Source organism: Cydia splendana, chromosome 23 (genome assembly GCF_910591565.1).
Source record: "Cydia splendana chromosome 23, ilCydSple1.2, whole genome shotgun sequence".
Lineage (NCBI taxonomy): Eukaryota > Metazoa > Arthropoda > Insecta > Lepidoptera > Tortricidae > Cydia > Cydia splendana.
Window position 1 is genome coordinate 11047357 of NC_085982.1, and position 144179 is coordinate 11191535.

General features: G+C 36.3%; 2 protein-coding genes across 3 annotated transcripts; one reads left to right on the forward strand and one right to left on the reverse strand.

The window, feature by feature from the left end:
• Nucleotides 1-27603: 27603 nt before the first annotated feature.
• Nucleotides 27604-105578, reverse strand: LOC134801809 (irregular chiasm C-roughest protein). 2 transcript variants are annotated; one of them, XM_063774428.1, is made up of 22 exons: nt 105124-105578; nt 99626-99776; nt 95077-95157; nt 78909-79060; nt 76393-76484; nt 73029-73137; nt 64212-64290; nt 61627-61715; nt 56538-56640; nt 53662-53795; nt 49921-50044; nt 49103-49248; nt 48413-48566; nt 46972-47097; nt 46184-46296; nt 40141-40308; nt 36935-37038; nt 35078-35226; nt 30214-30393; nt 29485-29591; nt 28417-28522; nt 27604-27646 (listed from the first exon to the last, which is right to left on the reverse strand). In XM_063774428.1, the coding sequence occupies exons 1-22, from the start codon at nt 105277-105279 to the stop codon at nt 27609-27611; spliced, it is 2661 nt and encodes an 886-aa protein (XP_063630498.1). In that variant the 5' UTR covers nt 105280-105578; the 3' UTR covers nt 27604-27608. The 2 variants fall into 2 exon arrangements, with proteins under 2 accessions (XP_063630498.1, XP_063630497.1); XM_063774427.1 differs by having other exon boundaries at nt 27604-27658.
• On the forward strand, nt 42889-45267 carry LOC134801724 (piggyBac transposable element-derived protein 2-like). Its single transcript, XM_063774320.1, has 2 exons — nt 42889-42924; nt 43294-45267. The coding sequence occupies exons 1-2, from the start codon at nt 42889-42891 to the stop codon at nt 45232-45234; spliced, it is 1977 nt and encodes a 658-aa protein (XP_063630390.1). The 3' UTR covers nt 45235-45267.
• Nucleotides 105579-144179: the final 38601 nt, after the last annotated feature.

Sequence of the window (144179 nt, forward strand, 5' to 3'; positions counted from 1 at the left end):
ACGTGCACTGCGTATGCTATCAAAATCGTTGCAGACTTATCTTGGTCTAACTCTACCTAATTTACGTAACGATAAAATGAAAGCAATGAATTTAAATTTGAGTAAGTTGAAGCTAACACAATTACTCTCAAATTTAAGTAATGCCTTAGGAAAGAAGACGTCCTTAAACGTTTTAAAGAAAAAGTCAGGGCCATTTTTTTAACTGCCTAAGCAATGAATAATGAAGACCTAAAATGCAAAACAAAAGATATCTTAACGAAATCTTTAATTACAACTATGAAGTAAGTCAAAGGACAAAAATTCTTTATCTCAATTCAGGAACTGAAATAAGATCTTGAAAGAAAAAAGTAATTTAAATTCGTTACTCCCCGGTGCCATCTGCTAAATCGCGCTGTGACTTTAAGAAACTCATTATTACCTCAACGTTTACTTCTGTTCTAAACCTTAAGCTATTCGTCTTAAAATTGTTTTTTCAACACAACTACTTAGAAAGATACGAGGTGTTGTAAAATACATTTAAAACTTCATTAAGACGTGCTAACAGTAGGAGAGTCGAGCGTCCACTGACGTGCCGAATTCGAAATTTAAATAAGCGACTCTTTTTCTTAAATTTGGCATTTTGTTGGCGTTTTCTTGGCAGCCAGATGCGGAATGCATTTGCATTCTGTTGTCTGTGGCTAGTTTTTTTAAACGTGCCTGATGGTAATGCGGCGAGGTGGAAGGTAGCTATTCTGCACAGAATTTAAGAGGTCATTTAGGCTCGTAATCTTAAACAATTTACCTACAAATTTAGAGGATAATGGATCAGCATTTTATTTTAGACTAATACGTTTGTATTTAGCTTCCTGTTTTAGTTTTCTAATAAAGAATAACTTTATTAAGTTTAATAGCAATTGTGTCGAAGAAGATCTCAGAAAGATGGGGAAGTTTAGCAACTGGAAGAAGGTCGCCAGGCACCGTGACATCTGGAGGAAGATCGTGGAGGAGGCCAAGACCCACAAAGGGATGTAGCGCCAACGGAAAAAAAAATAGCAATTGAGTAAAGGTCCAAAAGTTGAACCCTGTGGTACACCTATTCCAACTTATGTTCTAAACATAAAATATTGAACAAATATATTGTATTAGGTATTATTTTGATTTGTGCTTTTTAAGTAGTCACACTATTATGAATATTATACATATATGAATTATAACTAAAGCTTAAAATGGCGTTCGAATCCGGCCTACGCCACTTGAAAGCTTGGTCAGGCGTGGCTCACTCCGCGATTTCGTCGCTTTGCTACAGGTAGCTAAAAGTACATCTGTTCGGCCCCAATTTTGAGGAAAGCCATAAGCCGCGGGTGGCGCTGTCGCCACCTAGCGGCCATATCTGTGCTGATCGTAACAGACACGTTTTGTTAGAGAGTGAGTCTTCTGTACCTAGTACTATTATTTATTCTGTGGCTTGGTCACTTTTTCTTTAGTACAAACAGCAACACTCCTAACTGTCCATCGGTGGACCTTACGCCTTTTGTAATTAGGTTTACCGATGGACAATTAACAGTGTGGGCGATGGTACCTACATATATAAGTAACATCTATTTCAGTTTATTTTAAGATTTGTTATAGTTTAGTTTTACTTTTAATGTTTAGTTTTTTTTTTCATTTTGTTCTTGTTTATGAAATTATTGATCTTTAGTTATCGTAAAAGTTGCATTTTTTGCTATATATGTATTTCTAGATAATCCATTATTTAAAAGAAAATTCTTTACCATAATCTTAGTTTTTATTATTATTACACACTTTTATTTAGCTTGACCCTATATCCAAACTATCTTTGTAAACATACATATATTGTGTGCTTCAAATCTTGTAACTTAAATTTGAACCACTTCCCGGTGTCTGATTCAGTTGAAATTTGGAGTACATTCGTAATTCCGATGACAATGCAATAATATGCTAACATGGAGCTGATCTGATGATGAAGTCGAAAGATATCAATCGGAACTCTTCGATGGAAAAACACAAACACGTCGAGTTTAAGTTCAATAGAAAGGTTTCGAGAAGTTGTTGATAGACATGTAAATGAGAAGAAGTACAATCAGCAATAAAAGTGTGTCACAACAAAAATTTACAGTAACTTTTACTTGTTACTTTACTACATATTTTAACTTTTTAATCATCCTCAGCTGCGAGAGCAAATTTCCTGATTTTTACAAAGTCAATTGACTTGTGAATTTAGGAATTTCTTTCCGAGTTTAACTCGTTAAGGCTGAACGCGTTTGTCTTTGTGAAGAGAAATATTTGATTTATCGTGCTCTTTATGTTAATACGGAGGCCGATTGTGATATTATACTTTGATATGGTTTTCATTTTGTTTTGATACGAATTTGTGAGAACCATTGCAGCGTTAGCGGCTCAAGTTAATTATTATATTTTATAATAAAGTCTAGTTAATTATAATATATACGTAATTTTCACAAAAAACTGGACTAAAAAATTACCACACGTTCAAAATTTTAGTTTTTTTTTTCACTTCCGAAATGAATATAAAATGGTAGCATTCGATTTATTACATTTAATAAAAAAAATTATTACAGCAATTATCGGTAATATAGATAAACGCAATATTTAACAGTGACAATCGCAATTATCTTGTTTTTCATACTTCAAAACGGTGTCAATTTAATCGAGATCTCAAGTACCGTTCGGTAAGGGACGTTTTGCGCGTAGGTACTTAACTGTAAGATTATCAGAATTTGACTATCATTTCCTCACTTTTGCGTTCCTTTAATACAATGCACAATGGTCGAATTTAAACTGTTGTGAGACATACTAACATTGAATAATTTTACGGTTTAGACTCACTTGTTTTTAGTCACTCGTGCGACATGTTTCGGAGAGCCTAGGTCTCCTTTCTCAAGCACTAACAGTGCGAGCAGCGTTCACGACGGCCGTGTATCGCGTACTGCGGCTCGCCGCGTCGCACGCTACGACACAATACAATCTCATTTCGCATGTTTTCGCTGATGCGCTTGAGATGTCTGAGACTCGATGTCGTATCAAAATGTGATGAAATCCATATCAAACTTTTAAAATACAATCGGCCTTACGTGCTAGGCGTGGGAGTTGGGAAGAAACTTTCCTTTTTCGGTTCGAAATTGCTAATTTTGATGGCTTTAGAGTTTGTGACAAAGGTGTCAATTTATTCTCAGACGTTATGAATGGCGTAGAATAAATTGTGTAACTTTGCATATTACCTACTTAGGTACCCACTTGTAGTTTGGTTTAAGGGTATTATTGGAAGAAATACCTTTTACCTAGTTTCTTGCAACACAACCAGATTTAGGCAAATAAATACCGTGTATTGTAAATACTTAAATAGTCACGTTTGTTATTTGAGTGAAAAATATTTCATATACATATCTAAGTAGGTAGATAGAATTTAGAATTTGATAAATCTCAAATATCTTTTTTTTTTCATTTTTTACTAGTAACCTAAGTAACGTTTCTCTAGTAGTAAGTATTTGTTTGGTTCTTTTAGTTCAATTCGACTGGCTTTAACTTTTTTTGTCTGCTGTAATCGCACATAAGTCTTAATTACTAAAGGCTACAAAATACATCAATATTAAGAAGGTAAGTTTTTTTTATAGCTTACTTTGTGTCCCACTGCTGGGCAAATGCCTCCCCTTTCTTCTGCCACTCATCACGGTTTGGTGCATACTAAATAAAATTAATAAAAAATATGAAATATATATATTAAATTTTATTTTATTTACTTACCTACATTGACGTATATGACGTATTTAAGGACTAAGGATTGGCCTTGCGGGTACTAAAAATGGTACAAGTTCAGCGGTGTCACTCATGAATTCCAGCCAATCGTGCAGTCTAACGCAACTAGTTGCGACCAATCGCGTGCGTGATGCGAACACATCAACCAATCGCGCGCGTGATGCGAACTCATCAATCAATCCCGTTGTAGCGGTGTCACATCGCTGTACTGGCCCCATTCAAGCCTCATTCTTATTGCCCGTAAGACCAGTCCTTAGATATCGACGTCAGTACTTACCTAACTAGATATTGGCCTAAGTAACTAGATTAATTTTCAACATAATCTCCCGTTTGTAACATGAATAAGGATATAATATTTCACAATAAATGCTAAATAAATTAAACAATCGTACACAATACCCAAATTTTGTATTTCTCTCACAGCACCTTTTTCCCGAAAGTAATTAACAAAATTATTAATTAAAAACTTCAAACCTTCACAAATTATACAATTAGCATGATTCCACACCATAATGAAAATTAAAGAAGTTTGTGTCTAAGCTTTTACTGGTAACTTAAACTTGGGGAACAAATTAATGTTAAAATTGTTTAAACACTTCAGTCTTCTGACACGCGTAATCTCATTACTTTGCTACAAGGCTTACATAGAACTTTTTTAGCTACCAGCGTACTTAGAGCTCGGTTGTGTTTTGGAGCACTTCCTTACTTAGGCAATTTAGTTTTATTTTAATTACAAGTTAAGATTTTTACTGAGACTCACTTTCCCGTTCAATGTTTATATACCTACGGAATCTTCAGCCGGGTCCAACCGGTTGTAAGGGCCGATACATACGGACTGCAACCCGACTGCAATTTGTATGGGAACTGCACGCAGACTGCACGCCAATTGCAACGTCGGCATGCAGTTAACGAACAAGACGGTCGTGCCGAATCCATCACCTGTCGGTTCTTAGCGCGCGTCTACACCTTGACGCTATATTAGACGTTATCTTACATTATACACGTTATATCCGTCTTTCGATGTAGAACGTTTCCGCTGAGCTCGAATAAATATTATGTAAATCCCTTAAATAACCAACAATTTCACCAAACCCATTTCCAAATGAAACCCGATTACCAACTTATCGACTCCACACGTAAAATGTTGAGGTATTCATAACAAGCTAACTTTAAAAGTTCGGCTTAGAATCACTTACCCCGGAACTTAGGCTTCTTGCACGAAAGGCTTATCCTCCTAAGGCCCAAGGTCCTATCTATAGTACCTCTTTAGTTCAATGAAATTTAAATCCTATTCAATTGGAACAGAGTCGCTTTTGCTTTGTTTCGTTCAATTTTCCAACAACGCAAAATCAACTCTATTTCCTACAGTATAAGTTCTAATTTCAATTGCAAGGATTTTTCATAGCATTTACACCAAATGTAAACGACTTAAGCCGTTTATTACAGAGTTGGAATCGGCCGCGATTTCGATTCGGTTCAAGTTGCGGCCTTGTTATTAGTTTGCAAGTTTTATTGCATTGTAAGGTATTTACATTTTGATAATGAAATGTTCTTGTTTGTTCTCAATCCCTAATGTAAATTTCATTCGATATTGTGACGAGCTTTCGCGTTTGCGTTATGTCTATTTATGTATGGGATTTTGAACAGCGCGCCAAGGAGGCGTTTTGGAAACTTAAAATCCTATACAAAAGACACTTAATGCAAAGGCGTACGTCACGTCACGCTATGGAATGAAATTAGTTGAAAATAGTCAAAGTCGTTGAGAGTCATATTTCGTTGTAATGTTTAAGTTAAGACTGACATAGTAAAAGGGTTATAGGCCCCGTGCTCATGAACTATAGGGGGCAGCATAGGAGTCGTCAGATTTTTGGCGCGAGGCGTAAATGTGTCGTTTTTGCTTCCGATGTAGCCCACAAGATGGCAGAACCTATGAACAAGAAACGTACCAACGAGAACGGTAGATAGCAGCACTTGCTTTGGCAATGTACATGTGCACATATGTTTCCGATTCAGGCCACAAGATGGCCGACCCTCCAACGCGCACGGTTCCTATTCTTTGAGAATATGCGGTGGTTGCGTCATTGTCACAACTCTTTTCATACATTTTGTATGGGTCGCGGCAATAAGACCGCAGATATACGTTTTGTGTACGAACATAAATGGTTTTATTTCGTTTATTTCGTGTAAATATTATGCATTTTGCATATGCATAAGGCATTTTATGACCTAACTAGACGGTTAACAAAGTTCCAGAAACTTCGTAAGTTTCTGCATTTTCTCTATTTTTATAAAACGATAATGGACGACCACTTCCATACAAATAAACGTCCTCATTTTCCTCCCTGGATATTAACATTATATAATTTATTATGACGCAATTTGATGTATATGAATGATGCCCCTTCGTTAGATTCTATCTATTTTTATTATATTACTAGCTTTTGCCCGCGACTTCGTCTGCGTGGAATTAGTGACAGCAGCTAAAATAGGTATAGCCTGGATAATATACTAATAGCAATCATTGAATTCGCGCATTGCTTACTTCAATTATTAGGCAATTCATTAACTCTTTCAATTCCACCCCACTTTGCACTCTCTTCAAGGATGATTTCCGACATAAAAACTATCCTATGTCCTTCCCAGGGACTCAAACTATATCTATACCAAATTTCAACTAAATCGGTTCAGCGGCTTAAGCGTGAAGTGGTAACATACAGACAGACCGACAGACATATTTTTGCCTTTATAATATTAGTGTGCAAGTATGGATTACGAGTATAAGAGCTTATAAAAATTACTACAAAATTAGTTTTTTGCTATTAACTCTTCATTCATCATCATCATTTCAGCCTATATACGTCCCACTGCTGGGCACAGGCCTCCTCTCATGCGCGAGAGGGCTTGGGCTATAGTCCCCACGCTAGCCCAATGCGGATTGGGGACTTCACATACACCTTTGAATTTCTTCGCAGATGTATGCAGGTTTCCTCACGATGTTTTCCTTCACCGAAAAGCTAGTGGTAAATATTAAATGATATTTCGTACATAAGTTCCGAAAAACTCATTGGTACGAGCCAGGATTTGAACCCGCGACCTCCGGATTGAAAGTCGGACGTCATATCCACTCGGCCACCACCGCATCTTCATCGCATATTAACTCTTATAATAATTAAAATTTTAAAAAACGCCTCTTCGTTTGTTCGCCTCATAGTTGACATAAAATAAATTATGTGAAAATATCTTCAGTAAATTTAATATCCAAGTAAGTAAAATTGGAACTACGTTTGTATGGAGTAGCTTTTAGTAAGATTTTAGGGTTCCGTACCCAAAGGGTAAAACGGGACCCTATTACTAAGACTCCGCTGTCCGTCCGTCCGTCCGTCTGTCACCAGGCTGTATATCACGAACCGTGATAGCTAGACAGTTTAAATTTTCACAGATGATGTATTTCTGTTGCCGCTATAACAACAAATACTAAAAACAGAATAAAATAAAGATTTAAGTGGGGCTCCCATACAAGAAACGTGATTTTTGACCGAAGTTAAGCAACGTCGGGCGGGGTCAGTACTTGGATGGGTGGCCGTTTTTTTTTGCCGTTTTTTGCATTATGGTACGGAACCCTTCGTGCGCGAGTCCGACTCACACTTGCCCGGTTTTTTTAATGTTATCCCTCATTATCTAGCACATCAACCATTTTAAAGGTGACTTTGTCTGGCTAATAAACTAAGTGAACCCAAAATAAATTACTTTCTTATTACAAAACGAGCAATAAGCTAAAATAGAAGCTCAAGCGCAGTGAGTGATGCTCAGTCGTTTATATGTAATTCGGTAATGGAGCGGGCTGCGATAAATTCACGCACGTCTTTCTAGATCTGCGTATATTTTAACGAAAAATAAAATTGCCTAAGAAATGGCCTCGATAAAGTTAAGGGTCTAGAATCCAAAGTATTTTTAAAGGCTGGCGCAAAAGAGTTTTTTGTAGATATATTCAAGCTTAAAACAATGTGGGTATTAGGTAAGTTTTTTTCTAAGTTTTACAAAAGTACATTCAGCATCACTCACTCAGGTCACTGGTTAGACTAATGCGTCAAAAGTATCTTCTTGCATGTAATTTTTAAAAATACATTATTATGGCTCCTCTTCTCTAGGATGGATGAAATGGCGACAGGTCACGGGAACCATTTGCGACGCCCGAATGCCTCTTCGGTTGAAGGGTAAAATTTATAAATCAGTCATAAGACCTGTCGTCATGTATGGATCAGAGTGTTGGGCCCTAAAGGTGACGGATGAAAAGAGATTGCATGTAGCGGAGATGCGAATGTTAAGATGGATGTGTGGCGTGACGAGAATGGATAGGATAAGGAATGAGTATATAAGAGGAAGCCTGAAAGTTGCACCCATAACAGAAAAAGTAAGGGCAAATCGCCTAGCATGGTACGGGCATGTGATGCGGAGGGATGAAAGTCATGTGACGAGAAAGGTATTACGAATGAATGTGGAGGGAAGTACGAGGAAAGGAAAACCGAGGAAAAGGTGGATGGACTGTGTGAGAGATGATATGAAACGAACGCAAGTGAATGATGAAATGACGGGCGACAGAGAGGTGTGGAAGAGAAAGACATGCTGCGCCGACCCCAAGTGAATGGGACAAGGGCAAGAGAATTATGATTATGGCTCCTCTTCACGTTGGGCCAACGCCAACGCCAACGAGGGACGCAGCCATGCGGTAGAATGAGATAGCAATATCACTTTCTCCCTCTAACGTATAAATGCGTCCCTCGTTGGCGTTGGCGTTGGCCCAACGTGAAGAGGAGCCATTACACATATTGACAAAGTACCTAAGATGAAGGAAATAAGGCTTTTTTTAATTTATTAAGTCTATCTTTGTTATTGTGTAGAGTCAGACCAAGAAAAATCTGCAGCGGATTTGATAGCCCACGCAGGGCAAGTGTTATTTTAAACGTCAAACTTCTTTGAAATGATGACGTATAAATAACACTTGCACTGCGTGGGCTATCAAATCCGCTGCAGACTTTTCTTGGTCCGACTAAGTATATGTATATCTTTATATATATTACTTACTAGATTCATTCTTCTTTTTACACACGAAACTCTAAAAAACTAAGAGATTGCTATGTTTTATTGATACTTGAAAACATGAGTGATAAAAAATACTTATTATAGAGCAGTTGAGACAACAAATCATCAAAATTGCACGACTTACAAACCTGTATATTACCAGTGTAAGCAATTTTCTATTCTATTCCCAGCACATAAGGTTAAAAATAAATATTTCAATTTCAAAACAAGAGAAACTATTACAAGACAGTAAAAGTTATGTGTCTCGGAATAGTTATTTAGTTTTGAAATTATGGTATTATCCAAGTTACGAGTTTTTAAAAGGGTTTATACAAGTTTAATGTAGTTTTTATTAGGTTTATACACGTTACTTACTTATTTCGTCAAGTTATTTTATGTTTTTTCTATAATTTATGTTTTTTTTAAGAGTGGGCGAAAGGATAAATGCATTTGCTAATCAGTGGGACATGTTATACCTAGGCTAGAAAAAAACCGTTTTTATCAAGTTGGTTTCATTTATCTTCGCTATGTATTTTATTTCTGGTTTTCTGAAATACGCTGACAGTTGCGGATCTATCTTTGTTATAGATATCGTTCAAATCGTATACTTAAAGTACTTTTACGATTTCCAAAATTACATACCTAACCTATTAATATTGATGAAGATACATACATACATATCAATAATCACGCCTATTTCCCGGAGGGGTAGGCACGGACTACGGATTTCCACTTGCTACGATCCTGACATATAATACTGATGTACATATACCTACTAAACGTAATCCTAAAGTGTAGAGTAGTTTTTTCGAACGATAAAAAACCCTAAAGTATTTTTAACAGAGTATAAAGAGGAAAAACTACGACTTTCCCCTCAAACTCACCCAAATAGTAACTTTTGACAAAGCGAACATTAACTATACTCATTTATTGAATCACCCACATTTCCCTTAGTAATTGAAGGAAACATTCTTTTTTTATGAAATGATAAGGGGGAAAAATATAGTGAAAACGGCGCCATTCCGTCAAACGAGGACGCCGTAAAACGGGCCATTTGGCAATCAGGAGCGTGTGTGACCTTTGGGAAAGTTTGGCTAAAGTGAGAAAAAGGGGTATTTTATCTGTAGTTTCAAGTGAAATAATATAATAATTGTTTATTCATTAACACTCATTCATTAAAAAGGATTATTTGGCAATTTTGTGATGCAAATTGTTAGTAGGTACAATACGTACTGCAGCGGACGGGATATTAGGAATCAAATTAAATATGGGATAGTAAGGTAAACGTACTAGGAGCGTACTAGTGCTCGACATGCTAATGCCCAATAGATGACACCTTGCTGTCACATCTATTGACAATGACTTAAGTTTCAAGATGACATGTAATGGGACCGCGACGAGCAACAGTACGGTTCTCTTAGATGACTTATGCAATACACAAATTATGATCAATAATTATCCTAAAGTGAAATTGTTGTTATGAACCTATCTATTGGCCGGTGTAATACATAGTCGCAATTTTCGTCTAATTTTTAGGGTTCCGTACCCAAAGGGTAAAACGGGGCCCTATTACTAAGACTTCGCTGTCCGTCCGTCCGTCCGTCCGTCCGTCCGTCCGTCCGTCCGTCTGTCACCAGGCTGTATCTCACGAACCGTGATAGCTAGACAGTTGAAATTTTCACAGATGATGTATTTCTGTTGCCGCTATAACAACAAATACTAAAAACAGAATAAAATAAAGATTTAAATGGGGCTCCCATACAACAAACGTGATTTTTGACCAAAGTTAAGCAACGTCGGGAGTGGTCAGTACTTGGATGGGTGACCGTTTTTTTTTTTGCTTTTTTTTTGTTTTTTTTTATATGGTACGGAACCCTTCGTGCGCGAGTCCGACTCGCACTTGCCCGATTTTTTCTTTACTTGCAACGAAATCACCAATATTGTATTTTTTGTATCTGTCTTTTTTTGTAATTCCTGATTCATTCTAAACCACATCTAAAGGGGCCAAGTGATTAACAGTCCGCCGGACGGTGTCGGCCTGTCAGTTGTTCGAAACTGTCAAAATTTTGTTCTAACTGACAGGCCGATACCGTCCGGCGGACTGTTAATCAATGGCCGTTGTAACACATAGTTCGCAAGTCGCAATTTTCGTCTAATTTTTTCTTTACTTGCAACGTAATCACCAATATATTGTATTTTTTGTGTCTGTCTTTTTTTAAATTCCTGATTCATTATAAACCACATCTAACAGTTAATATTTCCCTCATATTCGATCTTAAAACTACCCGTTACACCACTCAATATCCGTCGTAAGACGAAGCAAGATTGCAAGGAAATTGGAAATCTCTGACTGTACAGAAACATTTCCTGAACGATACGTGAGTAGGTAACTACGACTGTGGGGCTACCGCGAAAACCGAAATACGCAAATTGTGGGAATCTTTCTCTTTTACTCCAATGAAGGTGTAATTATAGTGACAAATTAAGATGCCCGCAATTTGCGAACTTCGATTTTCGCGGTTATAGCCCTGTACTCGTACACGGAGTCGTACCACTAGTGTACATTTCATTCGATAGCGTGACTGGCGTACGCGTTTGCGTTAAGTGTCATTTGGTATGGGATTTTGAGTTTCCAAAACGTTCCACGCGCTGTTCAAAATCCTATACAAAAATAGACAACGCAAACGCGGACGCTCGTCCTGCTATCGAATAAAATTTACACTAGGGATTCTGGTAGTACAGATTTTCTTTATTTATTTGTTATTGTTAATTTATAAAGTACTCGTATATCTTTTTTTTAATAGCTTATGTTGTGTCCCATTGCTGGGCAAAGGATTTCCCTTTCTTCCGCCACTCATCACGGCTTGGTGCAAGCTCCCGCCAGTCGCTGCTTTTGGTCTGCCTTACGAGCTTTACATTTACGTTAGCCTTATTGTGATATAAATAGTGACAGATTTTATGAGCATTTGAAATTATCTAGGAACAGTTACTTATGAGGTAGGACGTTGAATTCATCAATCAGAAGATTCCAGGTTCGAATCCTGGCAGGGTCGCCATGTGAGGTGGGACGTTGAATGAAACTATTTGCTTGGAGTATCGCTCTATAATGTCTTGAATAACATAATGTAAGAGCTTATATAGGGCTAAATTAAAGGAGAGTGTACGCGTAGCACACCCACTACAAACTAAAATGATTGAAAGCAGTAACCAAAATGATTTCGTCACCAAAATGATAAGACCTATTCGGTAAAGAGCTTGCTTACGAAGTAAGGAAGTCCCTGTTTCAAATTCTGGTAAGGGCATTTATTTGTTGTGTTCATTACGAATATTTTTGGTATCTATGTGTGTAAATATGTATTTATCTATATAAATACAAGCATTGCTTTCATCTATCGTTATATACTAACTTAAGAAAAAGACATTATGTCTATATGGACCTACTTAATATGTAGAACAATGAGACTGCGGAAGATATTTTTGAACGCGAACTGTATTCGAGAGACTGTTATTGAGCGTTTCTTTTATTTTTTGCCATTTTTATATATTGTGATCTTTTTTGCCACTTTTGTGTAATTTCTACTCAGAATCACGAGATCTTTCGATCCTAACGGGATAAAAAAATGTCCCAGAGTTTTTTTCCTATTGTGTTACCATTTCCCCATAGACTTACTTTGTATGGCGGTAACAAAAAGGAAAGTTTGAAAAATGTATGGAAATTAGGGGGGGGGGGGGGGGGGGGGGGTCAAAAATCGTCAAAAATCGATGAGGTAATTTATGGACAGCCCCAAAGGGCTCGCGATCCTGAGTAGAAATAACACAAAAGTGGCAAAAAAGGTCACAATATATAAAAATGGCAAAAAACAAAAGAAACGCTCTTTTATTGTATTTGTTAGACACTTTTAGCGCGTTGTTTTATTTGCTACCTACTATTGGTGCTGATTGTACCTAAGACGAAGCAAGATTGCCTGGAAACAGGATATGTTTGTTTGTACACAACCACTTCCCGGATCTATAGGTACAGGGTGTGTTACTAACCGTAATACGTAAACATTGGCATTTTAGGGAAGACCAAGGAAAAATTATATGAGCCAAGTAAAGGAGCATGTAGGGGCCGTGTCGTACCAGGATACTAAAGGGCTGGCTTTGGACCGACCAAGGTGGAGACAACTTCATCACGCTGCACCGACAAGAGACCAGCTCTTAAATTGAAAAAGAAAGCATTTTAGTGAGCGCTGGTGGCTTAGCGGTAAGAGCGTGCGACTTTCAATCTGGAGGTCGCGGGTTGAAATTCTAACCCCGGCTCGTAACAATGAGTTTTTCGGAACTTATGTACGAAAATCATTTGACATTTTACTAGTCGCTTTTCGGTGAAGGAAAACATCGTGAGGAAACCGGACTAATCCCGATAAAGTCTAGTTTACCCTCAGGATTGGAAGGTCAGATGGCAGTCGCTTTCGTAACAACTAGTGCCTACGCCAATTGTTTGGATTAGTTGCCAAGCGGACCCCATCAGGCTCCCCAGCATACTGTAAACAGCTATACCTAAATATACTTTTTTTTGTAACCCACCAAATGTATATTCCTAACCAAATAATGTTTCAATTTTATTAGTTTTCTTCTGAAAAACTTGAAAGCTTCTTACTCCGTAATATTGGAGTATGTTTAATGAATTATGTTTTACCTTTTAAATACCTTCGCGGTACCTACCGGTAAAATAATTCCAATGCAGAAGTAAAAAAACCGGTAACGTAACAATAGTTATAGCAATAACCGATAACCGAGGCGCGTGCAGCCCTAGTCTAATCCCTTCGTAGGGCCATGAAAATAGGCAGCGATTTGATTCTTACCCCTGTGTGAAAGACGCTGCTACCTATATAGAAATCCTTAGGTAAATTATTGAACTGAAAGTTTTTTCTTTAGGTATTAGAGCCATTACAAAATTATGGATTGTCATAAAATAAGTAGCTCTTTTGAAAATCTAAATTTAATTTTCTTATATTAAAATAAATCTTAAAAGGCCCGCGGCAGTATTCCCTCGCTAGGTATATGGCAATACTGATGTAGCTGTCAGTTCTTCGGTTTGCATCAACAAGCCGTTTACAGTTAGACCAAGAAAAGTCTGCAGCGATTTTGATAGCCTACGCAGTGCTAGTGTTATTTTAAACGTTAAACTTCTGTGAAATTATGACGTATAAATAACACTTGCCCTGCGTGGGCTATCAAAATCGCTGCAGACTTTTCTTGGTGTAACTCTACTAAGTTATTTATATAGTGTATCTGTCGCAGGCAAATTGTAAAAATCCGCCGTTTACAAATGGCGTCGTCAATTTACAAACGGCTTCATGTTTACGTATCGTACGGCATAGGCTATACATTTCCATCTTCAGCACTTACAGCCGTATTCGAACAATGAGATACGTCAAATACTAAACTGCAAAACCATGGTACATATAATAATATACTCCGCCTGGTACTCTCTTCCCGTCTTTTCTAGGTCACCTAACTGACACAAGCCTACGTCATCATGCGAGAGCGCTATATGATAATATGCGATAGCGCTATATATAGCGGCCATGTTATTGTGACGTAGGCCTGTGTCACTCTGGGAAGAGAAGACCATGTTTTATTAGACTATGCGCAAAACGTAATTCAAGACCAAAAAAAGTAAGAAAATGTTGCCACTGCAATAATTTGTTTGTAAAATAGTAAATTCCTTTTGATAAATAATCACACTAAGATCATTTATTTATTAGTAATTTTAGTCCGATTTAAAAAAGTACTTTTATTTACTTATTTTTACATAAATACAAGACGCGCTAGTAAAAAGTGGCAACATTTTTTTACTTTTTTTGTGTCTTGAATTACGTTTTGCAGTATAGATATTGAAACGATATGGATTGGATATGTCAGTGACAAACAAGTGGCAAAATTGAGGTTTTTTCAAACAAAAACGTCACTTTTGACACTTATTTGACACTGACATGTCCAATCCATATCGTTTCAATATCTAGTATTTGACGTATCTTATTGTTCGAATACGGCTGTTAGAAGGTTGGCAATCGTACTTCGATAATAAAGTCCGGATGTGTTTAATTTATTATTGAAAATTGTTTTCCATCGTATTATCTCGGAAACGTTCGTATTTGTCATGCTACTTCAGTCAACCTCAGTAAGTACCCTTTTTTACCGAAACTGACTGAAATAGCAAGACACGTTCGTACGTTTCCGTGAAAATACGTTGGAAAATAATTATGCACTATGTAGACCTGTATACTTAGTAAGAAACAGGGAAAACACATTCAAACCTCCAGACCTATATTCCCCAATGTAATTGGTTTTAGACTGTTTTAAATAAATGAGGAGATCCGTAGACGAACTAAAGTCACCTACATAGCCCACCGGATTAGCAAGCTGAAGTGGCAATGGGCAAGCCACATTGCACGCAGAGAAGATGGCCGATGGGGTCGAAAAGTGCTCGAGTGGAGACCACGGACTAGCAAGCGCAGCGTAGGACGGACCCACAAGATGGACAGACGATCTTGTTAAGGTCGCCGGAAGACGCTGGATGCGGGTCGCTTCCAACCGGCACGTATGGAGGTCCAAGGGGGAGGCCTATGTTCAGCAGTGGACGTCTTATGGCTGAGATGATGAAATAAATAAGTATACATTACCATTATAACTATTAACTCGTACCTACTCATTTGAAAGAAGACTGTCATAATTACCAATCACCTTAAATGGTTCTTAATGACTTTCTACATAAATTTTTGATGTATTTCCATGATTTTATTACTACACGATTAGGATTACAATTGGTCCGATTTAATGACACTTTAAACACATGCCTTTAATGTCAAACAAATTGAAACCACATCAAACTAATTGTTTTTTAATTAAGCTGCAAACTAGGAAACGACTTTACCTATCTATTTTAATAACATAAATATAAACTAAAAGATATATCAAGAACCACACTTTAGTGTATTTTATAATGCTATTAAATCTCCATTAATTTCAATGAAACAACTCAAAATTACCATTGAGGTCCTTAGTCCACCAGCTGGCATACTTTTTTCACAGATTACTCACTCTCGACGGGGCAAAAAATGGCGCTCGCAGGAATAGTTAAACGAAACTTACTTTGCACCGACTTTAATACGGGAGTTACTATAAAAATTGCAAATTCCTATAAAAAAAGTCTCGTTTATTGTTAAAAGTGCAGAATTAGCTGAAACGGACTTTAGCATCAGAGCGCAAGTGCTAATTTCGATTTTGCATTTACTTTTACGATTGGCTTGTGTAAATGCCAAATATCAACAAACATTTGTTGTAAGGACCCATGGGTTGTTTTACAGAATGACTTAGGATGCAACTGAGTGGAGCAACTTACTACTTACATATTTTTAGTGTACCGCGCAAAACTTTGTTCGCGGTACACTTATGGGATCACTTCGGTCTTGCAAATCAGTTAAATTGGTTTTTCTCAGAGACCGTCTGACGTAGATATTTTTAATAGTGCTAATGATGACGCACGGCCTTAAAATAAACCTTGATAATTAAAACAAATATTCTTCAAACTTTAAATGCACTATGATTGTTGGAATTTGCGCGTGTTTGCAGCAACCAAATAAACGTGTAAACGCTTCACAATACGGAGTCTCTCGTGGGTACTCCTTCCATTTTATGTATGCTTTATTCCACCCCGAGTTATTTGTGGACGTGCATCTCGTAGCAAAACAAAAGTACGGCAATAACTGACATCTCCGTATCTCCGTGCGTGCGTCCCTGTTCTGAGCCCTTTGCGGGGCCAGGAAAAGGGTAATTATCCATCTCATGTATTTGATTCCGCTTTTACTCTAACAACTTGTGACATGTTATAACATGTCAAACTTATGTAAATAAGCGCCAGGGATTTTTCTAGTTTTTCTCATGTCGGCTCGTAAGTGGTGTAGTGGTGATGGTGGTGGTGCTCGACGCGGTCCCAGTACATGTCATCTTGAAACTTAAGTCATTGTCAATAGAGGTGACAGCAAGGTGTCAACTATTGGGCATTAGCATGTCGAGCACTAGTACGTTTATCTTACCCCTATAGTGTAAATTTAATTCGATAGCGTGACATGACAGATATTGAGTATTCCAAATTTCTTGCAACTAATGCTGATTAATGTCAATTTTCCTGATAAAATTTAATAACATTATTATTTACATTGCTGCAGAATTTTATTTCATCGTAACGGTTTAAAAATCCCTTCTCTTAGCTTACTCAACAGCGATGTAGGTAATAAAATCGCTATATCCTCACACAACGATAAACATTTATGCGCATGTCCGTATCACAGATGAATCACAATTGCCTTATATCCGCGGGAAAATAAAATGTCTTTATGTTATCATCACGGTATTTCTCTCTTGTTAGCTTCACCAGTGATGCTGCAGGTAACAGAATCGAATTTCCATGTGACGTGACCGCGACCACCACATGAGTCGGGGACAGATGGCAAAAATTCATATGTATGCACCATTGCGCCTATTCCCATCTGTCTCCGGCGGGGACAAATCGCTCGCCCAATATTACAGGGTTCTATGTTTCACTTTTATCGAACTGAGAACATTATCATAGTGACATTAAGTCGAATTTCAACTATCTTGAAAATGTAACATAGAACTTTGTAATATTGAGCCAGCGAAATTGTAAATACACCTAAAATCGCTATACCCGTGGCCCCACACAACGATAAACATTTACGCGCATGTCCGTATAACAGATGAATCACAATTGCCTTATATCCGAGGAACGTAAAATTTCTTTATGCGTAGAAGAAATAACTCGGCTAAGGTGAGGGTAATATAAGTAATATTCCTTTATGAAAGCATCGGTTTTAGATATTAAATACTTGGTGTGTAACGTAGATATAATTATTATATTAACGTAAATATATAAACTGGACGTAGGAAAAAAGGTCGTTAGTATTTTCGTGCATTAGCAGTTTTGTACTTTAGACGTTTAAAAAATAGGTTGATTAACCGTACGACATGCATCTTTAGGAATATCGTACATTAGACATTTTGATTTTCAATGTTATGTCTTTAGGAATTTCGTACATAGGATATTTGATTTTAGAAATTATGCTACATATCTCTCTCTCTTCCTTCCTTGCCGTATCCGGCAATGGCGACTCCATCAACAATTCTTATCCGGATTATGAAATGCCCTAATGTGTCTCGCAAAACCAAACTTTGTCCTGAAGATGCGGACACACGATGCGCAATGGAGTTGTCCAGCCGAGTTGCGGGTGTGCGTGTAGGAGGGCTTAGGTCGCGCCTTGCGGATATGATGCTTAGCATCTAGGTCTTCCAGATGCTGCTGCTCAAATTGATCTACTTTCTTATGAACACTAGAACGCCATTCCGAACTTTGTAATGCAATGCCCTCCCAGCAGTCAGTCGGTATCCCGCAAGGGACGAGGTGGCGTTTGAGAACGTCTTTATGTCGCAGGTATTGGCCCCCCTGCTTCCGCTTACTACATATACTAGGGTTACTGCCTAGTGTAAATTTCATTCGATAGCATGACGTGACGTACGCGTTTGCGTTAAACTTGTCATTATGTATGGGATTTTGAGTTTCTAAAAGGTCCCGCTTGGCGCGCTGTTTAAAATCCCATAAAAAATAGACATAACACAGCGAAAGCTCGTCATGCTATCGAATGAAAGGACCATGGGCAACTTTGTATGGAGCCTGGACCCAACGCCAACAGAAATGAGAGTAAGGTCATTAGATAGGTATTTCATTTTGTTCTATGGGCACCAAGCGGAATTCCATTTCAGAACTGAGATATTGGTATTTTAGCCAAAATGTCGTTACCCTTATTACCTAGGCAGTAGAGTCCAAGTAAGTAAATTAATTGCTGCAGGGTTGATGTTCGCGCACCGCCGGGCGAGCACACCGAATGATTTGCCGCGCTCGCCCGGCGGTGGACTCTATTGCCTAGGTAATAAGGGTGACGATATTTTGACTAAAATACCAATATCTCAGTTCTGCAATGGAATTCCGCTTGGTGCCCATACTGAATGAAGTACATAGAAATACCTATCTAATGACCTAACTCTCAACTCTGTTGGTTTTGGGGCCATTTTGACGCATAGTCGTTTACACTAGGGGTTCAGACGAGGGTAATATTCCTTTGCAAAAGTAATATTCCTTTGCAAAAGTAATATTCCTTTGCAAAAGTAATATTTCTTTGCAAAAGTAATATTACCCTCACCTTGCCATGCAAAAGTAGTGTATCACATCATCATCATCAGTCGTTCCCTCAATGCTGAGGATCGTGACATCATGTCCTAATGTTGCTGACCAGTCTCTTCCATAAGCTTCGGAAATATCTACTATTCCCTGACAACTTAACATATTTGTGTCTTTATTTATGTAGAATTTAAACTGTTTCAGATACTTTTCCAGAATATCCACAATAATTTCCATAATATATTTTTTATGTCGGTGGCAAACAAGCATACGACCCCACCGTACAGTCACCGTAGCTCATGGACGCCTGCAACTCCAGAGGTATTACATGCGTTGCCGAACCTAACACTCCTCACCCTCGTTGAGCTCCGGGTAGGGTTTGCAATCCGGATCCGAAATGTATGAAATTATCCGGATCTGGATCCGGATCCGCGGATCTTCCCATACATTTCGGATCCGTCGTGCAAACCCTAGCTCCGGGACTAGTTTCTCAAAAGCTTGTAACTTGTAATACAAGCGGATGTCACTTTTTGACAGCTTTTGTTAGAAAGGGACTTCCACTTGTATTACAAGTTACAAGCTTTTGAGAAATGGGCCCCAGGCAGTTTCGATTTGATTTATAATGTTTCACAGTTTTTTATATTTTTATTTTTCAGCAAAATTTATATTTTTTGTATTTTTTTCTTATTATAGAACGCATATTGACACAGGGCGTTTTTTGATCAACTAGCCATATTGTGCGAGGTGATTAAGTAGGTCATACTGAACAACTTTTTCTATGGGACCAACTCCGAAATCTCAATAATTTTTTTGGCTGCTTCATACAATGGTCGAGTGGATGTCGACGTTTTATGGGAAGGCCAATTTTTTTTGGGATTCGGGATTGGTCCCATGGAAAAAGTTGTTCAGTATGACCTACTTAATCACCTCGCGCAATATGGCTAGTTGTCCAAAAAACGCCCTGTACCTCTTATAGGGTGGAGAATGAAAAAAACTTCAATATACATAGGTAGGCCAAAGTTTCGTTTTATTTAGAAAAGTAATTTGTACATTTCACTAGTTTACAAGTTCCGCACAACGCCATCTACCCACTCGAAACGTCACTATGCTAGTTCACAAATTTGAAAGCCTTACATTTTCAAATAATTACAATTCTTAACAATTTCACTCGTTATAGCATATTTACACAAAACACTTTAATCTATGTATCACAGAAAAAATAATTACATTTCTAGCGTATAGACAGAGACAGTATTAATAAAGACTACTAATTTCTATGGAAATCATTAACGTAAGGACTCTTAGAACGAAAAATTTCGTACATTGACCTGCCATTTCCTATCTCTATCGCTCGTATATTGTTGTCCCGCCCACGACGCCGGTCGATGCCACAGTGCGAGCGAGACGGCAATGTAATTAATATTTATACACGTGCGATAGAGATAGTAACATTATCCTGTATATTATAGCACCATCTATGGAAAACAACAAGAAAAGTCAGTAAAACGGTGCTATGACGTATTAAGAAAACACTAAAGTCTTAAAAATGGAACTGAAACTTTGCTAAATCGACATCATTAACAAGCAAATTCATTGAAGGAACACGACTTTATATAGATTAATAGTCTTTATTATTCACTCATCCCTGGCACAGCCGCGCCTCACATATACAAATTATCCGAACGCATCTAATTTTGTAAGTGCCGTATCAAGTGTCGACAATCCATCTTGTCTTTGACGTCACTAGGTACATCGATATATCATCGGTAGATAGGGCTGACAAAACCGGGACTTTTTTTATAAAAAAAAACCCGGGACTTTAGAACAAAATCCCGCGATCCCGGGATATTATTATTTTTAAGTTACGAAACTACTGAAGATTTGCATATGTGAAACAGGCCTATTAACATGTTAATTAGGTTATAATAGGAGAATATTTTTAAATTCATAATTCTGCTTACATATAAAATTTACGTAGCTTTCATGATATGTAAGCAGTTTTTAAAAATGTAGTTTATCTACAGTCTAGCTAGTGGGTAAGGTACTCGATATTTTCATATTATTTTTTTTCTATGAACACTATTTTCTCAACTTGCTATTTCATACAAATTTTAGTGTTAACACTAATTTCATCTTTAGTAATCTTTACTAATCGTGCTATGGTATATTAGGTACTTATATATTTAAGGTTGACTGACGCTAGAACGGTCCGGGTCCGGGCCGAGGCGTCCGACACTTGTTTTTCTATAAAAAGCATCACGTGATCACCGATCACCCACCATAGACAACGAAGTCGACAGACCACCACTATATCGTTGCTTATCATGAATAGTGACACAAAACAAAATGAATTGCCATTCGATTTTAAATCTTACCAGTAACAGATAGAATATTAAATGCAATAGCATTTCATTTTGAGTTGTGCCACTGTTCATGATAAGCGTCGATATAGGGAACGGAGTGCGTCGAAATATCGGGAGCTCGAAAACAATACAAAAGGTAATCACGGTTCATATCCCGGTCGATATACGTCTAACGAAGTGTCGGACGCCGCGACCCGGGCCCGGACCGTTTTAGTGTCCGCCTTCATTATAACAGAAAAATATCGAGTCATATGTTTAATACTAAAAGACGGATGATGTGAGTAACAGTAGATTTGCTAATATATCTCTAGGCCATGATAATATATGTTATGGTGTAGGGACACCAAAATAATGTTTATACGAGGAAATATGAATATACGGAAAGTAAAATCGCTGTAGGCTTTTTCATCGTCATCATCATCATATCAGCCAAAGGAAGTCCACTGCTGGACACCTCCCCCAAAGAGTGCCACAATGACCGGTCTTGCAGGCTTTTTACCAATTTGTAACCCCCTATTTTTGGACATGGTAAGGTGGTAGTACTAGTGCTCGACATGCTAATGCCCAATAGATTACACCCTGCTGTCACCTCTATTGACAATTGACTTAAGTTTCAAGATGACATGTACTGGGACCGCGTCGAGCACCAGTACCACCACCTTATTTATTTATACCTTTTTCCACTGTACTTTTCAACAAATTATAATATGGGGCATTATCTATGAAAAGGGACCTTATTGTCGATGGCGCTTACGCCGCATAGCGTCGCGCGTCATTGAATTTATATCAGAGCATCGTTATTAATGGCGTAAGCGCCATCGACAATAAGGTCCCTTTTCATAGATAACGTCACATATTATGTTTTATTTATGTATCATCCATTGATACTTTAATAAAACACTGATTTAAACTTTTACGATTTTTACACATTATTAAATAGTACAACGGGACTTAAAGTCGGAGGTAAATCTTAAAACTTAAATTCGCGATTAAAGCCCGTTGTACTATTTAATGATGATACTTTTAAATCTAATTTTCTGATAAGTTCAATCTGTGATGTCAATTGTAAAAATATTTGATCAATAAACGATTTGTATTTGTATTTTGTATTTAAATATTAAATATATGTAAAATTATACCAAGATAAGTCTGCAACGATTTTTATAGCTCGCGCTGTGCAACATAACACTTGCATACGTCATAATTTCATAGAAGTTTGACGTTTAATATAACACTTGCACTGCGAGTGCCTAATATAATCGTTCTGGTCTGTCTACCGTCCCGTATAATAATTTTCACCAGACCAGCTCGGAAAGGCTTAAGTACTTTGCACTTCAAAAACGGATAGCAAAGTTGCACTTTGCTATCAGTAATTCACATGTTAGGCAAAGTAATCAAATGCAAATTTTGAGTTGTTTTCTTATGTTTGCTGGTAGAATTCACTTTTAAATAATGATTTTTGGATGATAAATATTTAATAACATTCATTTGAATTTGATTTGGTTTGATTTTGTTTGATATTTTACATTTAATATTTGCTTCGGGTTGGTCTGGTGAAAAATTGTGTGTTTCACTAGGGGGCAAATTTTGTTTAACCCTCGTGCTTTGAAACCCTCGCAACGCTCAAGATTCCATCTTTCGCTTGCTCGGGTATCAATATTAGCACGAGCGGTTAAACAACAACTTTGCCCCCTTGTAAAACAAATAACTATTAATATGACTCACGACAGTTTGAATTCAAGTGAACAAAACTATAAGACCATTTATGTGTTTTCAATTATAGGAACAGACATCAATTATTTACGATTTAGACAACGGAATGAACGACTACCGAAGTATTTCACAAGTAATCGATACAACCAAGGTCGCAATTATATCAAATGAGACTTGACTTTGAAAAGTTTGTCATTAGGAGTGAATAATGTTTTTCAATTTAGAGGGTGTTCGCCGAAAAGTTTGGTATAATTTTAATTGACAGTTTGACATTTGATCGCGTACAGTTTTGATGTCTCGTTTTTGCATATGAAACTTTTACAGTACATAATGATTCTACTTTCCCGCACTAGTGTGGGAAAGAGCACTTTCCGCGCGTATGTCAAAAGTTTAAAGGGTCATAATAGGGCCATCGCCGCTCGTCTCGATTTAAAGCACTCCCTTCGGTCGTGTTTTAATTTATCGCCACTCGTTTCGAATTTCCTCTTTTCCGCACTTGTATCGTAATTAACTATTTCATCACACTAGCTCGTAAGGTATAACACGTAGGTAGAATGTTTGAATAGGTATTACACGCAAGCGATGCGATCCGTAAAGCCTAACTTTTGTAATGTATTTTTTCCATAGTCTAATAAAACATGGTCTTCTATTCCCAGAGTGACACAGGCCTACGTCACAATAACATGGCCGCTATATATAGCGCTATCGCATATTATCATATAGCGCTGTCGCATGATGACATAGGCTTGTGTCAGTTAGGTGACCTAGAAAAGACGGGAATGGAGTACCAGGCGGAGCCACATACACTGCATTTACAAAATTATACCATGTATTTTTTCATTACACTTGCTAGGCGATACGGTCCGTTAACAATTAATTTGCATTAATTATAATTAATGTAATTGCTGTTATTCAAAAGGCAAGAAATTGTGTAATTTATAGCTCAAATACAGCGATTTTACTATCGTATTTACCTTGACAAGATTATATTTGGCCTTCGATATGTTGCGAATATTCAGTGGTACTAATTAATTTTACTGGAAAAAAGACTTTTAAATAACAGAAGGTCAAAGACTTCGAATGTCACCAATGTAGGTATACAAAAAGAAAAGATTTGGCAATTATTTACAATTTTACAAAAAAAATGCCAAGAACGATTGTCAAACATACAGCAAAAATAACTGAATACAATAAAGCATGTGACATCATTAAATGTGACGTTCCATGGTAAAAGGTACCTTATGGCGACTGGCGCTTAAGTCGCATAGCGCCGCAATAATATTGGAGCGGCGTTAATAATAGCGTAAGCGCCAACCGCCATAAGGTACCTTCACCCGTGGGACGTCACAAATAACGAAGGATTACGTGGCATTCCAATAAAAATGTTTAGAAATTAGTAATGCGCCTACAGACGTAGTGCATAATGATGTTCCATCGTATTTTTACGGAAACGTACGAACGTGTCTTGCTATTTCAGTCAGTCTCGGTACAAAAAGTCCTGAGGTTGATTGAAGTAGCATGACAAATACGAACGTTTCGAATTATGCACTACGTCTATTCTGTACGTCACGTTTAGTCAAAATTCAGTAGACTTAGACCAAGAAAAGTTTGCAGCGATTTTGATAGCCCACGCAGTGCAAGTGTTATTTTAAACGTCAATCTTCTATGAAATTATGACGTATAAACGACAATGACAGTTGCACTGCGTGGGCTATCAAAATCGCTGCAAACTTTTCTTGGTCTAAGTCTACTGAATTTTGACTAAACGTGACGTACAGAATAGATGTAGTACATAATTCGAAACGTTCGTATTTGTCATGCTACTTCAACCAACCTCAGGACTTTTTGTACCGAGACTGACTGAAATAGCAAGACACGTTCGTACGTTTCCGTAAAAATACGATGGAACATCATTATGCACTACATCTGTAGGCGCATTGTTGCCATTATGTAAGCTTGTAGCAACAATATCTCAAGGCCAAATAGAATGTTGCCAGTAATTGAACTTTTCGATAAATGAATATAGGCAATGTGAAGGTTAGTCTAATCAGTCTTAGATTAAAATTTGAAATAAAATGGGGCGTTATCTATGAAAAGGGACCTTATTGTCGATGGCGCTTACGCCGCACAGCGTCGCGCGGCATTGTATTAAATTTATATCGCATCGTTAATAATGGCGTAAGCGCCATCGACAATAAGGTCCCTTTTCATAAATAACGTCACAAATCCATTTGTAAAGATTGAGCGTATTATAAGCGGTAAATATACTATATGTCGATGAAATATTTTACTATAAAATAATATTCGAAATAACTTATTAAACTTTGAAGAAAAACATTTTTAATTGACATTGCACTAAAACAAAATGGAAGAACCGTGCTATTATTTCTGATCAATTTGCCCTAATAATTTTAATATAAAGATATGTGTATGAGATATGGAAATGGCACATTTTCGTAGAAAAATTAAAGCTTAAGTTTACAACTAGGTGGAAATTCAAAAGCTGGTAAGTATAAAATGTAAGTTTTAGCAGTTATGATACATAGGCCACACTTACTTACAAATGTAAAAACATGGTGTAAAAACCAGCCACATACACTGCATTTACAAAATTATCTCGGCTTAAGTATACTTAAACAGAAAGTTTTACAATTTTACAATTTTAACTTTATGGCATGCAATATTTTTACTTTGCATATTATAATAATATGTGACGTCCCACGGGTAAAGGTACCTTGTTGGCGCTTACGCTATTATTAACGCCGCTCCAATATTATTGCGGCGCTATGCGACGTAAGAGCCAGCCGCCATAAGGTACCTTTTGCCGTGGAACGTCACATATTTTGGAGCATCTATGGCCACGCCAAATCAAGCTAATGAATTTAGGTACCGTAAAGTACTTTGCAGTTTAACATAACTTTGCCCACCGCGTCACAGTTCAGTAAAAGTGAAATAACTTAAAAGTAGTTACAGATACAGTTTCTGAAGAAAGCGAATAAAGTGTATCTGTGACTAGCAGCTGTATTCGAACAATGAGATACAACAAATACTAGATATTGAAACGATATGTCAGTATCAAACAAGTGTCAAAAGTGACGTTTTTGTTTGAAGAAACACTTGTTTGACACTGACATATCCGATCTATATCATTTCAATATCTAGTATTTGACGTATCTCATTGTTCGAATACGGCTGAAGGTTCTTTTAATTTTGCTTTTACTGAACTGTGACGCGGAGGGCAATGTTAAAAGGCAAAGTTTTTGTACTTTTACTGTATTTAGTTTTTGATAAGGAAGAATGACTATTAAAAACATTGTTGTCCTAGTAAAGATAAGTAGAAGTGATGTCCTTGTAAAATTGTAAAACCACTGAATAAGATGTCTCAAGACTGAAATTATGTAATAGGTAATATTTACAAAGATAATAAAAAAGTTGTTGATTCTGTCGTCTAAGAAAAACGAAATGAAATAGTGTATTTTTTTAGAAAACAGAATAACGCGTGGATACTTATATTTATAACAGTTACAATATTATAAACATATTAGAAATAATCAAGAAAAACTAATTTTGCATGATACATGAACCTATACATAATTAGTTAAGTACATATATCTATATCTATTCTGAAATATAATTACAAATAGCAACAAGATTCTCAGTCGGATATTTGAAATTGACTTTTTACAAAACTTTTCAATTCTTAATAATAACACACGCACTTTTTGAAAGTAACTTTTAGTGTTCTTGTAAAACACACGCACTTTTTGAAAGTCACTTGTAGTGTTCTTGAAAATTGACGAAGTAAAATAACAGTTTTCGTAACATTTTTTAAACCGATTTTTGACACTAGTTTTTAACAAAAACAACATCATTGTCATTAAAATAATTGTAAAATCTAGTGATAAATATCTGACCACAATTATAGTTATGGGTCAAACAGATCACTGTGTTATGTCTTTCCTGTAGACATACACAAGAGTTAAGGGCTATAAAGGTTAATTTTCTTATTTAACCCTTATCCACGTGAAAAGGTCCTCCTTTTATTTAGAGAACTATGATAAAATAATTGCTTAGATGCCCACAAGCTGTTAACTATTGCCCACAGGAGAGAAAAATGTGCTGTTCGCGATAACACACTAGTTTTCTCTCCTGTGGGCAATAGTTAACAGCTTGTGGGCATGTAAGTAATGATTTTATCATAGTTCTTTAAATAAAGAGAGGACCTTTTCACGTGGATAAGGGTTAAATAAGAAAATCAACCTTTATAGCCCTTAACTCTTGTGTATGTCTACAGGAAAGGCATAACACACTGATCTGTTTGACCCTTATATGTATGGTGTGAGATGATCAGATATTAATGACCAGAATATTAATTTATTATTCATAGTTTTCACTGTCACTGCTTTCAGTTATTTTGGTAAATGTCTTTAAAACTTTTATTACACGTGTGTCGCTAGCGGAGATTGGAGGCCATTACCTGAAAAAGATACTAATGTTATACTAATATTAATGTTCTGTGAGATTTGTACATCTTAAAATAACAAACAAACATACACTTTGAGCATTATTTAAAATTAGAGATCATGAAAAGATACGAAACTGAAATGGGTCCTCAGATGAAAAACTAAAAAAACTCTCCGTAAAAATATAAAATAACGCGATATAAGCGAACAAAATATAAAATTAAGTAGGTAACCAAAATATCTACTGTAATCTTTTAATTGAAAACTTGATTATTTGGTTATTTCCATATTTTGATTTTGTATTTAAAAAGTCAAAGCAACTACTTATATTTAAACGTCTTTTGCGTCAAAATTATTGTAGTGACACAGGGGTCAGCATAGTAGGAATAAAAGTACCAAATTGGGGAAACTGACTTCATTTTATAAGCAGGAATACCGAATAAGTACTGATAAGAGAGACCTGGAGAATCTGACTTTATTTTTAAAAGCTAGAAAAGACCCCACACTAGCATCTTTTGAGCGTCAGCGTCTAGACTAGTCAGCGCTATGGGAAATTGTTTCGCTGCGCAATTGCAGGAGCTTAACGGCCTGGCCACGATTTTGCGCGACCGGCGGCGGCGGCGGCAACCATAGGTCAACGAAAGGTCCGATCGCTGTCTCGCTTCAACATGTTGCCGCTGCCGCCGCCGCCAGTCGCGCAATGTCGTGGCCGAGCTAATATAGTTGACTAGAAGTCGACGCTTAGACGCTAGTGTGGGGTTTTGCTAAATAATTTTCAACTTACCTTTCTTGGTAACAGTAACAGCATTGCTAATAGTTCTATTCGATGGGGCTAGTATGTAGTGAGCGCTAGGGGACTGGGGTGTCGCCGATGACGTTGCAACCCCGATCTAAGGAGAAAATAGAACAGAAATTAGAATAAGATCAAAATCCATCTAATATTTTAATTTCTAGGGTTCCGTACCTCAAAAGGAAATAAAAACCGGCCAAGTGCGAGTCGGACTCGCGCACAAAGGGTTCCGTACCATTACTCAAAAAACGACAAAATTCACGTTTGTTGTATGGGAGCCCCACTTAAATATTTATTTTATTTTGTTTTTAGTATTTGTTGTTATAGCGACAACAGGAATACATCATCTGTGAAAATTTCAACTGTCTAGCTGTCACGGTTCTCGAGTTACAGCCTGGTGACATACAGACGGACAGCGAAGTCTTAGTAATATGGTCCCGTTTTTACCCTTTGGGTACGGAACCCTTATAGGATCACTTTGTTGTCCGTCCGTCCGTCCATCTGTAGGTCAAGACCCTTTATCTCGGGAACGCGTAAAGATACTGAGTTGAAATTAAAACCATATACTTAAGTCTACGGTCCCTTGAAGCTGTAAAAAAATCAAACTTCTAAGTTAACATAAAAAAAAGATACGGCCGTGTATGCCGCAAAAACGTAGATTTTGACACTCTCAAGAGAATCAAAATGTATAGGGTACTTCCCGTTGACCTAGGACTATGAAATTTGGCAAGTAATATCGTTTTACACTACAAATACAGGGAAAAATGTCAAAAGTATAAATTTGTAAAACAAAAAAAAAGTTAAATTTGTACGGAACCAACCACGCGCACTTATCTGGTTTTTAATTGGAAATTTGTATGTAACGACTAATAATACGTGAGTTAAACCATATAATTTCCCTTGTGTACCTACTCTCTATTATGTTGCTTCTAATCTCTTTGATCTGTTGACTTGACCTTGACCCCTATATACAATGATTCCAATAAACTTTCCAATCGTAGCAAGTCGTTTCAATCACCTCCCACATCACAATACAATGTTAGTCTAAAACCATAAACTCACCGCCGGTTGCGTGCTATCCGTAGACATTGTAGAAGTTGTTATAGGGCTAGCTGCGCACTGCGGTGACGCTAAACTCGTCGGTGATGTGATCGAATGTGACGATGTACCTACAACAAATGGATTTTATAAGAATACAACGTATAATAAATTACAAACCTAAAACGAAAAATGTGAATAATTTAAACTTTTGATTGTTGGGAACGAATCAAATTATCAAGCACACAAACACTACTAAAAAACACTCCACAACACAACTATCAAGTAAGAACACTACTATATAAATATCAAACCGAAATAAATCTCCTACACGAAGAGTTAGTGACCAAGGCCTCCAGTGCCTAGGCCAGCTTTGTTTTCTTCACTGGAGGCTTTGGTCACTTTTTCGTCGTAGATGACATTTATTTCGGTTTGTTATTTATACAAGTAGTGTTTTTACTTGAGTATTGTTGTGAAGTGTTTGTATGTTTGATAATTTTATTTGATCCTAACAATAAAAAGTTTAAATTATTTTGATTTTTGGTGTAGTTAAAACATTTACCATATTAAAAATCAAAAGAAAATTTGAAAAGAATATCTTGTCATATACTCAATGAATTCAAAACACATTCCATACTGACTTTTCTTAAACTAGATTGAACAGTTTCAATAGATCCTATATAGAAACTGCTTTTAGAACATAATTTGGATACTACGAATTCACACGAATGCCCATGGGTCTTACAAACTCACCTGACGGCATCACAACGGAACTTCGCACAGACGAGTAGGGCGGCGGCGCGGGAGTTGATGCAGGCTTCGCCGTGTTCACAGTGAAGCCTAAAGCCCCTGATCGTAGGTGGGGGTTGCCGTATGTGGCAGCGTAGCGGACGTCAACTCCTTGTATGATACCACCGTTTGGTACCCGACTCACTAGAACAGGATAAGTTTTTGTTAATCGTCATTGGTTTCTCTGCAGGAAAACGACTAAAATAGAAGACGTCTCCCAGAGAATCCGAACACTTAAATGGAAATGGACTGGGCACATGATGCGCTTACAAAAGGACAAAAGATGTCACAGAATGGTACACAAGAGGAAAGAAAAGACCGCAATGTAAACCGTACAAAAGATGGGAAGATGACTTTCCTGAAGACTGGAGAAGATTCTCAAAAAACCGCGAAGAGTGGCGCCGCCTGGAGGAGGCCTATGTCAAAGACATCCTGACAAAGAAAAATAAACAGAAAATAAAAGAGTAAAACTATAAATAAATAAAATATAGATAGATAGTGTATAATTCTAAAAGATAATTTAAAAATGTATATGTCAGGAATAGAAGCTATTTCAATTGAATTCAATTCAATTATCATTGGTCATTTCGTGCATACAGACGATTTATGGCGTAACACCGGAGACACCGTTTTTGTGGTGGCTAAATTGACCAATGCGATGACAGGGTCTACCGCAGGCGTGATAAGAGAAGTTCGGTAGTGCAACGTCGTGTCATCATTGTCGTGAACTAGGTCTCATTGCAAATCATAGTACAGATGTAGTGCATAATTATTTTCCATCGTATTTTCACGGAAACGTACGAACGTGTCTTGCTATTTCAGTCAGTCTCGGTAAAAAAAGTACTGAGATTGACTGAAGTGGCATGACAAATACGAACGTTTCCGAGAAAATATGATGGAAAACAATTATGCATTAGGTACATCTGTAGCTAGTATATAAGGAGCGGAAAGATAATAAATGTCACTTGGACACTAAGAAACGAGGCAGTAGTTTTAAATGCCTTATGCTCGTATTTTTTTACATGGTTAGAGTACCCGCCAATGTAGCTGTCGGAGTGATTTGAAGTTACTATTAACATTTTCAAGATTTCATCCCACAAAAACTCACAATTTTAAACTTAATTTGAAAATGAATTGAAATGTTAGTTCCACGAAAAGTAAATACAATTTTTCAGCAATTAAGAACACAAAACAGTTTCTATAAACTATTTACAGTTAAATTGATTTCATCAGGGATTGGACCGAGTTCTTTGTAAACTAATAGTCTGCAAAAATGAAATGAAAACTTGTTTTGAATATAATTTAGTTATGAGATTATATTTTAGGGCATTTCGGTTAAAAGGTCGATTGGGCTTTATTACACGACTGCCCAAAAAAAAAAGAGTGTATTGTTTTGTAGTTATAACTATTTAATTATTTTTGATTAATAATTAACTAAGTAATGTAGAACATATCACGAAAATTTGTCGTAAATGTCACAAAATAAAAAAGTTGTCATTTTTTAGGGTTCCGTAACTCAAAAGGAAAAAACGGAACCCTTATAGGATCACTCGTGCGTCTGTCTGTCCGTCTGTCCGTCAGTCACAGCCTATTTGCTCCAAAACTACTGGACCAATTAAGTTGAAATTTGGTAAACATATGCAAGTCTGTGACCCAAAGACGGACATGTAATAAAAACAAATTAATTTTAAGCATAGGGGGCTCTTTTAGAGGGAATATGAGAAAATTAAAAAACAAAGTTTTGCAAACCATATCGTGTTACATATTAAATAAAAGCGCTTATTTTCAGGATCTCAAATTTTTTTTTTTATAATTTTATATGAAAAGTTTCGAAGTTATTTAAGAAAATAGGCAAAAAATTACCACCCCCCCCACCCCTTAACTCCGATACTACTGGGTCTAAAATTTTGAAAAAAATACACATAATAGTTCTTTACCTTTAGATGACAGGAAAACCTATTAGAAATCTAGAGTCAAGCGTGAGTCGGACTTAAGAAAAAAAACGTGGTTGGGCTGTTTTAGGGGGATCTATATCTGAATCCCTAAAATCTTTTCTCCTATCTTTGCATTCCCTAATATTGTTTGTCATAATGATCAGATGTCCTAACGCGCGTATTCCCTAATTTTGGTTTCCCTATTATCGAATGGGCGATTTTTTTTTGTCCTAATATCTTTTTCCCTAATGACACTTTCCATATTGAGTATTTATCCTAATGTTATGTAGCATAATTCTTTTTTTGCCTAATTATTGTTAGGCCTAAAAATTATATATCCTAAACATCATGTTACCTAATTTCACTTAGCCTATCGTTGCTTGACCTAACACTCGTATGCCCTAATTTTTATTTCCCTATTGCGTTTCGTTTTTACCATGGTCGCAGTTCTAACCTAACCTAACCCACTTTTGTGGCAGCAGTTCGTTTTTGCGAGGATCACAGTTCTAACCTAACCTAACCCACTTTTGTGGCAACATTTCGTTTTTACAATGGTCGCAGTTCTAACATAACCTAACCCACTTTTGTGGCAGCAGTTCGTTTTTGCGAGGGTCACGGTTCTAACCTAACCTAACCCACTTTTGTGGCAACAGTTCGTTACCATTCATTATGGAAAGTAATTGTTATGATAATTGATCAATAGGAAAAGTAACTGTTATGACGATTGATCATTAGGGTAATAGCCATTAGGTCAAAACAGTTAGAACATGTTATTTTATGCCAAACATTGTTAGGGATTTCGAAGAATATGGTAAAAAACATTAGGGATCTTGATAGTTATGGTACAAATGCTTAGGGCAAATGAGTCTTAGGCTAACCATTACATTATGGAAAATAATCGTTATGACAATTGATCGTTAGGGCATGTGCCCATTAGGACAAACCAGTTAGGGCAAGTGACTTTAGGACAAACGTTGTTAGGGATTCAGAATGACACCCGTTTTAGGGACACAGCCGTAATGGTTAACGTGAAACTCGGTGTGGACAGCTTTTGCGAAGGCCGAAGGCCGAGCTACGCGTAGGACCGAAGGCCCGAAGCATCCCCCAGTAGCTTTTTGAAACGCACGGCCGAACGCCGAGTTGCGGGAGGTTAGTGTTCAAACACAGAACAATTATAGTACCTACAAGTGTCTGAATTCGAAGGTCGAAGGCCCGGAGCCTCCGACATGTGCATGCTTCCTGCAAAGGAGATCGTCGATTTTGTTCTCTTTTGTTAAGCGATTGGGCCCGATACCTATAGATTACTGGAAAAACGTATAAGAAGTCTGCAATTAAGCGTGAGCCGGACTTAAGAATAAGAATTGCGGATCTATCAGGGCCACAACCGCAATTGATTTACGTGAAACGTGGTGTGACAACTAGTGCGAAGGTCGAAGGCTGAGCTCTGCGTTGGGCCGAAGGCCTGAAGCATCCAAGAGCGGTGCGCCTCCACGCAAGGTCGAAGGATGAGCTTTAGGAGGTTAGTGCTCAAACAGAATATATAATTGGTTTAAGTACGAGTAGCTAAATGAGAAGGCTGAACTGCCGTATATCAGAGGGTCTACCTCGACCACCGAAGTTCGCAAATTACGGGGATTTCTCTTTTACTCCAATGAAACCGTAATTAGAGTTACAGAGTGAGATGCCAGCAATTTGCGAACTTCGAACAAAATTAAAGATAGCCAGCCGTGTGTGGAAAAATTGAATGAACAGTTGAATGTACTTATGAACTTCGCTTTGCTCGCTCGTTCGAAAATGTGTGCAGTACGGAACCCTTGGGACGCGAGTTCGACTCGCACTTTACCGGTTTTTTTTTAATAGGTACTAATAACCTAGCAATAATATTTAATTAGGTAAAGAAGAACCACTCTATACTATAGACCGACCGTTTAATGAGTCCTCGCCTGGGCGGTACGGGGGCGACGGGGTAGGACGACTAAGGGCGGCGGGGAAGGTGCGGGCGCCGTACGCCTGCCGCCCGCACCACCGTCCCCGCCGCCCTTAGTCGTCCTACCCCGTCGCCCCCGTACCGCGCAGGCGAGGACTCATTAAAGCGGTCGGTCTATAATTATAATTCCGTTATATTCTACGGCTATGTTGACCTCTAATGACCCCTGTTAATTATTTTACAATATATCACCTTTAGTATCAGAATAAAAACGTGATGAAGGCTTTCCAAAAACTCGATACTAAAATATTTATAACACCTCATTTTAATGACAATGTATTAATTTGCTATCTAAATATTTACATATTTTAACACGTTATGAGCCTCAAATATTATAATGACACCATATCAAGACCAGTCCAATGTGAAATGCACTTAAAAACAAACCTACAGAAGTGAAAAAAATCGATTTTTCGATATTGTACACTAGAGTAAGGTGGGGTAAAGTTTGCTCGGGGCAAGACAAACAGTATGAGGATTCCATACAAGTGATAGTCTTATCCCGGTGATAGTCTTACCCCACCTTACCTTATTTGTTCTAATTTGTTCAACGTATTCAAATTCGTAGATTATGTACCTACGCCATATAATGACGCTTATTTTCTTTTCTGCTACAGTTGGTATTTTGATAAACCCTATAAGATTATTGACGGAGGCTCGAGTCCTTGTGAGTTTCTAAAAAGAAACAGGACTCGACTCAGGACTCAATATACTGAAGTTTTTATCTTCGAGCCGCCCAGAGACCTATAAAAAGGTCTCCTTGTTCCATTCCAATTTGAACTTTGTGTTGACAAAATAAAATTTCCTTTTGCTTGGCAAGTTTTGACGTATGGGCGGCTAGAGGTTATAGCACATGGCTTTATTGTAAAACATGTTATTTTATAATCTAAACTTAAAGTAAACGTACCTTCAGTGGTCGGCAACCCAAGGTTGTTCAACGCGTTGCTGCTATCCTGCCTTTTGCGTTGCAGGGAGTTGTTCTGCGACCCATTCCCAGGGTTAAATTGCACTGTTGAAGACGTATCCACGCTCCTTGGAAGACTTCCATTGACAGATCTACAACAATAAGACAAATATGATGATTGAGAGTCATATGAACCCAAAAAACCGCTCCCATACAATAAGTTTTTTCGAGTAGAAATTACACAAAAATACTTCCGATATGTGATCCCATAATTCGTGAGGTGTAAGCATTGGTGAGGTGGTCAAATTCGCCTAGCCTCTCAAAAATTGCATATATTGCTCACCGAAACGTACGTAGAAGTTTAGCCATCTGGTTAAGCGTTGCACTCATTGACTTGGCTGCTTGTTCTTCAGCCATTTTATTAGATGCCGGCGTTTAATGAACGGCCTAGGCGTCCAACTAGCTGGCTAATTTAACCAATGGGCTGCGACATGTATATGTTGGAAACTAACAAAAATATAACAACATAAACGTACTCTACACCAAACATAAACAAACATCCTTTCGGTAACAGCCCTTAGGCTGATTTAGTTACATTGCGGACTGTTGGTTACGTCCAATTCAACTGACCGATCAAAACCCGCAATGTAATAAAACTTGTATGCGAGTTCTCGCGTCGTCTAAATGAGCCCTTATTTATTCATTTTTAATTCTAACGACTCACAAATTGGACAACAGAGGCACTAAAATAAATTTGCTCGCAATTGACAGGCCCAATTAATCAAAACTGTACGCATGACGGCAAGTAATGGTGTCACATTACTCAAATGAGAGTAATAAACTGAACGTAGATCATAATTTACCACTAGATGGTTCATTTGATGCTACTAACACGACATGACATTACAATGCTGTTATGAATTCATATTTCGTCATATCACTTGATATTTACCACTCGCTTTGCGGTGAAAGAAAACATCGTGAGGAAACCGGACTAATCTCAATAAGGCTTAGTTTCCCCTCTGGGTTGGAAGGTCAGATGGCAGTCGCTTTCGTAAAAAGTAGTGCCTAGTTATCAAGCGGATCCCAGGCTCCCATGAGCCGTGGCAAAATGTCGGGATAGCGCGAGGAAGAAGAAGAATTAATTCATATTTCATATAACTCAAATGGCCAAATACTGGTCACAACTTTACCACTAGATGGTACCATCAGCCGCAAAAGTACATGCGAATTCATTGATAATTTCTCCATGCAATTTTGCAGCTCACTGTACCAACATCACAACTTTGTCTCTAGATGGAACATGTGGTAACTAAGGAACATACCTGGACCATTTTATTATAATTTGTACACTAAGTATACTTTTATTTTCAAATTGGGGAATTTATATAATATATGCCATTTCTATTCAAAATCACGAGCTCTATCGATCCTGATAGGAGAAAAAAAAGTGTCACAATTTTTTTATTTCTTCCGTTACCGTCATACATATTCAAAGAATCATGGTAACGGAATGGAAATAATAATTCTGAGAAACTATTTTTCTACTATTAGCGTCTAAAGAGTGCGTGATTCTCCCCAATCTGTCCATAGCAAAAATTTCGATTATAAACAATAATATGTTATAATATATGTTTTTTGTGTTAAGTACCTACCTACGTTAAAACAAGCGATTTGCTATCTGATTCTGATAGAGGTACCTAATATTTAGACAAATATAAAATTGGTAATGTGATTTCTGTATAAAAAGTGAGACGAGATATATTTTTGGTGACGCTAGAGACGTGAAAAGTGTCGCTCAAAAATTGGATTCGCCCACCTGCGATATTTGGTAGGGGATAATCTATGACTGAGCCTTACCTGTTAGGAGTTAATTTGTCCGCGCTGAGCGTGGGCGATTGTACTCGCAAAGACCCGGGGGTGTAATCGTGCCCGTAATGCACGTAGGTCTGGTAGCCGTTTACCTGCGGACAAAAAAAAATGTTAAATGTCAAAAAAACAGTTTTCGTACAAACTTTAATTGCTGACTGCACTTTTCTTTCAACATTCATCGAGACAATTCTAACAAACTCAAACAAAATTAGATGGCCCTGTTTAATCACATCATTTCTATGGTCCCCTTATGTGTCCATTATCAGGTCAGCCCGATGATTTGCATTGTCACTCAATTTAGGTACTTTGAACGTATGTGAAGTTTCAGCTCAATCTAATAATGGGGATGGGTCTAATTTAGCTTACAAGAGCGATTCTTTTATTTTTTGCTATTTTTATATATTGTGACATTTTTTGCCACTTTTGTGTTATTTCTACTTAGAATCACGAGCTCTTTCGATCCTAATGGGATAAAAAAATGTCCCAGAGTTTTTTTCCTATTGTGTTATCCCCATACACTTTGTATGGCGGTAACAAAAAGGAAAGTTTGAAAAATGAATGGTTATTTTAGGACACTTTTTTTCTCATATAAGGATGAAAAGGGCTCGCGATCCTGACTAGAAATAACACAAAAGTGGAAAAAAAGGTCACAATATATAAAATGACAAAAAATAAAAGAAACGCTCACGAAGATAAAAAATTTGCACTTTTGAATTTGAATGTTGTGATACACTTTTTCATTAATTGAGACTCTTGTATTATCTTCAGGAGTGACCTTTTTCTGAAAGTCCCATATAACGTTATTTCATCAAACGATTTTTATTAACATTAATCATTCACGTAAATTTGATCCAATAACATCTATTTAAAATCAAAAACATGTTTTTGAACAAAATCTAATGTAAAAAAAAAACAGGGAAATGTATTCTTGTAATTTTAAAGAAGCACATTGAAAGTTCGAAACGGCAATCAAATAATTAAATCCTCGAATTGCAATTGATCCCAAAATTTCTATTGAAAAGCATTTATATCGAGTTTTCCTTGTAAAAGAGAATTGTAATTTTAGAGACCGGAAAATTCTCTTTTACACTGAAAGGTGAAATAAATTGAGATCTTTTAGGAATTGATTCCTTTGTTTTATTTTTTCATAAGAGGGTACTTTTCCTGCTCTGGATTTGTTTTTTTTTTTTTAATCGGAGCCATTTTTACTTTATGTTTGTGCATGCTACAGTTAAATTAGCATTTTTTATCTGCATACTTTTTATTGTGTAAATAAAAAATAACAACTTCTGTATTATAAGTTTAGATTCGATTAAATTCGAATTAAATTCGATTATAAGTTTAGACTTTGTAATCGATAGTTTTCCTATATCAACTCTACTTAGAACACTTTAAACTCTCGCGTTTTGTACACATATTTAATTACACAAACGGGTCTACCGCGATATAATTTCATTATTTTTACCTTTAATTCCGACGTTTCAGCTGAGTTGCACCAGCTGTGGTCACGGAAAGACTGACGTCCCAACAAATGTCAACGGAGATATTAATAAAACACCACTAAACTACCCGAAATTAGTTTATAAAAATGTTCGGGGTAGACAAAGAAATTGCAGCTACCCGTTAAAGTTTAATGTTTATTGTCCACGGCACGACACGCAACACTCACAGTATCCGTACACTAGTCCGAAGATATATCCGCTGGTTTCAACATTTGAAACACTGGTCCCCAAGTAGACGATAATTTGTACCCGTCCTCACGATTGAAATTATATCGCGGTAGACCCGTTTGTGTAATTAAATATGAATAACTCTACTTAGGTACTCTACTGAAAATTTTGCATTTATTTTTTATGTTCATCTTATATTGTTTCATGAGATTAGTCAGAAGACTAATGCGAACATACATTTTCATATAATTTTGTTATCATTGTCATATACACGTACAAACAAGTGTGTGCACTCACATGCACGCATGGATTATAAAAAAGGCAACATTTTGACTTTATAGTCTGAGTTTGAATTGGATTGTTTGTCTATTATATTATTGATTTTATTCATGTTACTATGTACACTGTACGAGTCAACCGTGCTAAGGCCTCAAACTTTGGGGAAATACACCACTGTGTTTTTTTCTAATGGTATTATTATTTCCTTTGCCATATTCTTTTCTTTTTATTTGCTAAAGAAAAGTAATACGACTTAAAATATTTGGGCAAATACCATTAAGGGATAATAATTATTTTATTTACATACAAGATATATACAGTGGTACTACTAATAACATTTAGATTAATCTAATGTGTGTATGCCCTCGCCAGACAGAGAATGAAGGACTTTAGATCAGGATATCTAGAACCGAAGAAATTCAAAGCACTACCCTTGAGCTCCATCATCCGACACACGGTCGATGGTCGAAAAAGCTCTTGAGTAGGAACAAGATAGCTCTTGAAGGGGCGATTACACAAAATATCCTGATGGGTCGAAGTGGATATGTCACTGTAAAAGCCCGAAGTTCGGCAAAACCTAGGATTTACCGGTAAAACCTAGGTTTTACCGATGCCGATCGGTAAAAGGCCGAAATGTTAAATCTTACTAGTTTACTTCGGGCTTTTACCAACACCGATATGGTAAATCCTAGGTCTTACCACGGCGACCGGTAAAGTTTGAATCATGCACTGATTCTCAACCCCTCCCGCTCAAACCCCCGTACACCGCACCGCATGCGCCGTTAAGTGGGTTAGGTTAGGTTTGAACTGCGATCCTCACAGAACCGAACAAAAGTGGGTTAGGTTAGGTTAGAACTGCGAGCCTTACAGAAACGAAGTGCTACTAGAAAAGTGGGTGGTTTTACCTCCTTTTCTACATAGTGCACCATATACCATAATCTTTCATCGGGCCCCATAGAAGTCGGTTTTTTTTTTTAATTATCATCTAATAATCTCAAGAATCAGTGCATGATTCAAACTTTACCGGTCGCCGTGGTAAGACCTAGGATTTACCATATCGGTGCTGGTAAAAGCCCGAAGTAAACTAGTAAGATTTAACATTTCGGGCTTTTACCGATCGGCATCGGTAAATCCTAGGTTTTACCGGTAAATCCTAGGTTTTGCCGTACTTCGGGCTTTTACAGTAACAGATACATCCGCAAGGGCCCTCCGCAACATGAAATTATATTTATCTAAAAATCTCACCTTGTAACAATCCGCATACGCCGGGTCCGTATAGTCATTACTATATCTATAAGGCTGGTAATTATTCTGACTTATAGAGTTGAGAGGCACAGTGCCGGCCAGTGGTATGCCACTGCCAAGCTTGGCGTTGGAGCATAGCGTGCTGTCTGAACCTGTGTTGGGGTAGTCCTGTGAAAGAAAAGGAGGGTTAGATCCTTTCATTTATGCTTTAATTCATGAATTTGTAATTTGTTCTTTACTTACTGCCCGATTCGAACTTTAAGATACGTCAAATAATAGATCTAGAAACGATATGGATTAGATGTGTCTGTGTCATAAGTGACGTTTTTGTTTGAAACGTCACATTTGACAGTGACATTTCTAATGCATATCGTTTCTAGATCTATTAATTGACGTATCTTAAAGTTCGAATCGGGCCTCTATAAGCACAATACATCGTATAATACATTATGGATTAAAACCGTAACATTTTTTACAAATTGCTCCTCGTAGCTTGCGAATAGTCTAGTAGCAATTAAAATTTCCCAGTAAACCTTTACTCTGCTTAAAATACTTATTTGAATTTAACCAAAGTGTTGTCATTTAAAACATTCAACAAAACTAACGAATATTTTGTGTACAAAAAACTCCAATCACTTTTTTGTTTCCAAGCGTTCGGTAAATTCCGTTAAATCAATTATTTTTAAAAGCCACTATTGTTTCCTGTCAAAAGCAATTTAATTATTCAAATATCGTGTTTTTACGTGATTTTGTTCGTTTACGAAAAAGTTCCATGTCAGCTAACAATAAGTATATTTTAGATAAGCATCTACTAGACTGAAATGTAATAAACTCTCTTAATTGTTAACAATGAACGAATTAGGAGCTCAAAAAGGTAACATTGTCTTAATAAGAGTTAAAAAGTACTTTAGGGCAATAAAAGTGTATTTTGTTCGTTATTGCCCTATTAAAGCTAATGGTTTAAGCGTTGTTACATTATTTTGTTAAATATGGTATTCACTTTATTTAAGCTAACGAAAATATAATTTTACATTGCTGGACAGTGGTTAATGTATCGTGGGTTCTCGCCAAAATCCAATAAAATATTATCGCTAATTTAATGGACATAATTTCGTTTTATTTAGTCAGCATTAAATAAATGAAAAATGCCAAAGTGGCCAAATATATCGTGACACGCCTCTGTTTTTAACATACACATAAGGATGTAAATATTTATTTGTACAACAAGAGATCAAAGTTTGATATTTCTTCGGGTGCTTATTTTGAGTCCCGTGCAAGCGAAAGATTCTATAATATCTAATTTAGAATCTTGAGCGTAGTAAGAAACTCAAAAGCGCCCGAGATGTAAATAACTTTGATCTCGTGTAGTACACAAAATTTTTCACCCGAGCAGTGAGAACATACCTATTAGACAACTTGAAAAATGTAATCCTTCTTCATCACTTAATACCTATGCACTCATGTTTTCTTAAGATATACAAACAATTAAGTTTACCGCAATCGAACACAAAAACAAAACTTAATTTAATAAATTTCAGTAAAATAATATAGAAATAACGACATCAATCGACAACTTTTTTTTGTAAAAAAAAGATACGGTCCGAATTGCGGATACGTATTATTTGTCAACTATGGTAGAAATTCTTAAAAGTAAAATAATTAATTTTGGGTGATAATCTGTGTATTTTTTGAGTTCATTATTTTAATTGTATAATAAAATACCTAAAATATAGTATTTTAACAGTTTTTATCAAATCTCAAACTTTATTTTTATTAATTAATTACTAAGAATTCATACTCGTACGTGGTTTGGAACGATTCGGTCTGAAGTTTTCGGGGGTCTATTATAAACCGTCAATATACCGTTGAATGTCGTTTTAACTTATTTTGTCTGTTTCTTTTTAACTTATTTTGTCTGTCTAACAGTGTGAAAGGGACAGAGATAATAGAACCCAAGTATTTCGAACTTGTATTAGACCCCGCATGTTGAAATGACATTTGACTATAAAGGTCACTTGAATGTCATTTTGTCTCACTCACTAAATGCAATTTGGCTCACTGTTTTTAAGAAGCAAAGTACCCTTGTTCGAGCTGCTGAGGTGAAAAATATATTTGGGTACTTTGGTCATCATTTTCTATTTCATGCTGACTTTGACTTGAGTTTTGTTAAATATTTTTGTATTTTGTCTAGTTGATTAATTATCATGCAACTATACAATCTCATAAAAAACCTTTCATAGTTTTCGACGACTTTTTATTATTTTTATAATCTTCCAAGTGTCTAGTACCTCTTTTAAATAATAACTCTTCTCATAGTTCATAAACTCGCTAAGATCCAAATAAACTTATCAAACTACCCTCTAGCTTACAATTGCATTCAAACTTTTGAATCGCAACTCCGCTTGGCCAATTAGCCAATCAGAATGCTTCAAAATAGTTTCACTGCAAATGTTGAACTTTGCTAAATAGACTTATGCTAATTGCAACGTGGGCTCTTATTTGGTATTTCTGTTGCATTTATGCATCGGGAAAAGCATAACAATACGAATAATAGGTAGCTAAAGTGGTATTAACCCTTAATTTGATTTTGTCCGGTGGAACGGACAACTGATGATAAAAATTATACCACTTCATAGGTAGATTTTTATTTCGATTCGTATATGGCAAGTATTAGCCTAACTAATTTAATATTTGGTAGAAAATATAACTAGACCACTGGCAACACTAATTTGACAGTAGCTCCACAAGATGGCTCCGCGTCGGACGTCAACTGTTTTCAACAAGGTATTTATGCGCTTTTCTTCTATTTTTTTCTCGTAACCTGTGTTTCTAGTGCTCAAATCATACACTGTATTATATGATTGTTGTATGTGGGTATAATTTAGTTGCATTTTGTTACTTTAACTACTTTTAATCACTGTCTAAACATCTTGTCCGCCGCACCGGACTATGCCAAGTTCACAATATACTAACTAAAATTTCATTTGTCCGCCATGGCGGACTATGCCAAGTTCACAATATACTAACTAAAGTTTCATTTGTCCGCCATGGCGGACTATGCCAATGTTGTAAGGGATAGTTTTTTAACATTTTTTTTGTTTGTGGCGTGTGTGTTTGCTTGTTGCTTACAATTTTTTGTTTGCTTACTAACAGCGTGTGGTGTCGGGCCGTGCAGCTAAAATTTTGGCATTAATACCTAAAGAACACGCCGAGTCTGAGACAAGTGAACGTTCAGCTGATGAAAACGAATTGCATGAAAGTAGTACCGCAAGTTCAAATGCTTCATCACCAGCACCTTCTTTGGCATCTTCTTTAGAACGTCTCAATATATCAACTAGTTCCGAATATGAGCAAGCAATACCAAACCACCACCCAGAATTGCACTCAATACAAGAAATGGATGTTCCTCTAACACCCATTATGCAAGAAGTCATAGACGAAGAAAACTATGCAAATGTTCCATCTATCTCATCAATTCCATCCTTGCCAACACCAAACACTTCACGAAAAACCCGTTCTAGGCGTCCTCAGGTCGTTAGCAAAAGACGTAAAGTAGTCAAGAAGTTTTCATTAAATTACACATGGCGGCGAGCATTTTTCCAACATAGAGCTGAAATAGAAACAACAAATGAAAATGACGAGTACGTAGATATTGGTTTGAATGAGACAGTGTTAGACTATTTCATGAAATTCTTTTCAGAAGATATTTTCTTGGACATTGTCAGCGAAACCAACATGTATTCTGTGCAGAAGTCGGGAAAGTCCATTGATTTGTCTGTTGACGAGTTTCGCGACTTCTTGGCAATCAAAATAATGATGGGTATAGTTGTGATGCCGTCTTATCTCGACTACTGGTCAAAGCAATTTAGATATGCTCCAATAGCAGACCTCATGAGCCTGAAAAGATACCAACAAATACGTCGTTATTTACATTTTGCTGACATAAATTTTGAAAATTCTGATAGATACTATAAAGTGCGACCCGTAGTTGAAAAAATAAAGAAAAACTGCTTGGCCGAGGAAACAGAAAGAAGTTTTAGCATAGACGAGCAGATGATTCCGTATAAAGGGACTAAAGCTGGGAAACGTCGCCAGTATATGAAGGACAAGCCTAATAAGTGGGGCTTTAAAAACTACGTGCGAGCTGGTCCAAGTGGAATGATTTACGATTTCATACTGTACGGGGGCGAAGACACATTTCGGTTTCACAAATTTGCCGACGATGAAGCGACATTGGGGTTCGGTGCACAAATTGTACTGGCTCTCTGTCAATCGATAAAAAGAAGGCCATCTACTGTATGTTTTGACAACTTCTTTTCATCACCTGAGCTTGTCTACATCTTACGTGAAAAATATGGCATTTTTTCACTTGGGACCATTCGACGTAACCGATTGAGAGGAGCTGACGAAAAACTGGTTACTGAAAAACTGCTGAAAAAGAAACCACGTGGTAGTTTCTCTCAAGTAGTCTGCAATTCCAACAAATTGGCAGTTTTACGATGGAACGACAATAAAAGTGTGACGTTTATAAGTTCCTATGTCGACTCTGAACCAGTGCAAAAAATAAAACGGTACTGTAAAATTGCCAAAGCCAAGGTTGATGTCGATTGCCCCAACATGGTAAAAGTATATAATAAGACCATGGGTGGCGTTGACTTATCTGACATGTTGATCTCACTGTATAGGATTCCATTTAAAAGCCGAAGATGGTACTTAAGTATATTTTCCCAACTCATTGATATATGTATCAACAACGGGTGGTTGTTGTACAGGAAACACTGCGACTTAAAAAAAGTGCAAGCAAAACCATTGAAAATGTTTCGTCATGAGTTATTTGCTGCATTGACAAAGTCTAATAGGGCGGTCAATAGGAACAAAAGTGAAGAGTGCAGCGTTAAAAGACCACTTACTGCTCGACCAGTCGATTCCGTGCGTTATGATAACGTTGGGCACTTTATGAGCACAAAAACTGAAGGCCGGTGCATGTACTGCAATAAAAAAACGGTAGTATACTGCATGAAGTGTAACGTAAGGCTTTGTTTTGTAACCGGAAAGAAGCCCAGAAATTGTCAGTTAAATTTCCACCTGAAATAATTGTATAAGTATATTTTATAATAAATGCATGTTTATAACTATTGTTTTGTTTTACTTCACATGAATTTGGCAATGTCCGCCTCAGCGGACATATGATTTCATCGAGGTTCTTCCCAATTTTTGGCAGTGTCCGTTGTGACGGACACGTTTTTTTTCCAAAACTACAATACCAAAATTTTTATTTTTATTTTTTTGTAGCTCTCAAATCACCCCTGATCCAATATATATAGCACAATATTCAACTTTATGTTATCTAAGTCCCTGCCAAATTAAGGGTTAATCAATTGTTTAGGTTTCATATAGCCTCCGGAAACGCGTACAAATTTTCGTACATATTCCAAAATATATTTCGAACTTTCTAAAAAAACATAATATCTGCTTCTGAGTCTCAGGAGGGCAAACTTTTAGTTCACTATTTGACTTTTTTGACCGACATTTTTTGCCGAAAGCACCTTTGTGCATAACTGCCCAAAAGTTTGAACGAATTCAGTATGTGGGTGTGTTTTATAAATATCTAATCTTTAAATAATTAATATTACTCAAACATGTGGATTCAACTTTCATTATGAGAAAACAATCAGAGAGAAATAACATTTAAAGGGTAAATAAGTTCCAATCCGAGGAAAGTGTAAAACTTAGTAAAAGTACCTGCTCTATAATATTAATATCACTACTTAAAAGCAGTATAAAACAAACTTTAAACTTTGAAACTAACCTGGAAGTACTATTTATACATTTTGAAAGACAGTGGGAAGTAACACCCCAACCAACAACTGCAATATTAAACATATCGCTACCTAGAACAGTGCCTTGAGGTACACCAGTATAATTCTTGCGCAAGGGATTCACATATTTCTTAAACTGGTTCAATTGAAGCGATTGCTAGCTAAACTACAGGATTAGTAAACAAAATGATTCCAATTTCCGAAGTAACTTTATCAATACTTACAACTTCACAACTTCCGTTAGCCTGTCGGAGTTCAAGTTTGAGATCGCTGATATTAGAGTTTCTGTCGTTTTCTTTATACAGTTCTTCCGCTGTCACTGTCACATCGGGTTTTTCTGAAACAACACAAATTGATGAATTCCCAAAAACTTTATTCCATTGCCTTTTAATACACGTGACAAATGTCTCGGGATAAATAAAATTGATGATACATCGAAACTAAGTTCGTAACTAAATGAAATGGAACGAAATTTGTAACTATTTTCGTAACAATATATCGAATGATTGCTGTTAAAAAGAGAATTTGATTTTGTGAATAAATTATTTTAATAACGAATGTTAGATAGTCAATTAGAATTTAGATAGTCAAGATTAGTTCAGTTACACATTAGTTAAGAAGATAAAAGCATAATATATCCTCTAATGGTATTTTGATTTGTAATTTTGGCTGTATAAGCCATTTCTGACAATTATTTAAGGGTAATTTAAACAATTCCACATTTTACGGCAGAATAGTAGAAATAACGTTATTTACTTAACGATACTACTATGTTCAGCTTAATGTACAGTCAAATAATAAGATTCCTATACTATAAAACAATGTCAAAATGAATCAATTTATTTGTCTTGAACTACGACAGTGCTCAATGAGTAATGTATGTCATGTATCTAGAAGTCAAAGCGACAAGGTTCAAGAGTAGCCTAGGATACAAATTGTATAAATGTACTTATATCCTCACTAAGGTCTACATTATATTGTAAAAAAAAAAACATTATTAATAATAATGTACCTGTAACTTGCGTCTGCTTATTTTTCCTCTGCTTTCTTTGACATAATATCACAAGCATTATCAATGCTGCCACCATTATCGTTCCTGATGTCACCCCAAACAGAATTATTAGTAGTGGAAACGATTCTGCAACAAAAATTGTGTTACCTACTTTGCTAAGGTTTGGCTAGCCAAAAATTGTTGACAGATATTTCGTTGTTGTATCACCAATTGTCTATGATTTAAAAAAAAGCTAAAAGTCAGTTGTCAATTTATGTCATTCATTCAAATTGTTTTCGGTTTATAAGGGGTTTATTTTAAATAATATTAATAATGTCTATACTGAGTGAGGTTCACAAACTATTATTTAAGCTCGTAAATAATTACGACAGTGTGCGAAGTCGACGTGTAGCGTTGTATAACGAAAAACTGCAATGTTTACAACTCCTAAACAAATGTAAACAAATTAGGAGGTTGGTGCTCTATAAATATTTTGATACTTAGCATTTAGCATATTTGGCATAGTACTTATGTATTTTTTTGGTGATGGATTAATATTACGGTATTATCGAGCTAGGTCTTATTTACACTACATTGGCCGAAGGGTGTCAAGTTTCGGCGGTTCCGCGGCCGGCTCCCTGACACTGCGGGGTTGCGTAATGCATCGCAGCCATAATGTGATATGTGGTGTTTAGTTTTTTAAAGTTTAGTTATAAAATATATTTTTATATAATATGTATGCTAGTTTTAAGGTATTTATGTATGGGCCATTAGTTGCCTGAAATAAAGATTTTCATTTTCATTTTCATTTCATTTTTCGCCTTGTTACAATGATATATGGTGAGAAAGTGTTAACATATGTGTTTATCGTTGACTGTACTTTACATAGTGGTAGAAATTATGTAAGCTGACTTTGAGTGCACGTCAACGTATATTTAACTTATATCCTTAGGTACCTTACGTGTGCACAGATAATTAAAAATATTTTCTAGTATCAAAACTATAATTCCTACTACACAAAGTGTGACCAGCCCAAGATTTTTTGAATTTCCCGCCAAACATTTGTGTAATATTTCAGTAGCCAGACTCTAACTTTATATACAATTGCTCTGAATTCTTTACTATCTGTAATATCTGTATGGTCAACAATACTTTTAACCGGTTTTTGTTTTTCAATTATACTAAATTACTAAATGTTGTATTCTTTTTTTTATATTTTAAGAGCTCTTGTCGGTGGAGCAATCTTCAACTCATCCGATCCTCTGCCAACTCCTTAACCTTCTGGTATGACACGACCTGAACCTTTTCTTTTATTTGGTTGAAATATTTTTCTCACGGTCTTCCTCCTTTTCTTTTTCCCTCTATTTTTTCTTTTATGATGTTCTTAGGGAAAAAGTCGTGTCGTATCAGATATCAACTAGAATTCCTTTGTAAATAGTGTATTAAACTTGTAATAACTTACTGTTAGGCTTCAATATGATATCCATCGCATCGCTCCCATACTCATTGGACACATTACATCGATATGTCCCGAAGTGTTTAGATTGGCTTTCTCTTATGATCAGAGTCGAGTTTATAACACCGCCTGGCTGCGCGTCTTCGAGAAATGCGTAATCCTGTTGACAAAATATAAATAGGAGATTTTTGTATCAATAATAGGATCGAATACAATAATAGGGTCAATAATAGCGTTATGTTGTGTGTTCATGGTAAAAAAAAAGGAAACTTCTTTTTCATCCCTTTTGTTATTTTGCATAGTATCTTACCTAACAGAAACGGTCTCCTAGCCTAGTCGATAGTGACCTACGAACGACGAACTACGAAGCAGGAGGTCCCAGGTTCGAATCTTAGTATGGGCATTTATTTGTATGTTTATGACAAACGTTTGTTTCTGAGTTATGGATGTCTTATGTGTATATAATATAAGTATTTATATATAACTATAAATATTATATATAATCGTCTTGTTCATTATAAAACAATATCGAATCCAAACATTCATCAATGTCATAATTGTTGTCATTTCTATTAATAAACCTTTCTCTGACCTTAGTTCACATCCAGAACCTTCTACATCAACGCGAAACGAAATGGATAAGTAGAAATAACAGGAGGATGATTCTGTATTTATAAATTGATCTGGTTTGCTTACCTGGTCATGTATAGAATCTATCTCTTTCCCATCGAATGTCCACACAATGCTCTCGATGCGAGGGACTGCAAACGCTGCACATTCTATCTTCACGCTGTCTCCTTGGGACCCAAACTGGGTGTAGTTGGAAAGGATTTTTGGTGGACCTAAAAACACGACAACTATGTTAATCCACATGCAACTAATACCTAATGAGTTTACTGTCAACAATACGTTCATCATCTTTTTCATCAGCTAACTCGCGTTGTCCCGGCATTTGGCCACAGCTCATGGGAGCCTGGGGTCTGCGTGGCAACTAATCCCAATAATTGGCGTAGGCACAATTTTTTTAAACTAAGCCTTATTGGGATTAGTCCGGTTTCCTCGAGATGTTTTCCTTCACCGAAAAGCGACTGGTAAATTATACCAACAATACGTTCATATCGTAAAGATTTTAAAACGGATACTATTTAAACGATCAGCAAAAATACTAACCTAACCTAATCTAAAAACTAATTGCACAGCAAAACGGCATTCTGCTGTGCAAATCATAACTTTTTCAACCACGTATTTTTTTGAGGGACGATACAAAATACATATTTCTGTGAAATAAAAATAAACTTCTTTCTTTTCCCTGCCCTTATCCCACGTTATGTGGGATCGGCTCAACATGTTTTTCTCTTCCATTCTCCTCTGTCTTTCGTCACCTCAGCAGTCTCAGCACTCACTCCTTTCTTTCTCATATCCTCTCTCACACAATCCATCCATCGTTTTTTGGGTCTACCATCCGCTCTCCGTCCATCAACATTCATCCCTAACATTATTTTGCCTAAACTTACCTTTGATAAATATGGAGCCAGACGTCTCGATCTCAGGGTAGCCAGGTACATTGGCTATGCATATGTATCTTCCGGCTGTGTGTGTGTCCAGTGTTAGGGTCAGGTTGGCTGTTCTACCTACTCGCTGCAACAAATAAGACAGTTTAAAATAATGTTTGTTATTAGGAGAGCTTATTCCTTTTACAATTTTTATAAGTTTATTTTTGCTTTTTTCTTTTTTAACCAGACATTATAATATTTACCATCTCTGAAAAATAAAGAAATAGATTTGAACTAAATTCTAATAACAGCCGAGATTACGCGTTTTTCGAAATGAAATATCAATTGTGATCAATGCCACAATGGCAGCGAGCTCATATATATTATGTGTTGATAAAGCAGTGTATGTATGTAACTGTATATAATTTTATTAGGCATTACAAGACTCATGTGATCTTATTATAGAACGAGTGAGAAAATAAAATTTTGTATTATGTAGCAGTCATATAAACTACTATTATCACAAAACAAGTAATGAAAACTTCACTGTGAACAGTCTCCATATAAAATGCCTCTTTTTAATTGCTCATGAATACACGTTACACGTCAGTGTAAATAAGTATTATGTTACAATTGTGTCACCCTACGTTAAACGACTTGACAAGTATAATAAGTAGGTACAGTCAGCATTAATAGTTGCTAAGCGGGAAAGGTGTTCAAAATGATCTTGACGCGACTTTATTGTTAAGAGAATAAGAGCGCGTCAAGGAAATTTTGAACACCTCGCCCGCTTAGCAACTTCTGCTGCTGACTGCACTTTAAATTTTGGAATAACGCGCGCGATCTATTTTTTATTACCACAAATATTTTACTCTTTTGAAGTAGATACTATAAAATAAATGTATTATTCAACAGTATTCAATATGTGGAAAATTTATTCCGTTGGTAATAAAATTTGATCCACACTAATGCTTTTTCAAATAAATCTTGAATTTAACCATCCTTTGAAACGCGCTTATGGCTCAATGAAATACTTATTGGATGTCTCTTGAAGTTTATTGAAAATGTGGTCCCGAAATTGGATAAAATAGAATAATAGTCGCTTTAAAATAATGTTAGTTAGATAGCTATATTTGAAGCACAACTTCACACAATACCTTGGCTTATTAGAATAATATGCTAAACTACTTTTAATTCAATAACACATCCTCTTTTTGATTTTGTTTGATTTTGTAAGTATTTCTTTTCGCATGTGTCCAAGTCAGCATCAACCGTCGTAGCTAATAAAACAACGAACCAAAAGTATCATCTGCATGACCCTCCAATAATTAAAAAATAGACAAATATATCTATAGTTTAAGGTTCATGCCAAAGTAGGTACATATAGGGACATATATTACAGACAAAATAAATATAGATGGCTCTATATGTCCAGCAGCAGACTGCCGATTTTATAAAACAATGCTTTTTGAGTCTGCCTACTTTAACGATTAAGTAGGTCACATCTGGTACCTTTGATTTTGAATATACTTTGAAATATAAGTACATGATAGGTCTTACAAGGTACTGCGCTGAAAATAAGGTCGATACAATAGGGTTTTTTTCTATTTTCATATACGCATCGCGCCTGCATGTTTCCGCCACAGCAGACGATGTGGTGGAATATCTTCGCAAGAAGACCCGTTACGAGTTGAAAGTGTTCCAGCTGCGATCGCGACATTACGTGCACTTCAGCTCGTTTGTGGTGCGCGTGCCGCGGCCGCTGCTGGAAGCCATCGCGAGCACGGACTTCTGGCCGAAGGGTGTGATATTTCGGCGGTTCCGTGGGAATCTGCCGAATCCTACACCAGAGCAAGTGATGCCGCAACAGAAAACTGCGTCACGAAAATGATTTTTTAGTATTTAAGTTTTTTATTATTGTATATATATGTTAGTTTGTAAGGTATGTATCTATGGGCCTTAGTAGCCTGAAAATAAATGCTTTGATTGTTTGATTGATTGATTGATTGATATTACAATTTCCTTGTTTTCTATACATTGAAACGGCCTCAAACGTTACATGGTGATGACACGATGTATTGCCATTTTGTTAGAAGATTTTTTTAAAGTGCGGTTGCCAGACTTTGACCATCATTTGTGACTTTTGTATTGCTTAAAGACAATGGGTCCCATACAGACATTTGATCATCAAAACAAACCTGATCGATTGATACCATTCATAAAAAAATTGTCAAACACACTATTCCTCTTACATCCCACATAAACTTATCTTACGAACGTATTCAAGCAACGCGAACGTTTATCAAGATCCCTTATTTCCGTATGGAGTAATGCGCTTATTGTACCTTTTGTGAGGTTTTGTCGCCTTTTTGATATGTTTATTGTTAGTGTGGGCGTCGTTATGAGGAGTTTCTTTTAAAAGGGCTTATCTCTCTATGAAAAACCATACAATAATAAGACCTTTTGAAAACACACTCAGTTCTCACTTGGTTCTCGATTACGAAATATTGCGAACTTGACTGGAATATTATATTATACATAGGTACATACAAAAACTCGTGCCTCAGATCTTAACTTTATCTGAAATCTGATATACTTGAGAATAAAAGATAAGAGTTAGACAAAGAAAAGTCTGCGACGATTTTGATAGCACAGGCAGTGCACGTGTTGTTTTAAATGTCAAACTTCTATGAAATTATGACGTTATAAATAACACTTGCGTATGCTATCAAAATCGTTGCAGACTTTTCTTGGTTTAACTCTATCGGTAAAACTCATAACCATCAAATTAAATACGTAGCATTAGTATACGAATAAAAATTATCGTAAAAATAAAAACTTTGCCCTTTGACATAACTTTGCCCACCGCGTCACAGTCCGGTAAAAGCGAAATAACTTAAAAGTAGTTACAGATACACTTGCTTCAGAAAGTGTGTAACTACTTTTAAGATATTTCGCTTTTACTGAACTGTGACACGGTGGGCAAAGTTTTATTAAAGGGCAAAGTTTTATATTTTTAGGTAATAGAACTTTAGAGCAAATTGTGAATCGTGAAATGTTAGTGTTATTATCATGCTATGCTTACCTACTTATTTTTTTTTTATAAATCATAGTCATAATTTTTTTATTTGCAAGAACACGGTTACAATAAAAGGTCTTAAAAGTACAAAAGTTCCACGTATTCAACCTGCAAGCAGGTGTGCAAATTAACATGCAATATCACTCATGCAATATACTCTATGACATCACTATAACAAATTGTAATAGGAATATATTTGTATACTAGTGCACCGGTTGAAAACCTCAATAGATTTGTATATAATTCGGTGGTCAAAAGCTTTTAGTCGATATTCGTATTTAATGTGGTCAGTTTATTGGTTTTAGCCACTTTTGATAAATAAACATTGATGCATCTAAACGTATTTGTTTATGCCAAATTGAACTGTACAGCAAATAATATAAGTTTGAAATTAGAATGAGCGGAAATCAAATAAAGGCTGTTTTATTTTTGGTTTAAAGCTCGTAATGCAATTAATACAGTCGATGTAGGAATTTCATTATTTAACCCAGTAAATTTTAATCACAAATTACTGAGAATATTGAGTAAATAACCATATTAACCTCGACATAATTTATTTAATTACCATATTTTTATTGAAACAATCTCGCGCGGTTCAAACCCCGGCTCGTACCAATGAATTTTTTGGAACTTACGTACAATACCCATTAGTTGCGTTAAATGTAATTGCTAAATATACTTACAATATTCTGATCCTCCTCCTGATGTAGCCACCTTATCTCAGGCGCCGGGTAACTGTCAACGTCACATGTCAACGTGACAGTCTTCCCGATTTCGGCTTCCACGTCTTTGGGATGTGTCCTGAAGGTTGGCGCGTCTGAGGGACGAGATAAATTGTTAACGAAAATTTTAATATACGATGATCAGTGTTCAATGTTTGCTAAGCATAAGCAATTTACATATCATGCGTGTGGACAAGATGTTGGTTCATATGTTTTATTTTTAATTTTTTTGTATGTATCGGTTTTATATGTTTTGAGAAATACAGAAAATAAAAAGTTTTAGGGTTAAATGGATGCCGTAAGGCTTCAGGAGGTAGTAGAGGGTAAAGGTTTTGTATGTAATATAAAAAAACTGAAATAGATATTACATACGAAAAAAAAGTCAATGCCAGCTTATTCAAAGCATAAAAATTTCTTGGTCTTTAAATATTAACCGACCGGTCTGGTCTAGGGGGTAGTGACCCTGCCTATGAAGCCGATGGTTCCGGGTTCGAATCCTGGTAAGGGCATTTATTTGTATGATGATACAGATATTTGTTAATGAGTCATGATTGTTTTCTATGTCCCTATTTAAGTATTTATATATTATATACACCGTGTTTTTATTGAATTCCGTTAACTTCGGGGTATGGTTAAGTACGTTTAAAAAAACTAAATGGCATAGTTAATTTTGAAAAAAAAATATTTTTTTGCTTTTTTTTCAGAAAAATTAATATTAAAAAGTAATTAAATGTAGCATATAGCGTTGTTGTAACACGGGCATTACATTTAACTAAACCAAACAATTGAAATCTGTGATATATCAATGTCAATTCGAACATCGATCGACCGAGATTTTACTTAAGTTTAGTAGCAAATGTATGAACTCATTCTAAACACTAATCAATATGTAAACCGACCTTAAGGCAAGTGTACAAGCTTGTAGAGGCCTTATAGGAAAAAAATAAAATATTGATTATCTTCGAAATGGAGTTAATTAGAATATCGGTGTCTTTGGGAAAGTTACTTGATTTAAGCTCAGGTATGCACCCTTGAAATTAACGGAAATCAAAAAAAACACGGTGTATATATCGTTGTCTGAGTACCCATAACACAAGCCTTCTTGAGCTTACTGTAAGGCTTAGTCAATTTGTGTAAAAAATGTCCTATAGATATTCGGTAAATGACAGTAAATTCAATAAAATCCTAGATTATTCATTTTTTATGGTTTATTCATTAATTCTCAGGAGTCAAATTTAGAATCCATTCCACGGTAATAAACAACAAATATTTTGTATCAATGCTGTCTCTGGTCACGAAACCAAACGGAATAACAATAACAAAAAGTTAACTGACCTAAATAACATAATAGTGGTGACACGAAAACCGACGCCGAGGTGGCATGTTTGTAAAATATTATATTTATTATAACTTCATTTTACTGAAGCAAAATAATATTTAATTTATTTTTAACGAGCAGAAAGGTATGCGAACGATGCTATTAAGCTTAAAAAATTACTGCCTTGGGTTGGGTGAGACTTGAACTTACGGCCTCTGAATCGATACTCCAGCGATCTGCCAACTGAGCCACCACGACGCGCGAATCCGCGTATCCCGCGTATTGGAGGACCCACTGATTAACAGGCCTCCGGATGGTATGGGCCTGTCAGTTGTTCGGAGCTGTCAAAATTTTGTTCTAACTGACAGGCCGATACCGTCCGGCGGACTGTTAATTAATCCAGTGGGCCCTTTAATAAACGTGAGTCACACTTTAAATGTTGGAAGTTATTCGTATTTCCATATCTGCGTTTACTGTTCTGATTTGACGTCATGATAAGGTGCGTATTGTGTACACCCACTAATTGACGTCATGATATTCTGCGAAGCGTTGGTGGTTTCACAAATTAAACGTAATTTTGTAATGAGGTAATAAACTGAGTGCTACTTATACTTTGTTAAAATGTAGATCCAAATATCTAGGTGAAACAACTTTTTCATGTCACTAATAATATGGCAATTATTGCGAGCGAGACCGCGCGAATGACAGCTAACCGAAATTATTCCAATATCATTCTCATCATCGAGCGCTGGTGGCCTAGCGGTAAGAGCGTGCGACTTTCAATCTGGAGGTCGCGGGTTCGAACCCCGGGTCGTACCAATGAGTTTTTCGGAACTTATGTACGAAGAAATATCATTTGATATTTACCAGTCGCTTTTCGGTGAAGAAAAACATCGTGATGAAACCGGACTAATCCCAAGAAGGCCTAGTTTACCCTCTGGGTTGGAAGGTCAGATGGCAGTCGCTTTCGTAAAGACTAGTGCCTACGCCAATTCCTGGGATTAGTTGCCAAGCGGACCCCAGGCTCCCATGAGCCGTGGCAAAATACCGGGACAACGCGAGGAAGATGATGATCATTCTCATCATCATCATCATCTCAGCCATAAGACGGCCACTGCTGAACATATTAGGCCTTCCCCTTACATCGGCCTCCCCCTTGTATCATTCTAATATCGGTTTAATGTCAGTGCACGTTCGAATTGACAGTGTAGGTTCGCGATGATCATCAAAATCATCTCGTGATCACTGATCACACATCACAGAAACGAATGCGCGAGTAAAGCAGTGCGTGCCCAGAGAGGGCAACTTTGGGGTTGCGTATGTGTATGCAACAGGCAATTTTTTTCGCGATCTCGGGACCAATCCCGCCCAAGCCCATAGTAAAAGTTGCTCAGTATGTATTCATCTAGCAATATAGGTATAGCTTAGGTTTTAAAAAAACAACCTGTATAACCTACAATTGTATTCGAAGGTCGTAGGATAATTTATAAATTATGTAAGAATGACTTTAAAAACTTACATGTAACTTCTAACGTTCTGGAGTCTTCGCTCTTGCCAACTTCGTTGAAAACTTCACATTTGATGACGATATCGTTATATTTTCTTGTTATATTCTCTATTTTCTGTAACAAAAAACATACATGAAATATGGTTGTCTAGTTTGAACTAATTTGTATTCATTGTAGTAATGTTAAAACATAAATTAATTAAAAATTAAAAAACCTTGATGTATTGACATTTTCCCATTTAAAAGGTCCCCGACTGCAATTGAAATAAAATACACAGGTACAGTCACGATCCTAAATGAGCATAAAACTTTTGCGTTTGTTGTTTATAACCTTCACTAAACACTCATATTCTAATAATTTTTTACATTCATTAAGTTGAGTAACTAACACAACTAAAAATTATTTTTGTCTTTTCAGTTCGCTTTTTCGCAGTCGTGTTTTTTAATTTTTAATTAATTTATTTTATTTTATACTTTTTAGAATTTTTACATTCATTAAGTTGAGTAACTAACACAACTAAAAAATATTTTCATCTTTTCAGTTAGCTTTTTCGCAGTCGTGTTTTTTAATTTTTTATTTATTTAATTAATTTTGGGGTCATGATTTCGTTAATAATCATTTGAAGTCACTTTATATTACTTTTGCGAGGGCGTCCTCAGTACAGAAAGGCACGCAGAGCGCCGCATATATCGGGCTACGCCCGACTACTTTGGAACGCGTACAGTGCTCCACGAACGTCGGGCTACGCCCGACGCTTTGAGCAAGAGGGCACTGAAGGCGTCTTGGTAAGGGTACAGCGTGTCACGTATGTGGGCCTACGCCCGACACTTAGTATGAGAGAGTCAAAGGCGCCTGGCTTTGGACCGAGTGCAGCGCGCCACGTACGTCGGGCTACATCCGACTCTTTTACCATTAGGGCGCCGAAGGCGCCCGGCTTTAGAATGCGTACAACGCGCCTCGTACACGCCCGACGCTTTGAGTATGAGGGCGCCGAAGGCGCCCGGCTTTGGTAAGCGTACAGCGTGTCACGTACGTCGGGCTACGCCCGACACTTTTAGTATGAGAATGTTGAGGGGACTGGCTTTGGACCGCGTGCAGCGCGCCACGTACGTCGGGCTACGCCCGACGCTTTGAGTATGAGGCCGGCTTTGGTAATCATACAGCGTGTCACGCTACGCCCGATACTTTTAATATGAGAGAGTCGAAGGCGCCTGGCTTTGGACCGCTTGCAGCGCGCTACGTACATCGGACTACGCCAGAACCTTTAAGTGTGAGGGCGCCGAAGGCGCCCGGCTTTGGTATGCGTACAGCGTGTCACGTACGTCGGACTACGCCCGACGCTTTGAGCAAGAGGGCACTGAAGGCGTCTTGGTAAGGGTACAGCGTGTCACGTATGTGGGCCTACGCCCGACACTTAGTATGAGAGAGTCGAAGGCGCCTGGCTTTGGACCGAGTGCAGCGCGCCACGTACGTCGGGCTACATCCGACTCTTTTACCATTAGGGCGCCGAAGGCGCCCGGCTTTAGAACGCGTATAACGCGCCTCGTACACGCCCGACGCTTTGAGTAAGAGGGCGCCTTCGGCGCCCGACACTTTTAGTATGAGAAAGTAGAAGTCGCCTGGCTTTGGACCGCGCGCAGCGCGCCACGTACGTCGGGCTACGCCCGACTCTTTTAGTATGAGGGCGCCGAAGGCGCCCGGCTTTGGAACGCGTACAGCGCGCCACGTACGTCGGGCTACGCCCGACGCTTTGAGTATGAGGCCGGCTTTGGTAATCATACAGCGTGTCACGCTACACCCAATACTTTTAATATGAGAGATTTGAAGGTGCCTGGCTTTGGACTGCGTGCAGCGCGCCACGTACATCGGGCTACGCCAAAACCTTTAAGTGTGAGGGCGCCGAAGGTGCCCGGCTTTGGTATGCGTACAGCGTTACACGTACGTCGGACTACGCCCGACACTTTTAGTATGAGAAAGTAGAAGTCGCCTGGCCTTGGACCGCGCGCAGTGCGCCACGTATGTACGTCGGGCTACGCCCGACTCTTTTAGTATGAGGGCGCCGAAGGCGCCCGGCTTTGGAACGCGTACAACGCGCCACGTATGTCGGGCTACGGCCGATGCTTTGAGTATGAGGGCGCCAAAGGCGCCCGGCTTTGGTAAGCGTATAGCGTGTCACGTACGTCGGGCTACGCCTGACCCTTTTAGTGTGGGGGCGTCTTTGGCGCCTGGCTTTGGACCGAGTGCATATACTTGGACAAGTTGCAGGAAGCGCACATCTATCTTACGCTCTGAGCCGTAGGCCCTAGGTGGAGCTCACCCTTCGGCCTTAAAAAAAATGTCATCATCATCATAAATGTTAAAATTAAATCAAACCATACGGTTATAATGATACTTTCACGATTTGTTCTGCCAAAGTCGGTGCAGAGTTAGCTTAGACGGACTCTGTATCGTATCGATTAATAAATAGAAGTTATATTTTAAACTTTTCGATTCCATAAGCGCAATTACGAACATGTTTTAAAAACTATGAGTAGTATGTACCTACCTAATATAATATAATTATATTTTCTTATATCAGCGATCAAACCCTTTCCTTTTATTTTAATAAGTATCCCATTCAATAATTATATTTGGTTTTATGAGATTAGCTTCTCTTAACATATTTTGTCAATTCTTACTTTCTCAAAATGAGACTTAAACCCACATGTTGCATATATATTATCAATCGGCTTTCAAAGCCCTTCATTTTGATACCCTACTCGATAGGTTTGCACGATATTTTTTTCTAAAGGTTGCGTAATATGGCGTATTAAGTCCGCCATATTGTTTTTATAATGACGTCACATAGCCTATGTTACCCGGGATGACGTAAGGATTCTAATGATGTATCATACGTCTAAATCGGTTAAGGCATTCAGAAGTTAAGGTGGAATAAAGAAACTCACATACATACAAACATGAACGCTGAAAACAATACACTCTTTTTGTTTGGGCAGTCGTGTAAAAATATAACTAGTTACATTACCAGTACAGGGTAGCCCAAAAATGCGTCGTCAACCAATAAAAAAAAATTCTTATGTCATTAAAAAATAAAACTACACTCATTTAACTAAAACAAATCGTAGGTATTATTCAAAATATTTTTTGTAGGATACACACGCAAACTTTATTTTTAAAATTATGAAATATATACGTCTCCAAAAAAGATAGTCAACATATTTTTGGGCAACCCGTAAAATAGACATAAAACTCATCCTTACACAAATATTTCTACCTTAACACACTTTTGTCAATTTCTCCACCATTTCTACAATTTGCGACCCTCACCGACCTCCCATTCATTACATCCATACATATAATAGTTGTTATCCAACTTTCACGCATGACCACATTGCTGAGGGCACCTTTCTATTTAAACCCTTTTAACCCTAACGTCTATTTTCGACGTTTTTTTGACTTCAAAAGGGTGAAGTGCAGGGTGATTTTTTTTACACCTTGTATTTTGATACGACCTCATATTTTGAGGGTAGTTAGTATAGGCCCTGATGAAGAAAGTTCCAAATGTTTCAAATTAAAAAGAAAGTAATCGTTTTCCGGCCAATCATTATGTACCCTAAAATGGCGTGAGTAGGTGCAAACCTGACATTCAAACCTCGATAACATCATGGTCTAATAAAACATGGTCTTCCATTCCCAGAGTGACACGGGCCTACGTCACAATAACATTGCCACTTTATTTCAACATAACATGTTACATGGGTACATTATACCTATGGTTAATAAGTTAAAATATTTCTTTATAATTTTATAATTTTCATTTATATGTATTTTAGCTTAAATTTTACAATAACGCGTCATTTTTAATTATTTGTTAGCAATATCTTCCGATTCACGAAAGAAATTTCAGACGTTCGGGTAATTTTGTTTACATTACTGGCAACACAGGATAGCGCTGTCACATTTGACAATTCGGATCTAGATAACTTCATGCCCTGACCGTCATCCTTGTCGAACGCGTGTTAATTGTTATTTCCTTCTCGCTCAGTGTCAGCAGTCGCAGTATTTTCCAAACTTTTCACGTCGTAAGCTTGGTAATTAATGTGTAACTGTGAATTCGTTTTTTAAACGTTTGTCTTGTATAGATAAATAAAATTTAATTTAATACATTAGATTTGTTTTATTTTACTATGTTTCTACATGAATAACTTAAAATTAATGCCGTTAAAATAATTTTCACCGTTGGTTAAAATTCTCCCACATTTTAAAGTTTGAGAACCTGTAAACAGCATGATGACGTAGGCCCGTGTCAGTTAAGTCATACGCGAATCTCGGAATAGAGTACCAGGCGGAGTATATTATTATACCATGAAATTAAAAAGAAAGTAATCGTTTTCCGGCCAATCATTATGTACCGTAAAATGGGGTGAGTAGGTGCAAACCTGACATTCAAACCTCGATAACATTTAATTTTACATATGGAAACTGAATGGTGTATATAATAAGTGTTCCGGACGTTCGTATTTTAGTTTTTATTTTATTTTGGGTAGTTCCATTTCATAACTTTGACGATAAACAGGAAATCCCACCTCACCCCGTGGTCCCTCGTATTTGGGGTGAGTTGGGTTTTCATACAAATGTGATTTTGGAAGATTGTTGGATCGATTTTTTTTATTATGAGTATTAGGTACTATAGCTCCATTTTAAATTGGAATACATTATTTTTGTAGCAGTAGCCTTAAAATCTCACCCCCTTTCACCCTTCTCTCCCCATTCATAACCCAACTCTCCCCGCGAACCCTACTCACCCCATTTTACGGTATGGAAATATAGTTTTAAAAATTATATGTGATAGGCCTCTTTGTTTCATATTTGTCTATATCAAAACTTATCTAGTGACCTATGTACCTCATCATCATCATCATCATCTCAGCCATAAGACGTCCACTGCTGAACATAGGCCCCCTTGGACCTCCATACGTGCCGGTTGGAAGCGACCCGCATCCAGCGTCTTCCTATGTACCTATGTCTCACTACATAATAATATGCCTGTGTATTGTAATTGTAGTAGTTGTATGTAGTTTTGTAATTAAAATAGCTTACCAATTCCTTTGTATAGTTTCCTATAATTAGATGTTCATCCATATACCACTTGTATGTTAAATTGGTGGGATTCGCTTCCGCTTGGCACACTAGAACAATAAACATTAATCATTAATTTAATTAGCGATTAAATAACAAATGTAATATTATGGTAAAAGTAACAAATACTTTAATCACACTATTTTGTTAGCATTTAAAAATATATGGAATTTGTTCTCGAAAAAAATAATTCGAATAAATAATCATACAAAGGGCTATAAATTGTGGTTCAATAATATACCTACGTCCAACCATTCTAACCATTATTTAAAAGGCTTAAAATACTTACATTGCCATGTTTGTATATATACGAAATGACCAATTTTGTAAATACAAACCACAACCTATTTAGTAAGTTTAAAAGTGTTCGCCTGCAAAACAAACTAAAGTCTTTGCAAAAAGTACCAAGTAAAACGGCATTTTTACAAAAAAGCATACTTGGAATGGCTCACAAAATATATAATAAGTTACCGGAGAATATAACAGCATGTAAGGACAAGGATAATGTTTTTAAAAGAAACCTAAAAGCTTTCCTTACCGAGAAAGCATACTACTCTATAACAGAATTTTTGACTGACTTGTAAATTATTGATCCTGACCACTATTATCACATAATATTAAGATTTTATTTTCTTCTAATTACCTATTAAGATTTACTGCATGTGATAACCCTGTTTTGACTATTATTGTTTATCTGTGATATTACGATTAGAGTGTGTATTTTTATTGAATTTGTATGCCAATAGGCACGACATAGTGATACTGAAACATTTATTTAACATCTTGTAACCTACCTATGTTGAACAAATAAATCTTTGAATCTTTGAATCTTTACGTCAAATTATGTATAAAATAAATTCCATACTGTCAATATAATTGACAGGAAAGGGGTGTATACGTCTGTAGAGAGAAACGTACGACATTGCGCGACTTGCGACGGCGGCGGCAACCATAGGTGGGAACGAAAGGTCCAATCGCTGTGTCTCGCTCCAACCTATGATTGCCGCCGCCGCCGTCGCAAGTCGCGCAATGTCGTAAGTTCAAATTACACACGCGATCATAATGCGAAATTCTAGACACATAAATCTTTCAAATAAAAAAGTTGTCACAGACATAGCTCACTTTAATTCAGAAATTATACCGTACCTGTACAATAGCATTTATTTACTAGAAACACTTAACCTTTAAATTACGGTGTTGTTAACTAATTAGCATTTAAATAACAACTTTTCAGTCTGTGTACTAAATAAAATATCGTTCTAGAAAGAGTTGAGCTTTTAACTAATGCGAGATCACTTTTTTCTTGGAGAAATTACTTTACTAGAAGTACTAAAATACAGAAAACAAGAGACCTTAATGCAAGCCATTAGGGTACTTTTTTGCACTTAATTGCGTTATGAATTTAAGGTCGTTGTTGATTTTGGAGTATAAATAACCTTCAAGAGCAGATTATTGTCACGAGCACGTGATAACATTAAAAAGTAGCTTAGAATAATCTTTTACTTTGTACACAGACATCTAGTGTAAACATTCGATAGCTTGACGAGCGTTAGCGTTATGTCTATTTTGTATGGGATTTTGAACAGCGCGCCAAGCGGGACGTTTTGGAAACTCAAAATCCCATACAAAATGACACTTAACGCAAACGCGTACGTCACGTCACGCTATTGAATGAAGTTTGCACTAGGGGTACCGTAAGGGTCTCCCCAGATATATCGACGCGCATTCGGCAAAAGCCGATAGGAAAAAGCTTTATGTCCACGCAATAAGAGCGAAAAAGTCGTCGACGCGTCGGCAGGCGCCGGCCGATGCGTCGACGGCTTTTTCGCTCTTATTGCGTGGACATAAAGCTTTTTCCTATCGGCTTTTGCCGAATGCGCGTCGATATATCTGGGGAGACCCTAAGAGTAAAGTCAGCGTAAAAGCATATACTCAAATATTCTCTCGTGTCATTTTGTCACTTTTTTAAATTAGAATTACATTAAAGTCGGACCAAGAAAAGTTGATAGCCGCAGTGCAAGTGTTATCATTTTATAATCGACATCGATTTATAGTACCTAAGTTTAACTCGTGCTTGCACTATTAAACTTCAAATCAAATTGCACCCGTCAAATCAGGGTATGGCAATAAAGGAAAAAAACCGGGCAAGTGCGAGTCGGACTCGCGCACGAAGGGTTCCGTACCATAATGCAAAAAACAAAAACAAAAAAAAAGCAAAAAAAAAAAACGGTCACCCATCCAAATACTGACCACTCCCGACGTTGCTTAACTTTGGTCAAAAATCACGTTTGTTGTATGGGAGCCCCATTTAAATCTTTATTTTATTCTGTTTTTAGTATTTGTTGTTATAGCGGCAACAGAAATACATCATCTGTGAAAATTTCAACTGTCTAGCTATCACGGTTCGTGAGATACAGCCTGGTGACAGACGGACGGACGGACGGACGGACGGACAGCGAAGTCTTAGTAATAGGGTCCCGTTTTACCCTTTGGGTACGGAACCCTAAAAAAATGTAAAACCATTATCATTATTAACAGAAACTTACCAACAGTTGCGTCACTTCCTTCAGGTATCCTTTTGGCTCCTGATTTTATTCTTATCTGCACTTTTGGGGCGTATTTTACCTGTTGACAAAAAATATCCAATTAATAAATGTGAAAACGTTTTAATGGAATCCTTAGGGCTGCTACGTTTTAATTAAAAATACATTCACATAACACTTTTTAAATGTCAAGAATTGACAAAAAATATAATTAAATATATTCAATTATAATTTAATTGGTCGGGTTTAACTGAAGGCTTAATAATGTCGTTAATTAGAGTCATGATTGCTGTTAGAGTTAGATCAAGAAAAGTCTGCAACGATTTAGATAGCACACGCAGTGCAAGTGTTATTTAAAACATCAAACGTACATAACACTTACGTCATAATTTCATAGAAATTTTACGTTTAAAATAACACTTGCACTGCGTGTGCTATCAAAATCGTTGCAGAGTTTAACATCTACATTAAAATTTAATAAATAATATTTTTACGTATTATAATTTTATTTCCTGAGAAATACATGAAAATGCAATTAATTTGTAATTTAAGAATAGTTGGCTGACAAATCAAATAGCGTCGATAATATTTAGGTAATGTGTTTTTTACCAAATAAGCAATTCCATTAAATGTTGAAAATTAATGTATAATATTTACCTAATTTTATGTGACATAATAGACTCAAATATTTCACTCAAAATTACGGATATAACCTTAATAAAACTACAAAGAAAATCCAATAAAAAAAAACATAACACAAACACAATCGCTATTTTATATTCTCTATTAAGACGTTTTATATAAAAACAGATAAAAATACGGTCACAACGGTATGACCCAATGGCCAGTAATATCGCTGGCCATCTGATCATAAAAAGTAATTGGGTTGCCAGTAAAAAGGGGTTGTTATTTTACGGGGCCCGAAAAATACATGATAAAGATACTGGGCCTTTTTTTGGTAACGACCGTAATGAATAGGATTACTGGATACGGCTCAGATATCAAATAACTAGGTATGTCCATATAACAAGTAGGAAAATATATGGACCATTGGTAAATATTCTGGAAAAGTTTGCTCATTACAGACTCACAACGTTTGTGTTTGTGTATCAAAGTTAAAGGAGCATATTATCAATACAATACTTTTTGTTTTAATTAACAGATTTTTTATACTGTATTTATAGGTAGTTTAAATTAGTACTAATTTATTTATTTAATTTTTAATTCTAGTAATATCTAGTTTAGTTTAAGTTAATTTTAATGTAATTTATTAATTTGAGAAAATTTAGTATAGCGAATTTATAATGTATTATTGTATCCATTAACAGATCGTAGTTTTAATTTTTAATGCAATTTTGAAAAAAAAAATGTTTGTCAACGTTTTTTTGTCAGCGTATTTTTTACTCGTTAGTTACTAAATAATAATAAGTTCGGCTGTATATGTTATTAGGTATATTCCAACTGTGTTAATGTGTTCTATGGATTATTATCTTCCCTCATTCCTACTGTCATTTCTGATTCCCTCATTCTTATCAATTCACTGTCAGTAGTAATGTCATTTCTAGTGTCATTACATTTACATAACTCCAATAGTCCAATACTGAAGGTAGATATTTAAAAGATTAATTACTTGCAGTCATTCCTTCATGCCAATCCCTACACTAACACTAAAAATGTAATTACTTCAAAGTAATGTCATTATTCATGATAGTGTCGGGCCCATAATAATATTCACTATTATTAGTTACAACTTATTAGCATATAATAAACTTCTGCTAAATTTCATCTCCCCCCAAGACGTCACAAAGCTAGCAACACTTTGCCCAACGGGATTCAATGTCTGAATAAACTAGTCTGTTTAAAACTTTACAAACGAAGACATTTTAAACTTGCACATGACGTTTTGGTGCAAAGTGCACTTTCTGGCTTTTATGAAAGTGTCTTTGGTGATTGTGAAGTTTTTAGTAAGCTATTTAGTGCTTTTGTCTGAGACAAAGTTATGCTTTAAAAATAAAGTGTTAGGTTATGCACTTAACCTAAAAGGGTTATAAAAGTGTTCAAAATTAATCATTTTTCCCGAATACTTTTTTTCAGTTTTCGGTTAACATAATTGTTATTACATTAACAAACCTTAGTTAAATCAATTTTCTTCAAAATTACTATTAGTCTATAAACTAAAATGTTATGAAATTAAATCCGATCTTCATCACGTTGAAATAAATAAATTCCAACAATTTTTTAAATGACAATCGGGACAATGGTAAGCTTACCCTGTCCGTCCGTCTATTCTTCTGTCTGTCTGTCCGTATGTATGTATATCTGTCTGTCTGTCTGCCTGTCTGTCTGTCTGTCTATCTGTCTGGCTGTCTGTCTGGCTGTCTGTCTGCCTGTCGTTCTGTCTGTTTGTCTTTTATCTCTTCAAACTTAAACTGCTCAACCAAGTTAAATGAAATTTGTTATGGAGATAGTTTGAAGCCCGAGGAAGGACATAAGACAGTTTATATCAATCATCATCATACCACGCAGAGGAAGCCGCGGGCAGAAGTTAATTTTAATATAAACAAATAGTTAAAGGTAGATATAGAGCTACATCTATACATTTTATCCCTCATTTATATTTTATCCCCCATCCAAGTTTATATCCAATCCCCTCTACATCCGTGTATAGAATAGTAATTTCCGCTTAACAGTCTTTTGGGCGACAATAATTTTTATCACGCCGTTGACGCTGTAACGTTTTATGTCGCGCTCTGTTTGTCAATAATGTTATTTTATGACGTGTGGTTTCGATTAAAAATGTGATGACATTAGATTAGGTATTGAACTGTTTCTGTCAATGGTTTTTGTTATGTGTATATGACATTTGTAGAAAAAGGGAGCCAACGATTACAAAATCGTAATATGTTGATTACAAATTTGCAGACAAAAAAGTAGTTTGTAACTAATGATCATGTTCCCGTAGGTATAAAGCAGTCATTTATTATAAAATTTTAATCATTGTAATATTCATACTATGAAAAAAGTAACTACAAAAACAAAGACTCGGGCAAACTCCATAATTTGATAAACAAGGACAAGTATCATTTGAAATAATGAGTCAAAAGGAAGCTAATATGGCTAAAAACATAATATTTGAAACCTAGTGTACTAGCATATTAGGTGTCAAATTGGTGGATCGAGTCCGGAACACCACCCTACGCTCCAAGATCCAAATCGTCGATGTAGCTCGGAAGGCGGCCAAGCTAAAATAGGACTGGGCTGGTCACTTCTGCCGAATGCCGAATGAGTTGTGGGGCAAAATCGCTACAGAGTGGGAGCCCGAAAACTCAAATCGGGGAGTTGGCAGACCCCGCCGGCGATGGCGGGATGAACTAGACTCCTTTTTGAAGGAGTGGCCAGACACAGCATTGGTAAGAGATCTGTGGAGAAATTCGGGGGAGGCCTTTGCCCAGCAGTGGGACACGTTAGACTCCAAATAATAATAATAATAATAATGTACTGTTTGCCATGACCACCCATGAAACATAAAGATATTATTGATAATAAATCTTCCCTGCATTGACAACTCAAGTGAAATTTATTGCCAACACTCTATTTTATTGAAACATAAATCATACGTCCCTTTGCAAACATAAGGGCGCGTGTACAAGCAAAACAGACAAGGCTTTTTACGGAAATAGGAATATGTAAGAGGAATATTCATATTTTATTCCTTTATTACTAAGAAATTTACAAAGTAAAGAAATTAAAGGGATAAAAGGAATTCATATTTATTCCTTTATATTCAAGAAATTGACAAAATAACGAAATGAAAGGGATAATAGGAAAATGTACAGTTTATTGAAAGTTGTCCACTATTTATTTATTTTGACATTTTTATGACTCAGAATCACGAGCTTTTTAATACGAGAAAAAAGTGTCACAAGGTTTATATTTCCATGCCATTATTTTTCGTACATTTTGTATGACGGTAATGGAATAGTAAGATCGAAGAAGTATGGAAGTTTTTGACACGTTTTTGCATAATTAATTGTAAATTTCAAGAAACAAGGGTAGTTGAAGTAAAAAAATATTTGTACAACTATGAATAAAATTATCTCAAACCTGCTTTTGTTTATTTATACTATATTTTCCTTTAAAGGATTTGGATAAGTCAAATATGTTAGTCTGTTTTTAATGACAAAGTTAATCATTAGCCTAAACTACATCGATATTGATTTCACACCTTACAATTTTATTTGTCTAGCAATAGGTAATAAAATAATATAGTTTGAAATAAGTTACAATAATGTCACTTCTATATTAAATAATAAATAAATAGAACCAACATTTGTAACACCAGTAATCTCCTTGAACAAAATCAATAGGTATCTACTCGTAACTACTCGAAATATACTTTGCAAAAGTGTACAAAAAATTACAAATCAGAACCTTCACAAACACAATATTTGCACATCCGTCCTAAATAAATTTCAATATTCTTTATTATAAACTACATATCAGAAGCAAACAAACAAATAAACCTGAACATTTCATCTCATAAGCCCATTTTTTCATAGGAAGTAAAAAAAGGGAAAGAAATTTTCATCATATGCAGCAAATTCAACGAGTATGTTTACAGTCCTCCGAACTACAGAAAAATGCGTTGTAAAATGAACCTTATTCCCTTCTCTTACATCTTTCCATTCTTTATCATTCATTGCCCTCATTCGTGCAATCGATTTTGTATTCTATCTTCTTGGATTAAAGTTCATCCTCGTTGACCCGGGGTTCATGTCGAATTCTATCTCAATATTTTATAAGACCTCAGTATCGGGGTGTCTTACGATTGCCTTACCCAGGAAGTAAGAATTTAGGAGCAGGCAAATTTAATGTGGAGTTTCGTGCTCGGTAAATATTTAACGATTACAGGAATACATTTGCTTCGTACAGTAGATAATGTTTTTTTTAATATTTTCTTCAATTTGCTTTTCTTTCATTATTATTTCAATAAATAAAATAAATAAATAAATAAATATTAGGGGACATCTTACACAGATCAAACCTAGCCCCAAACTAAGCAAAGCTTGCACTATGGGTACTAGGCGACGATATACATATAATAATAGGATTATTTGCAATCGCAAGTGTTTACAATCAAACAAATCTTTAATTAAAACAAGCTTTCTCTGTTTCAATCATCTGCTTGTATTTTTTCCTTGCAAATAAATTGGATTCAACTTCAACATTTGTTCAACTTGAATGTTTATTTACATTTGTAAAACCATCTGCTTTTACAACTGTATCCCGTAAACCAAATATATACTGTAAACAAACCTTTGCTTGGCAAAACACACATCAACAAAATCAGGACATGTGTGTAAGGATTTCCGGTCCCATTAAAAAAAGGTTTTTTTTTTGTTTTCTTATATACACGGTGTAACATGAGGAAACCGAATAATTTCAACAGCGTATTCCTGATCATATTTAGAGACAAAAATGTCCTATAAACTTTTTTGAAATTCGCCTAGTTTCAGAGTTAATACCAATAAAAAAAAACTAGTTTTTATTGTTACATAGTGCAAAACGCCTTTTAGATGGCGATGTTGCTATTATGGGACGTAGTCTAAATATTCTTATTGATAGATTTCAAAAAGTGAAAAGTAACACTTTGCAAAAACTAAGTTTTACAAAAAAAAGTAGGTAAAAATCCATTTTAAGTGACAAGTTCACCAATATCATTTACTATTTATGTACATTATACATTAAAAAAATTGAAAAACCAAACAAAAAAAAAATTTTTTCCTTAATTTACCTAAACTCATATTACATTTTTTCCTTCTTTTGATCTCCGAAATGCGTTGTTAAAATCTTTCGCATTCCTCGTGAGCACCTTGTATAGGTATCGGATGCTAAAGTGATGAATTCAAAATCTTTAAATAATGATATCTTTTAACATCAGTGCACAGTTTTATAATTGCTTTTGAGTAATAATTTTCGCATTTGTGTAAAAATATTGAAGCTTACTTAAATTTCAGCTAAAATATGTCGGGGTGGAAAAAGGCGGATAAGAAATGGCGTTACTATAGGTATAAGTATGTAAGTAAAGAATTATACCTAAGCGCCACTTGCACCAACCCACTAACCCGGGGTAAACCGGTTAAACGGTTAACCCAGTTGAGTGTCAAATTGTACTGGTAACCATGGTAACTCCAGGTTTATTCCATGGTAACTCAGGTGGCCCTAAGTGTTTGCAAAATACCATTACTTAATCATTTAATCGCCCACTACAACGGTCTCCAACTAATTTAATGGTGTTTGTCTATGTGTTAGATCTTAAAAAGCAGATAAGCAACTTTATTATCGTAACAATTGTTACTTTATCGCTCCGATTTCCAACCAACACTGTTCTGCTACATCTTTCATAGCTCCGTTTTGTGTCGGGTGGAAAAAAGCGGGCAAGAAAGGGCAACACGAGGGCGGAATACGGAGGAGCGGCAAAACATTCTCTGTTTACTGTTTTCTGTGCTTCTTGCTCGGAAGAGTGTAAAGTACATTAATACACATCTATGAGGAGCTTCTGTCTTTCTGCTTAGACTCAAGAGTGCGTAGATTTCTGGGTAAACAATACTCTTTTCCGTTTATAAAAAAAAATCATAGTCATTGCAAATAATTTCAAAAGCCTTGAGCGAGACGGTTTCAATATACTACGAGGTTTAAATATACTTTGCTACCGAGTGAAACACAAAATTTTCCACCACATGCGAGGACAATACTAGCTGAATAACGTAACAAAACGAATCCAAATAAAATCTATTAATTAAATATTTGTGATTCAAAATTTTATTATCACTCAATTCTACCAGTTAACATGAGACGACAACTCAAAATAAGCATTTAAATACTTTGCACTATAGTGGATAAAAAGCATCTTTTTCATCAGTTTTTGAAGAATAAAAAGTGCCTTTACGATCAGTTGTGGTGATAAATTATTTAATTATGTAAATGTATTTTATTAACTTCTTTCTTTACGGATTTCGTGCTTACGTTTTCTGTTTTACAAAAGATTACCAGCTTAAAGTACCTACATTAATATTGTGAACAACTTTTGTCTTTGTACTTAGCATTAACTCGAGCATGTTAGGATTAACTTCGAGTTCAGTTAAGAAGTTGTTTATAAGCTATTTGAAGCTTGTAGGACGCTTATAACATAACGGAATTAATTGATGTTTTTTCATGAGAAGCTGTTAAGTCATTAAAATTGCTTCTAATATTTGTTCAAAATATTTAAAAAAATGTCAGTGGTTGTATCGCGGTGGAAAGATCGTCAGCTGACCGCATGAACATGTAAACAATAAAATAATTGTTTACCAGAAACTTTGTCCAAATTGAAACTATTTTTTTACGAGTTTGGGTGACTGCAGTGCTGCTCCTCAACCCACAAACGGAGCGGCAGCTGGCCTCTACGGGGGTTCATAATTCATAACACATCGCCCCTAAACCACTTTTTGGGTTATCGTCCGGGATGCTATTGATCAAGGATATCTGTTGCCTGGGCCGCGTACCTAAAATAGGTACATATTATATAATCAAAATAAGTATAATATAAAGTTGATTATGGAGGAGACTGTGGCTGTTATTGAATAAATGTTTATACAAATGTCTTGAAAGACTTCTTTGAAAAGATTAAGTTGTTTGAAAAAATTTTTCCTAAGCTAAGAAAACTCAATTCTTCAAAAGATAAGGATTAATTCCATAAAGCAGATTTAGAATAAAAGATTCGTCTAGATTATTCATGAAATAATGTGCCTTTTACTAAATTTAGTTTACATTTAAGGGTCTAAAGATTTGAAGTATTCTTTGAAGAGAAAACTGGAATATTTATTAACATAATTCAGATCTTGCCTTTGACAATATTACAACTGTGATCTTCTTTAAGTAAGATAACTTTTAACAAGCCTTTTGGAAGATACTTTTGTAAGAGTAAAGTTGGTACTTTGATACCTTTTAAAGTACTTACTTTTCAGTAAACATTTCGATCAAAAATACTTCGGAATAAAAAAAACTGATTATTCTAAATCGAGTCAAATAATGGGTACCTAAGAAATGAAAAGATGTGAGTTCATGAGAAAACCACCATCATCGTGCATCGATTCTACTCAAGATGTTAAATAAACAGCTACCGTTAAACAACCATACAAATAATCCAACGCAGTATGAAAATGAACGTGGGAGCAACCTAGTTTGAAAGCGATGGAAATAGATTTTGGTATTTGTGCTTCAATATTCTCTATACAAATATAGACTGTCAAATTGTGCTGCAAAATCCTCTACACAATTTAGGAACTGAGACAATGACTATGCCTTGTGTGCATATTAAGTTTATTCTCTTCGTGAATTGTGTACTGATAATTTAGCAGACGTCTATTTCCCAAGTAGGTTTATGAGTTTGCTAAAACTATTTTTAGAGGATCTTTGACTGAGTAATGACTAGGTACAGTCACCACACGGGATTCTTGCGCCATTTAGGGTCCTGACTAAATTGTTTGTTCAATGTTCAACGCTATGGAATGGCCAATTTAGCTAGAACCCTAAATGGCATAACAATCAAGGAGCGTGACTGTACATCATCTCTACTGAATCATCGAATTCTCCTATAAGGATCGAAAGAACTCGTGAAAAAAAAGACTAAATTAGAAGAAAAAAAATAGTTTCTAGCTTTAAATTAAATTGCTCATTCTTTAGATGCTGTAGAGCCCCACTAAACTTAAAAATAAACTCAAAAGGGTGTAAAAGTAACAACTTATACGAGGAAGAATCGATAAAAATGTATATCCTTACCTCAATTTGAATGCTAGCGGCTCTGTAAGCCCGGTCCGCGGTGTTCTGCGCCTGACAGGTGAACGTTTGGTTATGGTGTTCCTGCTTCGGGGACATCTTTATTATTGATCTGGGGACAAATGGTGTCATATTATTTATTATATATACAAACCTCGCTTGTAACATATTACGCATATGCCTATGCATGGGTAAGCTATGGCATCATCTTGTGGGGAAATAGTACGGACGCACCAGATCTCTTTATATATAACATTATGTAGATGTGGGATTTTAAAGATAGGGCGTTTGTATGTAGTCGGGGTGACCATAACTGCCAGTAAAAAGAAAAGCTCAAAAGTAGGTTTTCTTCCGCAACTACAATTTTTGCGTGACTTTTTAGTGACGGAAGATATTGTCCGGGCTAATTTTACCTGCGTTATGCGTTTACCTTGAAATTGCCAAACTGAATGTCAAAATTTAAGAAAAATAATATTATTATTGTGTCATTCTAACTACCAATGGCGCACATTTTGCAAAGTATTGCAGCGTTTATTGTAGCTGATAATAAATTAACATTTTTATTTGAAAAGACACAACTTCAATTAGTTTAGTACATATCTGATATTAGTGTGATTACGACACCTATTTATTAAAGTGAAAGATAGATAATCCTAGTAAATATTAATGGATTTAATAATTTTAATTTCCCTCGGCGTTACCATTGTTATCAAACAATAAATAAAAATAAAAAACACAGCAGCAAACCACGATTTCGTAAGCAAATAGTTGTTTAAAAATGCAGGAACCATTTAATTCCGTATCAAAATATCATAAAGCGATATTTATGATGTTGTGTTTGATGCAGAGAGCTTTCACCATAATGAAGGTATATTATGAATCCGGGTGCAAAATCTGCATTAATTTAGATCGTATTTTGATAAAGTTGCTTTGCATTCTGCTTCTATTAAAAGCTCACTTTGATATTATCTTGACAATTCTATGATTAATTCAGTCGACGTTTTAAGTGATTTTGTATATTTTAGTGACATTTAAGTTTTAATCGATGAAATACTAATAATTATTGAAGTTTTCACTTCTGTGGAATTCGCTATTGTTTGTTATATAATTTGTGATTTAAAAACTACCCAAGCTGTTACGTTTAATTCCCTTTTCTGCAATACGTATTTCTACAGCTACTATTAAATCTATTGAAGGAACGTTCGGGTACAAAATTTGCATTAATCTAGATTCTATTTTGATCAAATTCAGGGTGCAGATCTTAGCGCCAATGAAGACGGTGCTTTGCATTTTAGTTTAATTAAGTTCCTCATTTGATTGAGATTATTCTTTTTGACAAATCTTTATATTGATAATTGAAATTCGTTAGGTTATTTAAGGTTTATTCAACTCTTTTAATTTACTTTATGTATTATTAGTATTCTCATTTATTTATTTTTCTTCTTAAGTTAGGTTGTTTATAATATGAATATAAAAGTAAAATATAAAAACACTTACAAAACAATAAAAAAATACATATAAACACATTATAAAAAACCTAACCTAGGGTGCCGCCGTATTAGTATTATTAATAGGTACCGTGAATAGGGATGGCTGGGGTGAATAGGGACAAAATTTGAATGTGATTTACCTGACAATTTCTTAACTACCCACACAAATTGTATCATACAAAATCTACTATTATTTTCAATCGACAATCATTTTGTGTGGGTATTTCTAAAGTTCCAATATTTAGGTAACAAACTTACCAAGACGTTCTATACAACGATTCTAATTCAGGTGGACACAATAATACTCCACAATCCAAATTAAACATGGACCTTCAAAGGGATACTAGGCTGATTCTGTTTTAGAAATGTTATATGGTTTATCTCATTTTGATACGACAGTCTTGTGTCGCCAATAATTGCGAGCAAAATGCCTAAAGAAGACGATTCTTGATTGCATTTCGTCGGCACCAATTAGCATGAGTTCGGATTCAAGCTACGTCAGTATTACTGCGGCAGTAAATGCAGTAATGCAGCGTGAAATTGCTACTGCAAATGTCGAAAAGTGTCTTTCCGTCTGTCCGTCTGTCCGTCTGTCCGTCTGTCCGTCTGTCCGTCTGTCCGTCTGTCCGTCTGTCCGTCTGTCCGTCTGTCCGTCGGTCCGTCTGTCCAGCCGTCTGTCTGTCACCAGGCTGTAACTCATGAACAGAGATAGCTAGACAGTTGAAAATTTCACAGATGATAATATTTCTGTTGCCGCTATAACAACAAATACTAAAAACAATGTTTGCGTAATGGTACAACCCTTCGTGCGCGAGTCCGGCTCGCACTTGGCCGGTTTCTTTTTTCTCAACACACACAAACATTACTGCCGCAAATGTTAAAAAATCCGGGCACAAACATCGATTACTGCAGCAGTAATGCTAGTCCAGTCTAAATCCGAACAAAAACTTAATATGATTGGTGCTAAAGTTCAAGGTCGTATCAAAACAAAATGAAAACTATAAGTGGTCAGAATTGGACTTTATGTAGAAACATTCAACAGACATTTGTATTGCTCAGTTTGTATTGCGAATTATCCACGACCCTTTTGCTGTAGGTAGAGCTATGTTCTTATTTGGAGAATAACAACCTGAATTGTGTTTGAATCTCAAATGGTTTAAGATCCCCTTTGGTATTGATTCAATGGAACCTCGAAAGCAGGAATCTCGACGGAGAAAGAAAGGTTTCGACTAAAAGAGGTTATTGTAGGTTTTTCTTCATCTTAAGAACTCTTAAGATGTTTGAGTTCGTTTAAAATAATTGCGAGTGACAGGGAGACTCAACCAATGAAAATTTCAAATTATACAAACATGTAAAGTACTTATTATTGTATTCTTCTTCGAAATAAAGATGTTTAATAAGTCATGACATCGACATAATAATATGGAAGTAATAAAAGAAAACATTTTATTTTTGAGATATGAAGTCTTCGAGTTATGAAGGTAAATTATTTGTATTCACTGGATCACCGTAAAGCCGTACCGTCTTTGATTCCGTCTTAATATCTGGGAGACCGAGCATTTCTCGGAAAACATAAAAACTCAAAAACGCGCTTTTCCAGAGATATAAGACCTGGGTCGATTTTCGCCCCCAAAAACCTATATATTTTATCCTTCTCTTACAAATGCAAAAGTCAAAATGACAGATTGAGACAAACGAATTAAAGCTAATTGAGGCTTTTAGCGCGTTCATGTATTACGTCATTAGTCTTTGAATGGTTATAAATAATATTGTGTTTAATGTTAAAGTAAAGAGGTTTCGTCTCTGGGTCGAGTTATCGAGGTTCCACTGCCCTGTATTTGTACAACCAGACGTCCTACGTCTTGCTTGTAACTTACCTAGCCGTGAACCGTTGACCATCCGACAAAGGCTCCACAGTGTATGTTACGCCTTGTGTCAACACGCCGGCGTTACTGTCCACCCAGGTTATCTGTGAACATATATGTACATGAGCTATTTTGTCTATAACATCTATATATTTGTAATAAAAACGTTTCGGAAAATGGGATTTTCTGTAGAAAATTGTTAATAATTTGAATACGTTCATAATATTTTTTTAAGGAATAATAGGCTTGATTATGTTTTTAAGAAAATTTGTGTTTATAGTCTATTTACTGTGTCCACAGGAACGACCCCTAAAGGATAACTCATGCTATATAACGGTCGGGGACCGGGGCAAGGTTCCAACACTTCGTTTTCTATGATGACCATATTATCACGTGACTCTTTCTATAAATAACTATAGTATCCGACGCCTCGACCCAGACCCGGACCGTTCTAAAGTGAGTCAACCTTAAAGCTACCGCTTAAGTAACTATAGGTAGGTACTGAAAAAGATTAAGATCTCTGATATTTAATTACTGAGTCTTGTAAGTAGATCTAAAAAGATAATACTAAAATGATTAATGATTACTTTGACTTTGACTTAGGTATTACTTATTAATCTCAAATTCAACCTGGTTGAGCTACAGGCACCCATAGCCAACGAAGGCTACGATAACCTATCGTTCAATAAAAATGGACTGCAATTCGATTTCACTGTGACAGTGCAATTGAACCTCCTAACGGGGGCGTTTTACCGTGAAATTGATATCAGTATTCGAAATAGAGTAATGGTTTTGTTTTAAACCTGAAACAAATATTTTGTTCCATTTTAAATTGAGAGGACCCAATATATTTAAGTGATACGACAAAAATGGGGCATCATTCCAATTCAAATTCACAAGCAAACCTTAAAAGAAATCAATAAGACACTCATTGTTTTGATAGGAAGATAAAATTTCGAAACAGAACAAAACCCCGAGACAAATTTGTCAAGCGTAAAAGTTAAATTTTCCTCACATTTGTAACCGATACCCACGAGACGCCTAAAAAAACAATTTGAAAGGAAAAACACGCTGATTTTGACCAGCCTTAACATGGAAATGTAATCTTGGAATAAAGATTCCCCGCGAATACCCTGACATATTTACCTATGGGAGATAAGCTTCAAAGAAATACTGCCTGTTTACATAAACGTCCAATTTACGTTGCTGGTGTCGACGTATTCTATTTATTTAATCCGGTTAAGTGAATAGGTATACGACCCATGAGACTTCATACAATTAGGACTTAAAATTGAAAACGATGTACCGTAGCTTAGAGGACCTTTGGGACGAGTACAAAGATTTATAACGGTAAAATAAAATTGACTGAGGGTTGGGATGACAAAGTTTTAAAAGGGGAAATTGGCATGTGGAAACAATGTTGCTTTTACGATCGAATTGAATCAAAGCTAATATAAAGAAAAAGAGATTGGAGGTTTAGAAAAGTTTCCTTTAACGAATTTGCCTATAATAATGAAGTCGAAGTGAAACACAGACTTAAAAGTACACCTTTTGTACAAATTACTTGTAACTAAAACTGAACTTAACAAGCGCATGTAGAAAATGGCGATAGTGAAATTTAGCCATCTTCGGGACCACTAAGACAATTTTTTAATGTTCAAAGTTATTAAAAACGCCGTTTTTGTAAATACTAATGAAGTTAAAGTGATTGTAGACTTTGAAGAAACGTTAACTGTTCTAAGCAAAATAGAATGTATACGAGTAGTTAATCCGTGTTTCTTGTAACGTAATTAGTTTAATGGAACTAGGAGTCGGAGTGCTCTGATCATTAGCTAATTTTGTTTAAGTAGTTTGCTGTATTATTGATTACTATGTTAATAGGATTGGAGTTAATAAATTGGAATGCTATGTATTATTCAAGCTTTTAGTACTCGTAATGGTAATGTGTTATCGAATATGAACATGAAAGTAGTTAATGTAGTACTGAAATACATATATTGTAGATACATCATTAAGATAATTTGACATTTTAATTTTCTCTTCGCTTTTGAATATTTTAGTAGATTCAATTTTTAACAGCCTTTTAATAGTAACAGTAAAAACCAATTTAATATTACAATAAGTCCCGATGGGTTTACCATGAAACTCTGTGATAAGACTGATAAGACCATTTTACACAGTTACAATGCATCAAATTATCTTTATCATCTGCTCACTCATTGTAATTTTTGTGATTGTGACGCACTTAGATACGTTGAGAAGTGTATATATAAGATACCAATTACTTTTCTTTAAAGCCTCTAAAGACCACAGTAATGTTTTTATATATCGTAAAAATCACAAGTAAGTTTCGGGTTTTATAAAAACCTTTTCATATTTTATCCAAACCTTGCTAAAAGCCCGATGTAAACCTAAATATCGGCATACATTTCCCTGGAACCCAATTCCACCGAAAGAATCGCCCGGAATTTCATTCAGTACCAACAAAAATGTCATCAACGCAAGCCAATCCAGAATTTTTCACTCACCTCAGCTGGGGGTTTTCCTCCGACGGACTCGCATTCTAAAATGATGTTTCTGTCTTCTGTCGTAGAGTAGAAGTTGCCTTGCAGGATTCTCGGCGGTTCGGGCGGCACAAGGACAGTCAGGCGGGCGTACCGTGACCTAATAGCCGGCTCCCCTGTACAAACCATTTTAATTTGAGCAGTGATTTCCACAAGCGCATATATACTGGGCCTTGCTACATCAAAAATCAACCATAACACTAAAAGCTTAAGGTAGGTTTTCAAAGTTGTAAGGCTATTAATTACGACTTTTTGTAAATTGTTCTCATTTATGTAAGTGTAGTTGTATTTGTAACCTAATTCGGGGTTGTCTTTAAATGGTGGTCAGAGTCATTATTTGATAATATGGCGGCTAAAAATGGTTTGTTGTGGGCTTCAGCAAATTAATTTATAGTGGTTTGGTCATTTGTTTTACGGTTTCGGTTATTAATTTTCGGTTTGGTCATTCATTTGTTTTATCGTTTAATTTGGGAACATTAATGCAACAAATAAGTTTGTTTGTATTTATATTATTACTGTGTTTTCTACGATTAATAATACCTAAATATAAAGATACTTATTTTAGTTTAGTGTAAAATGTACCTCTTTTTGACTTTATTTCTAAAACATGTCTTCAAAAGTAATGAAAGCTTTTGAAGACTTGTTTAAAACTTTGAAACTTTGTGAATAAATGTCCAGTTCCTTATAAAATCTATACATAGGTACCTATTACGGTTGTTAATACAGCTAGAAAATTCTCATTAAAATACAGAGTGACTTTGACCTTAGGGCTATAAATAGAGAAATCGATTCTAATCACCAAACTAAATTACATTTGTTCTTCAACTTTTGGAATTAGTTAAGTTTCTTGGTATTTTTATTTTCATGTAGGTAGTCCAATTTCATGTCTAAGTACAATAGTGTAATTACTTAGATTGCTTGTTGAAATAAATTTGTAACTCAAACATACCTAATAAATTTTATAGTCAACAAAGATATACAGCGGCAGCGATAATTAAATAAAGTGAACTAATGTTTGTGGGCGTGTATTAATGAGATTACTGCGTTATGGCGTAATTGTTATGATTATTATTGGTTGCATGTTTACTTAAATTAAATGTTTTGTGTTTCTACGCATTGTTATTTACATAAGTAAATATGCTTTATTGTGTGTATTTACATATTTACATTATGTTTGTTTTAAAAAATCTGCTCTCATTTTAGTCTAGCTTTCCAGTCTTGTTGAAATGCATTGTCAACGTCTTAAAATTTTCTTAATAATATATTGCAGTGGGAATTTTCATTCCCTTAATTATCTGGCACCTTACAAAAAAAATGACATTTTCTTTCATGACGGGCAAGTTTCTTCATTCACCTCCTTTGCCTACATATTTGTGTTGCATCTCTCTTTCCTACAGAAAAAAAGAACTACGAACTGTATTTACGCAAATTGAGCAAGCATCAACTCCATTTCTAATTTAACTTTTATATTTTTAATCAAAATCCAATAATAAACAAGTCCTTTGTTAAACTCGCTTCTCTAATAAACGTAGTTTAATTCAATAAGTCAACGCTATATTTGGGTTGTCTCGGCAACTTGGGATTTGAACACAATTTAATAATCCACAGAGAATGAGGAATAAAGACAATGAAAGTCGGTTCCTCCAGATAGTTTCCTATGGAACTTTCTGTCTCAAACAAAGTTTGCAAGTTAAATAGTGCAAAGTTGTACAATTTTGCCGCAAGCCAGTTGTCCGTTGTGCCTGGTTGATAAAAACAAAGTTCTTCTATTAGCCTCATGTAAATTGTTCATTTTCTTTAAGACGTTCTTTGTTATTCTGATTTAGATTCTTTGTAAGTATGCATTATTTTTTAGTTGCTGTGTTTTTTTTTGCTCCATTAATAAATTCTTAGATAATATCGTATTACTTGGTAGATTATAAAACGTGATACAAAACCACTGTAATATGGCGCAGCTGAAAATTTTGCTTTTTTATACTTTTATGTATGCTGTTTTAGCAGCGTTCAAAATTACACTCTGTAAGAAGAACACTTCAGGGAAGCTTCGTTGTACTGTATAATAAAAATGTATAGAGTCAATGATTAGATCAAATTGTTTCTGTTTAAGCCTATCATTGATTTTACTTCTTATACAGGAATATTCAGTAAATTGGGCAACAAAGTACGTTGGCGATAATGCTTGAAAATTCAAAAGGCACCTAAATCGAAAAGCTACTTAGAAAACTTCTTTCATTGTTCGCGTAATCCCTCGCAGTATCTCTAAAACTCAATCCGCCCGGAACATTCGACCGTTTTACTTAAAACAAGATCAAATTTACTTAACGGCTTAGGGATAACGATCAAAGAAAATGTACGCGGTACCCTCGATTACTTAAGAAATACAAAGTTAACCCTAAACCCTGAAACAAAAGCTGAATGGGCCATGAGAGCCCGAAGTAGCGATAAGAAATTTCTAACAGAGACATTTCGAATAGGAGAATTAAATCAAAAGGTACCAGTTACAGTACGCACAAAGGGCTATGTAAATTAATTTCTCAGGCCTTTTGCATCTGAATAGGGCACGATTCGGCAGAGGCCAAAAGGATCGAAGCTCTGTAAAATTTCTAAGACGGCTTATTAAGAATTCGCATAAATGTCACGATATCCAGCCTAATTAATTTAGTTGAATGGGTCAGGGTAGCGAACAATTGTAATGCCAAGCTTGAATAGAGATTCGGATTAATGATGTTTGAGTTATCAGAATCGTCTTATTTGAGAGTGGGATTGTTCGATTTTCGTATTTGATGTCTGAGAATTTCTAAGAGGGCGCTTTTAGGTAAATGTCTGTTAAAATAATTTCTAAAGAATAAAATGATAAATATCTGTTGATAAAACTTGAAAATACAAATAAAATCGTTATTTAAATACTGTAGTAGTACTGTATCTCGGAGAAATTTGTTTGGGTCTTGAATCCATCTAAACTAACTTTGCAGCGATTTTAACAGAACAAAGTGAAGAGATGTCATTAATGATAACAATTTGACATTAATGATAATTGCCACACATTTTATTTTAAATTCCTGCATTTGTTAGCTTGGTTCCGCTCTAGCAAAATTTTTGATTTTATTTCACATTAAGCGAACTTAATGTTTGGAATTAATGGCATTGTTAAATTTATAAAGTTTATTTCTTTGAAGACATAATTTTTAAATCGATTCCTGTTATTTAAAAGTACAAGAAATATACCTTTTAATTCATGTATATGCGATACATGAAACTGATATTTTTTTGATCAGATATGCAAAATAATTAAAAAAATGAAAAACATCAAAAGCATGTAAAAGTAAATCCTTAAACCGATCAGCTTTATTAATAACGAGATGAAAGAGACCAAGATAAATGAAACAGAAAATCCTAATGAAAATATTTTAAACAAATTAAAACACAAGAAAACTACGGATCGGAAAAAGGGCAAAAGGGGAAAAGATGGCTCGAGGCATCGTGAACAGGAAGATTTTCAATTTATTAAAAAGGCAAACACAATTTCGCGAGGCGGGGCTCAGGAACAGAAACAATTGTGCCTTGTGTAGGAAGTAGTGATGAACCGACTATTGATTTTGCCGACTAGCCGACTAATTGGCGCTCGGATGGCCGATTAGTCGGCCGACTAGTCGGCTAGTCGGCCAGATCATTAGTTTCGTCTAAGTTCGGTTCAGATGCACTTAAAAATAGCGCTATTCATCAAATTACAAATAGACCAAGAAAAGTCTGCAGCAATTATGACGTATAAATAACACTTGCACCACGTAGGCTATCTAAATTAAAAAACGCGATTCGAACAAGTTTTCGTAAGCACCCTAAATAGGAATTTGGGTGAAATAGGTGAAAAGCTTATGGTTAATATTTGCTGTATATTTCTTCTTGCCCTGTTTTTCTGTCACTTATAAAGTGCCGACTAATCGGTCATTTTTGCCGACTAGTCGTCGACTAATCGCCGACTATAAATGAGGCCGAATAGTCGGCTTTCCCGACTAGTCGGTACATCCCTAGTAGGAAGTATTTATTTTTAAGTTGTATAGGTTTTTACGTCGTACACAGAAACGTTTAGCTTGGCCGGTTGCTTGGAAATATTGGTATGATTTAACACAATTTCTTTAATCTTTATTGGATGTTAAAAACATCGTACAAAGGGCGAATTTAACGCCATAAAGGCATTTAGTGATAGCGGTACAGCCTGAAATTCGGGAATCAGATGCAAATGGTGTTAAAGGTATGAAAATCGGCACGATTAATCTTTAGGCCATTTGAATCAATTTGACCCGTAGCACCAAAAAAGAAAAACAAACGGAAAGGAGTTGTGCCTTGTATACTAGACAATTTCAGTAAGCAAAACAACTGTTTCTTGTTACGGTAACGCCAAAACTGACCCCACAGTGATGCGTATACAGACATGTCGTCCGCATAGACATTGAAACGATTTCCGTAAGTATTTTTCCTTTTTGTCTGGAAAATCGCTCTTTACTGATAAAACCGCCGTTTGTCTGTTCTATCTTCAATCAATTGTTTTTCCTTAAGTTGAATATTTTACTCAAGTGTGCCAATAAAGAGTATTCTATTTTCAAGTAAAAACATCTAAGAAAATAATCACCCTCATAATTTCTGTACCATGCCAGGCGTGGCTCACTCCACGATTTCGTCTCGTCGCTACAAGTCCATGCGGCCACACCAATTTTGGTGTCTAGCAGTAGGAGTTGCCGCGCACCGCTATGGAACGGGCGCCTGCTCGCGCTTACCTTGCGGTCATATCTGTCGTTATAAACGCGTTTTGTTAGAGAGTGAGCCTTCTGTACCTAGTACTATTATTTATTCTAAGACAGAAGATTATTATCTTCAAAGTGCAGACAACTCGTTACATACAAGCTTTGAGGCATCAAAGCACTTTAAGAACTCTGAACTTGAGACGTGCTCGTTTCGGGGCACTAGTTACAAGTTGGTATCTTTAGTATCTTATTGAATGATTGTTGCTCTTTGCACAATACTAAAATATATTTGAAATGTAAAATAGTCTGCGTAATTGTGACTAAATCTTCAAGTTTCAATTAGTTGGTTTACAACAGTTGTGTTAAGAGTACTTGTAATTACAATCGTATCAAGTTGTTTCGTCTCCTGTAAGTTTGAAAATACATTTAAATATAAATTGTCTACGTACATAATCATTAAACCTTCTATGATGCGTTCAAAAACCACAAATTATCTGTAAAAATGTTATTATTGCGTAGGTAATAATAACGTCGATATCAATTTAATAATGACATTCGATTTTCGAACATCTCTGAGAAAGAAAGGAATTTGATTTGACCTCATTTCTACTATGAGTTCAGGATGGCGTTTTAAAAACTGATTGTGTATATATAGTTGGTCAAGCAGATCTTGTCAAGGCGGCAAATTTGAAAAATGTAGGTGCGAAAGGATATCGTTCATAGAAAATTTGAATTTCGTGCCTTTTTCTACTAACAAGATTTGCTTGACCATCTATAAGTACATAATTAGGCATTAAAACACTCATACTGTGATGTTTTTATAGAAAGTGCTTTCAGCTCGTTTTATACACCTACACTCGTATTTTAATACCTTTTATTATGTAGCAGTTACATATCTACTATTACTAATACCGTTTAAAACCTTAAAAACTGTATATTTCTGAGAACAATAAAGGTATTCAAAATACAACAGAAACTGAGCCTACATCATTAGAAACAATAAAAAATAACCTCGATTTGAAGAGATTTATGCTCAAATTTCTTTAGCAGATAATCATTTAATTCCCCACTTAAAAATGCGATCAGCCATTTTGTAAGCGTATTTTTCGAGGCCCATTATGTCGAGTAAATATTTAAACTGCTGCGTATTTCCGTGTAATTTCAATTCGTTTAAAGATGAATAAAAAAAATTGAACAGGAAATTGATGCGTTCAGATTGTAAACATCGTTTGAATTTGTAATTTTTTTGCATAATTTTGAATTGAACGAAAGATATAATAAACTCTTCAATCGTTTTCCTTTTAGATAAAACAGACTGCAGTAGATTTCATCATAAAAAGTATTTGTACCAATTTTACTCTGTTCACAATTTTTTTTTCTGAAGCGCTGGTCAGGTGGCCTAGCGGTAAGAGCGTTCGACTTTCAATCCAGAGGTCGCGGGTTCAAACCCCGGCTCGTACCAATGAGTTTTTCGGAACTTATGTAAATACGAAATATCATTTGATATACCAGTCGCTTTTCCGTGAAGGAAAACATTGTGAGGAAACCGGACTAATCCCAATAAGGCCTAGTAGTTTACCCTCTGGAAGGTCAGATGGCAGTCGCTTTCGTAAAAACTAGTGCCAATGCCAGTTCTCGGTATTAGTTGTCAAGCGGACCCCAGGCTCCCATGAGCCGTGGCAAAATGCCGGGATAACGTGAGGAAAATGATGATGACAATATTTTTTCTTAATATAATATGTTAGGTCAATTTAGATCACGCGGCCGCGGTAGGCCTAAGAAGCGCTGGCTGGACGTCGTGACAGCGGACATGGGAGAGAACAATCTCACACCCGAGGATGTCGAAGACCGGGCAAAGTGGGGAAGACTGGGCAGGAAAGCGGACCCTGGCGCTAGGCCGGGAAAACGTTTGGTTGAAGAAGAAGAAGATGTTAGGTCAATTTAAATCAAACAGTTTTATTTAACTTAAAGGGGCCCACTGATTACCAGTCCGCCTGCAGTCTCTGGCCTTATCGGGCGGCCTGCCGTCCTAGACCAATAACGTCCACAAACATAAGCGATTATTGCCGGCCGGCAATGGTCTGCTGCCACCTCTGCGACTACAGACGAGTCGTCAGTGTCCCACCGTACGGCCGCCCGCCGGCAATAGTCTGATATAATTTTGACAGGTCCCTACAAATTGACAGTTCGCCGGACGATATCAGCCTGTCAGTTGATCGCAAAAGGCCACGCATTAACAGTTCTACTTCAGATTTTGGACTGACGGCTATTCGAACTACGGCTCGTCGATTCCGGTCAGCGTCGACAGATATCTGCCGGACAGTCCGTGGCCTGCAGGCCAATTTACACACATATTATCAGATAGCCGGCCGGTGGCCTGTTGGCCGTCATCTGCTGTCAGTCGAGAGCCTTCAGTTTCATGTTTTTCAACTAGTTTAATTTTTTCATCAAAATGGACAGTCGACGTCAAAGATAGTGTTTACACTTTTGGACCTTATTCCTTTGTAATAAGGCAAAAAATGTAAACATATTTTTGACTACTATAGTGAAACCTGGTTAAAAGGGGATATTACTGCAATGTTCTGCCGCCAGAGTGCAGCACTACCGACTCAGTAAATTCATAGACTAACTAATACATACTGTGCCTTAAACTGTTTTTTGACAAGTTTTCACAGACAATAAAATATGACATTGATGCATCAAGGCGGTTTGTTAACAAGGGCCTACCGGTAAACGCGAAATTCGAAATTTAGTTATCTGCCTCTTTATCGCTCGAATATGCAAGAGTGATAGAGAGATTAGATAACGAAATTTCGATTTTCTTGTTTCGCGGTAGGCCATGTGATTGACGTGACGTGTGATGTGTCAATGTGGTTTGTTTACTGTATGTGCCACAAAGGTGCCACCTACGCACTAGATTGTTGTCGAATACAATGGCTCGCTTTTCGTATATACTTGCGAATGATTACATCGAGGATGAATGTGTCACTGAGTTTCATAGGATACTTTCCCATAACACAAATTCGTTTTAATATAGAGTGCAAAAAGCTAACTGTCCTTGTTCTTCTTGATTTTAGTAGTGCCTTCAACACTGTAGACTTTGACATCCTTCTAGGGACACTCAGCACTCTAAGAATCTCACAAACTTCTCTCTCGTGGTTTCATAGCTACCTTTCTGGCAGACGCCAGCGGGTCAGAGTAGATGACAAGCTGTCCGACTGGTGTGAGCTCACCGCTGGCGTCCCACAAGGAGGAGTGCTTTCTCCCCTTCTTTTCTCTATTTTTATTAATGGCATCACCGAAGCACTTACATCATCATACCATCTTTACGCAGACGATCTACAGATTTATGCAGCGGCCAGTATAGATGATCTTTCTTCATTGATTACTCAAATCAACCTTGATTTGGAATCCATACGGGACTGGGCGTGCAAATTTGGTTTGAAAATCAATGCTAGGAAGTCGCAGGCGATTATCATTGGTAGTCCTTATTATGTAGGCAAGCTTTCGGACATGGTGGTACCCGACATTTTGTTTGATGGGACTAATATCCCTTTCTCCTCTACTGTCCGAAATTTGGGTATCACCATGGATCAGACGCTTTCTTGGTCTCCCCATGTTGCTGAGGTGAGTAAAAAAGTTTTTGGATCCCTCCACTCTCTTCGACGGCTGCAGAATTTTCTCCCTCTTCATACTAAACTGACTCTTGCCCGTTCTCTCTTGCTCCCTCTTCTGGACTATGGTGACGTTGCGTATCTGGACCTTAATGAGGAATTGCTGGATAAACTTGAGCGTTTACAAAATGTTTGCATCAAGTATATATTTGGCCTCCGTAAATATGATCACGTCTCCAACTTTCGCTCCCAGCTCGAGTGGTTACCGATCCGCCGACGCAGAGATGTGCATGTCGTGTCGTTGCTGTTCAATATACTCTTCAACCCCCGTTCCCCATCTTACCTAACGGAAAGATTTAACTATCTGGCTGAAGGAAGTGATCACCGTTTACGATCTAGCTGTAATCTCACGCTTACTATTCCGCCTAATAAGACGCGAACATATGCAAATTCTTTTACGGTGCGCGCTGTGAAGTTGTGGAACGAGTTGCCCCTGTCGCTCAGGCGGTCCCAGTCTGTGGCGTCACTCAAGGCTAATCTGAAGAAGCTTTGGCTTTCCAATCAGCGTGATCTGGTTAAGTACTAAACCTTTATTTCTACTTTAAACTTGTATATATATATATATATATATATATATATATATATATATATATATATATATATATATTGTATTGTATGTATGTATGCTAGTATGTATTTTATGTATTTTTATTCTATAATATTATTTATGTATTTTATGAGTTGACAATACGTTAGTTTACTTTTTCTAAATATTACTGTACATCCCGTAAGTTTGTCTATCTGACCTGACTGGAGTTTTCCTCTCATCTAATCGAAGGTTAGCTGGAAGAGATCCCTTATAGGGATAAGTTCGCCTTTGTACTTCCATTACTGTAATTTATTTTTGTAAACCTGTGTTGTGTACAATAAAGTGATTACTACTACTACTACAAATTACCGTCCCCGCGACGTACTTTTGATGCAGGCTATGCATCTAATCGAGTCCGTTCCCGCCGAAGAAGAATTAATGATATATTAAATATGTAGTAAAAACTACAAGGGTTGCGAAACTATAAGGGTTCCTATAGGGTAGTTGAATACGGAATCCTAAAAACAGGCAAACAACCTCTGTAAAATATAACGATGCGAGCGGAACACTAAATGCCTCGAGCTATCTCGGGCTTGGCCAAATTATTTATTACGAGGTATCAAACAAAAAAATCACTCGGGTAACGGCCAAGTAGACCTAATATTATGTAGAAAAGGTTTAAAAGAGTAGAATGAATATAACAAAAACATAACAGTAAAGTATTTTCATTTCTTTCAATTTGGTATACATAGTACCTAAATAAGAGCCGGTGTAAGTAAAAGTATGTTGAATCCACCGCTTGCAGCTTGTGACTCCATATCCTTTTTTTGTAATAATTGTCACATATTACGAGAATTTCGGGTAGGTAATATCGCCACGCCACGCTCTGTAACTCCGAACACAGTTTGCTCCACATATTCTCTTAACTTAAAACGGAATGAATTAATGTCATAATTCGGATCCCACTTGTAGCTGAAGAATTTCAAGCGTAGGTCTTATCTCTTGTCTAAGCAGGTACCTCCATACTTGCGCTAGTGTTTCTACCACGTGTCTTTATAGCGGAATCAAATCGCACAATAGCTAGTCTTTTCATTGCTAGCTGCCGTGAACGCCATCGAAGGTATACCTCCCGACGTTGTCTTGAGAACTATTAAAATTTTAACCAGTGTTGTTATATTGGGACGCTAATTTCCCTATTTGAATCTTTCAATGTTTGCTCCTTTTTTACTCGGTTACTTACTCTTCCAGCAATCAATAATCAAGTCTGTATTTTCAAATATATAAGCCATGCAAATACTATAATAACATGTCACATTTAAAATTAATAGAGAAAAAAATAAGGTTTATGTTATAATTCTCTCTATGACATTTATTTTTGACTGACAGTAAACAACAGTTGCGAGGTAACAACATGATAAATAAAGAAAAGTCTTGACAAACTAGATACATGCAACCTTCGCATTGTTGTATTCATGCCTTAAAATTAAAATGATGCCTATGAACCAACTATGAACTCTAACTACTAGAATTAAAGTTGAATTTTACTAACGTACATATCTGCTTTTTTTACTGATTCTATTTCAATTTGACAGAAGCCCTACCGTATTTAAGGTTAATAAGGTCTACTGGCCTTAAAATTGTGTATGAAATTACAAGCAAATATCAGCGTCATAAATTAAGTATTGGATCCGTGATGTTCGAAGACAAAAAGTCGTATGCTTATTTTAGGGAGTATGAACTCTTAAGTACTAGGAATAAAGTAGAATTTACTAATGCTGTAACGTGTGTCGATCGCCGGCCGGCTACCTCATGATGTGTGTTTGACTGGACTCGAGGCCACGGACTGTCCGGCGGATATCTGTCGGCGCTGACTGGAATCGTCAGGCGGCCACACACTATCGGTTCGTGTAAGTCGTCAGGCCGAAAACTGACAGAGAACTGTTTAGTGTGTGGCCTTTTGCGGTCAACTGACAGGCTGATATCGTCCGGCGGACTGGTAATCAGTGGGCCCCTTAACAGATTATTGGTGTGCATCTCACGCGCGACTTTTATTTTCATTCGTATGCGATATAATCAGCGATGTTTTAGCTCGAAACCGTAACATATTGATAAATCAGAATCTGCCTCTTGGTAGAGTAAGTACTTAAGTAAGTAAATATTGCACCACAAAAGAAAAAATCAATAACATATTTACAATGTAAATAAAGGTAGCAACTGGCGGTCTTATCGCTGGAAGCTATCTCTTCCGGACAAAAAAAAAGTGGGGACATTTTTTAATTTGTACATACGTAACAATAATCAAAAATGTTCAATTATATGAAATTAAAAAAAAATACACTTTCTTTAATCCCCTTGCCAATGACATACTTATTTTTTTCTGAATCCGTTCTTAAGATTCTTACTACTTTTTAGGGTTCCGTACCCAAAGGGTAAAAACGGGACCCTATTACTACGACTCCGCTGTCCGTCCGTCTGTCTGTCACCAGGCTGTATCTCATGAACCGTGATAGCTAGACAGTCGAAATTTTCACAGATGATGTATTTCTGTTGCCGCTATAACAACAAATACTAAAAAGTATGGAACCCTCGGTGGGCGAGTCTGACTCGCACTTGTCCGGTTTTTTTGATAACATTTTTTACTCCTTTTGATTCCCCCATTGTAAATAAACACAATACAAGAAAGACATATACAATGTGTGTTCATCTAGTACCGTAAAATGGGGTGAGTAGGTTTCGCGGGGAGAGTTGGGTTATGAATGGGGAGAGAAGGATTGAAAGGGGGGTGAGATGGGTTTTTAAGGCTACTGCTACAAAAATAATGTATTCCAATTTAAAATGGAGCTATAGTAATCTTCCAAAATCACCTTTGTATGAAAACCCAACTCACCCCAAATACGAGGGACTACGGGGTGAGGTGGGTTTTCCTGTTTATCGTCAAAGTTATTTTTTATTTATTTTATTTTATTTATTCAAACATATTACACAGTATTACAGTGAGACACTAACGCACTGTGGAATGCATACAATATTATTATTATTCTCTTTATTTATTTTTCGTCTTATATTATTATTATCCTTATGAAATGGAACTACCCAAAATAAAATAAAAACTAAAATACAAACGTCCGGAACACTTATTCAGAATGCATATGTAAACATAAAATGTTATCGAGGTTTGAATGTCAGTTTTGCGCCTATTCACCCCATTTTACGGTACCTACAAAATGGGATAGGTATGCGATTGAATTGTCCCAATTACGCTTAGGGTTCTCCTGTCAAAGCAAACGAACACTCGGACAGCTCAATGGTATTGAATATGGTTTCAAAGGGTAGGGTAGACAAGAAGAGATCTATATATGGACCGTGTAAGGTTTAACACCTAATATTTGTTTTAATAAAACTAAACATAACTTCCAGTTTAAGAAGGAAGTATAGCACGTACTCGTCCATACAAAAAGGAAACGTTTTTCCACTTGTAAATATTTTCCATTCTCCATAATTTTTTAGTATGTTATTGACACAATGAAAAACTAGGTCTATAGGCATTCCGTTTTTCAAAATTTGCAATACAAAAATTAAAAGCCAAACCTGTAAACCTATAAAATATTATGCTGAAACGATCGACATCAAAATCAAAGTGATATGTTAAGATTTAGTTAGTGAAAACCGTTTTCTCCCGAAATGGAAATTGTATGAAAAAGTTTTTTTTATCCGTAGCTATAGGTACCTACTTCCTTCTAAAGAAAAGGTTTTCAAAACTGGTCGTCTTTATGAAAATTTAACATTTAAAATAATGTGATATAGACCTACATCAACAAAAATTCATAAAGAGGATCTGCCTATTGCATAATAAAATACAGGCTAGTAATCACTACTATTTAGTTTGTATTTTATTATGCAATAAGGCCCCTGTTTTGATTAAAGGTGACAGTCCATTTCCAACGACAGCTGGGCGATTTTATTTAAAGTTGTCCCCTACACTTTTTTTTTTATTTGTGAAATTTCATGTTATTTCTACTCAGAATCACGAGCTCTTTCTATCCTAATAGGAGAAAAAAAGTGTACCAATGTTTTTATTTCCATTCCATTACCATTATTCATAGACATTGTATGGCGGTCACGGAATGGAAAGATCGAAAATTGTATGGAAATTTTGGGACACTTTTTTCCTCCTATTAGGATCAAAAGAGCTCATGATTCTGAGTAGAAATAATATAAATAATCCCAAATTTGTCAAAAAAGTCTAGGGGACAACTTTAATAAAAAGGCCCAGCTGCACTACTGTTGCGACGTTACTGTCATTCATTTTACTATGGAAATTGACAATAAAATCGATGTGTCGGAGCAGTAGTGCAGCTGCGGTCAGAAATGGAATGTTACCTTAACCACAAATCCTGATTGTCAAGAGCCGTGTTTAAATTTCGTTTAAAATTATTTATATTTTATTATTGTAAGGCCCAATGTGCATTAGATAGTACAATGTACACTCGGTTTCAATCTAATTAAAACCTTTCATATACCAAATAAATTAGCATATTCATCCAATTTTACTATAAAAGAAGGTTAATTTTGGATGGTCGGCCTTACAAGGTTATAAAGAAATAAATATAAAAACAAATTGCAATTTGACATAATAACGCTACATAAACAAATCCGTATAACCATTGAGCGGGATATTACAAAAAGGAGGAAAAAAATCCTTATCTCATTTTATCCGGAGCCTGTAATTAACTGCTCTGTTGTTGTTACTATAGCTTGCCTGAGTCCCGACTAAAACGAATTTTAAGCCTGTTTTGTGATTCTAAAGCTTCCCCAACACTGATTTAAACTTTCACGATTATTAAACGTTTCACGATTGTGCGGTTTGATAATGTCTAAAGCTTCCGTTCCACTGAGAAATAACCAATGGCAATCAATGGGTGTAAAGAGAAGACAACCAATGCTATTGGTTGATTTCCGCATGTCTCCTCTCATCTACGCTCTTCTCCGCCTCAGTGGAAAGGCAGCCTAAAGGCTTCGTCACACGGGCGCGTTTTCCGGGCGGGGCGTGAGAGGGGCGCGCCGCTTTTATATGTAAAACGCTCACGCCCCGCCCGAAAAACGCGCCTGTGTGACGGAACCTTAAACCACGTTACAGGGCGGTCATATTACGGAACACGTTCTAAGATAAGGTATTTGCGTTGCAGTACCGCTGCAGTATGCTATACCGACTGCTATAGTGCAAGAAATAAAATTCGCCACCCTTCCCCAATTTCACCTTATCATATTATGAAAAATATCTGGGAGACCGAGCTTTGCTCTGAAAACATTTAAAAACTTAAAAATGCGCGTTTTTTCAGAGATAAGACCTAGCTAGATCGATTTTTCGGCCCCGAAAACCCCCATATAGCAAATTTCATCGATATCGTTAGAGCCGTTTCCGAGATCGCCGCCGCCGATAAATAAATAAATATATAAGTATACAAGAATTGCTCGTTTAAAGGTATAATATATAAAGGGAAAATGTTTTATTACCTACATATAATAAGATTATATGTAGGTAATAAAACATTTTCCATAACCAAAATGTTGATTACGCCCATGAATCTCATTATACGATTTTTAGCAAAATGATAGTCTAATAAAACATGGTCTTCCATTCCCAGAGTGACACGGGGCTACGTCACAACAACATGGCCGCTATATATAGCGCTATCGCATATTATCATATAGCGCTGTCGCATGATGACGTAAGCCCGTGTCAGTTAGGTGACCTAGAAAAGACGGGAATGGAGTACCAGGCGGAGTATATTATTATACCATGAGCAAAATGATGGTTTTAAATGTTTTAATCCTAGTTAATGCACAGTTACGTACTAACGACGAATTTAGGTAACGTACTTTTGTCAATCTTTATTTTCAATGAACTGCAACATTGATAAGGAGTTTAGTTAATCCTATGTCCAATTACTAGTATTACTGCAATGTTCTGCCGCCAGAGTGCAGCACTAATTTGTTTAGTAAACCATAGAGTAACTTATACATACTAGGCCTTAAACAGTTTTTGACAAGTTTTCACTATGACATAGATACATCAAGGGGTTTGTTTACAGGTGGCCTACCGCGAAACGCGAAAATCGAAATTTCTTTATCTGCCTCTGTCGATCGAATAGGCAAGAATGATAGAGAGGCAGAAACCGAACTTTCGATGGTCGTGTTTCACGGTAGACCATTTGATTGACCTAGTGACGCCCTCTACGCAGGGTGTTGCGTAATATTCCCTATTGTAACGGTAGATCTTACTTATACTGGTTCCTTATTGCATAGCGCTTAGCAATCGGAACCAAAGCCTTGGGGTGAGGATCAAATATGGCGATAAAGTAACATTGAATCGAAGAAAGGCTGAAGTGCAAAAGTGACCTAATTACACTTACGTCCTTTTAAAATAAGACTTGGATAATTGGTGATATGTCAGTGTTTCGACCGGAGGGAATGACAGACGTCAATAATTTGTCTTTCGCTTCAGTAACGCGGAATAATTATGTACGGAACTTATTTCTGATTTAAGTCTTGATTTTACTGGACTAAAATTTGTGATTTATTATTTTTAATATTGGCAGGAGTGGACATTTTTATGAAGTCAATACTGTTGTTTTGTGTCCTGCATTTTTATAGGTAGTAACTTTTTTTACATTACTAATTAAACTTATTTTCATATTTAAGACATTACAACTGACCATCATTTAAAAACATTGCCATGCCACACAACTTTTTGAGACAATAGTATGTAGATGTAGGTAAGGTACTTAAATAAGACATATATCTTTAAAAATATCGCGAATTATTTTAACCTCGTAAATTTCCGCGTGCTTATACAATTACAAATCCAATTCGAAATTTGAACTTAAAAAAATAAAAAATTCTAATTTCATAATTCTCTTACGATGTTAAAAGACAAACAGCCTGATTCTAACGTTACGATACGTCAAAAATTTGCTAAAGATACGACATAGATAGAATATGTCAGTGATAAAACTGACGTGTCTTCAAACAAAAACGTCACTTTTGACACTGACATATCCAATCCATATCGTGACACTGTCGTTTCCAATATATATCGTCTCTTTAGCAAATTTTTGACGTATCTTAAAGTGCGAATCAGGCCGAAAGTCTTTAAATAGTCGAAAATTATTTTAAAAAGCCTTAATTACCTTTGGAGCCCGAGCTGACTTGGCACTGGTACCTCGCATCGTCGTCCAACGTCACGTCTCTTATGTCCAATGAGTAATCCCCTGTGGGCAAACAACTTCATTTGTAAATAGTGATGTGAAATTTAACCTGCTAAGTCCAAAATTTGTCACTGAAATTCAAACCTATAGTGCAGGGAACAGAGTTGATTTTAGTTTTGTTTGAAAATTGAACGTAATAAAACAAATGCGACTCTATTCCAATTGACCTGATGACAGTAACAAAGAATCATGGAAATAATGGTTTCAAAGAAACGTATATGTTAATATGATTCTAAAATATGGCCCAATCTCAGTATAAACTGAAGGATTATAAATATATTCAATAAAATAAAAGTGCGAAATTCTCCACTCGGCCATTTTGACTGAAACACCAATCAGAGACGACGTAAGAGTTGACGTCATCAATGCATGACATATTTCTTAGAGCAACATAGACAACCTCATTGACTGTAATCCATTACGTACTCGCCAAAGAGTTTGGAGGTTCAAAAAAATATTGTTTCGCCACTAAACATGTTGTTACGTCCAAAAAATATTATTACACGATATAAAGTAAATATTTATTTGTTATTATATAAATAAAATGCTAAATAATACGATATTTCACCAAAAAACTTTTTTAATTATTTGGCTGAATGGAACTATCATTGCCATGTTGGGTGTCGTAACTAGAAAAAATTAAAAAGTAAAACCGGGCTCGGTGATTTTCACTCAAAATTTACATGTATCTAGATAATTCATCTTAAATTGCAACCGTGTGAGAGTCTTTGTATAAAATGACATATTGTGAACAATTTTTGTAATGTATTTATCATCCCTAATCGTAATATATGGTGCTGAATTAACAATATCATTCGGATTCAAGGGAAATTCGTAACTGTAAGTATGTAAACAATATCTACCACCATAATGCATGACGTCACAAATGGCGTGCGAGGCGTTTTCGCGCGAGGTTTAAACTAGCTATAATAAAATGCAATTATTTATGTTAAATCTTATGAGTATAGCTGAAATATTGTGTTTTTCGGAACCAATGCAAGTGTACCGAAAATATTAAAAGGGATTTCAAAATTTGTCATCAGGCCAATTGAATATGATAATTTCATCGGACTGAATAAGTACTATAGTACCTTGGGCCGTAGGAGGAACCACTGTAGGTACGCCTGCTCATGGTCTAATAAAACATGGTCTTCCATTCCCAGAGTGACACGCGATTACGTCACAATAACATTGCCACTTTATTTCAACATAACATGTTACATGGGTACATTATACCTATGGTTGATAAGTTAAAATATTTCTTTATAATTTTATAATTTTCATTTATATGTATTTTAGCTTAAATTTTACAATAACACGTCATTTTTAATTACTCGTTAGCAATATCTTCCGATTCACGAAAGAAATTTCAGACTTTCGGGTAATTCTGTTTATACTACTGGCAACACAGGATAGCGCTGTGGACATTTGACAATTCGGATCTAGATAACTTCATGCCCTGACCGTCATCCTTGTCGAACGCGTGTTAATTGTTATTTCCTTCTCGCTCAGTGTCAGCAGTCGCAGTGTTTTCCAAACTTTTCACGTCGTAAGCTTGGTAATTAATGTGTAACTGTGAATTAGTTTTTTAAACGTTTGTCTTGTATAGATAAATAAAGTTTAATTTAATACATTAGATTTGTTTTATTTTACTATGTTTCTACATAAATAACTTGAAATTAATGCCGTTAAAATAATTTTCACCGTTGGTTAAAATTCTCCCACATTTCAAAGTTTGAGAACCTGTAAACAGCATGATGACGTAGGCGCGTGTCAGTTAGGTCATACCCGAATCTCGGAATGGAGTACCAGGCGGAGTATATTATTATACCATGCGCCTACTGTAGATTTCATTCGATAGCGTCACGTGACGACGACGCGTTTGCGTTGTTTCATTTTGTATGAGATTTTCAGTTTCCAAAACGTCCCGCTTGGCGCGTTGTTCAAAATCCCATACAAAATGACACTTAATGCAATGCAATGCAAACGCGTTCCGTCACGCTATATAATGAAATTTACACCAGGACTTCTGATGTGAAAGATTTATGCAATCCGTATCTGCGACTGCAAATATTGCGAATTTATTTAATTTTCGAATAAGATATCCAATTAGTAATCCCCTGTGGGCAAACACCTTAATTTGTAACTAGTGAAGTGAAGTGAGAAATACGCAGTCACATATCGACACTACTTTGAAAAAATCGTATCTCACACTGCTACTCAAAGTTGAAAGGCAAGTAACTCTGTATGCATCCCGTACCTATGTACACCACATTTTTCTTTTGATGACAGAACAAGATACGAGTTTTTTTCAAACTAGTGCCGATATGCATCTGCGGCTCTGAGCATTGTGAATCAATTTAATTTTCGCGCGAGGGAAGCAGATTTTAAAATTAAATCACAAATTATCAAATTGTGCAACAATCTATAGTGTTTTATACTTTAACTAAACTTGAAGTAACTTGAATTATTAATAGAATTCAAGATTAGGTTTTTACTCGTAAAATAATGTAACATTGGTCATGTAAGGAATGCTGTATTGAGTGACTTAGGATCATTTCATTAAAATTTCAAAAGTGGTTAAACAACACTTTCATTATCATGGTCTCACCATGCAAATGGTGGTAGATAGTATTCATGCATAAAACTTAAAGAAGTTAATTACTTATTTGTGCACTGCTACATTTTGCTTCTTTTTTAGCATTATAAGTTTTACCTTATACCTATTTTATTTGCCATTTCAATCGTTTTAATGATTTAGTAACCAATTAAGTTAGAAGTAGTAGGTATTCGTATTAAAAATCACAGCATAATATCTAAGTTTTAGTTGGATTTTTCAAATTATCGATATAAATTTTTGCCAACTCACCCAAACCCAGGGACCGTTGTTACCGGTATAACTAAAAATCAAAATATCTCATAGCTTTTACATTATTTCTTGGATATTATAGAATAGTATTTAGGTAAGGATAATGACTGATCAGTCAGATTAGCTAAATTAAGTGCAAAAAATACATAAACAACCAAGATCCCGAAATTGAATACCGGTTAATTTGTATGAAAAATATACCGGGATTCGGTCCCTGCCCAAACCACATCGGCATTCTTAGTTCTGCGAGTGTAACATCCCTATCCCCTAATGACCGCACGTTTACGTGTATACTGGCTTTGTGTTATTAGCGGTGATAATAAAGGTGGCCTTTTTGTTTCAATAAACGGTGGCTTAGTTCATAATGTGGACACAAGCCCGGTATTTGACGCTGATTTTAGATATCTTCGTAAATATAACTTATATTTTGAGTCATCTACATGTTCTCACTAGATTTATTTTCTTTTTTGTGAGCTAATTGAAATTATAAATTATAAACAATTATAAACTGAAAAAAAAAAGATCTTTTTCAGACGTTTCAAGCATATGCAACAATATTTCAAAGTCTACGCGCATTTGGTTTTAGAATTTGAAATATTTTTATTAGTTTTTTATACGTAGTTTCAGTTTACTTCAAAACAACACAAATCAATAAAATAACATTATTTATTCCCCATTCAAAGGACAAAATTCAAACAAAATTGTATGGCGGCGGCAATGTTCGTGACACTATTAACACAACGCGATTGAAAGGTACAGAGTATGTAATTATCACGCTGTCACGAAGACAACCACATTCGTACCAATGATATTATATCTCCAGATAGGTTATAGGCATTCCAAAATTGAAGCGCTTACCTTGTACAAATTGTACAAGTTGCCTTTAGTCGCACCTAGGCAAGCGAGAAATGCTGACGAGCTAGGAGCACAGCGAAAGAGGAAGAGCTTATCTCTTCCTCTTTAACTTTAACTTAAGTTTAACAACGTGTATAACAAAGATGAATTATTCAACTAATTCCTTCGTAGGTAATGCAACAAATATGGAAGGATATTTGTGCTCTTTACCTATATACAGTCGCCATCAGATATATCGGAGCGGCCAAGGTGTTCACAATATCTGAACACGCGCTCTAACGCCCTGACAATAGAGGCGTGTTCCGATATTTGTGAGCACCTTGGCCGCTCCGATATATCTGATGGCGACTGTACCTATGAGTATAAACTATAGTCTGTATCTTTAGGTATTTAAATAAAAGTAATCAAACAATTTGTACATTTTCGGGTAGTTATAACATTTATTGGTTAACCAACCAAATACAAAACCGCCTGGATTAGTCACTGAACGACCTGACTTTAGCCTACATTATTTGATCACGTAATGTTTTCATCTACCCTCAACTGGCTTAAGGAGCCATTTGAGGGTAGATTATGTTTATTTTTATTTAAATACCTAAAGATACAAAGTATATCTATATCTACATATATATTATATTTCATTGGTGAATTCGTACTGTTCTAATCCTTATTGTTGGAAAACACCTTTCATCACGCTTTATGGACATTATAAATTTAACAATTTACCCTTTGGTCTAAATACCGTACCTTCCTCATCACTCCCGATCATCTTATAACGGTCGTATCCGCTTAAGTCGCGGTGGAGGCCCAGGCCGAAGTCATCCTTCGTCCATTGGAGTTGGCCGGATTTCCTCTCTACTCTGCAGGGAAGCGTCACTCTTGATCCGACGACTGCCGTCTGTGGAAAGAAGAAGATTTAAAACAAATTAATTAAATACTAAAGGAGAGTCTTACACAATTTGACCTAGTTCCACGGTTAGCTCGATAAAGCTTGACTTGCAGGTACTTAATGATGGTATAACATGCAATGTACCATAAATAGATAAGTACGAGTAGGTACCTAATAATAATATAAACTATATATCTGCGGCCCTGATCACCGGCAGCTTGGGCCTTGCCCCGTTGCCGGCGGCACCGTAGGTTTTAGGTTTTTTATAATGTGTTTATACGTATTTTTTTATGGTTATTTAAGTGTTTTTGTATTTTACTTTTATATTCATATTATAAATGACCGGCCTAAGCAGAAAAATAAATAAATGATAAATATAATCAAATTAATACAGTGTGTATGATTAATATTTTCATTATATTTCCAAGCAAAATTTATCTCAATTTTCTTCTTAGGTCCTATGCTAACCAGTGTTTAAATATTCGCTCGTATTGAATTTATACACTGTATAGGTAGGAAAAAATGATTTAATCCACAAAATCTATGAAAAAAAAGTATTTACTTTACTATGTAGGTACTTTTAACAGACGTAAATATTAAATTTTAATCAGATCATAATTTTGCAAAACAAGATACACGATACTTTAATTTTCCTGTTCATTTAGAAAACCTTAATTGTGTGCGAGTAATGTAATATTTTTGGAACACACGTCCTCTTAAATTGTACACGTGTCGGATGTTTCTAGCCACAGTGAATAAACACGAGGAAGTCTGGGCAAAACGGGCCATAGATTTCTAGATTTCGATTTCTTTATTTCAAGATGAAAATTACACTATAAATTTGCTACATTCGTCAAAATTATGTTTATCTTCTCATCATGATCGTCAAAAATTACATTATAAACAAAAAAACACCTGGATTCGTGCTTACTAACTCATTTATTGTGTTTCTTATACTGGATGTACCTTTTAAACTTCATTTAATTGATTACATCAGAAATGGAATATAAATGAAACGCTGACTAATTTTGTAAATATTGACTGGGCTTTGCACAAAACTGTAAGGACAAGGCTTTATTAAGTAGTGGCAAATAATATAGGATATTAGAATTATTCATCAACTTTAATTTATATGTTGTAAGATTAATATATGTACCTCTTTTTATTGTATTTTTCCTAACTAGTACCCTTAGGACTATTGATTTTCGTGCCAAATAAAATTAAGGGTTAATTGCTCATGAATCGTAGCCAAAGACTAATTATCTTTGCATTAAAAACTGTTGAAGGTAAAAACTTGAAAAGCCTTTAAGGTAAACGTACTGGTGCTCGACGCGATTCCAGTACATGTCATATTGAAACTTAAGACATTGTCAATAGAGGTGACAGCAAGGGGTCATCTATTGGGTATTAGCATGTCGAGCACTAGTACGGTTAGGTACCTTACATCAGCGGTCGGCAACCTGCGGCCCGCGGGCCGCATGCGGCCCGTTAACCTGTCACTTGCGGCCCGCGAGCCTCCCAGGCTATTTTGTATGTAATATTGACAAACTACAATGTCTGATAAAGTCATAAATATTAACAAAGTACGGCCCGCGTCAACTTCGTTAACTACTATGTGGCCCTTGGCTGCTAAAAGGTTGCCGACCGCTGCCTTACATTATAATATTAATAACTATTTGAAAAACACTAACGTAACGTAAGTAAACGAGAAATTATTTCAAGTGAAATACAATGCAAAATGTACAAAAACACATTGTAGACCCAATTTAGTTCAGGATCCGGATCCTTTTTGCGTTCACATCCTCTAAATTCTGCCTTATAAGAGCATTAAGGCGTAACTCCATGTGTCTCGGCAATGTTATAATGCTTTTCGGTTTAGAACATTATAGTACACGTTTACATTACGTAACAGGGCAAATCCGTTTGTTATGTGGAACATATGTTGTATTTAATGGGATTTAATGGAATGGTAAACAGGTTACTCATTATCACAATGAGGTTTTGAACAGGCAGATATGTTAATACATATGTAGTGCATAATTATTTTCAATCGTATTTTCCCGGAAATTTACACACGTGTCTTGCTATTTCAGTCAGTCTCGGAACAAAAAGTACTGAGGTTGACTGAAGTAGCATGACAAATACGAACAATTCCGAGAAAATGCGATGGAAAACAACTGTGGACTATTTTTTTTGGTTTTAATAACAACGAACGATAAAAAGAATGACCCAAAACGTCATTACCCTGTCACGTCAATTCCCCATTTTTGAAACAAAGATTTTGAAATGTATAATTTAGGTATTTTAATTTCGTCAAAATAAGTTTAAATAAAAATCTCCAGGCTAATGATAATAAATAATCCGATTCTTAAGAATGACCGCTAAACGGTTCTGTACTGCCGGTACAGAGAGGACACTTCCTACAAAACCGAAGTTTGACTGCGATTCAGGGACGAATCATGCTATCCCTTTCAAATGGCACTATACCTTTCGGCTATATAGGGTTGTCAAAATTCAAGTCATTATCTTATCTGTGATCGTGCACGCAAAAGTGCGTCAAGTGGTGCCAACCCTAATAATTGATCAAAGCAATGCTGACCCGAACGGAGCCGAGTTTGCCCGAAAGGAGGAAAGTCTCCCCACTGCAAATACCTAAAGTTTTTTATGGTTTTGACGGAACAAACTGGTTTTACAACAATAAAGTATCGGACAATGGTGTCTATTGACCTTTTTATCGCCCTTCCGTCGCTTGTTTGTGGCCGAAGTCGACTTTTATGAAGTATTCATAAATTACAACAATGGTGTTTTATGGAAAATATTTTGGGGTTATTGATTTTGTTTTTTTTATTGATTATGGTTGATAAATTTGTAATGTACAGTCGCCATCAGATATATCGGAGCGGCCGAGGTGCTCACAAATATCGGAACACGCCTCTATTTTCAAGGCGCTAGAGTGCGTGTTCAGATATTTTTGACCACCTCGGCAGCTCCGATATATTTGATGGCGACTGTACAATGTACCTAAATACAAATACAATATTTGCATACTGTGGGTATTATTATATTGTCTTCAGTGCGGATATAATGGCTTTATTTGTCTACTTGACAGGGTGATAATGACTGTGTATACCTTTCAATTGCGTGTTGAAAAGTGATACTATTTTATCACGTTGATAAAGCCATATATAATACGCCTACTGAGTGATAAAACAAAGATAAAAATAGGTGTATTATTATATAATTCTATAGAATTAACGAAAAATTAAGACATAATTATTGTCGTTAACGGGTCTAACGCGATTAAATTTCATTATTTTTCGACGTGTTTAGCCTGGTTGCACTAGTTGTGGTCACGGAAGAATTATTATTATGTATTTATTAGACAGAGATTAATTATGTGAGCAAAACGCGAGGGTTTTAAATTTTAAATTTAAGACAGATAGTGAAAAGACAATATTGTAAGTCTAAACTTAGTAGTTTCAGTAATCATTGAATAAATAAATATACAAAATATCAATTATACGTGAATAAGTTATGTACATAAATACTGTATACCTATCAATGTTTTTTGTGTCTGCGTTCTGGCCCGAGTCATAATAAATTATGTTTTGTTAAAAGGTTTTATTGACGCCTGTACTTTTTTTACATTGTAATTCGATTATTAACAAATTTTACGCAACATTTATAATAATTATACAAAAAAATCGGCCAAGTGCGAATCGGACTCACTTAATCGTACCTATATGACATCTGTTTCAGTTAATAATCTCTTTTTTTGACAATAAATTTGTCCTGACCAACTTAAAGGATTTTTTAAATATAGTACAAGAAAAATAGTAGTAGTTTTCACGTCATTCTGGCTCCACGCCATTTCCGTCTAAGCCGGAAAACTACATTGTTCCGGGCTCCTAATTATACTGTCATGGCGCGGATTATCTTTGATATGGAAATGCCTTTCTTTGCGGCCTGGCTCGTTTTAAAATTGCTTCTGATTACTGGCGGGATTATAAACAGTGACAGTGATATTTAGTGGGTTTTTTAATTCTAGCTCGTGTCTGACGGGCTATTTTTAGATGAAATCAATGTTAGTTATAAAGCTTCACTGGTTTAGAGATTAATAAAACTCTTTGAAATGGATAATAAATCACGTAAAGACTCGAAGATTAAGATTATTCAGTTATTAATCTTTTGATATTTAGGTATGTACTAACAACCGGTAATATTTTTTTTTAATAAATAAATATAATATTTCAGGATAATTATTACTCAAATTATATTCTATTGTATTCTTTGTATTGTTTTCTGTATTGAGGTGTACAATAAAGAGTATTTGTATTGTATTGTATTGACTGAGCCCCACAGAAATCTCAATTAGGCTTGTATTGCCCCGCTGCTGGCGGCACCCTAGGTTAGGTTTTTTAACTTTTTTATAATGTGTTTATATGTATTTTTTATCGTTTTGTAAGTGTTTTTATATTTTACTTTTATATTCATATTATAAAAACCCTAACTTAAGACGAAAAATAAATAAAGAGAAATATATAACAAAAATATGTATAAATAGAAAACACCCGTGACTCAGGGACAAATATCCATGCTCATCGCACAATTAAATGTTACTTACCGGGATTTGAACCTAGGACCATCGGCTTCATAAGCAGGGTCACTACCGATTAGACCAGACAGGTCGTCAGGTTTATTATCATCTTATTATCTATATAATGTCAGGATTACCTACTGAATAATATTTGCATTTTGATCTTGCTTAGTGCTTACTTGAGTACCGTAAACTCAAGTAACTTTAGTCCACAATTACAATTATTGGTCCGAATTCAATTCCCAGTAAAATATGTATAAATATTTTTCTAATTATGTTGAGTATCTAAATTAGAAAATGCATTAGTATAACTAAGCTCCAAAATAAATGTAATGAGTAAGTATGAATCATAAATGCTCGTGAGTAATCAACGTCAAAAACTGGACTATAGTTGTATTATAGGACTAAAGTTACCTGAGTTTACGGTACAGTCAACTGTAAAAATATGGGTGTAGACAACTTACTTAAAAATATGTCCCATAGTTCTTAATTCACTGACATTAGAGTTATGGGACATATTTTTGAGATGATTTGTACCATATTTTTACAGTTGACTGTACCTAATTGGAGAATATAATAGATAGAAATAGATGTACTAACTAGTAATAATAATAAATGTGTTGTTCTCAGGGAACGGGGATTTTAGTGCAAGGCGCTACATTTAAAGCGCTTCTTTTTTAAGATTGCTTTAGGTTTTAGGTCATGCACTAAACTACTTTTTTTAAAGGACATAAGTAAATAGGATTTGAAAAAAATTACCTGATCCTGCGGCTCCATAGCAAACTTCTGTTCATGATAACCACCACACACACCAAAATTAAACACTAGAAAAAAACAAAAAAACACACTTTGGGTCCGCAACAACAAGAACAAAGGTTTCACCCTCACTTGCACTCTATATTTACACTTAGACATTTCAAGAATTGTCACTAGTCCGTTAACATAAGGATCCGGTGTTCTATTTTTAAAATTCACATTTTAAAACGGAAGCTTAACTTCCCCTGTCCGTTGCTATTTTTATCGACGCGTGCTGCTTAGCGGCCATTTTGTTTTTAGGATGACGTATCGCTCGTTCACTTGTTTTTTTGGATCTGAAACAAAAAAGGGTTTAATGTTAGTGACGCAAATAGAATGGGTGTTGACGTGATATGAATATTGATTTATTTAGTGTGATGTTGAGAATATGATTTATTTTGACGTGTTTAAGATATAGGAGGAAGGAAGCTGAGTAAACTCTACCTGAGTTTACTCAGCTATTTTTGTATTGAAAGGGTTAAGAGTTCCTATAAAAAAGTTGACACCTCTAAATTTTTGAATTTGTTATAACGGAGTCTATATGTGGTGCTTAATGCCTAGAAAATATCTACTATAATGTATAGAATTTATAATACTACTTATATATCATACATAATTCACTTACTAAAACTAGTTAAGTATATATCTTTTTTTAACTTAAAATATTTATTTTCATGTACAAATAATATCATAAAATTACAACTGAACGATTTTATTTTATTTTAGCTTAAACTTTTACCATATTTTCATTTAGTTCTGCGCAAAAGTCAGTAAACTAAAAACGAACATTAAATTTTAAAGTCAGGCTCCAAACCAATATTTTGCGAAACTATGTTGAACTGATTCATATTTCTTTGCAAACACGATAAACAAAAACTGACGCAAAAGTTTAAAACTTCGCCTTTCCGATTAAATCACAAATATGCATAAAAGTTTGGCGTAGTTTTCTCCGTTTCGTTTTACAACAAAAAAACTGGAACAATATCAATTTCTTTTTTGTATGAATTTATTTGGAAGCAAAAAATATATTTATCGTTCAATTAGGTACCTACTTTTTCACAAAGTCACAAAAGAGCTCAAGAGCTTAACATAGTTGCATAATATTTATATTTATCTCTTATTTTTTTTTCTTTTTAGCCTTTTATAGTGTCCCACTGCTGGGCAAAGGCCTCTCCCCTTGATTTCCACGACTCCCGTTGTTGAGCTTTTTTAAAATATATTTATAAAAAAAGTCATATCAAAAATTTAATTCATCCCAAAACTTGTTCAATATTGTACAATATATAATTGAACATCTAGATTATTGCAAAAAATAAAAAGGTCGAACAAAAATTTCAGTGCTAGCAGATTTTTTTTTCAGAGACGACGTCACTGGTCAAGTCTATTTGTCAAATGTAAAACCACCTATAAGCTATGTTTAAATTGCTTTAAATCAGTTACATACATAAGTTATATCTTTACTCTGACCCTATGTACCATACAAACACACAGGAGCCATCCGTCTTCGCATTTTTATTTATCACCTGCAAATAAATTATGCAAAGTTACAGTGATAAATGTCTTTCCAACGGTTAGGCGCAGTTTTAATTCCAGTACAATCCTAGTCTCGCATTCCGTACATTTTTTATAGAACGCGAGTTCTCATTACCCTGGTTGTTTTGGCGAGGCAGAGAAATGAGGCTAAAGCGTTTTAACTCGCCCTAAGTCGCCGATACGACGCCCTTGGGAGTATGGGGAAAGAAACATGACCGAAAAGGTGTGAAATTAGGGGTAGGGTCCTATGTAGAAATAGTATAATAATTTGACCCAATATAATATATAGGTACATACCTACATTTATTGAAACAAACAAAACAAATAAAATTATAAATTGTATAAAAATATAGTATTAATATAAACTATTTCCTAAAAATAAGTTTTAGATTGTGCAAATATTTGAGTATTAAAAAAAAAAATGATGTTGGTAGGGGGCTATTCATAAATTACGTCATTTCAAATTAGGGGGGGGGTCTGGACATCGGATGATGGTAGCATGACGTAGGAGGAAACGGGGTCATTCGAAGCATGATTTTTGGATGATTTGAGGGGGGTGGGGTCAAAAATCATCACAAATCGATGACGTAATTTATGGACAGCCCCTAGCCCGTAAGTCGTAAGTACATTTATAACGTAAATAGGTACCTATAGAAAAAGTTTATTTTACTAAAGTTGTATTTAATAAAAAAGTTAGAATCTTACACACTTTTTTTTTGGAAAAATGGTTTAATGACTGTAATATTTAATATCCTTTGTCAAAAAGCCGATCCATTACACCACAATACCATACCATATCGAACCAAAAATATATAATTAAGCCCCCATGTCCAACCGCACAATTTAACTAACACATAAACATTATTTATTACCGAAGGAAAAAAAAAGAACTAAATTCCAGTGCGTATACAAACTAGTAGTTACTCTACCAGTAGTTCTAGTTCACTTTTCAATTTTAAAAAGACGTAACTGCCAATATAATAATATGTAGTTACGCCCTTTTGTAACAAAACACAGCTTCACAGCTTTACTTTAAAAATGTCGTAAACGTTATTAAAACTAGTATGTAGTTACGCTATTCCGAAAATTATACATTACGTTTGTTCCCATGGATGCGTAATTAGTTTTATAGAGCAGGCTTATTACTGATATCGATATAAATTCTTTAATTATCTTTATTAGTGCGCAATTTAGACCTTATTCCTTTGAGATAAAGACTGGCTTGAGATACTATTAAAGCTACGTGAGGTTGATAACTAATTTAAGGCTAATTTTGTAATGATAAATGTACTTACGCGTTTATAGTTTACAATAATGGGAGTATTTAATATGAAACTACGCCTTTTTGTGATACGGTTTGGAAGCCACATATTTTACCGTTCAGCTATCAGCCCTTTAAATAAAAAAGTTGAATAAAAAGTTAAAATAATAGAATATTAATACTTACTTAAAAAAACTATTCGCCCTGGACTAACCTCTATTCCGTGATATAATCCCTGTGGGCCTAGCACATGATTGGCGCGGCAGTATCTCGCGGCGAGATAGACTACCCGTCTTTTCTATGTTAATTAAAGAGTGACGATTAGTCTATCTCGCCGCGAGATATTGTCGCGCCAATCATTTGCTAGCCCGGCTGGCTGGGACTCAAATTATCTCCATTCCTAATTTTATCTAAGTCGGTTCAGCTGTTTAAGCGTGAAGAGGTAAATTTACTACGGAAGTAAATCAGTGTAAGGTCAATGAGGAGAAGACTGGCATACAATATTTTGATCGGGAAGTGTTTTCCACATTGACCCACTGAACTAAGGTACTACGTATGGAACCGGCACAGAGAACTAGTATTTTGCGCCATGCGTTGATGTTTTGACAACAAACCATAGAAGCGGAGCGTGAGTCTCGCGACCTAAACGCGTAAGCGCCATGAATTATACGGCTTTTACGACGTTTTGGTCGCGTGATACCGGTTGCCATTACGACAATTTCATTGTTTGGTAGGAATGGCTTGTCTATAATAATAACTCAATGCATTGACCTTACTTATTTCAAATTGTGAAATCGCGTGCAGATGCTAGTTTAATATAGGTAATAATATATATACCTACAACCAATAATCAACAATGCACCTTTTGCTTAAAACCATCACAAATTATCTCAGAAACAAACAGATTACACCTTATTATACCTTGTTAGTGCCAAAATCGGTTAAGGAGATTAAGTTTGAGGTTACATTAATATTATTATTGTAATAACGTAGCTTTACTATATTATCTCATTTTAGTTTTAGTACCTTGGTTTTTAGTATGTAGTATTAATTTTTTTTTTTAAGTACCTACCTACTAACAATGGTATGGACCTATAACTCGTCTGAAAATAAACATATATATATATATATATATATATATATATATTATTATATTTTTTTTTTTATTATGAATAATGACACGTGCAAGCATAATTTTGAAGGAAGTCGAATCGTTACTGAAATATAGACAAAGGAGGAAAACATTGGAAAGTCGTAATGAAAGATATTCTTTGCTTTGAGAAGGAAAGGTCATTTCTAAAATCGGAACAAGCATTTCTGAAACTTCAAATTCCCATTCAAAAACTGGGAAACGTGCTTGGGACACGTGTGAGGTGGTCGAACGCTATGAAAAGAGGTCAGAAGGCCTACCGCGAACACCGAAGCTCGCAAATTGATGGCATCTTTCTCATTTCAAGTCCGCAAAACAAAGTCATTTCAAGTTTTATCAACTCCGGATTCATCCTGAGGTTCGTGAAGTTGGAATCTCGACACAGTGTGAATTTTAATTCTTTTGTGCTGAGCGTTCCGGCTGAACATCTAGCGACCTTCACCAAGGAGGAGTTTTGGCCGAAGAGTGTCAAGTTCCGGCGGTTCCGCGGCCGGCTCCCTGACACTGCGGGGTCGCGAACTGCATCGCAGCCATAATTGTGTGTTTTTAGTTGTAAGATATATTTGATAATAATATGTATGCTAGTGTTAAGGTATTTATCTATGGGCCAATATTTGCCTGAAAATAATTTTTTTTTTTTTCATTTACTCTAATTAAGGTGTAATTAGAGTAAATGAAAGATGCCCGCAAGTGACATCTGTCGCCCGAGAGTGACAGAGAAAGATGCCCGCAATTCGTAAACTTCGGAGTTTGCGGTAGGCATTCAGCTTGTGGCAGTCTGTACCGTGCAGTCCACACAACATGGCTTAATGACGAGTGAACTTTTTTTTTCACCTCAGCAGCTCGAACAAGGGTACTTTGCTTCTTAAAAACAGTGAGCAAAATGCGATTTTGCTCACTGAGTCATTTTGTCTCACTCAGTGAGCAAAATGACATTCAAGTGACCTTTATAGTCAAATGTCATTTCAACATGCGGGGTCTAATACAAGTTCGATATACTTGGGTTCTATTATCTCTGTCCCTCTAGGTATGTTCTCACTGCTTAGGGTGAAAAATTTTGTGTACTACACGAGATCAAAGTTATTTACATCTCGTGCGCTTTTGAATCCCTTACTACGCTCAATATTCTAAATTAGATTCACTCGCTACGCTCGTGAATCTATTATAGAATATTTCGCTTGCACGGGACTCAAAATAAGCACTCGAAGAAATATCAAACTTTGATCTCTTGTTGTACAAATAACTATTTTCAAAGTCACTGTGGCTACCACCAGTTTAGCACTGACATAAACGCTATCGATAACGTAAGTTATTACTTTCTATGCATCTCTCTCGTACTAGCATATTAGTGCGAGCGAGATATATGTATAGAAAGTAAGTAATGTCAATTTTACAGGACACAGGGTACAATATCGAAGATTTATTATGAGTAAGCAGGTTAAATTAAAGTCGAGTATTTTTTTTTTAATTGAAAGTATATTAATACTGATAAAAATTCGTAAAAAATTAAAAAAAATAAATCAATATAAAATAGACCTACATACTTCTGAGCTATATATAGGTAGAGTTAGACCAAGAAAAGTCTGCAGCGATTTTGATAGCCTTCGCAGTGCTAGTGTTATTTTAAACGTCAAGCTTCTGTGAAATTATGACGTATAAATAACACTTGCCCTGCGTGGGCTATCAAAATCGCTGCAGACTTTTCTTGGTGTAACTATACCTATCTTTTTAAAGATAAAACTATAAATTTGGATGTACAATGAAATAAAACGAACAAAGATAAACATAGTAGGTAATTAAATTTCGGTTATAACCTCAAAGCGCCGATGCCTAAGGTTTTGGCATTATCTACTAAATAACATTCACAGGCCAATTCGAACTAACACTGATATCAGAATGATTATTTGAATCAATTTAGTTATCGTGCACCTCGCCCGCGCCAGTATACACGGTGGCTAAAAAAATAAAATATGGTTGTCTGTAAAGTCGGTTTACGAACGATCATTTTGCGTGATAACGTCATAAGAAAACATTACCATTACATTACGTAACGTTACCATGGAGATCCGTCGACAACGTGACACTTTTTCGTCGATTTATAAGACGTTATCACGTCAAAAATAATTGTGTTCCTGTTGCCAAGGAGGTTTTGGAATTATACTGAGCAACTTTTACTATGGGACCAACCTCGAAATCGCGTAAAAAATTACCCTCCCATAGAAAATGGACCAGCCAAAAATTAAACAGCCATTTTTTTCGCTATTTCGGGGTTGGTCCCATAGTAAAAGTTGCTCAGTATAATCCCAAATCCTCCATGGCAACGGGAATGCAGTTATTTTTTAGCCACGTTATATAGACGAACAAGTGAAGTGCACGATAACAGTACGGTTACCATCAGTTTGTCACTGACGTAAATGTCAGTGAGAAACTGATGGTAACCGTACTGATCATCAGGGCATTTTCACTGAACTGTGCACCTTTAACGGCCGGTTAGCAATCGTTACAAAACTGACGGTCAATGTCAAATCCCATACATTTTGTCAGGAATGTAACGGTTCGACGTTACTGAAACACGGCTTAAGCCGCTCTTTAAAGTAGGAACAAGTTAAATGAAAATGCCCATCAGTTAGATATTCTGATATCAGGGTAAGTTCGAATGGCCCTCTAAATAACATTTAATTTTACGACCGATAAGCAAATTGAGGGTCTAAAGCCAACGGCGTATTAAAGATAAGTTAATTAACAAAATTACTTTGATGATAACGGAGTCAAATGTAAAATGTCAGACGAGATTTTGTTAAGTGATCTTGTATTTCTTGACAATATAGGTACAAATTGATTGGAGTTTTTTCATTTGATATACGTATTTGTATCAAATTTGAAGAGCATTCTGGCACAAATAAACACGAAATCAAAACTTGTCCCGAAAAAAATTATAAAATTTTCCGTTGACTCAGGTTAAACCGGGCCGTGGCCGGGCCGGAGCTTCGTTTTACATGGAAAGCGATCACCGATCAGCCATCATAGAAAATTACATGTCGGACGCCCTGGCCCGGGCACGGCCCGGTCTAGCGTGAGTCATCCCTTATGAAAATACCTTTCTTTTTCGCAAATCAGAGGAAGATATTTTAGAAATAAAATTGCGCTTACATTCAAGAATCTCTCTAGAGAGAAATCTAGGAATAGGGAATATTATCTTACGAAGAAAATAAATGGACAAAAAATAAAAATCGTCCTTTTGCATACAAAAGTAAAATTAGGTTCCGATTCAAATAAAATATCTCACCTATGTCACAACAAAAATAACCGAACACGAAAACACTTCCAAATTCAAACTGAAACTTTTTAAATCCAAACTCAGACAACGCCTGCCCAACTGCCAAAGAACGACTGCATGTATCCGACCACCCTATTCCTGAAATAGATGGAGAGCTAGTTCCGGAAATGGTAAACGCTTTTTACATCAACGAAACTATATGAGTCTCATGAACCTAGCCGCCTCCACACAAACGAAGTTACACTCTCATTTAAAAACAAATTGTTGTATAGAGAGATAAAACTTCGTAGATATTATAGCTACAGAGAAAATAGACCGAGTAAACCTGTTACATGAAAAACTCCTACGTGCCCTATCTTATTTGTTGATCGTGCAGATCGTGCATGGAAACAGAACGAACCACAAAACATATTATTCTTCTATACTGTAAACAGATAGTACCTCTAGTAAGAGAGTATAGAAGCAGATAGGGTCTCCGTGCACCCTAAAGGAGGCAGTTAGCAACCTGAAAAAATTTTTAGATTTCGTGGAGAAGCTGGGGAGGCTAGAGTAGCGCTACCTCGTTTCTTCATGCAAAATAGGCCAATGGTTCTCGATTTGCGAAATAATACCTAACATAAGTAACTAACAGACCCCCGAAACTAGTAATTCAGCAAACTAACATGACACATTTATATAAGTATTATTGGGCATTTTCCAGCTCTAGCTCTTAGTCTAAAATGTCTCTACTAACACCCAGTACACACTGACCCACAGATCCATCTGTATTACGCCTGGCGAGAGCTCAAAGTTATGCTGGTTTGGAGCCGTTGTGAAGTCAAGTATATTTTTAACCTACCCCCTTGTAAGTTATCTAAATGACTCACAGAGACGATTAAGCGCGGTTAATTTTAACACGGTTCCTGTCTGGTTTGTCTGCTGGTAGAGAATAGAGTATTTGTTACCAAATTAGGAAAAAGTCCTAACTTTATAGAGACCCAATTATACTCGTAAGTACGTTGAAATTGTTTTTTCATCACGCCAGCTCAGAAAGGCTTACTTTGCACTTCAAAAACGGATAGCAAAGTTGTACTTTGCTATCAGCATGTGAGGCAAAGTAATCAAATGCAAATTTTGAGTTGTTTTCTTATGTTTGCTGGTAGAATTGACTTTTAAATGATGATTGTTTGATTTTGTTTCATATTTTACATTTAATATTTGCTTCGGGTTGGTGTGGTGAAAAATTTTGTTTCACTCGGGGGCAAATTTTGTTTAACCCTCGTGCTTTGAAACCCTCGCAACGCTCTAGATTCCATTTTTCGAACCACTCGCTACACTCGTGGTTCAATTTTGGAATCTTTCGCTTGCTCGGGTATCAATTAGCACGAGCGGTTAAACAATAACTTTGCCCCCGAGTGAAACAAATAACAATTTAAGCAGCAATTGTTGTGTATCATAGGATTGTTGTGTATGTAAAAGGAGAATATTTTGCAGGTAGGTAGGTGTAAAATTGTCCTATAATGTTTATTTATTTATTTAATACGTTTTGTTTCAGTTAAATTATCGTAGATTTATTTTACATCTACATTATATCGTAATTTTTGTACTCCTTTAGAAATTAAAGAATTATCGAATCGAAATCAGAGTAGCTACTGCACTTTCTCCTTTGATCTTTCAATCCTTGGCAGTCGACAGCTTTGTCGCGGCCGCTGTCACTTTCAACTGTCAATCTCTTTGATAAAATAAGTGGCCTTCGTTGCCGCCTTACAGACGTGAATAGAACGTTCAGTCGATCACTCATTTTATCAAGTAAATTGACAGTGACAGAGCCCTCGGCAATGTCGCCGCAATATAAGAGCTGTTTCCCACTGACGTCCAGTTTTTTGCGGGTACGGTTTTGCAGGATCCCGTTTTCTGTAGTATGCATCCAGGATCCCGCAAACAGAATCCTCGTGTGAAAGTTACTATGTTAGCACCTATACTACTAAAACGGGATCCTGCAAAAAACCGTACCCGTAAAAAACTGGACGTCAGTGGGAAACAGTTCTGTCATAATTCGGACATCAGAGTGTAAAGATGGCCATCAAAATTTCCATTTTTTTATCCTTCCATTCCGTTAGTGTCATACAAAATCTATGAAAATGGAATGAAAACCTTGTGACACATTTTTCAGAAAGAGCTCGTTATTTTGAGTAAGAATAACGAAATAAAATCTAAATTTAAAATAAGGGTAGAGTGCAAGTTAAAATAAAATTAATATAAATCTGCAGACCTATTATAGCTAGATGGCTTTATCTACGTGACAAAATATCCATCACTTTTTAACAGAGCGCGATTGAAAGTGATGGACACTGTTTTATCACGCTGTCACGTAGATAAGAACGACCATCATTATATCCGTACTGTATAGTATGGAAGAAAGTCAATAAGTACCAAAAAAATATACCAACGTCAATAAGTAAATTTGGTACCAAATTTCGTGATATTTCGGCTACGTAATTTACAATATTAATAACAAAACTTCCGTGAGACACTGACATATTAAATATATTAATAAAGGGTCACTCACGTATTTTAAGTCGATAAACGCTCGACATGTTTCACTCCGTACCGAGGAGTTGTCATCAGGAGCTTGCGTTGACGGTGACGGACCGGCGCAGACTCAAGATGTCGAGCGTTTTTCGACTTAAAATACGTGAGTGACCCGTTCGTATCTTTATTAAAGACCAAAAAAACTGCAGTTGTCTATAAAAAGCTTATCGATTCCATGCGATCCACTAAAAAATCCCGAGTTTCATGCTAAAACTACGCTCTTCGAGCTGACAATTAATTTCTATCAAACTAAAGCGTTTACTCTATACAAATTCGGATAAATTATCGCGGTATCGAGTGAACTGAATAATGGACGGTGCTTTTAGTAATTAATATTGCTTAGTATATCGACGTTAGTTGGTGGTATAGTTGAGCGTGTTATAAATCAGGATTTAGTTTTATACGCGTTTTATGTCACACTAACACGTTAAAGAGCCGGTTTTGTAGGGCTAAGATGGTCGGCTCTTTATCATTTGTCACCATGCTTGTCACGTTCTAACAAATATGAAAGTGAGGAAGTGACGCCTGGCATGACAGGTGATAAAAATGCGACCATGATACCGCTTCTGGTGGCCTACCGCGAACCACGTTCGACGTGTTGCCTCCGTCTCACTTACGTACGAATTTTCAAGTGCGACAGAGAGGCAACACGTCGAACGTGGTTCGCGGTAGGCCCTCTGTACAATCGAAGTAACGGTGCAATTCGGGAAATGAATTAGAGAGAACATGAAACCATAGAGTAATATAAGTAAAGAAAGAGAGGTAACTCCATACATCCGTTTTCTTACCAAAACGCGAGTTATTTCGTAGTCGACATCTAACGTCAAGTAGTGGAACTATCAGTACCCCTACTTGACACCAGATGTCACAAGTGTCGCTACTGACGAAAAACCGGGCAAGTGCGAGTCGGACTCGCACACGAAGGGTTCCGTACCATAATGCAAAAAAAAAAGCAAAAAAAAACGGTCACCCATCCAAGTACTGACCACTCCCGACGTTGCTTAACTTTGGTCAAAAATCACGTTTGTTGTATGGGAGCCCCATTTAAATCTTTATTTTATTCTGTTTTTAGTATTTGTTGTTATAGCGGCAACAGAAATACATCATCTGTGAAAATTTCAACTGTCTAGCTATCACGGTTCGTGAGATACAGCCTGGTGACAGACAGACGGACGGATGGACGGACGGACGGACGGACGGACGGACGGACGGACGGACGGACGGACGGACAGCGAAGTCTTAGTAATAGGGTCCCGTTTTACCCTTTGGGTACGGAACCCTAAAAACGTACTACCAAAGACATATGTAACTTCGTATAAGATGAATAAAGTCTAAGGAAAAATGGTGCCTCGGAAATCAAGAAAAAGTCATTCTCGGATAGATGGGGCACACACCTTTAGTCTATACTCGGCTAGATGGCGTGACGACACCGTTTCATATTTAACAATTTTAACATATAGATATCAGTGAATGAACATGGGTTAAAATGATATAAAAATAATAAAATCATTTATCCATATATATACATCTTTTTGATAATTTTATACATTTTCATTTTGAGTTTTAGTCGTGTGTCGATAGATGGCAGTAAATTTACTGTGACTACAAAATTTACTATGACAGGACCCCTCTACACTATCTATTCTCTTTGCTCTAAGATACTATTACAGTCAAAACCGTTTACGACGACATCGTTTAGAACAACATACCGGTTATATTGACCAAAATCAAAGGTCCCGGCTAAATTCTATTAGACCGCCTTATAAAAAACACCGCTTTTTGCGACATCGCTTATTACAACATATCTCTTTAAGCGACTACATTTAACTGATATTTTCGGAGAATTATATCTGTTAGAACGACCAGCCGTATTGTAAACATTTGAATAGGTGAGGGCAGTATCCCGTTCCCACATCTGGCACACTAAAGTCATTAAGATCGCAAAAGTAAACAAAAACAACTCGAGTTTAGGGTCTATTGTATTTCTCAGAAACAAAATAGGTACATGTGTATGCAGTATAATCGAAACCCAAAGCCCGCTTTCTCATTTCTTTTCAGTCAGTTTGTTACTTATCCGAACACAAGACGCACCAAAACATATTATGACAATACTTTAATTAAAATTCAGCATGAACTAGTAAAGTGCGTACGTACTACAGAAGTGTTTCAAACAAATTAAAATAACAGATTTTGTTAATGTAGAAAAATGATAATTACATATATTATCTAAATCTCAACTTACTGCGGCAAATTACGTCTAATAAAACACAACGTCTCAGATAGGCCAATAAATTATAATCAGTTACTATTATTATAGATGTTTAGATCAAGTTTGGGCCCAACTTTATTTTTAATTAGGTAGCGATGACACGGTGGTCACTCGAAAAATAATTAGGCATAAATAACCTTTTATAGATAATAAAATCTTAGTTTTCTTAATTAAACTCTTTATACACTTGTCCGGTATTAAGATCAATCTATATCCTCTCCCATACGGACAATAAATTCTAAAAAAGATTCAATTTCAAAAAACCACATTATCGAACCTGTTTAAACACCCAATTCACTTCATTCCAAATGCAACTTTATTCTTTTAAAAATAAGGTTCTAAATAATTTAAAATGATTCGACAGGTGTTTTACGCCGCGGACCACCGGCGTCTACAAGTAATTTGAAACCTTACGACAGCGTAATAAGGCTTTAATTGCAACGAAAGTTGAAGCGATTAAACGGATGCCTTGTACATCCGTTCCCAGAAGGATTGAGGTTAAAAAAAAAATTTAAAAAGTTTGGACACACAGAGCGGGCGGTCGACGCACTATTTTAAGAATTGACGTGACAATTATTGTTTTTGCATTGTTTTTTTTTAATCGGTACTTTAGATGGTAGATATAATTTGACATTAAATTTGTTTCCGGTGGATATGTTAGTTAATACCAAAGAGAATAGATAGTATAGAGGGGTCCTGTCATAGTTAATTTTGTAGTCACAGTAAATTTACTGCCATCTATCGACACACGACTAAAACTCAAAATGAAAACGTATAAAATTATCAAAAAAATGTTTATATATGGATAAATGATTTTATTATTTTTATATCATTTTGACCCTTGTTCATTCACTGATATCTATGTGTTAAAATTGTTAAATATGAAACGGTGTCGTCACGCCATCTAGCCGAGCATAGGCCAAAGGTGTGTGCGCCATCTATCCGAGAATGACTTTTTCTTGATTTCCGAGGCACCATTTTTCCTTAGACTTTATTCATCTTATACGAAGTTACATATGTCTTTGGTTAATACCGACCGGTCTGGCCTAGTAGGTAGTGACCCTGCCTATGAAGTCGATAGTCCCGGGTTCGAATCCCGGTAAGGGCATTTATTTGTGTGGTTAATACAGATATTTGTTCCTGAGTCATGGGTGTTTTCTATGTATATAAGCATGTATTTATCTATATAAGTATGTATATCGTCGCCTAGCACCCATAGTACAAGCTTTGCTTAGTTTGGGGTTAGGTTGATCTGTGTAAGATTGTCCCCAAATATTTATTTATTTATTTAATATACAATACAATACAAATAAGTACCTACTCTTTTTTAACACATAAAAAAAATACAATAATACAGAGAAAACAGCGAGTTAATTGATGACACGCTAGAACGGTCCGGGCCAGGGCCGGGCGCCTGATACTTATTTTTCTATGACAGGTGGCGGTGATCAAGTGACGATTTCTATAGAAAACTGAAGTGAGTGTAGCGTGAGTCATCCTTAAGTTGAGGTCTTATACTTACTAAACGATCTCCTCCAGACAAAGATAAGGTAGCGGAAATTAATAAATTAAAATATGTTAGTTAATTGGAAAAAAAACTTCAGTGCAATTAAAACAATATCTATTTACTAGCTACCTAATTATATTTTTTGCATTCTCAGCAAGTTCTCAGCAGATTAGGAGATTTTGGGTTTCCTTCAATAACATGCCGTATCAGCGTTGACAACATTGATTTTTAAATGTTAACTCGTTTAAAAAAGTATTAGATTTATTTTAAACGTGAGAATCTTTGATTGGTCACACATTCCTTTAGATCTATAACCATCCAGCGGGCTCAGCACGGTTCCATTTTTATCGACTATCACTATGCGCGTCCCTTTCGCACTTACATACTTGTTAGAACGTGACAGGCATGGTGACAAGGGATAAAAACGCGACCGTGCTAAGCCGCCAGGTATCTGGTGTTAAGTCACGTGATTAGCCCAGTCAATGACGCCACTTTACTCCAGTCAAAACCACTTAGCGTTCCTTCACATCCGGCGATCGCTAGATAGAATGTCTGTGAGAAAAGTTGACTAGTTGCCGTTTCCTGGGTGCAGTGAGTCCGACACGCAAACGAGATGATTGCTACGAAAATTGTAGTTAATTACGAAATTGGGGTTACAATAACCATATTGTTCTTCGAACTTTCGTTGCCTGTTACTTTAAAAAGGATGTAACTGTTAAAGAAATTTTTGGAAGTTAAGTCATTTTTACACTAAGGCGACTTTCTTATGTGTAAAATGACTTAAGTAATATGTGGATTAAACAATATGGATCTCTGAGAATGGCGCTTAGGTCACAACCAGTTCATTTGTATTGGAGAACCGTTAATAATGGCGTAACCGCCAATCGGTTTATGGTTCCATTTTATGTAGAGTTACAGTTAGCGTTTAAGACTTTTTGATTTTGAATGATTATAATTATATGTTGTTCATGTTATACTTATAATTTGTTTAATTTTACTTATAATTCGTATAAGTATGGATTATTTACTCTGTACGGTTAAGTTTAAGATAACTATAAGAAATTTTTTGGAAGTCATTATTTACTTTTTAGGAGAAGGTAAGAAATAACAGGTGTGTGGAGTAATTACACCTTTACACCTGTTGGTTAAATAAGGATCACAGGTTTGACCTACAAACGCCATGGGATATACACGGCCCGATTTGAACTTTAAGATACGTCAATTAATAGATCTAGAAACGATATGGATTAGATATGTCAGTGTCAAATGTGACGTTTCATCAAACAAAACGTCACTTTTGACACTGACACATCTAATCCATATATTTTCTAGATCTATTAATTGACGTATCTTAAAGTTCGAATCGGGCAGACAGAGAGATTTTGTTATCTGACCATACTCTGAGCGCCACTTGCACCAACCCACTAACCCGGGGTTAACCGGTTAAACCGTTAACCCAGGGTCTCATTGTACTGGTAACAATATATGCATGGTATCTCGAGGTTTAACCGGTTAACTCCGGATTAGTGAAGGGTTTCGCATGACCCGCAAAAGTTTTTCAGTATGACCTCACTACAACATGGCGCTTATTAAGTTCTTTGTGCCAATTACCACCATTTTGAAAAAAAAAATAAAATCGTAACGATTGAATGTGTACAAAAATAATCACGACAATCAATTTATAAATGCTACCTATATAGAGTCTGTTGAGAAGAGTCGTGGAATGTATTGGCCCCATACATTCCACGACTCTTCTCTTTCCGCACAGACTTAAATGTTCTAATGTTATCTAAATGTAAATGTACAGAAATGAACCAAATAGCTTGAAATAAATGAATTTTAATTTAATTAATTTAATTTAATAGAGGAGAACATCCGGACATACGAAAGAATTTTTGCCCAACCTGAAACTGTACCTTCGCTATTCACTCGGTCAATTAAAATATGTTAGTTTAAAAAAAAAGTGTTGATTAAGTAATTGAAACAGTTTTAATTTGATACATTGAAACTGATGAAATGCTTTCAAAAAAATAAAATAGGTACAGTCGCCATCAGATATATCAGAACGGCCAAGGCGCTCACAAATATCTGAACACGCCTCTATTGTCAAGGCGTTAGGGCGCGTGTTCAGATATTATGAACACCTTGGCCGCTCCAATATATCTGATGGCGACTGTACATTAGGTACCTACTGATTAAACTCCTATTAATTTCTGCATGTATATGTTTGAGAGCTGCACTAAGGTCACAAAAAATCGATATCGATAGTTAATATCAAGGCTAATCTGAAGAAGCTTTGGCTTTCCAATCAGCGTGATCTGGTTAAGTACTAAACCTTTATTTCTACTTTAAACTTGTATATATAATATATATATATATATATATATATATATATATATATATATATATATATATATATATATATATATATATATATATATATTGTATTGTATGTATGTATGCTAGTATGTATTTTATGTATTTTTATTCTATAATATTATTTATGTATTTTATGAGTTGACAATACGTTAGTTTACTTTTTCTAAATATTACTGTACATCCCGTAAGTTTGTCTATCTGACCTGACTGGAGTTTTCCTCTCATCTAATCGAAGGTTAGCTGGAAGAGATCCCTTATAGGGATAAGTTCGCCTTTGTACTTCCATTACTGTAATTTATTTTTGTAAACCTGTGTTGTGTACAATAAAGTGATTACTACTACTACTACTACTACTACTAATATCATATTTTTAGGGTTCCGTACCCAAAGGGTAAAAACGGGATTACTAAGACTCCGCTGTCCGTCTGTCCGTCTGTTCGTCTGTCCGTTTGTTCGTCTGTTCGTCTGTTCGTCTGTTCGTCTGTTCGTCTGTTCGTCTGTTCGTCTGTCCGTCTGTCCGTCTGTCCGTCTGTCTGTCACCAGGCTGTAACTCGAGAACCGTGATAGCTACAGTTGAAATTTTCACAGATGATGTATTTCTGTTGCCGCCATAACATCAAATACTAAAAAAATAAGGGGGGCATACAACAAACGTGATTTTTTTGTCGTTTTTTGCGTAATGGTACGGAATCCTTCGTGCGCGAGCCCGACTCGCACTTGTTTAAATATTCATGTGCCTCCAAACGTATTAAACTGTTCACTAATTTTAAGCCACACAAGATACTTCATAATACTGACAATTTTATAGATTTTTTAAATTAATTAAATGTTAAAACCTGACATATTACCAACTTTAATATTCACACTATCCCACACTACAACAACTATATTAAAATATAGCTATAAAGTATTATTAATACTTAAAAGAGAGTTAACATCCAAACGACTGGCGCTTTACGGAGATATGTGCATCTCATTCTAGTTGACTTGATCTATGCTGGGAGATATTTACAAGTCATAGGCTATAGCGTTTTTATAAGATACAAATTAAATAAATAATACCGTAGTTCTGTAGAAAGCGACCAACTTTCTATTTTTGTCAAAGTCACTTACACCCTAACTCAGTAGCTTTGGTCGCTTTCTGCATTGATAAAAAAAATGAGTTGGTCGTTTTCTGCATAACTACGGTCCGTGATGGAATTGGGTATTAAATCATCAATATCATCAGCCTGCCAATGAAACAGGAGGTCTGGGTTCGAATCCCGGTATGGGTATTATTTATGGGGTTCCTGAGTTACTTCTAAAAATAAAAGATAAATAAAAAGTCATTTATCGTCGCAAAAAAAAACAATAACAACAATATTTAGGGACAACAGGGATGTTATCTATCCATTTTCTGTATTTAAGTATTCATCCATTTGTATTTAAATATTTATTCATTCCATGGATTGTATATACCGTCGTCTAGTACCCACAACACAAGCCTTATTTTAACTTACTGTGGGTGTAGGTCGATTTGTGTAATATTGTCCAATAATATTCATTAATTATGTATTCCAAGAAAAAAATATCATACAATATGGTGTTAAATAAGGAATTCATGATAGTATTATAATAATTAGAGATGCCACGAATATGCGGCAACTATTCGGCCACATGGCCGAATGTTGTCTACTATTCGGCCGAATGCAGAATATCTGTTGCGCCTACCTAAAAAGAAAAATTACACAAAAACAAAATACCAAAAACTAGGTATTGTTAATATTTAAAATGTATTCTTGCAAAGTAGTTAAATACGAAGGCACGTTTTTGAGCATTAGTTGATTACACAATATTTTATTTTTATCATGGGTCTGATTTGATTGACTCTAACTACATTCATTAATTCTGTTCAACATAAAATATATCTTAAGGGGCCCACTGATTAACAGTCCGCCGGACGGTATCGGCCTGTCAGTTGTTCGGAACTGTCCAAATTTTGTTCTAACTGACAGGCCGATACCGTCCAGCGGATTGTTAATCATTGGGCCCCTTTAGCAAAGGTTGTGCTTTGTTGGCGAACAGTTTTCATAATAATTGTGACTCAAAATGTTCGCATGTCATGCCGAATATTCGGTATTCGGCCGAGAGAGGGGCCGAATATTCGGTATTCGGTATTCGGCCAAATTCACTATTCGGGGCATCTCTAATAATAATAGTGTAGTAATTTAAATTTTTCGTTTTTCGTTTATTATAAATACAATTGAAGAAATGGCAAACTGCATAAGTTGTAACAAATAAAATAATAATAACTACGTCACTTAATAGATCACAGAACTTTAAAATACGTCAATTAATAGATCTAGAAATGATATGGATTAGATGTGTCAGTGTCAAAAGTGACGTTTGTGTTTTGTTTTATTCATTAAATCGCTTCCTCCTATGAATCCGCCCCGCCCCCTCCTACACCTTACGCACGCATGAACGACTCTTTCGGGTAATCGAGCCAACACAGCTGATTTATTTCCATTAGTTCCACTCCATCCGCCATATTTATTTTATTTTCATACGATACGGATCCGATACGGTACCGTATCGATATATCGATCAGGCTGTTACCGTCTGGGGTTTTTTATTTTGATAGTATCGATAAAATGTTGGGTCGGTTATTTTCATTTTGATAGGTATCGATAAAATTGTCGTAAATTGTCGATAAAAGGGGTGGAGGGATTTTTTACTTAATCGTTTGAGGATATGAATCGTGGTTGGGCAGAAAGCAAATTGACATTGAGTTAATTAAGATTGTATTTATTTAATAACAGTCGGTGATGGAATGATAATTAAAGCACGGTTCTCAAAGTTTAGTTTAGTTAGTAGTAGAAAACCTTTAAGATAATGAGTACGATATTATATTATGACATTTATGTTCAAAGGAAGTCTTAAGGGGCCCACTGATTAACAGTCCGCCGGATGGTATCTGCCTGTCAGTTGTTTGGAACTGTCAACTTTTTGTTCTAACTGACAGGTCCGGCGGACTGTTAATCAGTGGGCCCCTTTATCTATGTACAGTTGAAAACCGAATATTTTTTCGTCTCTGTGATTTTTCTATATTAAAAATCAATATTTGGCACTATAAAAATTAAGTGGAGTTGCTTAAAAGCATATTTGAAGTGAAATTTATGATTTATTTAAATAAAAAATATGAATGTTTTATTAATAAAATGCATTTCAATTTCAAGAACACTACAAAAATAAAATAAATAAATAAAACACAAATCGAAGTATTTCATCAAATAATATTGCATATTAACATGGGTCCCTCGCATATTCTAAGTCGAAAATCGACATGTTGAATGGTTGTGACGCCCTCCTTGGGAGCATATGATCCGCTTGGCAACAAAAAAAACCGGGCAAGTGCGAGTCGGTCTCGCGCACGAAGGGTTCCATACCATAATGCAAAAAACGGCAAAAAAAAAACGGTCACCCATCCAAGTACTGACCCCGCCCGACGTTGCTTAACTTCGGTCAAAAATCACGTTTGTTGTATGGGAGCCCCACTTAAATCTTTATTTTATTCTGTTTTTGTATTTGTTGTTATAGCGGCAACAGAAATACATCATCTGTGAAAATTTCAACTGTCTAGCTATCACGGTTCGTGAGATACAGCCTGGTGACAGACGGACGGACGGACGGACGGACAGCGGAGCCTTAGTAATAGGGTCCCGTTTTACCCTTTGGGTACGGAACCCTAAAAAGTTAAAAGTGGGAAATAAATGAAAAAAAACCGCGTTTGTTCGCCAATTAATCAAGAAACGGTACGTTGACCCCATATTTCATACGATGCGTTGTTTATCTAGTAATGACGTTTTGCGCAGCGGGAGACATCTCATTAGTGATATAGATGTCATTCGCTGTTACCATTAGGCGGTTTGTGTTTTTTATGCCTTGCGTGGAACATTTAAAATTTACCAGTATAGACGTGTAGACATAAAATTAAATTATGTATATTTTCGTATAAGAAATTAGCAATAGTCATTAAGCTTGTATAAACATAAAACTAATTTATGAAAACTAAATTTAAGTATACAATTATTTAACTAATGAAATGACTAGTCTTAATTTCAAATTAAAAAGACACTGTTTAAACGTCAAATTTCTAAGAACTTATGACATATAAATAACACTTGCACTGCATATGCTATCAAAATCGTTGCAGACTTTTCTTGGTCTAAAGGGGCCCACTGATTAACAGTCCGCCGGACAGTATCGGCCTGTCAGTTGTTCGGAACTGTCAAAATTTTGTTCTATCTGACAGGCCGATACCGTCCGGCGGACTGTTAATCAGTGGGCCCCTTATCTCTAATGGATTCGCTATCGAATATGTCAGTGTCGTGGTAAGGGTATAGGTTCATGTGACTCTTAAGGGACCCACTGATTACCAGTTCGCCGGACGATATCAGCCTGTCAGTTAAACGCAAAATTTGACAGCTCCGAACAACTGACAGGCTGATATCGTCCGGCGAACTGGTAATCTGTGGGCCCCTTTAAACCCTCCAAATGTCGGTTTTTGCTACACGGTCTATTAGTTTATTAAAAATTGGGCGGAAACATGGTACCGAGCTAACTAATTGCTATGCTCGATTTGTTAATTGATTTTAAAGTTGATTGAATCAAAGTGCAAGTCATTTAAGTAAACAGTTTATATTTTATACAAAATTGGAGATGACCGTGACTTTGACTGTTTAAAGTTTTTTGCCGGTTCCATATTAGGATACCCTCCTCCAATTGAGGGGGGATTTAAATCTTCTCGAGGCAGAGGTGTAGGGTTGGAGCCGGTGTAGCTTTATTTGACGTTCACTAAGCGCATTGTAATATGCCTACTTGAATAATAAACTATCTGTATCTAAAAAGTTTTAGTTATTTTAGTCAGATATTTTACCATACCATGCTTTTTGAGTTTGTTTAAAAGTTTTAGGGTTACTTAGCTGACTAGGAACCCTTAGACAGACTCCACACTAGCGTCTTTTAAGCGTCGGCGTCTAGTCAGCGATATGGAAAATGGCGTCGCTGCGCAGTTGCGCCAACGGTGCGTCGAGCAGCAGCCATAGCGCTCGAGAGACGCTAGTGGGAGGTGGCCCTTAGGGTTACTTAGCTAACTAGCCCTTAGACCCCACACTAGCGTATTTGAGTGTTGGCATCTAGTCAGCGATATTGAAAATAGCGTCGCTGCACAGTTGCGCCAACGCTACGTCGAGCAGCAGCCACAGAGTTGACTACACGCCGACGCTCGGGAGACGCTAGTGAGGTGGCCCTTAGGGTTACTTAGCTAACTAGGAACCCTTAGACCCCACACTAGCGTATTTGAGTATCAGTATCTAGTCAGCGATATGGAAAATGGCGTCGCTGCACAGTTGCGCCAACGCTACGTCGAGCAGCAGCCATAGCGCTCGAGAGACGCTAGTGGGAGGTGGCCCTTAGGGTTGCTTAGCTAACTAGGAACCCTTAGACCCCACTCTAGCGTCTTTTGAGCGCCGGCGTCTAGTCAGCGATATGGAAAATGGCGTCACTGTGTAGTTGCGCCAACGCTACGTCGAGCAGCAGCCACAGAGTTGACTACACGCCGACGCTCGGGAGACGCTAGTGAGGTGGCCCTTAGGGTTACTTAGCTAACTAGGAACCCTTAGACCCCACACTAGCGTATTTGAGTATCAGCATCTAGTCAGCGATATGGAAAATGGCGTCGCTGTGTAGTTGCGCCAACGGTGCGTCGAGCAGCAGCCATAGCGCTCGAGAGACGCTAGTGGGAGGTGGCCCTTAGGGTTACTTAGCTAACTAGGAACCCTTAGACCCCACTCTAGCGTCTTTTGAGCGCCGGCGTCTAGTCAGAGATATGGAAAATGGCGTCGCTGTGTAGTTGCGCCAACGGTGCGTCGAGCAGCAGCCATAGCGCTCGAGAGACGCTAGTGGGAGGTGGCCCTTAGGGTTACTTAGCTAACTAGGAACCCTTAGACCCCACTCTAGCGTCTTTTGAGCGTCGGCGTCTAGTCAGAGATATGGAAAATGGCGTCGCTGTGTAGTTGCGCCAACGGTGCGTCGAGCAGCAGCCATAGCGCTCGAGAGACGCTAGTGGGAGGTGGCCCTTAGGGTTACTTAGCTAACTAGGAACCCTCAGACCCCACTCTAGCGTCTTTTGAGCGCCGGCGTCTAGTCAGCGATATGGAAAATGGCGTCGCTGTGTAGTTGCGCCAACGGTGCGTCGAGCAGCAGCCATAGCGCTCGAGAGACGCTAGTGGGAGGTGGCCCTTAGGGTTACTTAGCTAACTAGGAACCCTTGGACCCCACTCTAGCGTCTTTTGAGCGCCGGCGTCTAGTCAGCGATATGGAAAATGGCGTCGCTGCGCAGTTGCGCCAACGCTACGTCGAGCAGCAGCCACAGAGTTGACTACACGCCGACGCTCGGGAGACGCTAGTGAGGTGGCCCTTAGGGTTACTTAGCTAACTAGCCCTTAGACCCCACACTAGCGTATTTGAGTGTTGGCATCTAGACAGCGATATTGAAAATGGCGTCGCTGCACAGTTGCGCCAACGGTGCGTCGAGCAGCAGCCATAGCGCTCGAGAGACGCTAGTGGGAGGTGGCCCTTAGGGTTACTTAGCTAACTAGCCCTTAGACCCCACACTAGCGTATTTGAGTGTTGGCATCTAGTCAGCGATATTGAAAATAGCGTCGCTGCACAGTTGCGCCAACGGTGCGTCGAGCAGCAGCCATAGAGTAGACTAGACGTCGACGCTCGGGGGACGCAAGCAAAATGCTCCAGTGTCTAGTCTAGGCAAAGAAAGTGCATACAGAATCTTAAAAATCTAATCTTATTTCAAGACCTTATATACAATTTTATTCCATGTTTACAAAACAAATGTACGTATACCTTAATCGATTATTGTATGTAATTATCACTAAAACATTATTCATCCATCACTCATACAGATTGATATGTTTTGAGCTACGCAGCGGGGAGCGTTCTATATATAAACATCTTAAAAGAGAATCGTACAAAGTATTCTACATTTCAAATACTTTTAATACCTTCTTTATATTAAGAATGAATTGATAAATCAATATATTTAAAGCTGCTCTAAATTAAAGCTCTAAATTATCTCGTCTACATTTGACTTAAGCAGTTACTTTCTCCAAGCATAAAATATATTATATCTATAATATTACTAAGCCTCATACTACTCTTTTCTAGCAAAGCATTTCTTAAATCAATATGCTAATTAAGTTGGATACATGCCGCGTAAGTTATCGGCAGTGTCGAAGTTATCAACGAGGAATTTCTCTAGTCTGTGACATGTGAGATGATAGTGATTTGTTTTGAATGATTGGTACACTGTACGGCTACCTACATGGATATTTACGGAAGCTATTGTGGGTGATATGCGTTACCCGCTATACTTACTCAACCTCGTATCTGCAACACTCATTTGATGACAAAAACACCCGTATTCCGAATGAAAGAAAAGCGACATTTCCATCAAATGATTGTTGCAGATATGAGGTTGAGTAAGTATAGCGACGATATCGAAAACTTCTATAGGTCCCGTGCATGAACTATAGGTGGCAGCATAGGAGCCGTCAGATTTTTGGCGCGAGGCGTTGTTTCCGATGTAGCCCACAAGATGGCAGAACCTACTATGCACAAGGAAACGTACCGACGAGAACGGTAGATGGTAGCACTTGCTTTGGCAAGTACATGTGCACATATGTTTCCGATTCAGGCCACAAGATGGCAGACCCTCCGACGCGCACGGTCCCTATATCATACACACATATATCATAAATCCTCATGCATTCAAAAACCGCAAATTACGTCATTATAACCAGTTTTTTCTTAATTTTTTAATACATTGTTTTTTACATTTCTTATCTTTGGAAATGTTATTATTGTGTAGCTAATAAGAACGATGATACCGATTTAAAATTTCTATTTTCTTAGAAAACTCACAATGGCGGTCATCACATGCGGTTCCTGAACACATAATTGAGAGCTTGTAATATGTGTATATGTGTATAGATATAAAGCAGTGAACTTATATGTAACTGTACATAATTAGGCACAACGCTCGTGTGATGTTTTGATGAAACTCGCTCTTAGCTCATATCATAAATCCACACTCGTCACTCGTATATAATATACGAGTGTGGATTTATGATATGAGCTACAAGCGAGTTTCATCAAAACATCACAAAGTGTTTTAATGCTGTACCAGTCACAAACTACCATAAGTATGCATATAAAAAAAAATGTAATATTTCTTTTCACAGCGCCATGTACGTACTTCAGGTGTCAAAACTATACGCGTCTTAGTATTTGTCTAAGTCACTAAGACTAAATTACAAAGCACTGAAATACCTAGTTTAACCGCTAAACTAACGTTTAGTGCATATGACGGGACCTGACTTACCTAACGACCTCAAAGCCGTAACTTTACTTAGTGCCCGATTCGAACTTTGAGATACGTCAATTAATAGATCTAGAAACGATATGGATTAGAATTTGCAGTGTCAAAAGTGAGGTTTTTGTTTGAAGAAACGTCACATTTGACACTGACATATCTAATCCATATCGTTTCTAGATCTATTAATTGACGTATCTTAAAATTCGAATCGGGCTGTACATTTGTATAGAGAAGGGGTCGCCAACTTTCCTCTTAAGGAAGTAGGTTATAAACCTCAGCGTACTTTTTTAGGGTTCCGTACCCAAAGGGGAAAACCCTATTACTAAGACTCCGCTGTCCGTCCGTCCGTCCGTCCGTCCGTCTGTCACCAGGCATCTCATGAACCGTAATAGCTAGGCAGTTGAAATTTTCACAGATGATGTATTTCTGTTGCCGCTATAACAACAAATACTAAAAACAGAATAAAATAAAGATTGAAGTGGGGCTCCCATACAACAAACGTGATTTTTGACCGAAGTTAAGCAACGCCGGGCGGGGTCAGTACTTGGATGGGTGACCGTTTTTATAGATAATGGTACGGAACCCATCGTGTGCGAGTCCGACTCGCACTTGTCCGGTTTTTTTATCAAATCGATTACACCATTTTGTCGCCACAATCTATCGCCACAAGACATAGGGTGTAAAAAAAACGGAATCGTAATTCAGAAAAAGGTTCCCGGCTTAAGATAAGGCGTTTTGACTTAATAGCTTTGCGGGGGAAAGAAAAAAATAGATCTACAAGAGTTGTAGGGGTGACACTTTTTTATAATTTTTGTGAAATTATTATTTTTATTTTTGTTGTTTGAAGTAAAAAGCGTCGGACTAGTGACTAGTAGTTAAATAAAACTAATCCGTAATTGCCATAAATTAAATTAATTAAATTAAAATTAAATATCATTTATTATCAGGCACCGACCGACCGACGAGGCGACGACCGGTCTGGCCTAGTGGATAGTGACCCTGTCTGCTAAGCCGATGGTCCTGGGTTCGAATCCCAGTAAGGGCATTTATTTGTGTGATGAACACTAATATTTGTTCCTGAGTCATGGTTGTTTTCTATGTATATAAGTATGTATTTATCTATACAAGTATGTATATCGTCGCCTAGTACCCATAGTACAAGCTTTGCTTAGTTTGGGGCTAGGTTTGATCTGTGTAAGATGTCCCCTAATATTTATTTATATTTATTTTATTTATTTAACTATGGCCCATAGATACATACCTTACAAACTAACATACATACAATAATAAAAATCGTACAATCTAAAACACAATTTGATTACTATGTATGGCTATGGAAAAAATATATTTAAGGTATAATTAAGTGTGTGGATGGGCCCCACTGGTAAGAGGAGCAGAGGGAAGCCAAAAGAACGCTGGATAGACGAAATTCAAAAGAAAGCTGGTAGAGACTGGATCTTGAAAGCGCAAGACAGGAAACAATGGAAACTGATGGAGGAGGCCTTTACCCTAACTGGGGCCATGTGACACTCACTCACAAAAACTATAACTATTTAATTCTTATTATAACTGTTTAATTGTTTAAATTGTATTTATTTCCTGTGTTTAATTATGTAGTTACATGACAATAAAGGCTTTTTTATTTTATTTTATTTTATAATTAAGTGTTGTTGTAAAAAACACATTATTATTTTAAAGTTAATACATTTCAAACCATAGGTACCTAATTTTAAGGTTTATCATCTCCTATCAGCTTGATATAAGGCTAGGTTATCCTACAATGTGGCATTTACATTAATAATTAACATTAACAATCAATTTTGAGTACTTAAGTCTTAAACTACAATCTTGTAAGGTTTTTTAACACATTCACTGCAACGTTTTCGTAGCACTACGCTCGTAGCCGATCCCAGCGTTTCCCGCTATGTAGTGGAAAGCGACTACGAACAGAAAACGGGCCGAGCGGGTTCCCGGCAATCAATGTATTAATAGATGGTATTCAGTAAGTTTATCTCGAATATAACCTAGATTTGAAAAAGTAAGTATTCTTTTAAGCAGTGGCAACCCTGGCCATCCCATCAAGATGTGGCTCTCAGGAGAACGCCACCTATTAAAAAGAGACGGGATGAGATGAAACATGCTATATTTCACTATAGCCATTTCTGGAAAGGAGGTCTAAAATTTATGATATTTTTGGCAAAATTTATCTGCACCGCTACCACCGTTTGACACTGGCATATACGCAAGCGTAATGTACTTACTATTTTCTATGCATCTCGCTCGTATACGCATATTAGTGCGAGCGAGATGTATAGAAAATAAGTTAAGCAGACGATATTGAATATGTCAGTATTGATACTGTCAGTGACTCGTGGTAAGGGTACTGTTCCCGGAGCATTCGTTAATTTTTGAATTTGGATCGTTTTTTTATAAAGAACATTTCAATGCCAAAGTGAGTGAGTGAGTGAGTGAGTAAGTCAGTGAGTGAGCGAGTGAGTGAGTGAGTGAGTGAGCGAGTGAGTGAGTGAAGTAAGTAATTTAGAACATTGAGCAGAATATCGAAGTTCACTTGAAAATGCTTTGGCAGCAGAGATGGGCATCATTCTAATAAACTTTTATCGGAATAATCATTCGAATAAACAATAATTCACAATATTTTTATTCATTCGCGATATATATTGTTATTCTTATTCGTTATTCGAATACATTTTGCCCATCTCTGTTTGGCAGGAAGAGGTTAAGTTATAAGTTTATTCTCAACGATCAATAAAATTATATCAAGTTACATTAAATAAATGCATTTATTCATAGCAAAGCATTTACTATGCACATCTGCGAAAAAAATTTAAGAATTTGTATATATTTCATCTCATTGCTTTAACTGTTCATATTCCCACAGTATCCCACCTTTCAAGCGACCACAGCTAAAAAAATACATCCAAAACGCCAGATAAACAAATACATTTCATACAATCTTACGCTATTCTTCTCTCGAACATTACCATGCGTCACAATCACTTGTAAAAAGTTCTAAAAGATTACGGTTCCTATGGGACGTAGAACCTTGTCGTTCTAAAGGTTCTATTAAAAATAAAGGAGCCAAGCGACAGGTGCTCAAGCGGAAGCTTGACCGGTTAGTTCAAGTATAACCTTCTTAGTATAAAAGGTCGTAAGTGACAGGAATTTCTATGGGATTTAAGCCCTTTTTAGTAGGACTTCGAGGCTGGGTGATGTATGGGATATACGACCTTTTGAAATTAATTCTGGTGTCGAAAGGCGGCCGTTTTCTATCAAGTTATAGTAGCGTTTCAATTCTTAATCTTATACTTATGGTGATAGTATTAAAGTCTAATTTCATTTAAATAATTCGTATAGTACAAAAGTGCCTATGGTATTAAATAGGTATGTACTTACTCATATACCTATAATAAAGGAATAAGAAACATACAAGTTTATGGAACTCATAAAAGATTGAAACAATAAGATGTTATGAGATAATTAAAGTAGGTACAAATTTCAATATAAATACCTTGGTACTTCTATTTATGAGAATATTTTTTTATTTAATCGTATCCCTACTATTATAAATTAAATGTAGTAACCCCACCGGGGTTATTTCTTACACAGAGTTACGTGATGCGGTAACTGTGTGTCTGTTTGTCTTTTACCATTTCACGCTTAAACTACTGGACCCATTTAGAATTTTAGATGAAATTTGATAAGGAGATAGTGTAAGGCCCTAGAAAGGACATACTTATAATCATACGTCGTTATCGCGGCAGCAATAACAAGCCTGTCAAAGAACACATGTAACAGAACGTCTGTTTTGTAATAGTGGAATATACTGCCTACACATTTAAATCATTTAAATTTCTTTATATCTAGCATAAAGTTTTCGCTGGAAAAGGTCAATTAATCTCGTATTTCACTTTGTAAACGTATACCTATAAGTCAACGTGTAAACTTGAAAAATAAGTCACCAATGTATTTAATTATTTATATCAGTATTTAGTTCTGAAAGTATTTAATGTGATTTTAGTAATAGATGGCCAAACTTTTATTTAAATTCGATTCTGCTACATTTTGAACCCATAGGTAGATATAAACGTTACTCGATAGGAATGTCACTTCTGTTATTATTTATTTGTCATAATCTTTCACTACTGTCAAATCATTGTTGCCCCCGCGATAACGACGTATGCTTATAATGGTTTTTATCAATCATCATCATCGTCCCGCGCAGACAAAGTCGAGGGCAGAACCTAGTTATTTACTTATACTTTCAGTTTTTTGAAGGTAGTCATACTTTTTTTACAGTCAAAATATACCCTGTAGTCATTATTTTTAAGTCGGTAGTAATAATTTCAAGCCAGTACAATTCATATTTCGCATAAGTGCTTATTGTATTCGAAATATGTACCTATTTTAATTTTTATTACAAAAAAAATCCCGAAGGATCTCGTAGTCAATGAATAATGTTCAATAATGTATTATATTATAATGATATAATCAGCATAAGATCACTTTCAAACCAATAAATTGGCAAAAAAACATTTTTAAGGCTCGAAGCTCTCACGATTCTGATTTAAATCCTATAAATTTTCATGCAGACCAATTCAAACTTGCGTATATTTTGATATCAAACTGATATCTAAATTGATATCATTTACCTTCTCTTTGCTCGTACCATAGAGAAACATAGTAAGAATAGAGTGCTCACCCCATACATCAGTTTTGATACCAAAACGACTATTATTTTCGCAGTCGACATCTAGCATCGAGTAGCGGAATTGTCAATACCGCTACTTAATTAATACTAGAATTCTCTAGTGTCGCCGCTCACGAAAATGGTATTAAACAACAATTTACAACTAATATTTAAAGCAGAAGGAGTTGAAAATATAGTTCCGGTTAATCCGGTTATAATAATAGCTGAAAATTGTTGAGCATAGACTTTTCGGTCGTTGGAACATCTATTGTTAAGTAGCAGTAAGTGATAATTCCGCTACTCGATGCAAGATGTCGACTACGAAAATAATAGTCGTTTTGGTACTAAAATTGATCTATGGAGTGAGCACTCTATGTATTTTCTCGTACTTTATCCATATACCTATATTGGAGCGAGCAAGACACACGGACGAATGATTATAAAAAGACATCATTTAGATATATATCATTCTGACGTCAAAATGTAAGTGTGAATTGGCCTCTGGAATTGAATGCAACAGTCTGTCAAAGGGAAACTTAAAATACCTTTATTGGCCATAAAAATGCATGCGAACAAAAATATCTACAGAGGAAAAACTGGACTTTGAAAACCAGTTGCAAACCAAGTACATTACGCGTGGCTTGAAACACTTAAGTTATAAAACGTCGTAAAAACCATCGCCAGTGGAAAGGAATTTATGAATTATATCAAAGTCGTAAAGTCTAATTCAGAGGCGTGTGTTGGAGAAGCGTTCGCGTGGCTGTCTTAGAATACTACATTATAAAATGAGCGTAAGTCTAGTTAGCGCTTCAAGCTGATTTACACCTTAGTTTCAAGAGTTAAGATTGAGTTTAAATTGAAATTTTTTTGCATGTTAAATGATTACTTGCAATGTTTCATTTATTTCAAGTTGTCAGCTCATTGGGTACCAGTTTCGCTTGGGTGCGTTAAACTCATCAAGTTGATGGCGTCGGCTACTGTTTTTTAAACATGGACGTTTGTAATCAACTAATCAGTTACCTTACACCGAGGGCAGAAGATCACCGGCCGTTCACCAATAAGATGGACCGATCAAGTTAAAGACTCGTCATCCTCTGCTTTCTTCACGGTCGTCAGAGACGCGTTGGACAGAAACCGGTGGAGGCAGATCATCCGCTCCAGATGCAACCTTGATACTGACCACGATCCTCAGACATGAGGGACCGACCAAAGAGAGAGAGAATCAGTTACCTACTATACTATAAATACTTCGTTTTTTTGCATTAGAAAGTACTTCCACAGAAGTAAACGTGCAGTTATTATCAGGCTCTTTAATTGTTAATAATAATGGAATTATTGTGAGTAAAACCCTCCAGTATGAACGTACATAAATTATGTTTACCTAGTCAAAGTTTGTAGTCTACTCTAGATCCCGAGGGTACCAGAGTTGTTGACTTCAACTCAATGCTCAGGCTAGTATAGACCTTTTTTTGCCTAACAGATAAATGGTTTTTGATTCTTTTTGCACTGTGCCTCTAAAAAGGGTTAGTTTCCACGGCGAATACATATATATTCTTCTCAAACAGGTACTAGAAACCTTTCTGGCCGCCCAGTATTTTCCCCGATTTCATCAGCACATTCGCAACTTTTTACCTTCATTATGCTAAACTTATTCTAACCTGGCCCTATTCCGGCCCTAAAAACACTATTTCCACAAACGGCTATGCAAAGTCCCACTTGGAATAACTTTTTGCCTGAAGGCGGGGAGCGAATTTAACTTTTCACCTAAACCAAGAGATTTTGCAACACCTTAAATAACTTTTAACAAAAAAAAGAACCGACTTTAGGTACAAAACAGTTAGGGGCCCACTGATTTACAGTCCGCCGGACGGTATCGGCCTGTCAGTTGTTCGGAACTGTCAAAATTTTGTTCTAACTGACAGGCCGATACCGTCCGGCGGACTGTTAATCAGTGAGCCCCTTAAAGTACCATAATTGTATGGTCGATAGTTCCATTTTACTCGGGCAGAGATGTAGGGTTGTGTAGCTTTATTTGACGTCCATAAACGCATTGTAATATGCCTACTTGAAAAATAAACTATCTTGATCTGTACCAAATTGGGCTTCCAAATGCCAAAAAATACAGAAATATCTGATGTGCCTATAATGTTTGTAGTGTTCCCTATATTTCTCCATAATCTCATCATAAGATAAGATAAGGTAAGATAAGATAAGGTAAGATAAGATAAGGCCCACTTTCAAACCAAGAAGAATTTTCTAAATCAACCAAGATGGGCGGAAAGAGTGGAGGCAGATCTCCGTGAGCTCGGAGTTGGCGAAAGCTGACGTGAATCCGCGCAGAACCGAGCAAAATAGCGTACTCTTGTGTTGGGGGGCAAGACTCGATTTGGGTCATCGCGCCAGCCAAGTAAGTAAGCTGTCATTGAGAACTTGAATAAGACACACAAAAAAACAAAGATCCCAACAAATAAAGAACCTCTTCCATCGAAATTTGGAAGTCAGTTCCTTGTCCTGCCCAATGTTCTTAACAAAGAACAAATATATCCGTAAATCAGAACATTGGGCAGAATTCGAAAGTTCCTTTAAAAATGCTTTGGAAGGGGTTAAAAACCATTTTTTTACAAATGACTGGCTGGCTAAAAAGTGAAAGGTGGCTCGTAATTTACTTTTCAGGTGTACCTACTGTAATTTTAAAACGTACTGTGTAATTTACTGCAATTTGATATGTAGTGGTGCAGCCCGACATTAAAATTGAACGAAAGACGGCTCGGATCAATGAGTTTCTTGGAAATTCACTGATCCGAGCCAACCATTAAATATTCACCTCTAGCTTTTCACTGAAAAAATATCACGGAAAACTAATAAACTATGTGCAAAGTTGGTTATTCACCTCTAGCTTTTAACTGAAAAAATATTACCGAAAACTATTGGCTATGTGCGAAGTTGGTGGTGAGGGGAATAGAAGCGATGCCAGCGCACGGCGTGGTGAAAATATGAACTTTTGTGGGACGACATCTTCATACTATTTGGCAGCTGCCAAATGTCAAATACGCAATATGTCTCACACTCACTAGGGCGGCGCCACATTCATGCACGGAACGAGTGCTAGCCTGGTCATAAAATATATTTTGATTATTTTACTGTGTCTGTAAGACTAGAAAAGGTATATGTAAGTCATGGTATAATAATATACTCCGCCTGGTACTCTCTTCCGACCACGTGACTGACACAAGCCTACGTCATCATGCGACAGCGCTGTATAATAGCAAATAGAATAGATAGTATAGAGGGGTCCTGTCATTGTAAATTTTGTAGTCACTGTAAATTTACTGCCATCTATCGACACACGACTAAAACTCAAAATGAAAACGTATAAAGTTATCAAAAAATTTATATATATGGATAAATGATTTCATTATTTTTATATCATTTTGATCCATGTTCATTCACTGATATCTATGTGTTAAAATTGTTAAATATGAAACGGTGTCGTCACGCCATCTAGCCAAGGATAGGCTAAAGGTGTGTGCGGCATCTATTCGAGAATGACTTTTACTTGAATTCCGAGGCACGTTTTTTCCTTAGACTTTATTCGTCTTATACGAAGTTACATATGTCTTTGATAATAGTATGCAATAGCGCTAATACAAAGTGGCAATGTTATTGTGACGTAGGCTTGTGTCACTCTGGGAAGAGGAGACCATGTTTTATTAGACTATGTATGTAAGTAGTCTATAATACTCTCGCGTTTTGTTTATTAATTAAATATTACATTTTAACGGGTAGTTGCAATTTCTTTGTCTACCCCGAACATTTTAATAACTAATTTCGGGTAGTTCAGTGTTGTTTACTTATAAATCACCATTGATATTTTGCTGGGACGTCAGTCTTTCCGTGACCACAGCTGGTGCAACTCGTCTGAAACGTCGGAATATAAGGTAAACAATGAAATCATATCGCGGTAGATCCGTTCATGTAATTAAATTTATGTAGTAAGTCTATCTGCGACAGAAGATATGTCTGTTAATATAAAAGCTGCTTCAGTCGTAAAATAAAATAAAATGTCAATCATAAAATCAAATCGTTTAGTACAAAGATGACTAAATGTGTCAAACAGAAAGCTGTGAAACCTCGAGTTCAAATAATTGAATCAAATGTAACCTTATCGTACAAAGAAATTTATACCCCAGATTCTCCGACCGAATACCGTAATAAAAAAAGATTCCACTACAGATAGTTTTAAGGAGAACTTAGACAGTTATTGGCTATATAAATGAATAACGATTTCACTGGACTTTTTGGGAGTACAAGAATGATAAAGATTATTTACGAGCGATATAAGTGCTTAAGTTGTTGGGCAGTAAAGATCAGATTTGCGTGTCCAAGGTCTTAGGGTAGGTTTATGTCTTAAGCTGGATTTCTGTTACCATCGCTTACAAAGTTCTGGACTTAAAAAATATAGGTTTCAGAGAAGATAAAACAAACATATTCTTTGAGGATGGAATTTCCTAAAATTCTGTTTTATGTTATATCACTTACATGTCATCTTTTAAGACCATAATAAATTTAAGTGCTCCGCCATCGCCCTACGCGACAGCATTACCATCTTCACCACTTAGATGGTTGGCAGTCCTCAACTATAATGCGTTTCTTCAGGAACTTCCTGTATGGCATGGCCAAACCAAAAAGAATAGATAGTATAGAGGGGTCCTGTCATTGTAAATTTTGTAGTCACTGTAAATTTACTGCCATCTATCGACACACGATTAAAACTCAAAATGAAAACGTATAAAGTTATCAAAAAATGTATATATATGGATAAATGATTTTATTATTTTTATATCATTTTGATCCATGTTCATTCACTGATATCTATGTGTTAAAATTGTTAAATATGAAACGGTGTCGTCACGCCATCTAGCCGAGGATAGGCTAAAGGTGTGCGCGGCATCTATTCGAGAATGACTTTTACTTGAATTCCGAGGCACGTTTTTTCCTTAGACTTTATTCGTCTTATACGAAGTTACATATGTCTTTGGCCAAACTGTGGAATGAACTACCGCCTCGCGCCTGCGGTATTTCCGGACCGATACGACTTTTAAACCTTCAAGAAACGAGCGTACTCCCATATTAAAGACCAGGAACGCACTTACAATCTCTCAGGTGTTGCGGGTGTCCATGGGCGACCGTAATCGCTTACCATTAGGTGATACGTCTGCTCGTTTGCCTCCTATATCATAAGAAAGCTCTTATAAAATCAGTTTTTGGCAAAAAAATCATTTTTGGTACAAGCTTTTATCGCTGACTGTACTTTTCTTACGACAGACAACTAATACTCATCGAGACAATTCTAAAAACCCCTGACACAATTAGGTTGTTTCATCACAGAGTTCCTATGGCCACCTCCTGTCTCCATCATCAGATCAGTTCGACAGTACCATATTCTCGTATTGTCATCAGAACTACATACAGCTGCCAATTTTCATGACGCTACGATCCTTGGAAGATGGTTAAATTAGTTACCTTAGATTCCATTACATAGTTAGTTACATACAGGTCGACATAATAAAAGCTTGTTAAATATAAAAAAAAGAATTGTGTTTCGACACTCGCCTAAAAGCGGCTCAAATCACTTAGTAAAAAAATAAGATAAATGAAATTTCGATTCTCTAAGCTTTATTACCAATAAGAATATAGCCAGGTGTGTTTTAGATTGCAAAAGTACTGTCTCGCCCACAAGCTTATGTTATTTTTATAATAAGGCTAACCTCTCAAAGAGGTTGTAAAAAATATAAAAAGAAATTGCTAATGAGTGGGTTTAAATATTATGACAGTAACAAATCAGATCGGACCGTAAAGGTGGCCACTGACGAGCCTTCCAACAGTCCAAATAGCGTGGCTGCAATCCAAAATCGGTCCGTGAATGTCAAAAACGTACAATGTTTAATATTAGGATGCCGTCCATTTGGATGAATCCATTGTAACGGCATCCATTTGGAAGGCTCGTCAGTGGCCTGCTTTATACGACGATATACGTTTGAAGCGGTTTTATAGTTCAATCCGTTGTGATTTAATGCACTTTTATATGCATTCGTTTCTTGAACTTTGGGTTTTAAATCGGAAAAATGTAAAGGGAAATATTATATCAAAGTTTTATATATTATGTCTATTAAGCTGTTTCATCGATGTCTTATATTATATCTATAAGTAGTGTTTTATTTTCTATCATTTTGTAAATTTGTTAGGTAACAAATTGTTACTGACAAACTACTTACTTAACACTGATTTAAACTTTCACGATTTTTTTTTTTTCAAACTACACAACGGGACTTAATCGCGTATTTAAGTTTTAAGATTTACCTCCGACGTTTCGAGGACGGCGTTGTCCCCGTGGTTCGCCATTTCTACAGTAGAAAAGTGCGAGAAGCCATTGAAATCAAAAAACATTGCAATTTTAATCGGGACGAGGGTTTTAAGATCTCATCCACATGGAATCCAGTCATTAGCAAATGTAAGCGGAAACGAATATCGACAGTCGATAAATCGAATATCGTTAGTGTTGTGTGTCGACAGAGTAACATCCCTAGTGCGCAAAACGTTCAAACTGATAAACAAGACCAAGTGCGGGTAGTTCGAAAAACTCGCGCGGCTAGAAGATGTTGATGTCAACTTGAGCCAGTCTTCTCCGAGACCACGGGGACAACGCCGTCCTCGAAACGTCGGAGGTAAATCTTAAAACTTAAATACGCGATTAAGTCCCGTTGTGTAGTTTGATAAAACTACTTACTTATTTCTTATATCAAAAACATTACCTAAATTTAATTACATACAATATATATACAGTGGTACTACTAAACGAAATTAATAACTAGCTTAAATCTAAAATAGGCCCTTGAGGCATTGTACCAAGGATGCTGGCGGCATTTCCTCGCTGTATCGCAATGCTGATACGTTGTGCGAGGTAGCCGCCAGCTCTTCGGTCACCAGTTACGTCAACCAGACGCTTCGCGATTTCTGCGAACAACTTATGCGCGCTGGGACCCCATGGACCTAGAGTTTCAACACCAAATGGTACAAAATGGTACTCTCTACCGAGGCTCTTATATTTGTTACGTTTAAATTTAATTAGTTAACAATGATCAATTTACAAAATACTCTGCAATGAAAGATGAAAAGGTTATTGCTTAAAAGAGTTAATACCCTTCGAGCAACACCGGCTTCCGACACGTCGGAAGGGAGGAGCCCAAGCGATATCTTACCGTACAAATCGTTCTGCCATTTTTGCGGGAAACGTGCACACAGTCACACTTCTCACTCACTACATACCAAATTCAATCTGTAATGATAACACAAATACATAGAAAATGACACACGTGAAAGACAAATCTTGCACACCTGGATCTCTTTTTGTGTACGGATGAGTCACAACACGCACCGCGCTAGTTGTGTGCATGCCCAGTTGGGCATGTGCTTCGGCAGAGGGGAAATAGTGCGAATGCCGACTCCCTTCCCGGTGTTGCTCGAAGTTAAAACCTTAAAATCACTTTCATTTCAGTGAAATTAGGCGCAACTCCTATATTTCCTTAAAATCAACTCTTCGCATTTCGGATCTAACCTCAAAGGTTAACAATCTTATATGGACTTCATTGACTCATACACCTTTTTTCTTTAGAGACGATTCGGAGTCAGATACTTCATTTACGATTCCATAAATTTATTTCTTAAAATTGATCTCCGGCGAAGTTTGATAGAATTATGTGAATTCATGTTTAAATACTTTTTTCAATGTTCTGTATTAAAATAGGTCGAACGCAATTTTGTTGTGTTTTTTTAATAAAGGAGGCGCACGAGCAGACTTGCTGGTAAGCGATCGCCGTCACCCATGGACACCCGTGTTTTTGTTTATCTAACGTAACTTTATTAAGAAATACTTACTCTTCCACCCTCGACCTCCTCCACAAAAAGCTGTACAAAAATTTCAACCCCATTTTAACCTCCCTAGGGGTTGAATTATCAAAAACTCCCCTAGCATTTTTTAGGTTTAACCTCAAGGTATTATCGACCGTCCTGGTACAGCGAAGTGCAAAATTGAATGGACACTTTATGAGTTTATTCATTCGTAAAGAGGCTATGCACTTTTGCGGCTGGGAGTACCTGCTTGTTATGTATGTGGTTTGTGCAATAAGAGGCCTTTGAATATACTTAACCGAAAGAAAATTTCAGAAAGTTTGACTAATTTGATTTTATTATGATTTGCCTCATCAGTTAAGAGACAGAAAATTAAAGTTTTATCCATTAAGGAATCGTCATAAAATTCAATTTTTATTATTTCATATTGCGGTTTAGAAAGTACCCATTAGTAATTTTAGCCCACACAAGTAACATTGAAAACAAAAGTGAATTGTATAAATTACTGTGTAATGAAAACTTCATGCCTCTCATTTTAAAGTTATTGGCAAAATCGATTACCATTTGCTCCATTTGAAATGGATAACATTATTGTTTCGATTAAGATAAAACCATCTATTACTTTATTTGTGATGATGCTCTCCTGACCGATTTCGGCCACAGCGACTGTGTGCTCTGGAGTAGTAGGCAATATGTATTAATTAGCCTTCAACCCTATTTTCAACCCATTGCGGGTTGAACTCCAAAGAATCTTAGCAGAGACAAATTAGTTGAAGAAAATGTGTTTGTTGTATATAACAAAGTTTCCAATTAATTAAAAAAATGTGTTTCTAATGAACAAAATAAGTAAATGGAATAAACAAAAATCTCTAAATATCAATACAGTAACCATAATATAACGACCCGATTCGAACTTTAAGATATGTCAGTTAATAGATCTAGAAACGATATGGATTAGATATGTCAGTGTCAAATGTGACGTATCTTCAAACAAAAACGTCACTTCTGACACTGACACATCTAATCCATATCGTTTCTAGATCTATTACGTATCTTAAAGTTCGAATCGGGCAGTAAATATTTTATACAAAACTAAACTTAGGTATTTTGGTTGAATACGGCTTAAAATATACAAACGTTTGAATACAGAATTCCCGCAAATAAAACACAAACTGACATACAATGTTCTTGCCTGGACGCAATGACAGGTCTAGACTAGACAGCTGCGGCAATGCGGTATCGGCTCGGGTTCAAAATACTTTATTTATTTTTGAAAGACCGGTATTTGAAGTGGTCGTACGAAAAATATTAGTGATTCGAGGAACGTATTGGTAATTATTTTTTCCTTTTTACGGTTCCGTACCCAAAGGGTAAAACGGGACCCTATTACTAAGACTCCGCTGTCCGTCCGTCCGTCCGTCCGTCTGTCACCAGGCTGTATCTCACGAACCGTGATAGCTAGACAGTTGAGATTTTCAAAAATGATGTATTTCTGTTGCCGCTATAACAACAAATACTAAAAAGTACGGAACCCTCGGTGGGCGAGTCCGACTCGCACTTCTCCGGTTTTTTATTTATGTAGGTGTCATGATGATTTATTGACTTAAAATTCAGAAACATGGCCTTATGTAGGTGTCGTATTATTTATTGAATACGCTACACGCGAATTATAAAAAGATGTACTCGTAGTGAAATGTACTTACTTAATATACTTATAACACTGGAGCTCTCTGCTTACCTTTATGATCTGTAAGGAAGAAAAATAGGTATATTAGTATTTGTTATATGTGCCTTTAAGCTTAAAAATAAATGAAAAGTGGAAAAATTCACTGTCTCGGACGACACTCAAACTCGCGGTCTCAAATTCTGGTCAAGCCCATTGCTCTGCTACTGATCTACCGAGACCACACTCGATAACAGCGAATATTTCCACCATATCAATCATTATTCATTATAGCCATTAAACTTAAACACCTTTGTAAAATACCATGGATGCATTGAATAAATGATAATGATAATAATT

Coding starts and splice junctions, on each gene's coding strand:
- LOC134801724 (XM_063774320.1), top strand. CDS start 42,889: ATGGCTCCGCGTCGGACGTCAACTGTTTTCAACAAG. Junction 42,925..43,293: donor CGTCAACTGTTTTCAACAAG/GTATTTATGCGC, acceptor GCTTACTAACAG/CGTGTGGTGTCGGGCCGTGC.
- LOC134801809 (XM_063774427.1), bottom strand. CDS start 105,279: ATGTCTAAGTGTAAATATAGAGTGCAAGTGAGGGTGAAACCTTTGTTC. Junction 99,777..105,123: donor CTATGGAGCCGCAGGATCAG/GTAATTTTTTTC, acceptor TTCTTTCCACAG/ACGGCAGTCGTCGGATCAAG. Junction 61,716..64,211: donor AGGAAGTGACGCAACTGTTG/GTAAGTTTCTGT, acceptor TTATTGTTCTAG/TGTGCCAAGCGGAAGCGAAT.